Source organism: Heptranchias perlo, chromosome 41 (assembly GCF_035084215.1).
Source record: "Heptranchias perlo isolate sHepPer1 chromosome 41, sHepPer1.hap1, whole genome shotgun sequence".
In the NCBI taxonomy this organism is placed as follows: domain Eukaryota; kingdom Metazoa; phylum Chordata; class Chondrichthyes; order Hexanchiformes; family Hexanchidae; genus Heptranchias; species Heptranchias perlo.
Genome location: NC_090365.1, coordinates 14650206 through 14773014, shown reverse-complemented (window position 1 = coordinate 14773014; position 122809 = coordinate 14650206). Strand labels below are relative to the sequence as shown.

Genomic DNA, 122809 nt, shown 5'->3' with positions numbered 1-122809 from the left:
TGCCTTCAGTGGAGAAGAGAAAATTGGAAATCAATGATTTCTTGTGAAAGCTGTTTGATTGGAGCTTCTCCTCTGCTTCGATGCCACATTAGATCAGATGCTGCAGGAGGGGGGATCTGGGGGTGGGGGGAGTGGAACCTGAAGGGGGAGGGGGAGTGGAGGGAGTGGAACCTTCAGGAGGGGGAGTGGAGGGAGTGGAACCTGAAGGGGGAGGGGGAGTGGAGGGAGTGGAACCTTCAGGAGGAGGGGGGGAGTGGAACCTGCAGGAGGAGGCGGAGTGGGGGGAGTGGAACCTGAAGGGGGAGGGGGAGTGGAGGGAGTGGAACCTGCAGGAGGAGGGGGGGAGTGGAACCTGCAGGAGGAGGGGGGGAGTGGAGGGAATGGAACCTGCAGGAGAGGGGAGTGGGGAGTGAGGGGAGTGGAACCTGCAGGAGGGGAGGGGGAGTGGAGGGAGTGGAACCTGCAGGAGGGGAGGGGGAGTGGGGGGAGTGGAACCTGCAGGAGGGGGAGGGGGAGTGAGGGGAGTGGAACCTGCAGGAGGGAGAGTGGGGGGAGTGGAACCTGCAGGAGGGGGCGGGGAGGGGGAGTGAGGGGAGTGGAACCTGCAGGAGGGGAGGGGGAGTGAGGGGAGTGGAACCTGCAGGAGGGGAGGGGGAGTGAGGGGAGTGGAACCTGCAGGAGGGGAGGGGGAGTGAGGGGAGTGGAACCTGCAGGAGGGGGAGTGGGGGGAGTGGAACCTGCAGGAGGGGGAGGGGGAGTGAGGGGAGTGGAACCTGCAGGAGGGAAGGGGGAGTGAGGGGAGTGGAACCTGCAGGAGAGGAGGGGGAGTGAGGGGAGTGGAACCTGAAGGGGGAGGGGGAGTGGAGGGAGTGGAACCTGCAGGAGGAGGGGGGGAGTGGAACCTGCAGGAGGAGGGGGGGAGTGGAGGGAATGGAACCTGCAGGAGAGGGGAGTGGGGAGTGAGGGGAGTGGAACCTGCAGGAGGGGAGGGGGAGTGGAGGGAGTGGAACCTGCAGGAGGGGAGGGGGAGTGGGGGGAGTGGAACCTGCAGGAGGGGGAGGGGGAGTGAGGGGAGTGGAACCTGCAGGAGGGAGAGTGGGGGGAGTGGAACCTGCAGGAGGGGGCGGGGAGGGGGAGTGAGGGGAGTGGAACCTGCAGGAGGGGAGGGGGAGTGAGGGGAGTGGAACCTGCAGGAGGGGAGGGGGAGTGAGGGGAGTGGAACCTGCAGGAGGGGAGGGGGAGTGAGGGGAGTGGAACCTGCAGGAGGGGGAGTGGGGGGAGTGGAACCTGCAGGAGGGGGAGGGGGAGTGAGGGGAGTGGAACCTGCAGGAGGGAAGGGGGAGTGAGGGGAGTGGAACCTGCAGGAGAGGAGGGGGAGTGAGGGGAGTGGAACCTGCAGGAGGGGAGGAGGAGTGAGGGGAGTGGAACCTGCAGGAGGGGGAGTGGAGGGAATGGAACCTGCAGGAGGGGGGAGTGGGGAGTGAGGGGAGTGGAACCTGCAGGAGGGGAGGGGGAGTGGAGGGAGTGGAACCTGCAGACACCGTTGTGTTAAGGGTCCCTCGCACTCAATGCACTGAACAAAACTGAATCATTGCAGGAACGACACAGAAAAAGTCCATTACCTGATGGGCCAATGCTAACCTCTCCCTCCGTCACAGCATTTCTTTATCTAATTCTATTTAATCAATATTACTGATAGCCAGTGCTCTTCATGATTAACAGCCAGAATGATACCGGGGCTAAAAGGGTTAAATTATGAGGACAGGTCGGAGAGACTAGACTTGTATTCCCTCGAGTATAGAAGATTAAGGGGTGATCGAATTGAGGTGTTTGAGATGATTCAAGGATTCGATCGGGTGGATAGAGAGTAACTCTTTCCTCTGGTGGGGGGAATCCAGAACGCCTTAAAATTCGAGCTGGGCCGTTCAGGAAGCATTTCTTCACACAAAGGGCACCATTGCATTATTTCTCAGGACCATCAAAACAACCCACCCTCCCACAATCTCTTCTGTAAAAGCCAAGCTTGGCGTCAACTATTCATTAGTTCCTGATTCCTCAACTTCTCCCTCACTCTTTACAAACTCTGAGGGTCTCCAGCACTCTGGGCCTTGGCCCTGCTCCTGGGCTACTCAGTTCTCAAGAGTTGGCGTTGCTGTTTTGTCCCATTGAATAAATATTAATCTCTTGAATTATCTTCAGATTCCGGTGGGGTGGGGTTTTGGGAAAAGTCCCTCGGTCCCGGCGGGAGTTGGAGCAAATGAAGAGTCGAGTCGGAGAAGGTGGGAAAGGTCTTCCGGAGTCTGACTTAAAATAGATTTTATTTAGGAGGATTAAAAGGAGTTGTACAGCAGGAGGCAGCGTATTGTGCGTTGGAACGGCAGTAATTCAGGATCCGCCAGCTCTGGCCCTCCCCTCACACAGCAGCTGCTCCTAATGGGGAGGGGGATTTGGAACGGGTAAAAGTAAATCGGCCCAACTATTTCCTTCGGTGTGAATTTTGCATCAGGGATGTTAGTGATGGGACTGGAATCCAGTGTCCCATCAAACACTCCCAGGGCAGGTACAGGGTTAGATACAGAGTAAAGCTCCCTCTACACTGTCCCATCAAACACTCCCAGGGCAGGTACAGGGTTAGATACAGAGTAAAGCTCCCTCTACACTGTCCCATCAAACACTCCCAGGGCAGGTACAGCACGGGTTAGATACAGAGTAAAGCTCCCTCTACACTGTCCCATCAAACACTCCCAGGGAAGGTACATCACGGGTTAGATACAGAGTAAAGCTCCCTCTACACTGTCCCATCAAACACTCCCAGGGCAGGTACAGCACGGGTTAGATACAGAGTAAAGCTTCCTCTACATTGTCCCATCAAACACTCCCAGGGCAGGTACAGCACGGGTTAGATACAGAGTAAAGGTCCCTCTACATTGTCCCATCAAACACTCCCAGGGCAGGTACAGCACGGGTTAGATACAGAGTAAAGCTCCCTCTACACTGTCCCATCAAACACTCCCAGGGCAGGTACAGCACTGGTTAGATACAGAGTAAAGCTCCCTCTACACTGTCCCATCAAACACTCCCAGGGCAGGTACAGCACGGGTTAGATACAGAGTAAAGCTCCCTCTACACTGTCCCATCAAACACTCCCAGGGCAGGTACAGCACGGGTTAGATACAGAGTAAAGCTCCCTCTACACTGTCCCATCAAACACTCCCAGGGCAGGTACAGCACGGGTTAGATACAGAGTAAAGCTCCCTCATTTTTACCTCTACAATGTGCCTCAGACTGATGACAAATGTGGTCTCTATTGCACCAGTGAGACATTTTTGCACTTGTTGACCTGTGGCCTCTCTGAGTGAGACTGTAGACTGCTGAATAAGGGCCAGTTTGGTCCTGTGGTCGAAACCCACTCGGACCTGGATTGAGACTGCCCGAGACTCATTACATGTAGAACCCCTACAGCAGCAGACAGAAGATACCTTGGTCTGGGCTGGATTTGACTCATGTCCCAGAGGTGACAGGCCAGTGTTTCATTTACTGCCCCACCCAGCCCCATGGTGACCTTTGACTGACAGAGGATTATGACCAAGGGCACAGTGATGGGCCAGGATTAAAACAGTAACTTCAGTATTTCCCTCGTCATCAGATACAACATCTGCCGGAGCACAGATTTCTGTCGGGGTTGAATTTCTGGGAGCGTTCTTCCAATCATCTCCAGCGGAAATCCCGGAGGAATGACGTTACGGCCGAGGTTTCCGTGGCTCTTCGGCCAAAGTTCCGTCAGCTGATCAGGAGAATTACCAACGGGAATTCAACCCCATGTGAGGGCAACGATCCTGGGAATCACTTCCTGAAGAACATGGCACCTCGAAGGACAACAGCGAGCGAGTTTCAAGGCCATTCAGGATTCCCAATCCGTTTCCGGATTGTGCCGGGTTTTGGGAACAGAACTCCTTGAGTTGGTTAAGGTTTGGGACCCTGAGTGAACGGTTTCTTCCCCGAGTGTTTATATATATTTACAGGTACTCGTCAATTCCTCCACGTTGTTCATGGTCTTGCTGTACGGAGAGTCCCAGTCTCGCATGAAGATGTCTCGCAGCTGTTCCGCGACCGTGGAACTCGGGATCCGTGTGTTCGAATCGGTCTGGTTTACCACCAGGCCCACGCCCGCTGTATTCTGGAAGTAATCTCCAGACCAGTTGGAAGTCCCTGAAATGCAGAAAAAAAACATCCAGTTTAGCGGAGTCCTGGGGTGGAAGGACCATCAGACCAAGAGGAGTATACACAAGAGCCCGACTGAAAAGAGTCTAGGGGGGGACCCAATATCATTCTCAAATCCACTGACCAAGGGGGAGCTGTTATTATATGGCTGATGGACCTCGAGCTTTACTCTGTCTCTAACCCGTGCTGTACCTGCCCTGGGAGTGTTTGATGGGACAGTGTAGAGGGAGCTTTACTCTGTATCTAACCCGTGCTGTACCTGTCCTGGGAGTGTTTGATGGGACAGTGTAGAGGGAGCTTTACTCTGTATCTAACCCGTGCTGTACCTGCCCTGGGAGTGTTTGATGGGACAGTGTAGAGGGAGCTTTACTCTGTATCTAACCCGTGCTGTACCTGCCCTGGGAGTGTTTGATGGGACAGTGTAGAGGGAGCTTTACTCTGTATCTAACCTGTGCTGTACCTGCCCTGGGAGTGTTTGATGGGACAGTGGGTGCCTGAAATGCTCTGTTTCATTCCTCAGCACCAATGTCTGTTCCCTTGAGCATAAAATTCACAATTTTTCAAAATTCTGCAAAAAAATCACACAATCGGACTGTTGCACGACTGCTCACCAATATAGGCCACTCTGTCCGTCACCATGTACTTGTTGTGATTGACTCGAGAGTATGGGATCCTCATTTGTTCCTGCGTTGCTGGGACAACAAAGATTCTCTGCAAGAATGAAACAGGAATGGTCACTGTGCGTTTCCATGGCAACACACCGTCAGGGATGGGAACGCTGCTGTTAAAAAAGTGATGGCTCCTGAATACCACAATGCTTTAGTAGTCAATCACCCTGCCCAGTGTGGCATTCGGGCCCAGAGAGCAGGATGGTCCAGGTATGTGCTGAGGAGCTGATCTGACCCCGAGCAGCGGTTAGGGAGCGATCGACTGGCCTCACTGCCCCCTGGGTTATAGAGGGTGGGAGGTTCACAACCGCCGATCACTATCGATGACTCCCTGCTGGGCACTGTATGTGTGTGGATCCTAAATCAGGAGGGGACTGGGCCTTTGGCTCCATCCCTTCACTGCAAGCCACCGATTTCCAGTGCTTCTGTTCTTATTTATCCGATACGCCCAATACTTTATAGTCAGATAGAACGGCAACAGGTTCTAGTGCGAGATAGGGTACCATTAGCATGCCTGTAGGGGCCAGCGTGTGAGGTGGCTCGGTGGGTAGCACTCTCGCTTCTGAGTCAGAAGGTTGTGGGTTCAAATCCCAGTCCAGAGACTAGAACACGAAATCAAGCCTGACACTCTAGCACAGTACTGATGGTGATCTAATTGAGATGATTAAAGGATTTGAGAGGGTAGATAGAAACTATTTCTCTCTGGTGGGGGTGTTCAGAACAAGAAGACAATAACCTTAAAATTAGAGCTAGGCCATTCAGGGGTGATGTCAGGAAGCACTTCTTCACACAAAGGGGAGTGGGAATCTGGAACTCTCTCCCCAAAAAGCTGTTGGGACTGGGGGTCAATTGAACATGTCCAAAACTGAGATTGATCAATTTTTGTTGGGTATTAAGGGTTACAGAACCAAGACGGGTAAATGGAGTTAAGTTATAGATCAGCCATGATCTAATTGAATGGCGGAACTGGCTCGAGGGGCTGAATGGCCTCCTCCCATTCCTGTGAAGAGAATTAAAAGCAAAATCCCAAAGCGCACAAATAAAGGCCGATCTTTTCTGTAAAGGGCCCCGTCAGCCGGGCCCATGCTGAGGCTGCGTTCCTCCTCCCACCGTCTCACTGATGGCAGCTCACTCACCACTTCCACATCCAGGGGCTTCCACTTGCTTTTCAGAGCCGCCAGGGACTCAAGGAAAGGGAACATGGAGGGGTCGGAGTGCTGCCAACAGCTGATGAGGAGACGCACGCTCACTCTCCGCTCGAACGCTGCCTTCCGCAGGTGGGTGTCGATGGCCGGCCAGAACCTGGAGGGGGAGGTCAAGTTATTAGAACTTGGCAGTGTAAACCTCGCCAATGGGCCACCATCGCATAATCCCCAGAGATATATGTGTTCGCTAACCCGTACTCCCCTCCCATCAGCCTCGAGGGGTACATTGGATCACACCGACATGACTGTAAGAAAGAATAACTTGCATTTATATAGCACCTTTCACGACCTCGGGATGTCCCAAAGTGCTTTACAGCCAATAAAGTACTTTTGAAGTGTAGTCACTGTTGTAATGTAGGAAACTTGGCAACCAATTTGCGCACAGCAAGATCCCACAAACAGCAATGAGATAATGACTGGATCATCTGTTTTTTTAGTGATGTTTGGTTGATGGATAAATATTGGCCAGGACACCGGGGAGAACTCCCCCTGCTCATCTTCGAAACAGTGCCAAGGAGTCTTCAAAGTCCACCTGAGAGGGCAGATGGGGCCTCGGTTTAATGTCTCACCTGAAAGACGGATAGACAGATATGTGGACGCAGGTTATCCTGAGCTTGTAGACCGTGTGTGGAGCTGGCCACACACACTCCCAGGTTATCCTGAGCTTGTAGACCGTGTGTGGAGCTGGCCACGCACACTCCCAGGTTATCCTGAGCTTGTAGACCGTGTGTGGAGCTGGCCACGCACACTCCCAGGTGCAGAATTCCTGCCAAGGAGGCAGATCAGAAATGACAGAATGAGTTCGAGAAATATGGAAGTGGGCAGAATAATGGCCAATGGAATTCAACGCAGACAAAAGTGCTGCACAAAGGACGGGAAAATAGACAACACACGTTCTCCATGAATCATAGAATGATAGTATGTTACAGCACAGAAGGAGACTATTCGGCCCATCGTGCTTGTGCTGGCTCTTTGAAAGACCTATCCAATTAGTCCCACTCTCCTGCTCTTTCCACTTCAAGTATTTATCCAATTCCCCTTTGAAAGTTATTATTGAATCTGCTTCCACCGCCCTTTCAGGCAGCGCATTCCAGATCATAACAACTCGCTGCATAAAAAAATTTCTCCTCATCTTCTCCCTGGTTCTTTTGCCAATTACCTTAAATCTGTGTCCTCTGGTTACCGACCCTCCTGCCACTGGAAACAGTTTCTCCTTATTCACTCTATCAAAACCCTTCATGGTTTTGAACACCTCTATCAAATCTCCCCTCAACCATTTCTGTTCTAAGGAGAACAATCCCAGCTTCTCCAGTCTCTCCATGTAACTGAAGGCCCTCATCCCTGGTCCCACTTGAAGGAAAAAAATTTGCAGGGCTATGGGGAAAGGGCGGGGGAGTGGGAGTAGCTGGATTGCTCTTGCAGAGAGCCGGCACGGACTTGATGGGCCAAATGGCCTCTTTCCATGCTGTAACCATTCTATGATTCGAAATCTTCTCTGCACCCTCTCTAAAGCCTTGACATCCTTCCTAAAGTGTGGTGCCCAGAATTGGGACACAATACTCCAGCTGAGGCCTAACCAGTGATTTATAAAGGTTTAGCATAACTTCCTTGTTTTTATACTCTGTGCCTCTATTAATAAAGCCAAAGTTCCCTATGTCTTGTCCTGCCACCTTCAAAGATTTGGGTACATACACCCCCAGGTCTCTCTGATCCTTTAAAATTGTACCATTTAGTTTATATTGTCTCTCCTCATTCTTCCTACCAAAATGAATCATTTCACATTTCTCTGCGTTAAATTTCATCTGCCATGTGTCTGCCCATTTCACCAGACCTATGTCCTCCTGAAGGCTGTCACTATCCTCCACATTGTTAACTACATTTCCGAGTTTTGTGTCATCTGCAAACTTAGAAATTATACCCTCTATGCCCAAGTCCAGGTCATTATTATATCAAAAAGAGCAGCGGTCCTAATACAGAGGGACACCACTGTATACTTCCCCGAAAAACAACCGTTTGCCACTACGCTCTGCTTTCTGTCCCTTAGCCAACTTTGTCCCCACGCAGCTACTGCCCCTTTAATCCCACGGTGCTGAAATAGCTGAGGATGCATCTGGAAAAGGCTGAAGGATGATGAGCTCACACACAGCCCAAACAGTGAAGTCAGGGGAAACCATTAATTAGCGTCTGCAGACTCAGTAAATAATTCCAACCAGCTTACAGCATTGTCATCTCCAGCAGGGTAAGTACGTAGACCTCCAGATAGTTCAGTCAGTGGACATGATTCAATTATAAGAGTAGGCCTTGACTTAGTGCAGTGTTGTCCAATAGAAATTGCTGACTACAGCGTTTTAGCCACATGTATTAATTTTAGTAGCAAATGCCTCACAATCCAGGTAAATGAACTCCACGTGTGTATATTCACTTAACAAACAGATACCATCATTCAGTAACCAAGGAAGTAAAGAACTCACAATGATCAAAAACACTCACACACTCTGCTTTTTCTCTCACCGTTTGGAAGGGTAGTGAACAGTGAGGAGGATAGTGATAGACTTCAAGTAGAGGCTGGTAGAATGGGCGGACACGTGGCAGATGAAAATTAAAGCAGAAAAATGCAAAGTGATACATTTCAGTAGGAAGAATGAGGAGAGGCAATATAAACTAGAGGGCACAATTCTAAAAGATGTACAGGAACAGAGAGATCTAGGAGTATATGTGCACAAATCGTTGAAGGTGACAGGGCAGGTTGAGAAAGCGGTTAAAAAAGCATACGGGATCCTGGGTTTTATAAATAGAGGCATAGAGTACAAAAGCATGGAAGTCCCGATGAATCTTTATAAAACACTGGTTCGGCCACAACTGGAGTATTGTGTCCAGTTCTGGGCACCGCACTTAGGAAAGATGTGAAGGCCTTAGAGAGGGTGCAGAAGAGATTTACTGGAATGATTCCAGGGATAAGGGACTTTAGTTACGTGGATAGACTGGAGAAGCTGGGGTTGTTCTCCTTGGAACAGAGAAGGTTGCGAGGAGATTTGATCGAGGTGTTCAAAATCATGAAGGGTCTAGTCAGAGTAGATAGAGAGAAACTGTTCCCATTGGTGGAATGGTCAAGGACCAGAGGACATAGATTTAAGGTGATTGGCAAAAGAACCATAAAACTCTCCCCCCGAATCGGACTAACCCCTCTACTGGCTGGTATAAAGATGGTTACGGCCATGAAAGTAGCATTCATGTCACGGCCTGTCAGACTGTTAATCCACCTGGGAATCTAACTATGACAACGAGGGATACGGTTTGTATTCGTCCACGGTTATGAAGGCCCCAAAGATGAAGCTTTGAGACGCACTGTCCATGTTCCAGTTCGAGTCTTGGTTGGCAGTCCGTTGGGTTACAATTGATGATCAAACTACAAGGAGCTCTGGTCAGACTGTACCTTGACCAGTCCTGGTCTTCAAGAAACGAGAGACTCTGAAGGGCTGGAGAAGAGCCACAGGACTGATCCTCAATGTCAAAGATCTGAGTTATGAGGAAAGGCTGGAGAGACTCGGGCTTTCCCACTTTGAAAGGAGGTTCCTGAGAGGTGATCTTATAGAGGTTAGTTAAAGGAATGGAGAAAGTAAATCCATAATATTGCTTTAAATTAAATTACGAGAGCAGAGGGACACACATAGGTACAAACTAGAGAAGGACAGATATCAGGAACTTCTCTGTTGCACAAAGTGATCAACACAGGGCGAGAGAGAGAGGGGAGACAGGCACAGAGACAGAGAGAGAGAGAAAAGGAGACAGGTACACAGAGAGAGAAACAGAGAGTAAAAGAGTCAGAGACAGAGAGACAGAGAGAAACAGAGAGATAGAGAAACAGAGAGAAAAAGAGACAGAGAGAAAGTAAGAAACAGGGAGAGAGAGAAACAGAGAGGAAAAGAGTGAGACACAGAGACAGAGAAACAGAAAGAAAAAGAGAGAGACACAGAGACAGAGAAAGTAAGAAACAGAGAGAGAGAGAGAGAAAAACAGAGAGGAAAAGAGACAGAGAGAAAGTAAGAAACAGAGAGAGAGAGAAACAGAGAGGAAAAGAGTGAGACACAGAGACAGAGAAACAGAAAGAAAAAGAGAGAGACACAGAGACAGAGAAAGTAAGAAAAAGAGAGAGAGAAACAGAGAGAAAAAGAGACAGACGCACAGAGACAGAGACAGAGACAGAGAAACAGAAAGAAAAAGAGAGACACAGAGAGACAGAGAGTGAGAGAGACACAGTGTGCACAGACATACACAAACAGGATGATCCATGTGTGAATTGCCTCTTACCTTTTCGGGTAAGAGAATGTTGTAACCGGAATGTAATTCATGACTGCCACATGCACAAACTCTTCCGCATCATCGATGATGCTGAGGATGGAGGTGAGGTCGTCAGTTCGACCCTCTGGGCACAGTGCGGGCGGCGAGCTCTGAAGGAGGAAGGGATCAAGAGATCAGCAGCAGCTCCACAAAACAGCCAATTTGACTGACGCCGTTAGGAGGGACAGCAAATAGTGCAGTTGGGAGCAGGAAGTTACAAAAGGGAGACAAAGGTAGATGGAATTCAACGTGGGCATGCGTGAGGTCATCGACTTTAGATCCGAGAAAGACAAATCAGAATATTTTCTGAATGGCGAGAGATCAGAAACTAGGAAGGAGCAGAGATTTGGCTACCAAGCACACGAATCCTGAAAAGGTAGTGCTAATGGAATGTTGGCCTTCAACTCAAGGGGGCTGGAATACACAGAGAGGGGAAATGATGCTTCACCTGTACAGAGCCTTGGTCAGACCCAATCTGCGGGACTGTCTTTTCAGTCCTGGGCATCGCCCCTCAGGAAGGATACATTGGCCTTGCAGGGGGTGCACTGCAGATTCACCAGAATGATACCAGGGCTAAAAGGGTTAAATTATGAGGCTAGTTTGCATAGACGAGGCTTGTATTCCCTCGAGTTCAGAAGGTTGATCCAATTGAGGTGTTTAAGATGATAAAGGGATCCGATAGAGATGGAGAAACTATTTCCTCTGGTGGGGGGGCGTCCAGAACAAGGGGGGGGGCACAATAAGTAAAATTAGAGCTAGGCCGTTCAGGGGTGAAATCACTTCTTCACACAAAGGGGAGTGGAAATCTGGAATTTTCTCCCCTAAAAATGCTGGGGGTCAATTGGAATGGTGAAGACCGAGATTGATCGATTTTTGTTGTGTATCAAGGGATATCGAGCGAAGGCCAGTAAATGGAATTGAGGTACAGATCAGCCATGATCTAACTGAATGGTGGAGCAGGCATGAGGGGCCAAATGGCCCACTCAGGAAACCAGCCCCAGAGCCAAACAGGATCTCATCAGGGGTGTCCCACGATGCACCAGTCTGTTGTCATTCGATGTCAGCAATCAGCAATATCATTTAAAGCTGGTTCAGGAGGACAGTGAATTACTCAGCTGAAACAGGAATAGAAACATCGAAAATTCACATCACACTCACTGTTAGAATCAATATAGAGCAAGACAGTGAGACAGCGTGTAAGCAGGAAAGAGATCGAGCGGTTATAGTGTGTGTGAAATGGGACAGGGTGTGATCAGGAGAGTGATCGAGGGGATATAGAGGTGTTAAATGGGACAGGGTGTGATCAGGAGAGAGATCGAGGGGTTATAGTGTGTGTTAAATGGGACAGGGTGTGATCAAGAGAGAGATCGGGGGGTTATAGTGTGTGTTAAATGGGACAGTCTGTGATCGGGAGAGTGATCGAGGAGTTATAGTGTGTGTTAAATGGGACACGGTGTGTGATCGAGAGAGAGATCGAGGGGTTATAGTGTGTGTTAAATGGGACAGGGTGTGATCAGGAGAGAGATCGAGGGGTTATAGTGTGTGTTAAATGGGACAGGGTGTGATCGGGAGAGTGATCGAGGGGATATAGTGTGTGTTAAATGGGACAGGGTGTGATCGGGAGAGAGATCGAGGGGTTATAGTGTGTGTTAAATGGGACAGGGTGTGATCGGGAGAGTGATCGAGGGGTTATAGTGTGTGTTAAATGGGACAGGGTGTGATCGAGAGAGAGATCGAAGGGATATAGTGTGTGTTAAATGGGACAGTGTGTGATCAGGAGAGAGATCGAGGGGTTATAGTGTGTGTTAAATGGGACAGTGTGTGATCAGGAGAGAGATCGAGGGGTTATAGTGTGTGTTAAGTGGAACAGAGTGTGATCGAGAGAGAGATCGAAGGGATATAGTGTGTGTTAAATGGGACAGAGTGTGATCAGGAGAGAGATCGAGGGGTTATAGTGTGTGTTAAATGGAACAGTGTGTGATCGGGAGAGAGATCGAGGAGTTATAGTGTGTGTTAAATGGGACAGAGTGTGATCAGGAGAGAGATCGAGGGGTTATAGTGTGTGTTAAATGGGACAGTGTGTGATCGGGAGAGTGATCGAGGGGTTATAGTGTGTGTTAAATGGGACAGTGTGTGATCGGGAGAGTGATCGAGGGGTTATAGTGTGTGTTAAATGGGACAGAGTGTGATCAGGAGAGAGATCGAGGGGTTATAGTGTGTGTTAAATGGGACAGGGTGTGATCGGGAGAGTGATCGAGGGGATATAGTGTGTGTTAAATGGGACAGGGTGTGATCGGGAGAGTGATCGAGGGGTTATAGTGTGTGTTAAATGGGACAGGGTGTGATCGGGAGAGAGATCAAGGGGTTATAGTGTGTGTTAAATGGGACAGGGTGTGATCAGGAGAGTGATCGAGGGGTTATAGTGTGTGTTAAATGGGACAGGGTGTGATCGAGAGAGAGATCGAAGGGATATAGTGTGTGTTAAATGGGACAGTGTGTGATCAGGAGAGAGATCGAGGGGTTATAGTGTGTGTTAAGTGGAACAGAGTGTGATCGAGAGAGAGATCGAGGGGTTGTAGTGTGTGTTAAATGGGACAGGGTGTGATCAGGAGAGAGATCGAGGGGTTATAGTGTGTGTTAAATGGGACAGTGAGTGATCAGGAGAGTGATCGAGGGGATATAGTGTGTGTTAAATGGGACAGAGTGTGATCGGGAGAGAGATCGAGGGGTTATCGTGTGTGTTAAATGGGACAGGGTGTGATTGGGAGAGAGATCGAGGGGTTATAGTGTGTGTTAAATGGGACATTGTGTGATCGGGAGAGTGATCGAGGGGTTATAGTGTGTGTTAAATGGGACAGGGTGTGATCGGGAGAGTGATCGAGGGGTTATAGTGTGTGTTAAATGGGACAGGGTGTGATCGGGAGAGTGATCGAGGGGTTATAGTGTGTGTTAAATGGGACAGTGTGTGATCGGGAGAGAGATCGAGGGGTTATAGTGTGTGTTAAATGGGACAGGGTGTGATCAGGAGAGTGATCGAGGGGTTATAGTGTGTGTTAAATGGGACAGAGTGTGATCAGGAGAGAGATCGAGGGGTTATAGTGTGTGTTAAATGGGACAGTATGATCAGGAGAGAGATCGAGGGGTTATAGTGTGTGTTAAATGGGACAGAGTGTGATCGGGAGAGTGATCGAGGGGTTATAGTGTGTGTTAAATGGGACAGGGTGTGATCAGGAGAGAGATCGAGGGGTTATAGTGTGTGTTAAATGGGACAGGGTGTGATCGGGAGAGTGATCGAGGGGTTATAGTGTGTGTTAAATGGGACAGAGTGTGATCGGGAGAGAGATCGAGGGGTTATAGTGTGTGTTAAATGGGACAGAGTGTGATCGGGAGAGAGATCGAGGGGTTATAGTGTGTGTTAAATGGGACAGAGTGTGATCGGGAGAGTGATCGAGGGGTTATAGTGTGTGTTAAATGGGACAGAGTGTGATCGGAAGAGAGATCGAGGGGTTATAGTGTGTGTTAAATGGGACAGGGTGTGATCGGGAGAGAGATCGAGGGGTTATAGTGTGTGTTAAATGGAACAGAGTGTGATCGGGAGAGTGATTGAGGGGTTATAGTGTGTGTTAAATGGGACAGGGTGTGATCGGGAGAGTGATCGAGGGATTATAGTGTGTGTTAAATGGGACGGTGTGTGATCGGGAGAGTGATCGAGGGGTTATAGTGTGTGTTAAATGGGACAGGGTGTGATCGGGAGAGTGATCGAGGGGTTATAGTGTGTGTTAAATGGGACAGTATGATCAGGAGAGAGATCGAGGGGTTATAGTGTGTGTTAAATGGGACAGAGTGTGATCGGGAGAGAGATCGAGGGGTTATCGTGTGTGTTAAATAGGACAGTGTGTGATCGGGAGAGAGATCGAGGGGTTATAGTGTGTGTTAAATGGGACAGTGAGTGATCGGGAGAGAGATCGAGGGGTTATCGTGTGTGTTAAATAGGACAGAGTGTGATCAGGAGAGAGATCGAGGGGTTATAGTGTGTGTTAAATGGGACAGAGTGTGATCGGGAGAGTGATCGAGGAGTTATAGTGTGTGTTAAATGGGACAGGGTGTGATCGGGAGAGAGATCGAGGGGTTATAGTGTGTGTTAAATGGGACAGTGTGTGATCGGGAGAGAGATCGAGGGGTTATAGTGTGTGTTAAATGGGACAGGGTGTGATCGGGAGAGAGATCGAGGGGTTATAGTGTGTGTTAAATGGGACAGAGTGTGATCAGGAGAGAGATCGAGGGGTTATAGTGTGTGTTAAATGGGACAGGGTGTGATCGGGAGAGAGATCGAGGGGTTATAGTGTGTGTTAAATGGGACAGAGTGTGATCAGGAGAGAGATCGAGGGGTTATAGTGTGTGTTAAATGGGACAGGGTGTGATCGGGAGAGAGATCGAGGGGTTATAGTGTGTGTTAAATGGGACAGGGTGTGATCGGGAGAGAGATCGAGGGGTTATAGTGTGTGTTAAATGGGACAGGGTGTGATCGAGAGAGAGGTCGATGCGTTTTTGTGTGTGTTAAATGGGACAGTGTGTGATCAGGAGAGAGATCGAGGGGTTATAGTGTGTGTTAAATGGGACAGGGTGTGATCAGGAGAGAGATCGAGGGGTTATAGTGTGTGTTAAATGGAACAGTGTGTGATCAGGAGAGTGATCGAGGGGTTATAGTGTGTGTTAAATGGAACAGTGTGTGATCGGGAGAGAGATCGAGGGGTTATAGTGTGTGTTAAATGGGACAGGGTGTGATCGGGAGAGTGATCGAGGGGTTATAGTGTGTGTTAAATGGGACAGTGTGTGATCGGGAGAGAGATCGAGGGGTTATAGTGTGTGTTAAATGGGACAGGGTGTGATCGGGAGAGAGATCGAGGGGTTATAGTGTGTGTTAAATGGGACAGGGTGTGATCGGGAGAGAGATCGAGGGGTTATAGTGTGTGTTAAATGGGACAGTGTGTGATCGGGAGAGAGATCGAGGGGTTATAGTGTGTGTTAAATGGGACAGGGTGTGATCGGGAGAGAGATCGAGGGGTTATAGTGTGTGTTAAATGGGACAGAGTGTGATCGGGAGAGTGATCGAGGGGTTATAGTGTGTGTTAAATGGGACAGGGTGTGATCAGGAGAGAGATCGAGGGGTTATCGTGTGTGTTAAATGGGACAGTGAGTGATCGGGAGAGAGATCGAGGGGTTATAGTGTGTGTTAAATGGAACAGAGTGTGATCGAGAGAGTGATCGAGGGGTTATAGTGTGTGTTAAATGGGACAGGGTGTGATCGGGAGAGAGATCGAGGGGTTATAGTGTGTGTTAAATGGGACAGGGTGTGATCAGGAGAGAGATCGAGGGGTTATAGTGTGTGTTAAATGGGACAGTATGATCAGGAGAGAGATCGAGGGGTTATAGTGTGTGTTAAATGGGACAGAGTGTGATCGGGAGAGAGATCGAGGGGTTATAGTGTGTGTTAAATGGGACAGGATGTGATCGGGAGAGTGATCGAGGGGTTATAGTGTGTGTTAAATGGGACAGGGTGTGATCGGGAGAGAGATCGAGGGGTTATAGTGTGTGTTAAATGGGACAGGGTGTGATCGGGAGAGAGATCGAGGGGTTATAGTGTGTGTTAAATGGGACAGGGTGTGATCAGGAGAGTGATCGAGGGGTTATAGTGTGTGTTAAATGGGACAGGGTGTGATCGTGAGAGTGATCGAGGGGTTATAGTGTGTGTTAAATGGGACAGTGTGTGATCGGGAGAGTGATCGAGGGGTTATAGTGTGTGTTAAATGGGACAGTGTGTGATCGGGAGAGTGATCGAGGGGTTATAGTGTGTGTTAAATGGGACAGTGTGTGATCGGGAGAGTGATCGAGGGGTTATAGTGTGTGTTAAATGGGACAGTGTGTGATCGGGAGAGTGATCGAGGGGTTATAGTGTGTGTTAAATGGGACAGGGTGTGATCAGGAGAGTGATCGAGGGGTTATAGTGTGTGTTAAATGGGACAGGGTGTGATCAGGAGAGTGATCGAGGGGTTATAGTGTGTGTTAAATGGGACAGGGTGTGATCGGGAGAGTGATCGAGGGGTTATAGTGTGTGTTAAATGGGACAGGGTGTGATCAGGAGAGTGATCGAGGGGTTATAGTGTGTGTTAAATGGGACAGTGTGTGATCGGGAGAGAGATCGAGGGGTTATAGTGTGTGTTAAATGGGACAGTGTGTGATCGGGAGAGTGATCGAGGGGTTATAGTGTGTGTTAAATGGGACAGTGTGTGATCGGGAGAGTGATCGAGGGGTTATAGTGTGTGTTAAATGGGACAGTGTGTGATCAGGAGAGAGATCGAGGGGTTATAGTGTGTGTTAAATGGGACAGGGTGTGATCGGGAGAGAGATCGAAGGGTTATAGTGTGTGTTAAATGGGACAGGGAGTGATTGGGGGAGTGATCGAGGGGTTAGAGTGTGTGTTAAATGGGACAGGGAGTGATTGGGAGAGTGATCGAGGGGTTATAGTGTGTGTTAAATGGGACAGTGTGTGATCGGGAGAGTGATCGAGGGGTTATAGTGTGTGTTAAATGGGACAGGGTGTGATCAGGAGAGAGATCGAGGGGTTATAGTGTGTGTTAAATGGGACAGGGTGTGATCGGGAGAGTGATCGAGGGGTTATAGTGTGTGTTAAATGGGACAGTGTGTGATCGGGAGAGTGATCGAGGGGTTATAGTGTGTGTTAAATGGGACAGGGTGTGATCGGGAGAGTGATCGAGGGGTTATAGTGTGTGTTAAATGGGACAGTGTGATCGGGAGAGTGATCGAGGGGTTATAGTGTGTGTTAAATGGGACAGGGTGTGATCGGGAGAGTGATCGAGGGGTTATAGTGTGTGTTAAATGGGACAGGGTGTGATCGGGAGAGAGATCGAGGGGTTATAGTGTGTGTTAAATGGGACAGTGTGTGATCGGGAGAGTGATCGAGGGGTTATAGTGTGTGTTAAATGGGACAGGGTGTGATCGGGAGAGAGATCGAGGGGTTATAGTGTGTGTTAAATGGGACAGGGTGTGATCGGGAGAGAGATCGAGGGGTTATAGTGTGTGTTAAATGGGACAGGGTGTGATCGGGAGAGAGATCGAGGGGTTATAGTGTGTGTTAAATGGGACAGGGTGTGATCGGGAGAGAGATCGAGGGGTTATAGTGTGTGTTAAATGGGACAGGGTGTGATCGGGAGAGAGATCGAGGGGTTATAGTGTGTGTTAAATGGGACAGGGTGTGATCGGGAGAGAGATCGAGGGGTTATAGTGTGTGTTAAATGGGACAGGGTGTGATCGGGAGAGTGATCGAGGGGTTATAGTGTGTGTTAAATGGGACAGGGTGTGATCGGGAGAGAGATCGAGGGGTTATAGTGTGTGTTAAATGGGACAGTGTGATCGGGAGAGTGATCGAGGGGTTATAGTGTGTGTTAAATGGGACAGGGTATGATCAGGAAGAGTGATCGAGGGGTTATAGTGTGTGTTAAATGGGACAGGGTGTGATCGGGAGAGAGATCGAGGGGTTATAGTGTGTGTTAAATGGGACAGGGTGTGATCGGGAGAGTGATCGAGGGGTTATAGTGTGTGTTAAATGGGACAGTGTGTGATCGGGAGAGAGATCGAGGGGTTATAGTGTGTGTTAAATGGGACAGGGTGTGATCGGGAGAGAGATCGAGGGGTTATAGTGTGTGTTAAATGGGACAGGGTGTGATCGGGAGAGAGATCGAGGGGTTATAGTGTGTGTTAAATGGGACAGGGTGTGATCGGGAGAGTGATCGAGGGGTTATAGTGTGTGTTAAATGGGACAGGGTGTGATCGGGAGAGTGATCGAGGGGTTATAGTGTGTGTTAAATGGGACAGGGTGTGATCAGGAGAGAGATCGAGGGGTTATCGTGTGTGTTAAATGGGACAGTGAGTGATCGGGAGAGAGATCGAGGGGTTATAGTGTGTGTTAAATGGAACAGAGTGTGATCGAGAGAGTGATCGAGGGGTTATAGTGTGTGTTAAATGGGACAGGGTGTGATCGGGAGAGTGATCGAGGGGTTATAGTGTGTGTTAAATGGGACAGGGTGTGATCGGGAGAGTGATCGAGGGGTTATAGTGTGTGTTAAATGGGACAGTGTGTGATCAGGAGAGTGATCGAGGGGTTATAGTGTGTGTTAAATGGGACAGGGTGTGATCAAGAGAGAGATCGAGGGGTTATAGTGTGTGTTAAATGGGACAGTATGATCAGGAGAGAGATCGAGGGGTTTTTGTGTGTGTTAAATGGGACAGAGTGTGATCGGGAGAGAGATCGAGGGGTTATCGTGTGTGTTAAATGGGACAGTGAGTGATCGGGTGAGAGATCGAGGGGTTATCGTGTATGTTAAATAGGACAGAGTGTGATCAGGAGAGAGATCGAGGGGTTATAGTGTGTGTTAAATGGGACAGGGTGTGATCAGGAGAGAGATCGGGGGGTTATAGTGTGTGTTAAATGGGACAGTGTGTGATCAGGAGAGAGATCGAGGGGTTATAGTGTGTGTTAAATGGGACAGGGTGTGATCGGGAGAGTGATCGAGGGGTTATAGTGTGTGTTAAATGGGACAGTGTGAGATCAGGAGAGAGATCGAGGGGTTATAGTGTGTGTTAATTGGGACAGGGTGTGATCGGGAGAGAGATCGAGGGGTTATAGTGTGTGTTAAATGGGACACTGTGTGATCGGGAGAGAGATCGAGGGCTTATAGTGTGTGTTAAATGGGACAGTATGATCAGGAGAGAGATCGAGGGGTTATAGTGTGTGTTAAATGGGACAGAGTGTGATCGGGAGAGTGATCGAGGGGTTATAGTGTGTGTTAAATGGGACAGGGTGTGATCAGGAGAGAGATCGAGGGGTTATAGTGTGTGTTAAATGGGACAGGGTGTGATCGGGAGAGTGATCGAGGGGTTATAGTGTGTGTTAAATGGGACAGAGTGTGATCGGGAGAGAGATCGAGGGGTTATAGTGTGTGTTAAATGGGACAGAGTGTGATCGGGAGAGAGATCGAGGGGTTATAGTGTGTGTTAAATGGGACAGAGTGTGATCGGGAGAGTGATCGAGGGGTTATAGTGTGTGTTAAATGGGACAGAGTGTGATCGGAAGAGAGATCGAGGGGTTATAGTGTGTGTTAAATGGGACAGGGTGTGATCGGGAGAGAGATCGAGGGGTTATAGTGTGTGTTAAATGGAACAGAGTGTGATCGGGAGAGTGATTGAGGGGTTATAGTGTGTGTTAAATGGGACAGGGTGTGATCGGGAGAGTGATCGAGGGATTATAGTGTGTGTTAAATGGGACGGTGTGTGATCGGGAGAGTGATCGAGGGGTTATAGTGTGTGTTAAATGGGACAGGGTGTGATCGGGAGAGTGATCGAGGGGTTATAGTGTGTGTTAAATGGGACAGTATGATCAGGAGAGAGATCGAGGGGTTATAGTGTGTGTTAAATGGGACAGAGTGTGATCGGGAGAGAGATCGAGGGGTTATAGTGTGTGTTAAATGGGACAGTGAGTGATCGGGAGAGAGATCGAGGGGTTATCGTGTGTGTTAAATAGGACAGAGTGTGATCAGGAGAGAGATCGAGGGGTTATAGTGTGTGTTAAATGGGACAGAGTGTGATCGGGAGAGTGATCGAGGAGTTATAGTGTGTGTTAAATGGGACAGGGTGTGATCGGGAGAGAGATCGAGGGGTTATAGTGTGTGTTAAATGGGACAGTGTGTGATCGGGAGAGAGATCGAGGGGTTATAGTGTGTGTTAAATGGGACAGGGTGTGATCGGGAGAGAGATCGAGGGGTTATAGTGTGTGTTAAATGGGACAGAGTGTGATCAGGAGAGAGATCGAGGGGTTATAGTGTGTGTTAAATGGGACAGGGTGTGATCGGGAGAGAGATCGAGGGGTTATAGTGTGTGTTAAATGGGACAGAGTGTGATCAGGAGAGAGATCGAGGGGTTATAGTGTGTGTTAAATGGGACAGGGTGTGATCGGGAGAGAGATCGAGGGGTTATAGTGTGTGTTAAATGGGACAGGGTGTGATCGGGAGAGAGATCGAGGGGTTATAGTGTGTGTTAAATGGGACAGGGTGTGATCGAGAGAGAGGTCGATGCGTTTTTGTGTGTGTTAAATGGGACAGTGTGTGATCAGGAGAGAGATCGAGGGGTTATAGTGTGTGTTAAATGGGACAGGGTGTGATCAGGAGAGAGATCGAGGGGTTATAGTGTGTGTTAAATGGAACAGTGTGTGATCAGGAGAGTGATCGAGGGGTTATAGTGTGTGTTAAATGGAACAGTGTGTGATCGGGAGAGAGATCGAGGGGTTATAGTGTGTGTTAAATGGGACAGGGTGTGATCGGGAGAGTGATCGAGGGGTTATAGTGTGTGTTAAATGGGACAGTGTGTGATCGGGAGAGAGATCGAGGGGTTATAGTGTGTGTTAAATGGGACAGGGTGTGATCGGGAGAGAGATCGAGGGGTTATAGTGTGTGTTAAATGGGACAGGGTGTGATCGGGAGAGAGATCGAGGGGTTATAGTGTGTGTTAAATGGGACAGTGTGTGATCGGGAGAGAGATCGAGGGGTTATAGTGTGTGTTAAATGGGACAGGGTGTGATCGGGAGAGAGATCGAGGGGTTATAGTGTGTGTTAAATGGGACAGAGTGTGATCGGGAGAGTGATCGAGGGGTTATAGTGTGTGTTAAATGGGACAGGGTGTGATCAGGAGAGAGATCGAGGGGTTATCGTGTGTGTTAAATGGGACAGTGAGTGATCGGGAGAGAGATCGAGGGGTTATAGTGTGTGTTAAATGGAACAGAGTGTGATCGAGAGAGTGATCGAGGGGTTATAGTGTGTGTTAAATGGGACAGGGTGTGATCGGGAGAGAGATCGAGGGGTTATAGTGTGTGTTAAATGGGACAGGGTGTGATCAGGAGAGAGATCGAGGGGTTATAGTGTGTGTTAAATGGGACAGTATGATCAGGAGAGAGATCGAGGGGTTATAGTGTGTGTTAAATGGGACAGAGTGTGATCGGGAGAGAGATCGAGGGGTTATAGTGTGTGTTAAATGGGACAGGATGTGATCGGGAGAGTGATCGAGGGGTTATAGTGTGTGTTAAATGGGACAGGGTGTGATCGGGAGAGAGATCGAGGGGTTATAGTGTGTGTTAATTGGGACAGGGTGTGATCGGGAGAGAGATCGAGGGGTTATAGTGTGTGTTAAATGGGACAGGGTGTGATCAGGAGAGTGATCGAGGGGTTATAGTGTGTGTTAAATGGGACAGGGTGTGATCGTGAGAGTGATCGAGGGGTTATAGTGTGTGTTAAATGGGACAGTGTGTGATCGGGAGAGTGATCGAGGGGTTATAGTGTGTGTTAAATGGGACAGTGTGTGATCGGGAGAGTGATCGAGGGGTTATAGTGTGTGTTAAATGGGACAGTGTGTGATCGGGAGAGTGATCGAGGGGTTATAGTGTGTGTTAAATGGGACAGTGTGTGATCGGGAGAGTGATCGAGGGGTTATAGTGTGTGTTAAATGGGACAGGGTGTGATCAGGAGAGTGATCGAGGGGTTATAGTGTGTGTTAAATGGGACAGGGTGTGATCAGGAGAGTGATCGAGGGGTTATAGTGTGTGTTAAATGGGACAGGGTGTGATCGGGAGAGTGATCGAGGGGTTATAGTGTGTGTTAAATGGGACAGGGTGTGATCAGGAGAGTGATCGAGGGGTTATAGTGTGTGTTAAATGGGACAGTGTGTGATCGGGAGAGAGATCGAGGGGTTATAGTGTGTGTTAAATGGGACAGTGTGTGATCGGGAGAGTGATCGAGGGGTTATAGTGTGTGTTAAATGGGACAGTGTGTGATCGGGAGAGTGATCGAGGGGTTATAGTGTGTGTTAAATGGGACAGTGTGTGATCAGGAGAGAGATCGAGGGGTTATAGTGTGTGTTAAATGGGACAGGGTGTGATCGGGAGAGAGATCGAAGGGTTATAGTGTGTGTTAAATGGGACAGGGAGTGATTGGGGGAGTGATCGAGGGGTTAGAGTGTGTGTTAAATGGGACAGGGAGTGATTGGGAGAGTGATCGAGGGGTTATAGTGTGTGTTAAATGGGACAGTGTGTGATCGGGAGAGTGATCGAGGGGTTATAGTGTGTGTTAAATGGGACAGGGTGTGATCAGGAGAGAGATCGAGGGGTTATAGTGTGTGTTAAATGGGACAGGGTGTGATCGGGAGAGTGATCGAGGGGTTATAGTGTGTGTTAAATGGGACAGTGTGTGATCGGGAGAGTGATCGAGGGGTTATAGTGTGTGTTAAATGGGACAGGGTGTGATCGGGAGAGTGATCGAGGGGTTATGGTGTGTGTTAAATGGGACAGTGTGATCGGGAGAGTGATCGAGGGGTTATAGTGTGTGTTAAATGGGACAGGGTGTGATCGGGAGAGTGATCGAGGGGTTATAGTGTGTGTTAAATGGGACAGGGTGTGATCGGGAGAGAGATCGAGGGGTTATAGTGTGTGTTAAATGGGACAGTGTGTGATCGGGAGAGTGATCGAGGGGTTATAGTGTGTGTTAAATGGGACAGGGTGTGATCGGGAGAGAGATCGAGGGGTTATAGTGTGTGTTAAATGGGACAGGGTGTGATCGGGAGAGAGATCGAGGGGTTATAGTGTGTGTTAAATGGGACAGGGTGTGATCGGGAGAGAGATCGAGGGGTTATAGTGTGTGTTAAATGGGACAGGGTGTGATCGGGAGAGAGATCGAGGGGTTATAGTGTGTGTTAAATGGGACAGGGTGTGATCGGGAGAGAGATCGAGGGGTTATAGTGTGTGTTAAATGGGACAGGGTGTGATCGGGAGAGAGATCGAGGGGTTATAGTGTGTGTTAAATGGGACAGGGTGTGATCGGGAGAGTGATCGAGGGGTTATAGTGTGTGTTAAATGGGACAGGGTGTGATCGGGAGAGAGATCGAGGGGTTATAGTGTGTGTTAAATGGGACAGTGTGATCGGGAGAGTGATCGAGGGGTTATAGTGTGTGTTAAATGGGACAGGGTATGATCAGGAAGAGTGATCGAGGGGTTATAGTGTGTGTTAAATGGGACAGGGTGTGATCGGGAGAGAGATCGAGGGGTTATAGTGTGTGTTAAATGGGACAGGGTGTGATCGGGAGAGTGATCGAGGGGTTATAGTGTGTGTTAAATGGGACAGTGTGTGATCGGGAGAGAGATCGAGGGGTTATAGTGTGTGTTAAATGGGACAGGGTGTGATCGGGAGAGAGATCGAGGGGTTATAGTGTGTGTTAAATGGGACAGGGTGTGATCGGGAGAGAGATCGAGGGGTTATAGTGTGTGTTAAATGGGACAGGGTGTGATCGGGAGAGTGATCGAGGGGTTATAGTGTGTGTTAAATGGGACAGGGTGTGATCGGGAGAGTGATCGAGGGGTTATAGTGTGTGTTAAATGGGACAGGGTGTGATCAGGAGAGAGATCGAGGGGTTATCGTGTGTGTTAAATGGGACAGTGAGTGATCGGGAGAGAGATCGAGGGGTTATAGTGTGTGTTAAATGGAACAGAGTGTGATCGAGAGAGTGATCGAGGGGTTATAGTGTGTGTTAAATGGGACAGGGTGTGATCGGGAGAGTGATCGAGGGGTTATAGTGTGTGTTAAATGGGACAGGGTGTGATCGGGAGAGTGATCGAGGGGTTATAGTGTGTGTTAAATGGGACAGTGTGTGATCGGGAGAGAGATCGAGGGGTTATAGTGTGTGTTAAATGGGACAGGGTGTGATCAGGAGAGTGATCGAGGGGTTATAGTGTGTGTTAAATGGGACAGGGTGTGATCAAGAGAGAGATCGAGGGGTTATAGTGTGTGTTAAATGGGACAGTATGATCAGGAGAGAGATCGAGGGGTTTTTGTGTGTGTTAAATGGGACAGAGTGTGATCGGGAGAGAGATCGAGGGGTTATCGTGTGTGTTAAATGGGACAGTGAGTGATCGGGTGAGAGATCGAGGGGTTATCGTGTATGTTAAATAGGACAGAGTGTGATCAGGAGAGAGATCGAGGGGTTATAGTGTGTGTTAAATGGGACAGGGTGTGATCAGGAGAGAGATCGGGGGGTTATAGTGTGTGTTAAATGGGACAGTGTGTGATCAGGAGAGAGATCGAGGGGTTATAGTGTGTGTTAAATGGGACAGGGTGTGATCGGGAGAGTGATCGAGGGGTTATAGTGTGTGTTAAATGGGACAGTGTGAGATCAGGAGAGAGATCGAGGGGTTATAGTGTGTGTTAATTGGGACAGGGTGTGATCGGGAGAGAGATCGAGGGGTTATAGTGTGTGTTAAATGGGACACTGTGTGATCGGGAGAGAGATCGAGGGCTTATAGTGTGTGTTAAATGGGACAGAGTGTGATCGGGAAGAGTGATCGAGGGGTTATAGTGTGTGTTAAATGGAACAGTGTGTGATCGGGAGAGAGATCGAGGGGTTATAGTGTGTGTTAAATGGGACAGGGTGTGATCGGGAGAGAGATCGAGGGGTTATAGTGTGTGTTAAATGGGACAGGGTGTGATCGGGAGAGAGATCGAGGGGTTATAGTGTGTGTTAAATGGGACAGGGTGTGATCGGGAGAGAGATCGAGGGGTTATAGTCTGTGTTAAATGGGACAGGGTGTGATCAGGAGAGAGATCGAGGGGTTATCGTGTGTGTTAAATGGGACAGTGAGTGATCGGGAGAGAGATCGAGGGGTTATAGTGTGTGTTAAATGGAACAGAGTGTGATCGAGAGAGTGATCGAGGGGTTATAGTGTGTGTTAAATGGGACAGGGTGTGATCGGGAGAGTGATCGAGGGGTTATAGTGTGTGTTAAATGGGACAGGGTGTGATCGGGAGAGTGATCGAGGGGTTATAGTGTGTGTTAAATGGGACAGTGTGTGATCGGGAGAGAGATCGAGGGGTTATAGTGTGTGTTAAATGGGACAGTGTGTGATCAGGAGAGTGATCGAGGGGTTATAGTGTGTGTTAAATGGGACAGGGTGTGATCAGGAGAGAGATCGAGGGGTTATAGTGTGTGTTAAATGGGACAGTATGATCAGGAGAGAGATCGAGGGGTTATAGTGTGTGTTGAATGGGACAGAGTGTGATCGGGAGAGAGATCGAGGGGTTATCGTGTGTGTTAAATGGGACAGTGAGTGATCGGGAGAGAGATCGAGGGGTTATCGTGTATGTTAAATAAGACAGAGTGTGATCAGGAGAGAGATCGAGGGGTTATAGTGTGTGTTAAATGGGACAGGGTGTGATCAGGAGAGAGATCGAGGGGTTATAGTGTGTGTTAAATGGGACAGTATGTTCAGGAGAGAGATCGAGGGGTTATAGTGTGTGTTAAATGGGACAGAGGGTGATCGGGAGAGAGATCGAGGGGTTATAGTGTGTGTTAAATGGGACAGAGTGTGATCGGGAGAGAGATCGAGGGGTTATCGTGTGTGTTAAATAGGACAGTGTGTGATTGGGGAGAGATCGAGGGGTTATCGTGTGTGTTAAATGGGACAGAGTGTGATCGGGAGAGAGATCGAGGGGTTATAGTGTGTGTTAAATGGGACAGAGTGTGATCGGGAGAGAGATCTAGAGGTTATAGTGTGTGTTAAATGGGACAGGGTGTGATCGGGAGAGACATCGAGGGGTTATAGTGTGTGTTAAATGGAACAGAGTGTGATCGAGAGAGTTATCGAGGGGTTATCGTGTGTGTCAAATAGGACAGTGTGTGATCGAGAGAGAGATCGAAGGGTTATAGTGTGTGTTAAATGGGACAGGGTGTGATCGGGAGAGTGATCGAGGGGTTATAGTGTGTGTTAAATGGGACAGGGTGTGATCGGGAGAGTGATCGAGGGGTTATAGTGTGTGTTAAATGGGACAGGGTGTGATCGGGAGAGACATCGAGGGGTTATAGTGTGTGTTAAATGGAACAGAGTGTGATCGGGAGAGTGATCGAGGGGTTATAGTGTGTGTTAAATGGGACAGGGTGTGATCGGGAGAGACATCGAGGGGTTATAGTGTGTGTTAAATGGAACAGAGTGTGATCGGGAGAGTGATCGAGGGGTTATAGTGTGTGTTAAATGGGACAGGGTGTGATCGGGAGAGACATCGAGGGGTTATAGTGTGTGTTAAATGGAACAGAGTGTGATCGGGAGAGTGATCGAGGGGTTATAGTGTGTGTTAAATGGGACAGGGTGTGATCGGGAGAGACATCGAGGGGTTATAGTGTGTGTTAAATGGAACAGAGTGTGATCGGGAGAGTGATCGAGGGGTTATCGTGTGTGTCAAATAGGACAGAGTGTGATCGGGAGAGACATCGAGGGGTTATAGTGTGTGTTAAATGGGACAGTGTGTGATCAGGAGAGAGATCGAGGGGTTATAGTGTGTGTTAAATGGGACAGGGTGTGATCGGGAGAGACATCGAGGGGTTATAGTGTGTGTTAAATGGGACAGTGTGTGATCAGGAGAGAGATCGAGGGGTTATCGTGTGTGTTAAATTGGACAGAGTGTGATCGGGAGAGAGATCGAGGGATTGTAGTGTGTGTTAAATGGGACAGGGTGTGATCGGGAGAGAGATCGAGGGAATGTAGTGTGTGTTAAATGGGACAGTATGATCAGGAGATAGATCGAGGGGTTATCGTGTGTGTTAAATGGGACAGAGTGTGATCAGGAGAGAGATCGAGGGGTTATAGTGTGTGTTAAATGGGACAGGGTGTGATCAGGAGAGTGATCGAGGGCTTATAGTGTGTGTTAAATGGGACAGGGTGTGATCGGGAGAGTGATCGAGGGGTTATAGTGTGTGTTAAATGGGACAGGGTGTGATCAGGAGAGTGATCGAGGGGTTATAGTGTGTGTTAAATGGGACAGTATGATCAGGAGAGAGATCGAGGGGTTATCGTGTGTGTTAAATGGGACAGAGTGTGATCGGGAGAGAGATCGAGGGGTTATAGTGTGTGTTAAATGGGACAGGGTGTGATCAGGAGAGAGATCGAGGGGTTATAGTGTGTGTTAAATGGGACAGGGTGTGATCGGGAGAGAGATCGAGGGGTTATCGTGTGTGTTAAATGGAACAGTGTGTGATCGGGAGAGAGATCGAGGGGTTATCGTGTGTGTTAAATGGGACAGGGTGTGATCGGGAGAGTGATCGAGGGGTTATAGTGTGTGTTAAATGGGACAGGGTGTGATCAGGAGAGTGATCGAGGGGTTATAGTGTGTGTTAAATGGGACAGTATGATCAGGAGAGAGATCGAGGGGTTATCGTGTGTGTTAAATGGGACAGAGTGTGATCGGGAGAGAGATCGAGGGGTTATAGTGTGTGTTAAATGGGACAGGGTGTGATCAGGAGAGAGATCGAGGGGTTATAGTGTGTGTTAAATGGGACAGGGTGTGATCGGGAGAGAGATCGAGGGGTTATCGTATGTGTTAAATGGAACAGTGTGTGATCGGGAGAGAGATCGAGGGGTTATCGTGTGTGTTAAATGGGACAGGGTGTGATCGGGAGAGAGATCGAGGGGTTATCGTGTGTGTTAAATGGAACAGTGTGTGATCGGGAGAGAGATCGAGGGGTTATAGTGTGTGTTAAATGGGACAGAGTGTGATCGGGAGAGAGATCGAGGGGTTATCGTGTGTGTTAAATGGGACAGGGTGTGATCGGGAGAGTGATCGAGGGGTTATAGTGTGTGTTAAATGGGACAGAGTGTGATCGGGAGAGAGATCGAGGGGTTATCGTGTGTGTTAAATAGGACAGTGTGTGATCGGGAGAGTGATCGAGGGGTTATAGTGTGTGTTAAATGGGACAGGGTGTGATCGGGAGAGAGATCGAGGGGTTATAGTTTGTGTTAAATGGGACAGTGTGTGATCGGGAGAGTGATCGAGGGGTTATAGTGTGTGTTAAATGGGACAGGGTGTGATCGGGAGAGTGATCGAGGGGTTATAGTGTGTGTTAAATGGGACAGGGTGTGATCAGGAGAGAGATCGAGGGGTTATAGTGTGTGTTAAATGGGACAGTGTGTGATCGGGAGAGTGATCGAGGGGTTATCGTGTGTGTTAAATGGGACAGTGAGTGATCGGGAGAGAGATCGAGGGGTTATAGTGTGTGTTAAATGGAACAGAGTGTGATCGAGAGAGTGATCGAGGGGTTATAGTGTGTGTTAAATGGGACAGAGTGTGATCGGGAGAGAGATCGAGGAGTTATCGTGTGTGTGAAATGGAACAGTGTGTGATCGGGAGAGAGATCGAGGGGTTATAGTGTGTGTTAAATGGGACAGTGTGTGATCGGGAGAGTGATCGAGGGGTTATAGTGTGTGTTAAATGGGACAGGGTGTGATCGGGAGAGTGATCGAGGGGTTATAGTGTGTGTTAAATGGGACAGGGTGTGATCGGGAGAGTGATCGAGGGGTTATAGTGTGTGTTAAATGGGACAGGGTGTGATCGGGAGAGAGATCGAGGGGTTATAGTGTGTGTTAAATGGGACAGGGTGTGATCAGGAGAGTGATCGAGGGGTTATAGTGTGTGTTAAATGGGACAGGGTGTGATCAGGAGAGAGATCGAGGGGTTATAGTGTGTGTTAAATGGGACAGAGTGTGATCGGGAGAGAGATCGAGGGGTTATAGTGTGTGTTAAATGGGACAGGGTGTGATCAGGAGAGTGATCGAGGGCTTATAGTGTGTGTTAAATGGAACAGGGTGTGATCGGGAGAGTGATCGATGGGTTATAGTGTGTGTTAAATGGGACAGGGTGTGATCGGGAGAGTGATCGAGGGGTTATAGTGTGTGTTAAATGGGACAGGGTGTGATCAGGAGAGTGATCGAGGGCTTATAGTGTGTGTTAAATGGGACAGGGTGTGATCAGGAGAGAGATCGAGGGGTTATAGTGTGTGTTAAATGGGACAGTGTGGGATCAGGAGAGAGATCGAGGGGTTATAGTCTGTGTTAAATGGGACAGGGTGTGATCAGGAGAGAGATCGAGGGGTTATAGTGTGTGTTAAATGGGACAGTGTGTGATCAGGAGAGAGATCGAGGGGTTATAGTGTGTGTTAAATGGAACAGTGTGTGATCAGGAGAGAGATCGAGGGGTTATAGTGTGTGTTAAATGGGACAGGATGTGATCGGGAGAGTGATCGAGGGGTTATAGTGTGTGTTAAATGGGACAGGGTGTGATCGGGAGAGTGATCGAGGGGTTATAGTGTGTGTTAAATGGGACAGGGTGTGATCAGGAGAGAGATCGAGGGGTTATAGTGTGTGTTAAATGGGACAGGGTGTGATCGGGAGAGTGATCGAGGGGTTATAGTGTGTGTTAAATGGGACAGTGAGTGATCGGGAGAGAGATCGAGGGGTTATAGTGTGTGTTAAATGGGACAGAGTGTGATCGGGAGAGAGATCTAGAGGTTATAGTGTGTGTTAAATGGGACAGGGTGTGATCGGGAGAGACATCGAGGGGTTATAGTGTGTGTTAAATGGAACAGAGTGTGATCGAGAGAGTTATCGAGGGGTTATCGTGTGTGTCAAATAGGACAGTGTGTGATCGAGAGAGAGATCGAAGGGTTATAGTGTGTGTTAAATGGGACAGGGTGTGATCGGGAGAGACATCGAGGGGTTATAGTGTGTGTTAAATGGAACAGAGTGTGATCGGGAGAGTGATCGAGGGGTTATCGTGTGTGTCAAATAGGACAGAGTGTGATCGGGAGAGACATCGAGGGGTTATAGTGTGTGTTAAATGGGACAGTGTGTGATCAGGAGAGAGATCGAGGGGTTATAGTGTGTGTTAAATGGGACAGGGTGTGATCGGGAGAGACATCGAGGGGTTATAGTGTGTGTTAAATGGGACAGTGTGTGATCAGGAGAGAGATCGAGGGGTTATCGTGTGTGTTAAATGGGACAGAGTGTGATCGGGAGAGAGATCGAGGGATTGTAGTGTGTGTTAAATGGGACAGGGTGTGATCGGGAGAGAGATCGAGGGAATGTAGTGTGTGTTAAATGGGACAGTATGATCAGGAGATAGATCGAGGGGTTATCGTGTGTGTTAAATGGGACAGAGTGTGATCGGGAGAGAGATCGAGGGGTTATAGTGTGTGTTAAATGGGACAGGGTGTGATCAGGAGAGTGATCGAGGGCTTATAGTGTGTGTTAAATGGGACAGGGTGTGATCGGGAGAGTGATCGAGGGGTTATAGTGTGTGTTAAATGGGACAGGGTGTGATCAGGAGAGTGATCGAGGGGTTATAGTGTGTGTTAAATGGGACAGTATGATCAGGAGAGAGATCGAGGGGTTATCGTGTGTGTTAAATGGGACAGAGTGTGATCGGGAGAGAGATCGAGGGGTTATAGTGTGTGTTAAATGGGACAGGGTGTGATCAGGAGAGAGATCGAGGGGTTATAGTGTGTGTTAAATGGGACAGGGTGTGATCGGGAGAGAGATCGAGGGGTTATCGTGTGTGTTAAATGGAACAGTGTGTGATCGGGAGAGAGATCGAGGGGTTATCGTGTGTGTTAAATGGGACAGGGTGTGATCGGGAGAGTGATCGAGGGGTTATAGTGTGTGTTAAATGGGACAGGGTGTGATCAGGAGAGTGATCGAGGGGTTATAGTGTGTGTTAAATGGGACAGTATGATCAGGAGAGAGATCGAGGGGTTATCGTGTGTGTTAAATGGGACAGAGTGTGATCGGGAGAGAGATCGAGGGGTTATAGTGTGTGTTAAATGGGACAGGGTGTGATCAGGAGAGAGATCGAGGGGTTATAGTGTGTGTTAAATGGGACAGGGTTTGATCGGGAGAGAGATCGAGGGGTTATCGTGTGTGTTAAATGGAACAGTGTGTGATCGGGAGAGAGAACGAGGGGTTATAGTGTGTGTTAAATGGGACAGAGTGTGATCGGGAGAGAGATCGAGGGGTTATCGTGTGTGTTAAATGGGACAGGGTGTGATCGGGAGAGTGATCGAGGGGTTATAGTGTGTGTTAAATGGGACAGAGTGTGATCGGGAGAGAGATCGAGGGGTTATCGTGTGTGTTAAATAGGACAGTGTGTGATCGGGAGAGTGATCGAGGGGTTATAGTGTGTGTTAAATGGGACAGGGTGTGATCGGGAGAGAGATCGAGGGGTTATAGTTTGTGTTAAATGGGACAGTGTGTGATCGGGAGAGTGATCGAGGGGTTATAGTGTGTGTTAAATGGGACAGGGTGTGATCGGGAGAGTGATCGAGGGGTTATAGTGTGTGTTAAATGGGACAGGGTGTGATCAGGAGAGAGATCGAGGGGTTATAGTGTGTGTTAAATGGGACAGTGAGTGATCGGGAGAGTGATCGAGGGGTTATCGTGTGTGTTAAATGGGACAGTGAGTGATCGGGAGAGAGATCGAGGGGTTATAGTGTGTGTTAAATGGAACAGAGTGTGATCGAGAGAGTGATCGAGGGGTTATAGTGTGTGTTAAATGGGACAGAGTGTGATCGGGAGAGAGATCGAGGAGTTATCGTGTGTGTGAAATGGAACAGTGTGTGATCGGGAGAGAGATCGAGGGGTTATAGTGTGTGTTAAATGGGACAGTGTGTGATCGGGAGAGTGATCGAGGGGTTATAGTGTGTGTTAAATGGGACAGGGTGTGATCGGGAGAGTGATCGAGGGGTTATAGTGTGTGTTAAATGGGACAGGGTGTGATCGGGAGAGTGATCGAGGGGTTATAGTGTGTGTTAAATGGGACAGGGTGTGATCGGGAGAGAGATCGAGGGGTTATAGTGTGTGTTAAATGGGACAGGGTGTGATCAGGAGAGTGATCGAGGGGTTATAGTGTGTGTTAAATGGGACAGGGTGTGATCAGGAGAGAGATCGAGGGGTTATAGTGTGTGTTAAATGGGACAGAGTGTGATCGGGAGAGAAATCGAGGGGTTATAGTGTGTGTTAAATGGGACAGGGTGTGATCAGGAGAGTGATCGAGGGCTTATAGTGTGTGTTAAATGGGACAGGGTGTGATCGGGAGAGTGATCGATGGGTTATAGTGTGTGTTAAATGGGACAGGGTGTGATCGGGAGAGTGATCGAGGGGTTATAGTGTGTGTTAAATGGGACAGGGTGTGATCAGGAGAGTGATCGAGGGCTTATAGTGTGTGTTAAATGGGACAGGGTGTGATCAGGAGAGAGATCGAGGGGTTATAGTGTGTGTTAAATGGGACAGTGTGTGATCAGGAGAGAGATCGAGGGGTTATAGTCTGTGTTAAATGGGACAGGGTGTGATCAGGAGAGAGATCGAGGGGTTATAGTGTGTGTTAAATGGGACAGTGTGTGATCAGGAGAGAGATCGAGGGGTTATAGTGTGTGTTAAATGGAACAGTGTGTGATCAGGAGAGAGATCGAGGGGTTATAGTGTGTGTTAAATGGGACAGAGTGTGATCGGGAGAGTGATCGAGGGGTTATAGTGTGTGTTAAATGGGACAGGGTGTGATCAGGAGAGAGATCGAGGGGTTATAGTGTGTGTTGAATGGGACAGGGTGTGATCGGGAGAGTGATCGAGGGGTTATAGTGTGTGTTAAATGGGACAGTGAGTGATCGGGAGAGAGATCGAGGGGTTATAGTGTGTGTTAAATGGGACAGTGTGTGATCGGGAGAGAGATCGAGGGGTTATAGTGTGTGTTAAATGGGACAGGGTGTGATCGGGAGAGAGATCGAGGGGTTATAGTGTGTGTTAAATGGGTCAGGGTGTGATCGGGAGAGTGATCGAGGGGTTATAGTGTGTGTTAAATAGGACTGGGTGTGATCGGGAGAGAGATCGAGGGATTGTAGTGTGTGTTAAATGGGACAGGGTGTGATCGGGAGAGAGATCGAGGGATTGTAGTGTGTGTTAAATGGGACAGGGTGTGATCGGGAGAGTGATCGAGGGGTTATAGTGTGTGTTAAATGGGACAGGGTGTGATCGGGAGAGTGATCGAGGGGTTATAGTGTGTGTTAAATGGGACAGGGTGTGATCGGGAGAGAGATCGAGGGATTGTAGTGTGTGTTAAATGGGACAGTATGATCAGGAGAGAGATCGAGGGGTTATCGTGTGTGTTAAATGGGACAGAGTGTGATCGGGAGAGAGATCGAGGGATTGTAGTGTGTGTTAAATGGGACAGGGTGTGATCGGGAGAGAGATCGAGGGATTGTAGTGTGTGTTAAATGGGACAGTATGATCAGGAGATAGATCGAGGGGTTATCGTGTGTGTTAAATGGGACAGAGTGTGATCGGGAGAGAGATCGAGGGGTTATAGTGTGTGTTAAATGGGACAGGGTGTGATCAGGAGTGAGATCGAGGGGTTATAGTGTGTGTTAAATCGGACAGGGTGTGATCGGGAGAGAGATCGAGGGGTTATAGTGTGTGTTAAATGGGACAGGGTGTGATCGGGAGAGAGATCGAGGGGTTATCGTGTGTGTTAAATGGGACAGGGTGTGATCGGGAGAGAGATCGAGGGGTTATAGTGTGTGTTAAATGGGACAGAGTGTGATCGGGAGAGAGATCGAGGGATTGTAGTGTGTGTTAAATGGGACAGTGTGTGATCGGGAGAGAGATCGAGGGGTTATCGTGTGTGTTAAATGGAACAGTGTGTGATCGGGAGAGAGATCGAGGGGTTATCGTGTGTGTTAAATGGAACAGTGTGTGATCAGGAGAGAGATCGAGGGGTTATAGTGTGTGTTAAATGGGACAGAGTGTGATCGGGAGAGAGATCGAGGGGTTATAGTGTGTGTTAAATGGAACAGAGTGTGATCGGGAGAGTGATCGAGGGGTTATCGTGTGTGTCAAATAGGACAGAGTGTGATCGGGAGAGACATCGAGGGGTTATAGTGTGTGTTAAATGGGACAGTGTGTGATCAGGAGAGAGATCGAGGGGTTATAGTGTGTGTTAAATGGGACAGGGTGTGATCGGGAGAGACATCGAGGGGTTATAGTGTGTGTTAAATGGGACAGTGTGTGATCAGGAGAGAGATCGAGGGGTTATCGTGTGTGTTAAATGGGACAGAGTGTGATCGGGAGAGAGATCGAGGGATTGTAGTGTGTGTTAAATGGGACAGGGTGTGATCGGGAGAGAGATCGAGGGAATGTAGTGTGTGTTAAATGGGACAGTATGATCAGGAGATAGATCGAGGGGTTATCGTGTGTGTTAAATGGGACAGAGTGTGATCGGGAGAGAGATCGAGGGGTTATAGTGTGTGTTAAATGGGACAGGGTGTGATCAGGAGAGTGATCGAGGGCTTATAGTGTGTGTTAAATGGGACAGGGTGTGATCGGGAGAGTGATCGAGGGGTTATAGTGTGTGTTAAATGGGACAGGGTGTGATCAGGAGAGTGATCGAGGGGTTATAGTGTGTGTTAAATGGGACAGTATGATCAGGAGAGAGATCGAGGGGTTATCGTGTGTGTTAAATGGGACAGAGTGTGATCGGGAGAGAGATCGAGGGGTTATAGTGTGTGTTAAATGGGACAGGGTGTGATCAGGAGAGAGATCGAGGGGTTATAGTGTGTGTTAAATGGGACAGGGTGTGATCGGGAGAGAGATCGAGGGGTTATCGTGTGTGTTAAATGGAACAGTGTGTGATCGGGAGAGAGATCGAGGGGTTATCGTGTGTGTTAAATGGGACAGGGTGTGATCGGGAGAGTGATCGAGGGGTTATAGTGTGTGTTAAATGGGACAGGGTGTGATCAGGAGAGTGATCGAGGGGTTATAGTGTGTGTTAAATGGGACAGTATGATCAGGAGAGAGATCGAGGGGTTATCGTGTGTGTTAAATGGGACAGAGTGTGATCGGGAGAGAGATCGAGGGGTTATAGTGTGTGTTAAATGGGACAGGGTGTGATCAGGAGAGAGATCGAGGGGTTATAGTGTGTGTTAAATGGGACAGGGTTTGATCGGGAGAGAGATCGAGGGGTTATCGTGTGTGTTAAATGGAACAGTGTGTGATCGGGAGAGAGAACGAGGGGTTATAGTGTGTGTTAAATGGGACAGAGTGTGATCGGGAGAGAGATCGAGGGGTTATCGTGTGTGTTAAATGGGACAGGGTGTGATCGGGAGAGTGATCGAGGGGTTATAGTGTGTGTTAAATGGGACAGAGTGTGATCGGGAGAGAGATCGAGGGGTTATCGTGTGTGTTAAATAGGACAGTGTGTGATCGGGAGAGTGATCGAGGGGTTATAGTGTGTGTTAAATGGGACAGGGTGTGATCGGGAGAGAGATCGAGGGGTTATAGTTTGTGTTAAATGGGACAGTGTGTGATCGGGAGAGTGATCGAGGGGTTATAGTGTGTGTTAAATGGGACAGGGTGTGATCGGGAGAGTGATCGAGGGGTTATAGTGTGTGTTAAATGGGACAGGGTGTGATCAGGAGAGAGATCGAGGGGTTATAGTGTGTGTTAAATGGGACAGTGAGTGATCGGGAGAGTGATCGAGGGGTTATCGTGTGTGTTAAATGGGACAGTGAGTGATCGGGAGAGAGATCGAGGGGTTATAGTGTGTGTTAAATGGAACAGAGTGTGATCGAGAGAGTGATCGAGGGGTTATAGTGTGTGTTAAATGGGACAGAGTGTGATCGGGAGAGAGATCGAGGAGTTATCGTGTGTGTGAAATGGAACAGTGTGTGATCGGGAGAGAGATCGAGGGGTTATAGTGTGTGTTAAATGGGACAGTGTGTGATCGGGAGAGTGATCGAGGGGTTATAGTGTGTGTTAAATGGGACAGGGTGTGATCGGGAGAGTGATCGAGGGGTTATAGTGTGTGTTAAATGGGACAGGGTGTGATCGGGAGAGTGATCGAGGGGTTATAGTGTGTGTTAAATGGGACAGGGTGTGATCGGGAGAGAGATCGAGGGGTTATAGTGTGTGTTAAATGGGACAGGGTGTGATCAGGAGAGTGATCGAGGGGTTATAGTGTGTGTTAAATGGGACAGGGTGTGATCAGGAGAGAGATCGAGGGGTTATAGTGTGTGTTAAATGGGACAGAGTGTGATCGGGAGAGAGATCGAGGGGTTATAGTGTGTGTTAAATGGGACAGGGTGTGATCAGGAGAGTGATCGAGGGCTTATAGTGTGTGTTAAATGGGACAGGGTGTGATCGGGAGAGTGATCGATGGGTTATAGTGTGTGTTAAATGGGACAGGGTGTGATCGGGAGAGTGATCGAGGGGTTATAGTGTGTGTTAAATGGGACAGGGTGTGATCAGGAGAGTGATCGAGGGCTTATAGTGTGTGTTAAATGGGACAGGGTGTGATCAGGAGAGAGATCGAGGGGTTATAGTGTGTGTTAAATGGGACAGTGTGTGATCAGGAGAGAGATCGAGGGGTTATAGTCTGTGTTAAATGGGACAGGGTGTGATCAGGAGAGAGATCGAGGGGTTATAGTGTGTGTTAAATGGGACAGTGTGTGATCAGGAGAGAGATCGAGGGGTTATAGTGTGTGTTAAATGGAACAGTGTGTGATCAGGAGAGAGATCGAGGGGTTATAGTGTGTGTTAAATGGGACAGAGTGTGATCGGGAGAGTGATCGAGGGGTTATAGTGTGTGTTAAATGGGACAGGGTGTGATCAGGAGAGAGATCGAGGGGTTATAGTGTGTGTTGAATGGGACAGGGTGTGATCGGGAGAGTGATCGAGGGGTTATAGTGTGTGTTAAATGGGACAGTGAGTGATCGGGAGAGAGATCGAGGGGTTATAGTGTGTGTTAAATGGGACAGTGTGTGATCGGGAGAGAGATCGAGGGGTTATAGTGTGTGTTAAATGGGACAGGGTGTGATCGGGAGAGAGATCGAGGGGTTATAGTGTGTGTTAAATGGGTCAGGGTGTGATCGGGAGAGTGATCGAGGGGTTATAGTGTGTGTTAAATAGGACTGGGTGTGATCGGGAGAGAGATCGAGGGATTGTAGTGTGTGTTAAATGGGACAGGGTGTGATCGGGAGAGAGATCGAGGGATTGTAGTGTGTGTTAAATGGGACAGGGTGTGATCGGGAGAGTGATCGAGGGGTTATAGTGTGTGTTAAATGGGACAGGGTGTGATCGGGAGAGTGATCGAGGGGTTATAGTGTGTGTTAAATGGGACAGGGTGTGATCGGGAGAGAGATCGAGGGATTGTAGTGTGTGTTAAATGGGACAGTATGATCAGGAGAGAGATCGAGGGGTTATCGTGTGTGTTAAATGGGACAGAGTGTGATCGGGAGAGAGATCGAGGGATTGTAGTGTGTGTTAAATGGGACAGGGTGTGATCGGGAGAGAGATCGAGGGATTGTAGTGTGTGTTAAATGGGACAGTATGATCAGGAGATAGATCGAGGGGTTATCGTGTGTGTTAAATGGGACAGAGTGTGATCGGGAGAGAGATCGAGGGGTTATAGTGTGTGTTAAATGGGACAGGGTGTGATCAGGAGAGAGATCGAGGGGTTATAGTGTGTGTTAAATGGGACAGGGTGTGATCGGGAGAGAGATCGAGGGGTTATAGTGTGTGTTAAATGGGACAGGGTGTGATCGGGAGAGAGATCGAGGGGTTATCGTGTGTGTTAAATGGGACAGGGTGTGATCGGGAGAGAGATCGAGGGGTTATAGTGTGTGTTAAATGGGACAGAGTGTGATCGGGAGAGAGATCGAGGGATTGTAGTGTGTGTTAAATGGGACAGTGTGTGATCGGGAGAGAGATCGAGGGGTTATCGTGTGTGTTAAATGGAACAGTGTGTGATCGGGAGAGAGATCGAGGGGTTATCGTGTGTGTTAAATGGAACAGTGTGTGATCAGGAGAGAGATCGAGGGGTTATAGTGTGTGTTAAATGGGACAGAGTGTGATCGGGAGAGAGATCGAGGGGTTATCGTGTGTGTTAAATGGGACAGTGTGTGATCGGGAGAGAGATCGAGGGGTTATAGTTTGTGTTAAATGGGACAGTGTGTGATCGGGAGAGAGATCGAGGGGTTATAGTGTGTGTTAAATGGGACAGTGTGTGATCGGGAGAGAGATCGAGGGGTTATAGTGTGTGTTAAATGGGACAGTGTGTGATCGGGAGAGAGATCGAGGGGTTATAGTGTGTGTTAAATGGGACAGTGTGTGATCGGGAGAGAGATCGAGGGGTTATAGTGTGTGTTAAATGGGACAGGGTGTGATCGGGAGAGAGATCGAGGGGTTATATTTTGTGTTAAATGGGACAGTGTGTGATCGGGAGAGAGATCGAGGGGTTATAGTGTGTGTTAAATGGGACAGGGTGTGGTCGGGAGAGTGATCGAGGGGTTATAGTGTGTGTTAAATGGGACAGGGTGTGATCGGGAGAGTGATCGAGGGGTTATAGTGTGTGTTAAATGGGACAGGGTGTGATCGGGAGAGTGATCGAGGGGTTATAGTGTGTGTTAAATGGGACAGGGTGTGATCAGGAGAGAGATCGAGGGGTTATAGTGTGTGTTAAATGGGACAGGGTGTGATCGAGAGAGTGATCGAGGGGTTATAGTGTGTGTTAAATGGGACAGAGTGTGATCGGGAGAGAGATCGAGGGGTTATCGTGTGTGTGAAATGGAACAGTGTGTGATCGGGAGAGAGATCGAGGGGTTATAGTGTGTGTTAAATGGGACAGTGTGTGATCGGGAGAGTGATCGAGGGGTTATAGTGTGTGTTAAATGGGACAGGGTGTGATCGGGAGAGTGATCGAGGGGTTATAGTGTGTGTTAAATGGGACAGGGTGTGATCGGGAGAGAGATCGAGGGGTTATAGTGTGTGTTAAATGGGACAGGGTGTGATCAGGAGAGTGATCGAGGGGTTATAGTGTGTGTTAAATGGGACAGGGTGTGATCAGGAGAGTGATCGAGGGGTTATAGTGTGTGTTAAATGCGACAGGGTGTGATCAGGAGAGAGATCGAGGGGTTATAGTGTGTGTTAAATGGGACAGTATGATCAGGAGAGAGATCGAGGGGTTATAGTGTGTGTTAAATGGGACAGAGTGTGATCGGGAGAGAGATCGAGGGGTTATAGTGTGTGTTAAATGGGACAGGGTGTGATCAGGAGAGTGATCGAGGGCTTATAGTGTGTGTTAAATGGGACAGGGTGTGATCGGGAGAGTGATCGAGGGGTTATAGTGTGTGTTAAATGGGACAGGGTGTGATCAGGAGAGTGATCGAGGGGTTATAGTGTGTGTTAAATGGGACAGTATGATCAGGAGAGAGATCGAGGGGTTATCGTGTGTGTTAAATGGGACAGAGTGTGATCGGGAGAGAGATCGAGGGGTTATAGTGTGTGTTAAATGGGACAGGGTGTGATCAGGAGAGAGATCGAGGGGTTATAGTGTGTGTTAAATGGGACAGGGTGTGATCGGGAGAGAGATCGAGGGGTTATAGTGTGTGTTAAATGTGACAGGGTGTGATCGGGAGAGAGATCGAGGGGTTATCGTGTGTGTTAAATGGAACAGTGTGTGATCGGGAGAGAGATCGAGGGGTTATCGTGTGTGTTAAATGGAACAGTGTGTGATCAGGAGAGAGATCGAGGGGTTATAGTGTGTGTTAAATGGGACAGTATGATCAGGAGAGAGATCGAGGGGTTATAGTGTGTGTTAAATGGGACAGAGTGTGATCGGGAGAGAGATCGAGGGGTTATAGTGTGTGTTAAATGGGACAGGGTGTGATCAGGAGAGAGATCGAGGGGTTATAGTGTGTGTTAAATGGGACAGGGTGTGATCGGGAGAGAGATCGAGGGGTTATAGTGTGTGTTAAATGTGACAGGGTGTGATCGGGAGAGAGATCGAGGGGTTATCGTGTGTGTTAAATGGAACAGTGTGTGATCGGGAGAGAGATCGAGGGGTTATCGTGTGTGTTAAATGGAACAGTGTGTGATCAGGAGAGAGATCGAGGGGTTATAGTGTGTGTTAAATGGGACAGAGTGTGATCGGGAGAGAGATCGAGGGGTTATCGTGTGTGTTAAATGGGACAGGGTGTGATCGGGAGAGTGATCGAGGGGTTATGGTGTGTGTTAAATGGGACAGAGTGTGATCGGGAGAGAGATCGAGGGGTTATCGTGTGTGTTAAATAGGACAGTGTGTGATCGGGAGAGTGATCGAGGGGTTATAGTGTGTGTTAAATGGGACAGGGTGTGATCGGGAGAGAGATCGAGGGGTTATAGTTTGTGTTAAATGGGACAGTGTGTGATCGGGAGAGAGATCGAGGGGTTATAGTGTGTGTTAAATGGGACAGGGTGTGATCGGGAGAGTGATCGAGGGGTTATAGTGTGTGTTAAATGGGACAGGGTGTGATCGGGAGAGTGATCGAGGGGTTATAGTGTGTGTTAAATGGGACAGTGTGTGATCGGGAGAGAGATCGAGGGGTTATAGTGTGTGTTAAATGGGACAGTGAGTGATCGGGAGAGTGATCGAGGGGTTATCGTGTGTGTTAAATGGGACAGTGAGTGATCGGGAGAGAGATCGAGGGGTTATAGTGTGTGTTAAATGGAACAGAGTGTGATCGAGAGAGTGATCGAGGGGTTATAGTGTGTGTTAAATGGGACAGAGTGTGATCGGTAGAGAGATCGAGGGGTTATAGTGTGTGTTAAATGGGACAGAGTGTGATCGGGAGAGAGATCGAGGGGTTATAGTGTGTGTGAAATGGAACAGTGTGTGATCGGGAGAGAGATCGAGGGGTTATAGTGTGTGTTAAATGGGACAGTGTGTGATCGGGAGAGTGATCGAGGGGTTATAGTGTGTGTTAAATGGGACAGGGTGTGATCGGGAGAGTGATCGAGGGGTTATAGTGTGTGTTAAATGGGACAGGGTGTGATCGGGAGAGTGATCGAGGGCTTATAGTGTGTGTTAAATGGGACAGGGTGTGATCGGGAGAGAGATCGAGGGGTTATAGTGTGTGTTAAATGGGACAGGGTGTGATCAGGAGAGTGATCGAGGGGTTATAGTGTGTGTTAAATGGGACAGGGTGTGATCAGGAGAGTGATCGAGGGGTTATAGTGTGTGTTAAATGGGACAGGGTGTGATCAGGAGAGAGATCGAGGGGTTATAGTGTGTGTTAAATGGGACAGTATGATCAGGAGAGAGATCGAGGGGTTATAGTGTGTGTTAAATGGGACAGAGTTTGATCGGGAGAGAGATCGAGGGGTTATCGTGTGTGTTAAATAGGACAGTGTGTGATCAGGAGAGAGATCGAGGGGTTATAGTGTGTGTTAAATGGGACAGTGAGTGATCGGGAGAGAGATCGAGGGGTTATCGTGTGTGTTAAATAGGACAGAGTGTGATCAGGAGAGAGATTGAGGGGACATAGTGTGTGTTAAATGGGACAGGGTGTGATCGGGAGAGTGATCGAGGGGTTATAGTGTGTGTTAAATGGGACAGTATGATCAGGAGCGAGATCGAGGGGTTATAGTGTGTGTTAAATGGGACAGGGTGTGATCAGGAGAGTGATCGAGGGCTTATAGTATGTGTTAAATGGGACAGGGTGTGATCGGGAGAGAGATCGAGGGGTTTTCGTGTGTGTAAAATGGGACAGGGTGTGATCGGGAGAGAGATCGAGGGGTTATAGTGTGTGTAAAATGGGACAGGGTGTGATCGGGAGAGAGATCGAGGGCTTATAGTGTGTGTTAAATGGGACAGGGTGTGATCGAGAGAGTGATCGAGGGGTTATAGTGTGTGTTAAATGGGACAGTATGATCAGGAGCGAGATCGAGGGGTTATAGTGTGTGTTAAATGGGACAGGGTGTGATCAGGAGAGTGATCGAGGGCTTATAGTATGTGTTAAATGGGACAGGGTGTGATCGGGAGAGAGATCGAGGGGTTTTCGTGTGTGTAAAATGGGACAGGGTGTGATCGGGAGAGAGATCGAGGGCTTATAGTGTGTGTTAAATGGGACAGTGTGTGATTGGGAGAGAGATCGAGGGGTTATAGTGTGTGTTAAATGGGACAGGGTGTGATCAGGAGAGAGATCGAGGGGTTATAGTGTGTGTTAAATGGGACAGGGTGTGATCGGGAGAGAGATCGAGGGGTTATCGTGTGTGTTAAATAGGACAGTGTGTGATCAGGAGAGTGATCGAGGGGTTATCGTGTGTGTTAAATGGGACAGTGAGTGATCGGGAGAGAGATCGAGGGGTTATAGTGTGTGTTAAATGGAACAGAGTGTGATCGGGAGAGAGATCGAGGGGTTATAGTGTGTGTTAAATGGAACAGAGTGTGATCGAGAGAGTGATCGAGGGGTTATAGTGTGTGTTAAATGGGACAGAGTGTGATCGGTAGAGAGATCGAGGGGTTATAGTGTGTGTTAAATGGAACAGAGTGTGATCGAGAGAGTGATCGAGGGGTTATAGTGTGTGTTAAATGGGACAGAGTGTGATCGGTCGAGAGATCGAGGGGTTATAGTGTGTGTTAAATGGAACAGAGTGTGATCGAGAGAGTGATCGAGGGGTTATAGTGTGTGTTAAATGGGACAGTATGATCAGGAGAGAGATCGAGGGGTTATAGTGTGTGTTAAATGGGACAGTATGATCAGGAGAGAGATCGAGGGGTTATCGTGTGTGTTAAATGGGACAGTGAGTGATCGGGAGAGAGATTGAGGGGTTATAGTGTGTGTTAAATGGAACAGAGTGTGATCGAGAGAGTGATCGAGGGGTTATAGTGTGTGTTTAATGGGACAGAGTGTGATCGGTAGAGAGATCGAGGGGTTATAGTGTGTGTTAAATGGGACAGAGTGTGATCGGGAGAGAGATCGAGGGGTTATAGTGTGTGTTAAATGGGACAGGGTGTGATCAGGAGAGTGATCGAGGGGTTATAGTGTGTGTTAAATGGGACAGGGTGTGATCGGGAGAGTGATCGAGGGGTTATAGTGTGTGTTAAATGGGACAGGGTGTGATCGGGAGAGAGATCGAGGGGTTATAGTGTGTGTTAAATGGGACAGGGTGTGATCGGGAGAGTGATCGAGGGGTTATAGTGTGTGTTAAATGGGACAGGGTGTGATCGGGAGAGAGATCGAGGGGTTATAGTGTGTGTTAAATGGGACAGTGAGTGATCGGGAGAGAGATTGAGGGGTTATAGTGTGTGTTAAATGGAACAGAGTGTGATCGAGAGAGTGATCGAGGGGTTATAGTGTGTGTTTAATGGGACAGAGTGTGATCGGTAGAGAGATCGAGGGGTTATAGTGTGTGTTAAATGGGACAGAGTGTGATCGGGAGAGAGATCGAGGGGTTATAGTTTGTGTTAAATGGGACAGGGTGTGATCAGGAGAGTGATCGAGGGGTTATAGTGTGTGTTAAATGGGACAGGGTGTGATCGGGAGAGTGATCGAGGGGTTATAGTGTGTGTTAAATGGGACAGGGTGTGATCGGGAGAGAGATCGAGGGGTTATAGTGTGTGTTAAATGGGACAGGGTGTGATCGGGAGAGTGATCGAGGGGTTATAGTGTGTGTTAAATGGGACAGGGTGTGATCGGGAGAGTGATCGAGGGGTTATAGTGTGTGTTAAATGGGACAGAGTGTGATCGGTAGAGAGATCGAGGGGTTATAGTGTGTGTTAAATGGGACAGGGTGTGATCGGGAGAGTGATCGAGGGGTTATAGTGTGTGTTAAATGGGACAGGGTGTGATCAGGAGAGTGATCGAGGGGTTATAGTGTGTGTTAAATGGGACAGGGTGTGATCAGGAGAGTGATCGAGGGGTTATAGTGTGTGTTGAATGGGACAGGGTGTGATCAGGAGAGAGATCGAGGGGTTATAGTGTGTGTTAAATGGGACAGTGAGTGATCGGGAGAGAGATCGAGGGGTTATAGTGTGTGTTAAATGGGACAGTGAGTGATCGGGAGAGAGATCGAGGGGTTATAGTGTGTGTTAAATGGGACAGGGTGTGATCGGGAGAGAGATCGAGGGGTTATAGTGTGTGTTAAATGGGACAGGGTGTGATCAGGAGAGAGATCGAGGGGTTATAGTGTGTGTTAAATGGGACAGAGTGTGATCGGGAGAGAGATCGAGGGGTCATAGTGTGTGTTAAATGGGACAGGGTGTGATCGGGAGAGTGATCGAGGGGTTATAGTGTGTGTTAAATGGGACAGGGTGTGATCAGGAGAGTGATCGAGGGCTTATAGTGTGTGTTAAATGGGACAGTATGATCAGGAGAGTGATCGAGGGCTTATAGTGTGTGTTAAATGGGACAGGGTGTGATCGGGAGAGTGATCGAGGGGTTATAGTGTGTGTTAAATGGGACAGGGTGTGATCAGGAGAGTGATCGAGGGCTTATAGTGTGTGTTAAATGGGACAGGGTGTGATCGGGAGAGTGATCGAGGGGTTATAGTGTGTGTTAAATGGGACCGGGTGTGATCGGGAGAGTGATCGAGGGGTTATAGTGTGTGTTAAATGGGACAGGGTGTGATCAGGAGAGTGATCGAGGGCTTATAGTGTGTGTTAAATGGGACAGTATGATCAGGAGAGTGATCGAGGGCTTATAGTGTGTGTTAAATGGGACAGGGTGTGATCGGGAGAGTGATCGAGGGGTTATAGTGTGTGTTAAATGGGACAGGGTGTGATCAGGAGAGTGATCGAGGGCTTATAGTGTGTGTTAAATGGGACAGGGTGTGATCGGGAGAGTGATCGAGGGGTTATAGTGTGTGTTAAATGGGACAGGGTGTGATCGAGAGAGAGATCGAGGGGTTATAGTGTGTGTTAAATGGGACAGAGTGTGATCGGGAGAGAGATCGAGGGGTTATAGTGTGTGTTAAATGGGACAGAGTGTGATCGGGAGAGAGATCGAGGGGTTATAGTGTGTGTTAAATGGGACAGAGTGTGATCGAGAGAGTGATCGAGGGGTTATAGTGTGTGTTAAATGGGACAGGGTGTGATCGGGAGAGTGATCGAGGGGTTATAGTGTGTGTTAAATGGGACAGGGTGTGATCGGGAGAGTGATCGAGGGGTTATAGTGTGTGTTAAATGGAACAGAGTGTGATCGAGAGAGAGATCGAAGGGTTATAGTGTGTGTTAAATGGGACAGAGTGTGATCGGGAGAGAGATCGAGGGGTTATAGTGTGTGTTAAATGGGACAGAGTGTGATCGGGAGAGAGATCGAGGGGTTATAGTGTGTGTTAAATGGGACAGAGTGTGATCGGGAGAGAGATCGAGGGGTTATAGTATGTGTTAAATGGGACAGGGTATGATCAGGAGAGTGATCGAGGGGTTATAGTGTGTTTTAAATGGGACAGGGTGTGATCAGGAGAGTGATCGAGGGGTTATCGTGTGTGTCAAATGGGACAAGGTGTGATCGGGAGAGAGATCGAGGGATTGTAGTGTGTGTTAAATGGGACAGGGTGTGATCGGGAGAGAGATCGAGGGATTGTAGTGTGTGTTAAATGGGACAGTATGATCAGGAGAGAGATCAAGGGGTTATCGTGTGTGTTAAATGGGACAGAGTGTGATCGGTAGAGAGATCGAGGGGTTATAGTGTGTGTTAAATGGGACAGTATGATCAGTAGAGAGATCGAGGGGTTATCGTGTGTGTTAAATGGGACAGAGTGTGATCGGGAGAGAGATCGAGGGGTTATAGTGTGTGTTAAATGGGACAGTGAGTGATCGGGAGAGTGATCGAGGGGTTATAGTGTGTGTTAAATGGAACAGTGATCGAGAGAGTGATCGAGGGGTTATAGTGTGTGTTAAATGGGACAGTGTGTGATCGGGAGAGTGATCGAGGGGTTATAGTTTGTGTTAAATGGGACAGGGTGTGATCGGGAGAGTGATCGAGGGGTTATAGTGTGTGTTAAATGGGACAGGGTGTGATCAGGAGAGTGATCGAGGGCTTATAGTGTGTGTTAAATGGGACAGGGTGTGATCGGGAGAGTGATCGAGGGGTTATAGTGTGTGTTAAATGGGACAGGGTGTGATCAGGAGAGTGATCGAGGGCTTATAGTGTGTGTTAAATGGGACAGGGTGTGATCGGGAGAGTGATCGAGGGGTTATAGTGTGTGTTAAATGGGACAGGGTGTGATCGGGAGAGAGATCGAGGGGTTATAGTGTGTGTTAAATGGGACAGAGTGTGATCGAGAGAGTGATCGACGGGTTATAGTGTGTGTTAAATGGGACAGGGTGTGATCAGGAGAGTGATCGAGGGCTTATAGTGTGTGTTAAATGGGACAGGGTGTGATCGGGAGAGTGATCGAGGGGTTATAGTGTGTGTTAAATGGGACAGGGTGTGATCAGGAGAGTGATCGAGGGGTTATAGTGTGTGTTAAATGGGACAGAGTGTGATCGAGAGAGTGATCGAGGGGTTATAGTGTGTGTTAAATGGAACAGTGTGTGATCAGGAGAGTGATCGAGGGCTTATAGTGTGTGTTAAATGGGACAGGGTGTGATCGGGAGAGAGATCGAGGGGTTATAGTGTGTGTTAAATGGGACAGGGTGTGATAGGAAGAGAGATCGAGGGGTTATAGTATGTGTTAAATGGGACAGTGTGTGATCGGGAGAGTGATCGAGGGGTTATAGTGTGTGTTAAATGGGACAGGGTGTGATCAGGAGAGTGATCGAGGGGTTATAGTGTGTGTTAAATGGGACAGTGTGTGATCGGGAGAGTGATCGAGGGGTTATCGTGTGTGTTAAATGGGACAGTGAGTGATCGGGAGAGTGATCGAGGGGTTATAGTGTGTGTTAAATGGGACAGGGTGTGATCGGGAGAGTGATCGAGGGGTTATAGTGTGTGTTAAATGGGACAGAGTGTGATCGAGAGAGTGATCGAGGGGTTATAGTGTGTGTTAAATGGGACAGGGTGTGATCGGGAGAGTGATCGAGGGGTTATAGTGTGTGTTAAATGGGACAGGGTGTGATCGGGAGAGTGATCGAGGGGTTATAGTGTGTGTTAAATGGGACAGTGTGTGATCGGGAGAGTGATCGAGGGGTTATAGTGTGTGTTAAATGGGACAGGGTGTGATCGGGAGAGTGATCGAGGGGTTATAGTGTGTGTTAAATGGGACAGAGTGTGATCGAGAGAGTGATCGAGGGGTTATAGTGTGTGTTAAATGGGACAGGGTGTGATCAGGAGAGTGATCGAGGGCTTATAGTGTGTGTTAAATGGGACAGGGTGTGATCGGGAGAGTGATCGATGGGTTATAGTGTGTGTTAAATGGGACAGGGTGTGATCAGGAGAGTGATCGAGGGGTTATAGTGTGTGTTAAATGGGACAGAGTGTGATCGAGAGAGTGATCGAGGGGTTATAGTGTGTGTTAAATGGGACAGGGTGTGATCGGGAGAGAGATCGAGGGCTTATAGTGTGTGTTAAATGGGACAGGGTGTGATCAGGAGACTGATCGAGGGGTTATAGTGTGTGTTAAATGGGACAGGATGTGATCAGGAGAGAGATCGAGGGGTTATAGTATGTGTTAAATGGGACAGTGTGTGATCGGGAGAGTGATCGAGGGGTTATAGTGTGTGTTAAATGGGACAGGTTGTGATCGGGAGAGAGATCGAGGGGTTATAGTGTGTGTTAAATGGGACAGGGTGTGATCAGGAGAGTGATCGAGGGGTTATCGTGTGTGTTAAATGGGACAGTGAGTGATCGGGAGAGTGATCGAGGGGTTATAGTGTGTGTTAAATGGGACAGGGTGTGATCGGGAGAGAGATCGAGGGGTTATAGTGTGTGTTAAATGGGACAGTGTGTGATCGGGAGAGAGATCGAGGGGTTATAGTGTGTGTTAAATGGGACAGGGTGTGATCGGGAGAGTGATCGAGGGGTTATAGTGTGTGTTAAATGGGACAGTGTGTGATCGGGAGAGTGATCGAGGGGTTATAGTGTGTGTTAAATGGGACAGAGTGTGATCAGGAGAGAGATCGAGGGGTTATAGTGTGTGTTAAATGGGACAGGGTGTGATCAGGAGAGTGATCGAGGGGATATAGTGTGTGTTAAATGGGACAGGGTGTGATCAGGAGAGAGATCGAGGGGTTATTGTGTGTGTTAAATGGGACAGAGTGTGATCAGGAGAGAGATCGAGGGGTTATAGTGTGTGTTAAATGGGACAGTGTGTGATCGGGAGAGTGATCGAGGGGTTATAGTGTGTGTTAAATGGGACAGGGTGTGATCGTGAGAGAGATCGAGGGGTTATAGTGTGTGTTAAATGGGACAGGGTGTGATCAGGAGAGTGATCGAGGGGTTATAGTGTGTGTTAAATGGGACAGGGTGTGATCGGGAGAGTGATCGAGGGGTTATAGTGTGTGTTAAATGGGACAGGGTGTGATCGGGAGAGTGATCGAGGGGTTATAGTGTGTGTTAAATGGGACAGGGTGTGATCGGGAGAGTGATCGAGGGGTTATAGTGTGTGTTAAATGGGACAGAGTGTGATCAGGAGAGAGATCGAGGGGTTATAGTGTGTGTTAAATGGGACAGGGTGTGATCAGGAGAGTGATCGAGGGGTTATTGTGTGTGTTAAATGGGACAGAGTGTGATCAGGAGAGAGATCGAGGGGTTATTGTGTGTGTTAAATGGGACAGAGTGTGATCAGGAGAGAGATCGAGGGGTTATAGTGTGTGTTAAATGGGACAGTGTGTGATCGGGAGAGTGATCGAGGGGTTATAGTGTGTGTTAAATGGGACAGGGTGTGATCAGGAGAGAGATCGAGGGGTTATTGTGTGTGTTAAATGGGACAGAGTGTGATCAGGAGAGAGATCGAGGGGTTATAGTGTGTGTTAAATGGGACAGTGTGTGATCGGGAGAGTGATCGAGGGGTTATAGTGTGTGTTAAATGGGACAGGGTGTGATCGTGAGAGAGATCGAGGGGTTATAGTGTGTGTTAAATGGGACAGGGTGTGATCAGGAGAGTGATCGAGGGGTTATAGTGTGTGTTAAATGGAACAGGGTGTGATCAGGAGAGTGATCGAGGGGTTATCGTGTGTGTTAAATGGGACAGTGAGTGATCGGGAGAGTGATCGAGGGGTTATAGTGTGTGTTAAATGGGACAGGGTGTGATCGGGAGAGAGATCGAGGGGTTATAGTGTGTGTTAAATGGGACAGTGAGTGATCGGGAGAGAGATCGAGGGGTTATAGTGTGTGTTAAATGGGACAGTGAGTGATCGGGAGAGAGATCGAGGGGTTATAGTGTGTGTTAAATGGGACAGTGAGTGATCGGGAGAGAGATCGAGGGGTTATAGTGTGTGTTAAATGGGACAGGGTGTGATCGGGAGAGTGATCGAGGGGTTATAGTGTGTGTTAAATGGGACAGGGTGTGATCGGGAGAGAGATCGAGGGGTTATAGTGTGTGTTAATTGGTGGTCGGTCTGTGGAATTTGCTGCCCCAGGAAGCTGTGGAAGCTACATCATTTGATAAATTTAAAACAGAAATAGACAGTTTCCTAGAAGTAAAGGGAATTAGGGGTTATGGGGAGCGCGCAGGAAATTGGACATGAAGCTGAGTTCGGATCGGTCAATGCCCTGTGGGTGGCGGAGAGGGCCCAGGGGCTATGTGGCCGGGTCCTGCTCCGACTTCTTGTGTTCTTTAGATTTGTGGTTGGGATCAGATCAGCCATGATCTTATTGAATGGCGGAGCAGGCTCGAGGGGCCGATTGGCCTACTCCTGCTCCAATTTCTTATGTTCTTATGTTCTTATGATCAGGAGAGAGATCGAGGGGTTATAGTGTGTGTTAAATGGGACAATATGATCAGGAGAGAGATCGAGGGGTTATCGTGTGTGTTAAATGGGACAGGGTGTGATCGGGAGAGTGATCGAGGGGTTATAGTGTGTGTTAAATGGGACAGTGAGTGATCGGGAGAGTGATCGAGGGGTTATAGTGTGTGTTAAATGGGACAGTGTGTGATCGGCAGAGAGATCGAGGGGTTATAGTGTGTGTTAAATGGGACAGGGTGTGATCGGGAGAGAGATCGAGGGGTTATAGTGTGTGTTAAATGGGACAGTGAGTGATCGGCAGAGAGATCGAGGGGTTATAGTGTGTGTTAAATGGGACAGTGTGTGATCGGCAGAGAGATCGAGGGGTTATAGTGTGTGTTAAATGGGACAGTGAGTGATCGGGAGAGTGATCGAGGGGTTATAGTGTGTGTTAAATGGGACAGGGTGTGATCGGGAGAGAGATCGAGGCGTTATCGTGTGTGTTAAATGGGACAGGGTGTGATCGGGAGAGTGATCGAGGGATTATAGTGTGTGTTAAATGGGACAGTATGATCAGGAGAGAGATCGAGGGGTTATAGTGTGTGTTAAATGGGACAGTGTGTGATCGAGAGAGAGATCGAAGGGTTATAGTGTGTGTTAAATGGGACAGTGAGTGATCGGGAGAGTGATCGAGGGGTTATAGTGTGTGTTAAATGGGACAGTGAGTGATCGGGAGAGAGATCGAGGGGTTATAGTGTGTGTTCAATGGGACAGTGAGTGATCGGGAGAGAGATCGAGGGGTTATAGTGTGTGTTAAATGGGACAGTGTGTGATCGAGAGAGAGATCGAAGGGTTATAGTGTGTGTTAAATGGGACAGTGAGTGATCGGGAGAGTGATCGAGGGGTTATAGTGTGTGTTAAATGGGACAGGGTGTGATCGAGAGAGTGATCGAGGGGTTATAGTGTGTGTTAAATGGGACAGTGAGTGATCGGGAGAGAGATCGAGGGGTTATAGTGTGTGTTAAATGGGACAGGGTGTGATCGGGAGAGTGATCGAGGGGTTATAGTGTGTGTTAAATGGAACAGAGTGTGATCGAGAGAGTGATCGAGGGGTTATACTGTGTGTTAAATGGGACAGGGTGTGATCAGGAGAGAGATCGAGGGGTTGTAGTGTGTGTTAAATGGAACAGAGTGTGATCGGGAGAGTGATCGAGGGGTTATAGTGTGTGTTAAATGGGACAGAGTGTGATCGGGAGAGTGATCGAGGGGTTATAGTGTGTGTTAAATGGGACAGGGTGTGATTGGGAGAGAGATCGAGGGGTTATAGTGTGTGTTAAATGGGACAGAGTGTGATCGGGAGAGTGATCGAGGGGTTACAGTGTGTGTTAAATGGGACAGTGTGTGATCAGGAGAGAGATCGAGGGGTTATAGTGTGTGTTAAATGGGACAGGGTGTGATCGGGAGAGTGATCGAGGGGTTACAGTGTGTGTTAAATGGGACAGGGTGTGATCGGGAGAGTGATCGAGGGGTTATAGTGTGTGTTAAATGGGACAGGGTGTGATTGGGAGAGAGATCGAGGGGTTATAGTGTGTGTTAAATGGGACAGGGAGTGATCGGGAGAGTGATCGAGGGGTTATAGTGTGTGTTAAATGGGACAGGGTGTGATTGGGAGAGAGATCGAGGGGTTATAGTGTGTGTTAAATGGGACAGGGTGTGATTGGGAGAGAGATCGAGGGGTTATAGTGTGTGTTAAATGGGACAGGGTGTGATTGGGAGAGTGATCGAGGGGTTATAGTGTGTGTTAAATGGGACAGGGTGTGATTGGGAGAGAGATCGAGGGGTTATAGTGTGTGTTAAATGGGACAGGGTGTGATTGGGAGAGAGATCGAGGGGTTATAGTGTGTGTTAAATGGGACAGGGTGTGATTGGGAGAGAGATCGAGGGGTTATAGTGTGTGTTAAATGGGACAGGGTGTGATCGGGAGAGAGATCGAGGGGTTATAGTGTGTGTTAAATGGGACAGTGTGTGATCGGGAGAGAGATCGAGGGGTTATAGTGTGTGTTAAATGGGACAGGGTGTGATCGGGAGAGTGATCGAGGGTTTATAGTGTGTGTTAAATGGGACAGTGTGTGATCGGGAGAGTGATCGAGGGGTTATAGTGTGTGTTAAATGGGACAGTGTGTGATCGGGAATGGGGATGTGCATCAAGCTACGGTAAACGGGCAAATCAGATACTGGGTCCCATTGGCAGAGGGATGGAGATTGTTCAGTTGCTGGATGAGGCCTTGTCAGATTCGATCTGGAAAGTGGATAACTTTAACTTTGTTTACTCAGAGTCTGAGCTCCGCCCTGCTCCATATTGAACATTTTGGTCTTATCTTTTTTCATTTGAGTTTTGAATGCTGCGTCACTATCCCTGGATATATCCTGTCCCATCAGCAGGACAAACCCAACAGAGGTGGGTGTACAGTGATATAGGGTCTCGAGAGTCCTTCTCACAACCGACAGGTCAGTACTCCTGCATATTGAACACGATTTCCAGGAAGCACAATGGGTAGCAAAATACTCAATGTCCATCACCAGGATTGGCTCGGTCTCCACCACTGACCGAGCTGGCCGAGTCCTGAAGGACTTAACTGGGCCTGTATCAGGTAGTGAAGGAACCAACAACCTCGGGCTTCACCCAATGACCATCCATTGAACCTCTGGAAGATACAGGAGATATTACTGAAGTACACAAGCTTACCGAGAAGTAGAGTCTGGCTGGAGTGTTGTCGAGGTTCAGTTCCATTGGGGTTTTCTCATTGTAGGGTGTTGAGTAATTACTGGGCCATGGGGATGGGATGCTGCTGTTGGACCCTCCGATGCTCCAGTACGCCTCGAAAATCTTCCCCAGGTCCTTAGCCAAACAGCTGCAGTTGTAGATGATGACTCCCAGTTCCTTAACCTGTCAAAAGTTGGGGAGATGTTTAAAATGGCGTATCCCAGGGAACTGTGAGCACCCAAATACTCACGCAGCCAAATTGGAAAGACTTGCATTTATATAGAGCCTTTCATGTCCTCAAGACGTCCCAAAGTGCTTCACAGGCCAATGAATTGCTTTTGAAGTGTAGTCGCTCTTGCAATGTAGGAAACACAGCAGCCAATTTGCGCACAGCAAGATCCCACAAACAGCAATGTGATAAGTTACCTGTTTTTAGTGATGTTGGTTGAGGGATAAATATTGGCCAGGAGACTAAGGGAATCCCCTGCTCTTCTTCAAACTGTGACATGAGATATTTAACGCCCACCTGAACTTAATTTAATGCCTCATCTGAAAGACGGCACCTCCGACAGTGCAGCACTCCCTCAGTACTGCACTGGAGTGTCAGCCTAGATTATGTCCTCAAATCCCTGGAGTGGGACTTGAACCTGAAAACATTTGGCCTAGAAGTTTGATGGCACCACATGTGTTTCTCAGGCGCAAAACAAGAAGGGCCCAAGCTTCCAATATGGTGGCGGGGCACACAGTCACCGTGTGCTGGAAGTGCATCACCCACCGCCATATTGGTGATGGCAGAGAAAGAGGTGTCCAGGGCCCGTGCCTGAAATAGACGTTAAGCCTTTTGTATATCCAAATAGGGGCTCTCATGCCTGGTGGAGGCCCCGACACAAAATTGGGCTGCCCTGAATGCAGCCTGCACCAAGCCAGTTGCATTGAGGATAACCAGGTCGACATGTGGCCTAATGAGGGGTCCTTAAAGGGACCGCTGGAGGCTACCACCAAAAACGTCCACTGCTCACCAACCCCATCCTTCCTCCCGATCGCCCCCTCACTCTCTTCCAATCTCCCCCTCCTCCCGATCGCCCCCTCCCTCTCTTCCAATCTCCCCCTCCTCCCGATCGCCCCCTCCCTCTCTTCCAATCTCCCAATCACGCCCCTCTCTCTCCCGCAATCACGCCCCCCTCTCTCCCGATCGCCCCCCTCTGCCTCCCGATCGCCCCCTCTCTCCCTCCCGATCGTCCCTCTCTCCCACCCGATCGTCCCTCTCTCCCACCCGATCACTCCCTCTCTCTCTCCCAATCAAGCCGCCTCTCTCTCCCGATCGCTCCCTCTCTCTCTCCCGATCGCTCCCCCTCTCTCTCCCGATCGCTCCCTCTCTCTCTCCCGATCGCTCCCTCTCTCCCAATTGCTCCCTCTCTCCCAATTGCCCCCCCCCGATCGCTCCCTCTCTCTCTCCCGATCGCTCCCTCTCTCCCAATTGCTCCCTCTCTCCCAATTGCCCCCCCCCGATCGCTCCCTCTCTCTCTCTCTCCCGATCGCTCCCTCTCTCTCTCCCGATCGCTCCCTCTCTCCCAATTGCTCCCTCTCTCCCAATTGCCCCCCCCCGATCGCTCCCTCTCTCTCTCTCTCCCGATCGCTCCCTCTCTCTCTCCCGATCGCTCCCTCTCTCCCAATTGCTCCCTCTCTCCCAATTGCCCCCCCCCGATCGCTCCCTCTCTCTCTCTCTCTCTCCCGATCGCTCCCTCTCTCTCTCCCGATCGCTCCCTCTCTCTCTCCCGATCGCTCCCTCTCTCTCTCCCGATCGCTCCCTCTCTCCCAATTGCCCCCCCCCGATCACTCCCTGTCTCTCTCTCCCAATCGCGCCACCTCTACCGTTCGCTCCCCTCTCTCTCCCGACTGTGCCCTCTCTCTCTCCCAGCCAGTGACCCAGTAGCCTGAAATTGAAACCCTCTTCACCGGCGAGCTGCCTGGGCACCAGGCAGGCACCTGCAGCTCACCGGTTTGATGCAAATGAGGCCCTGGGCCCAATATCGGGTGTGCCTCGGGCCTACCTGTCCCGATCCCTGGGCCCGGTTCACACTGGCCTTATTTTTCTTGCCCACTAGGCCCAGCTGCCACTTGGCCTGGCCCTGCTCTGTCCACATCTTCCCCTGAGTACCTGGGTCAGTGATCTCCAGTCCATGTTGGCACTTCCAATGTACAAGTGTCTCATGTCCACAATCCAGAATTTAGTGTGTAGAACCCCAGTAGTCAGTCTGAGCATGTCCACCACCGTCACCTCGGCTCCTGTTGATACATTCAATAAGGTTGATTTGGACCCAATAACCAAATGTGTTGTGTCCCCCTTGCCCTGTTGAGACACTGCCTGCTCGGTCCCTAGGCCCCTGAGCCTTCTGCTCTTGAATTGGTTACCATGAAGGCCACAAGTGACCCCCCCAGGGTGACTCCGCAGTGTATGACCCAGCTCTGCTCTCCGGCTCTGTTTCCTTATCTTGGAACGAACCACTCACCAGGATCTTGGGAGTCAGCACAGGGCAGAGGAGACGATAAGAAAGAAAGACTTGCATTTATATAGCGCCTTTCACTACCTCAGGACGTCCCAAAGCGCTTTACAGCCAATGAAGTACTTTTGACATGTAGTCACTGTTGTAATGTTGGAAACGCAGCAGCCAATTTGTGCACAGCAAGATCCCACAAACAGCAATGTGATTATGACCAGATAATCTGTTTTAGGGATAAATATTGGGTCAGGACACCAGGGAGAACTCCCCTGCTCTTCTTCAAATAGTGGCCATGGGATCTTTTACATCCACCTGAGAGGGCAGACAGGGCCTCGGTTTAACGTCTCATCCGAGAGACGGCACCTCCGACAGTGCAGCACTCCCTCAGTACTGCACTGGACCGTCAGCCTGGATTATGAGCTCAAGTCTCTGGAGTGAGACCTGAACCCATGACCTTCTATTTCAGAGGTGAGCCACAGATTTTCACTGACACGAATCCTCCCTTGGGTGTCAGTGGACACAATTAAATTGTGGCCAAACTATGCAGATCCCAAAATGTTTATACAACAGTCCAGCAAATGACTGACTGGCAGGGCCCTGAGTTTCAGTTCACTTACCGCTCTGTTCCAGGACAGATAGGTCGGCCAAGGATTGTGACTTTGAGGGTTTATTGACAGCGACTCGTACAGAGAGCTTTCCGGAAACTCTCTGCAGTTCCTGAAAAACCTCTTCGCCCTGAGGAGATAAGTTAAGAACAGCAGAAGAACAACATAAGGAATAGGAGCAGGAGTAGGCCACTCGGCCCCTCGAGCCTGCTCCGCCATTCAATAAGATCAAGGCTGACCTTCGACCTCAACTCCACTTTCCCGCCCGATCCCCATATCCCTTGATTCCCCGAGAGTCCAAAAATCTATCGATCTCAGTCTTGAATATACTCTGACTCAGCATCCACAGCCCTCTGGGGTAGCGAATTCCAAAGAGTCACAACCCTCTGAGTGAAGAAATTCCTCCTCATCTCAGTCTTAAAATTATCAATCAAAGCGAGTGATGGAGAGAACACGACAGGGGTTTCATCCTGTCTTAGTGTGAGGGACTGTGCTGGGTATAAGGTGACTCCCCTTCCTTGTCCCCCACCCCTGCCTTGTGACTCCCCCTCCCCCTCCCCCACCCCTGCCTTGTGACTCCTTCCCCCAGCCTGCAGAAGTCTTTGGTTCCCCACGACACTCCCCCGAACTGGAAATGTCCTTCTCTCAGGAACTTGTGACGCTCCTCATTAACAGGTTCCGTACTCACCACAGCTCAGCAATTCCTGCCAGAGGGTCAGGCCTCTGGGAGATGGGCTGGACGCTGGACGTTGGCCCCCAGTCCAGCTCGAGTCCAGAAGAACCCGCTGGTAAACAGCGTTTCCAGAAAGTTCTGGTCTAAGGGGCAGAACCTCCCCCCCCCTTAACAGGCCGATAATGTCAGGGGGATTCCCTCGGGGCGGGGACTCCCTGGGGGCAGAGCCGGGCGGGAGGCGGGGACTCCATGTGGGCAGAGCCAGAGAGGGCGGGGACTCCATGGGGGCGGAGCCGGGGGGATTCCATGGGGGCGGAGTCAGGGGCAGAATTCGGGTTGGTGGCCAGTTAAAATCGCCCGTTCGTTAGCCGCCCTGGAGCAGCGGGGAGCTGACAGGTTTGTATCTTAACCAGCACCCCTGGACACACACGCAGTGCTAGCGTGTTCCTTTATAACACACGCGTGATGTCCCGTTGACGTCATGGAGACCCGACTGCGATTTTAACTGGGAGGCCTGGGATGGAAGCAGCAGTGGATTGGAGCTTGAAGGTCCACCATTAAAATCCTTTTATTATTAATTCCTTGTGGGGCCTTTTTAACAGCCTTCTCCACTTGTTCTGTCACCTTCAAAGATTTGTGTACAGACACCCCCGGGTCTCTCTGTTCCTGCACCCCCTTTAAAATTGTACACGTTTGATTACATTGAGTATAATTATAATATGAAGGACCCACTGACATCTCCCCGGGCCGTACCTGGCTCGCTGAAGGCTCTGAGGTGTGTGTGTCTGTGTTTCTCATTGCCCAGTAGAAGGAGGCGATGTCAATGCTCCTCTCTGCCTCACTCAATAACTTCATCCAGCCATCGAAAATAGAGGGATTCACTGTCGAATTAAGTCCAAAATGCATCCCTTCTGGAATACTCTCAACGAGGACGAGGCTAGGAACAGATAGAGCGAGTGTAAGACTCGAGCAGCTCATGGCTCCAACACCTCGAACACGACCTTGAGGAGACGAGCAGCTCCGTCCCATCAGTAGGTTTGATTGCTCCACCGTGTTGTCCCACTCACCAAGGACCACTCCCCGTGTGACAGGCAGGCAGCTGGGAGGATACCTGTGTGCTGGGGATTTGCTTGCGATAAGCAAACTGCTGCCATCTCACTCGGCCAATCCTTCCGCCCTCAGGAGTGAGCTGGGTATGGGGGAGGCAGACGGCCGTTATTAAAACCCCCTCATTGAGGACCAGACCTCTGTTACCAGACACGCTGTAGCACTTAGCCCAGACGGCCTGAGGAAGTCGCTGACAAATGAAACTATTGGCTCAAAAGATTCCTCAAGATCCCCAGATCCCCCGACACCCTCCTCCCTTCGTTCCCTACGACATCTGGGGTCATTCAACATCCTGCAGGGGGCGCTGGAGCCTCTCTCTCTCTCTCTGTCCCCCAGGTATTGGGAGTGTGGGAGCCCCTCTCTCTCTCTCTCTCTATCCCCCAGGTATTGGGGGCGCTGGAGCCCCTCTCTCTCTCTCTCTCTCTATCCCCCAGGTATTGGGGGTGTGGGAGCCCCTCTCTCTCTCTCTCTCTGTCCTCCAGGTATTGGGGGTGTGGGAGCCCCTCTCTCTCTCTCTCTCTGTCCCCCAGGTATTGGGAGTGTGGGAGCCCCTCTCTCTCTCTCTCTCTATCCCCCAGGTATTGGGGGTGTGGGAGCCCCTCTCTCTCTCTCTCTCTATCCCCCAGGTATTGGGGGTGTGGGAGCCCCTCTCTCTCTCTCTCTCTGTCCCCCAGGTATTGGGGGTGTGGGAGACCCTCTCTCTCTCTCTCTCTGTCCCCCAGGTATTGGGAGTGTGGGAGCCCCTCTCTCTCTCTCTCTGTCCCCCGGGTATTGGGGGTGTGGGAGCCCCTCTCTCTCTCTCTCTCTGTCCCCCAGGTATTGGGAGTGTGGGAGCCCCTCTCTCTCTCTCTATCCCCCAGGTATTGGGAGTGTGGGAGCCCCTCTCTCTCTCTCTCTCTCTGTCCCCCGGGTATTGGGGGTGTGGGAGCCCCTCTCTCTCTCTCTATCCCCCAGGTATTGGGGGTGTGGGAGCCCCTCTCTCTCTCTCTATCCCCCAGGTATTGGGGGTGTGGGAGCCCCTCTCTCTCTGTCCCCCAGGTATTGGGGGTGTGGGAGCCCCTCTCTCTCTCTCTCTCTGTCCCCCAGGTATTGGGGGTATGGGAGCCCCTCTCTCTCTCTATCCCCCAGGTATTGGGGGTGTGGGAGCCCCTCTCTCTCTCTCTCTCTGTCCCCCAGGTATTGGGAGTGTGGGAGCCCCTCTCTCTCTCTCTCTCTCTCTCTGTCCCCCGGGTATTGGGGGTGTGGGAGCCCCTCTCTCTCTCTCTATCCCCCAGGTATTGGGGGTGTGGGAGCCCCTCTCTCTCTGTCCCCCAGGTATTGGGGGTGTGGGAGCCTCTCTCTCTCTCTGTCCCCCAGGTATTGGGGGTGTGGGAGCCCCTCTCTCTCTGTCCCCCAGGTATTGGGGGTGTGGGAGCCCCTCTCTCTCTCTCTCTCTGTTCCCCAGGTATTGGGGGTGTGGGAGCCCCTCTCTCTCTGTCCCCCAGGTATTGGGGGTGTGGGAGCCCCTCTCTCTCTCTCTCTGTTCCCCAGGTATTGGGGGTGTGGGAGCCCCTCTCTCTCTCTCTCTCTGTCCCCCAGGTATTGGGAGTGTGGGAGCCCCTCTCTCTCTCTCTCTGTTCCCCAGGTATTGGGGGTGTGGGAGCCCCTCTCTCTCTCTCTCTCTGTCCCCCAGGTATTGGGGGTGTGGGAGCCCCTCTCTCTCTCTGTCCCCCCGGTATTGGGGGTGTGGGAGCCCCTCTCTCTCTCTCTCTATCCCCCAAGTATGGGGGTGTGGGAGCCCCTCTCTCTCTCTGTCCCCCCGGTATTGGGGGTTTGGGAGCCTCCCTCTCTCTGTCCGCCAGGTATTGGGGGTGTGTGAGCCCCTCTCTCTCTCTCTCTATCCCCCAAGTATGGGGGTGTGGGAGCCCCTCTCTCTCTCTGTCCCCCCGGTATTGGGGGTGTGGGAGCCCCTCTCTCTCTCTGTCCCCCCGGTATTGGGGGTTTGGGAGCCTCTCTCTCTCTGTCCCCCAGGTATTGGGGGTGTGTGAGCCCCTCTCTCTCTCTCTCTATCCCCCAAGTATGGGGGTGTGGGAGCCCCTCTCTCTCTCTGTCCCCCCGGTATTGGGGGTGTGGGAGCCCCTCTCTCTCTCTGTCCCCCCGGTATTGGGGGTTTGGGAGCCCCTCTCTCTCTCTCTCTCTGTCCCCCAGGTATTGGGGGTGTGGGAGCCCCTCTCTCTCTCTCTATCCCCCAGGTATTGGGAGTGTGGGAGCCCCTCTCTCTCTCTCTGTCCCCCAGGTATTGGGGGTGTGGGAGCCCCTCTCTCTCTCTCTCTCTCTGTCCCCCAGGTAATGGGGGTGTGGGAGCCCCTCTCTCTCTCTCTATCCCCCAGGTATTGGGAGTGTGGGAGCCCCTCTCTCTCTCTCTATCCCCCAGGTATTGGGAGTGTGGGAGCCCCTCTCTCTCTCTCTCTCTCTGTCCCCCGGGTATTGGGGGTGTGGGAGCCCCTCTCTCTCTCTCTCTCTCTGTCCCCCAGGTATTGGGGGTGTGGGAGCCCCTCTCTCTCTATCCCCCAGGTATTGGGGGTGTGGGAGCCCCTCTCTCTCTCTCTATCCCCCAGGTATTGGGAGTGTGGGAGCCCCTCTCTCTCTCTCTCTCTGTCCCCCGGGTATTGGGGGTGTGGGAGCCCCTCTCTCTCTCTCTCTCTGTCCCCCAGGTATTGGGAGTGTGGGAGCCCCTCTCTCTCTCTCTATCCCCCAGGTATTGGGAGTGTGGGAGCCCCTCTCTCTCTCTCTCTCTCTGTCCCCCGGGTATTGGGGGTGTGGGAGCCCCTCTCTCTCTCTCTATCCCCCAGGTATTGGGGGTGTGGGAGCCCCTCTCTCTCTCTCTATCCCCCAGGTATTGGGGGTGTGGGAGCCCCTCTCTCTCTCTCTGTCCCCCAGGTATTGTGGGTGTGGGAGCCCCTCTCTCTCTCTCTCTCTGTCCCCCAGGTATTGGGGGTATGGGAGCCCCTCTCTCTCTCTATCCCCCAGGTATTGGGGGTGTGGGAGCCCCTCTCTCTCTCTCTCTCTGTCCCCCAGGTATTGGGAGTGTGGGAGCCCCTCTCTCTCTCTCTCTCTCTCTCTGTCCCCCGGGTATTGGGGGTGTGGGAGCCCCTCTCTCTCTCTCTATCCCCCAGGTATTGGGGGTGTGGGAGCCCCTCTCTCTCTGTCCCCCAGGTATTGGGGGTGTGGGAGCCTCTCTCTCTCTCTGTCCCCCAGGTATTGGGGGTGTGGGAGCCCCTCTCTCTCTGTCCCCCAGCTATTGGGGGTGTGGGAGCCCCTCTCTCTCTCTCTCTGTTCCCCAGGTATTGGGGGTGTGGGAGCCCCTCTCTCTCTGTCCCCCAGGTATTGGGGGTGTGGGAGCCCCTCTCTCTCTCTCTCTGTTCCCCAGGTATTGGGGGTGTGGGAGCCCCTCTCTCTCTGTCCCCCAGGTATTGGGGGTGTGGGAGCCCCTCTCTCTATCTGTCCCCCCGGTATTGGGGGTGTGGGAGCCCCTCTCTCTCTCTCTCTATCCCCCAAGTATGGGGGTGTGGGAGCCCCTCTCTCTCTCTGTCCCCCCGGTATTGGGGGTTTGGGAGCCTCTCTCTCTCTGTCCCCCAGGTATTGGGGGTGTGTGAGCCCCTCTCTCTCTCTCTCTATCCCCCAAGTATGGGGGTGTGGGAGCCCCTCTCTCTCTCTGTCCCCCCGGTATTGGGGGTGTGGGAGCCCCTCTCTCTCTCTGTCCCCCCGGTATTGGGGGTTTGGGAGCCTCTCTCTCTCTGTCCCCCAGGTATTGGGGGTGTGTGAGCCCCTCTCTCTCTCTCTCTATCCCCCAAGTATGGGGGTGTGGGAGCCCCTCTCTCTCTCTGTCCCCCCGGTATTGGGGGTGTGGGAGCCCCTCTCTCTCTCTGTCCCCCCGGTATTGGGGGTTTGGGAGCCCCTCTCTCTCTCTGTCTCTGTCCCCCAGGTATTGGGGGTGTGGGAGCCCCTCTCTCTCTCTCTATCCCCCAGGTATTGGGAGTGTGGGAGCCCCTCTCTCTCTCTCTGTCCCCCAGGTATTGGGGGTGTGGGAGCCCCTCTCTCTCTCTCTCTCTGTCCCCCAGGTATTGGGGGTGTGGGAGCCCCTCTCTCTCTCTCTATCCCCCAGGTATTGGGAGTGTGGGAGCCCCTCTCTCTCTCTCTATCCCCCAGGTATTGGGAGTGTGGGAGCCCCTCTCTCTCTCTCTCTCTCTGTCCCCCGGGTATTGGGGGTGTGGGAGCCTCTCTCTCTCTCTCTCTCTGTCCCCCAGGTATAGGGGGTGTGGGAGCCCCTCTCTCTCTATCCCCCAGGTATTGGGGGTGTGGGAGCCCCTCTCTCTCTCTATCCCCCAGGTATTGGGGGTGTGGGAGCCCCTCTCTCTCTCTCTCTCTGTCCCCCGGGTATTGGGGGTGTGGGAGCCCCTCTCTCTCTCTCTATCCCCCAGGTATTGGGAGTGTGGGAGCCCCTCTCTCTCTGTCCCCCAGGTATTGGGGGTGTGGGAGCCTCTCTCTCTCTCTGTCCCCCAGGTATTGGGGGTGTGGGAGCCCCTCTCTCTCTGTCCCCCAGGTATTGGGGGTGTGGGAGCCCCTCTCTCTCTCTCTATCCCCCAGGTATTGGGGGTGTGGGAGCCCCTCTCTCTCTCTCTGTCCCCCAGGTATTGGGGGTGTGGGAGCCCCTCTCTCTCTCTCTCTATCCCCCAAGTATGGGGGTATGGGAGCCCCTCTCTCTCTGTCCCCCAGGTATTGGGGGTGTGTGAGCCCCTCTCTCTCTCTCTCTGTCCCCCGGGTATTGGGGGTGTGGGAGCCCCTCTCTCTCTCTCTATCCCCCAGGTATTGGGGGTGTGAGAGCCCCTCTCTCTCTGTCCCCCAGGTATTGGGGGTGTGGGAGCCTCTCTCTCTCTCTGTCCCCCAGGTATTGGGGGTGTGGGAGCCCCTCTCTCTCTGTCCCCCAGGTATTGGGGGTGTGGGAGCCCCTCTCTCTCTCTCTCTGTTCCCCAGGTATTGGGGGTGTGGGAGCCCCTCTCTCTCTGTCCCCCAGGTATTGGGGGTGTGGGAGCCCCTCTCTCTCTCTCTCTGTTCCCCAGGTATTGGGGGTGTGGGAGCCCCTCTCTCTCTGTCCCCCAGGTATTGGGGGTGTGGGAGCCCCTCTCTCTCTCTGTCCCCCGGGTATTGGGGGTGTGGGAGCCCCTCTCTCTCTCTCTCTATCCCCCAAGTATGGGGGTGTGGGAGCCCCTCTCTCTCTCTGTCCCCCCGGTATTGGGGGTTTGGGAGCCTCTCTCTCTCTGTCCCCCAGGTATTGGGGGTGTGTGAGCCCCTCTCTCTCTCTCTCTATCCCCCTAGTATGGGGGTGTGGGAGCCCCTCTCTCTCTCTGTCCCCCCGGAATTTGGGGGTGTGGGAGCCCCTCTCTCTCTCTGTCCCCCCGGTATTGGGGGTTTGGGAGCCTCTCTCTCTCTATCCCCCAAGTATGGGGGTGTGGGAGCCCCTCTCTCTCTCTGTCCCCCCGGTATTGGGGGTGTGGGAGCCCCTCTCTCTCTCTGTCCCCCCGGTATTGGGGGTTTGGGAGCCTCTCTCTCTCTGTCCCCCAGGTATTCGGGGTGTGTGAGCCCCTCTCTCTCTCTCTCTATCCCCCAAGTATGGGGGTGTGGGAGCCCCTCTCTCTCTCTGTCCCCCCGGTATTGGGGGTGTGGAAGCCCCTCTCTCTCTCTGTCCCCCCGGTATTGGGGGTTTGGGAGCCTCTCTCTCTCTGTCCCCCAGGTATTGGGGGTGTGTGAGCCCCTCTCTCTCTCTCTCTATCCCCCAAGTATGGGGGTGTGGGAGCCCCTCTCTCTCTCTGTCCCCCCGGTATTGGGGGTGTGGGAGCCCCTCTCTCTCTCTGTCCCCCCGGTATTGGGGGTTTGGGAGCCCCTCTCTCTCTCTCTCTCTGTCCCCCAGGTATTGGGGGTGTGGGAGCCCCTCTCTCTCTCTCTATCCCCCAGGTATTGGGAGTGTGGGAGCCCCTCTCTCTCTCTCTGTCCCCCAGGTATTGGGGGTGTGGGAGCCCCTCTCTCTCTCTCTCTCTGTCCCCCAGGTATTGGGGGTGTGGGAGCCCCTCTCTCTCTCTCTATCCCCCAGGTATTGGGAGTGTGGGAGCCCCTCTCTCTCTCTCTATCCCCCAGGTATTGGGAGTGTGGGAGCCCCTCTCTCTCTCTCTCTCTCTGTCCCCCGGGTATTGGGGGTGTGGGAGCCCCTCTCTCTCTCTGTCCCCCCGGTATTGGGGGTGTGGGAGCCCCTCTCTCTCTCTGTCCCCCCGGTATTGGGGGTTTGGGAGCCTCTCTCTCTCTGTCCCCCAGGTATTGGGGGTGTGTGAGCCCCTCTCTCTCTCTCTCTATCCCCCAAGTATGGGGGTGTGGGAGCCCCTCTCTCTCTCTGTCCCCCCGGTATTGTGGGTGTGGGAGCCCCTCTCTCTCTCTGTCCCCCCGGTATTGGGGGTTTGGGAGCCTCTCTCTCTCTGTCCCCCAGGTATTGGGGGTGTGTGAGCCCCTCTCTCTCTCTCTCTATCCCCCAAGTATGGGGGTGTGGGAGCCCCTCTCTCTCTCTGTCCCCCCGGTATTGGGGGTGTGGGAGCCCCTCTCTCTCTCTGTCCCCCCGGTATTGGGGGTTTGGGAGCCCCTCTCTCTCTCTCTCTCTGTCCCCCAGGTATTGGGGGTGTGGGAGCCCCTCTCTCTCTCTCTATCCCCCAGGTATTGGGAGTGTGGGAGCCCCTCTCTCTCTCTCTGTCCCCCAGGTATTGGGGGTGTGGGAGCCCCTCTCTCTCTCTCTCTCTGTCCCCCAGGTATTGGGGGTGTGGGAGCCCCTCTCTCTCTCTCTATCCCCCAGGTATTGGGAGTGTGGGAGCCCCTCTCTCTCTCTCTATCCCCCAGGTATTGGGAGTGTGGGAGCCCCTCTCTCTCTCTCTCTCTCTGTCCCCCGGGTATTGGGGGTGTGGGAGCCTCTCTCTCTCTCTCTCTGTCCCCCAGGTATTGGGGGTGTGGGAGCCCCTCTCTCTCTATCCCCCAGGTATTGGGGGTGTGGGAGCCCCTCTCTCTCTCTCTATCCCCCAGGTATTGGGGGTGTGGGAGCCCCTCTCTCTCTCTCTCTCTGTCCCCCAGGTATTGGGAGTGTGGGAGCCTCTCTCTCTCTCTATCCCCCAGGTATTGGGAGTGTGGGAGCCCCTCTCTCTCTGTCCCCCAGGTATTGGGGGTGTGGGAGCCTCTCTCTCTCTCTGTCCCCCAGGTATTGGGGGTGTGGGAGCCCCTCTCTCTCTGTCCCCCAGGTATTGGGGGTGTGGGAGCCCCTCTCTCTCTCTCTCTCTGTCCCCCAGGTATTGGGGGTGTGGGAGCCCCTCTCTCTCTCTCTCTATCCCCCAAGTATGGGGGTGTGGGAGCCCCTCTCTCTCTCTGTCCCCCCGGTATTGGGGGTGTGGGAGCCCCTCTCTCTCTCTGTCCCCCCGGTATTGGGGGTTTGGGAGCCTCTCTCTCTCTGTCCCCCAGGTATTGGGGGTGTGTGAGCCCCTCTCTCTCTCTCTCTATCCCCCAGGTATTGGGGGTGTGGGAGCCCCTCTCTCTCTGTCCCCCAGGTATTGGGGGTGTGGGAGCCTCTCTCTCTCTCTGTCCCCCAGGTATTGGGGGTGTGGGAGCCCCTCTCTCTCTGTCCCCCAGGTATTGGGGGTGTGGGAGCCCCTCTCTCTCTCTCTCTGTTCCCCAGGTATTGGGGGTGTGGGAGCCCCTCTCTCTCTGTCCCCCAGGTATTGGGGGTGTGGGAGCCCCTCTCTCTCTCTCTCTGTTCCCCAGGTATTGGGGGTGTGGGAGCCCCTCTCTCTCTGTCCCCCAGGTATTGGGGGTGTGGGAGCACCTCTCTCTATCTGTCCCCCCGGTATTGGGGGTGTGGGAGCCCCTCTCTCTCTCTCTCTATCCCCCAAGTATGGGGGTGTGGGAGCCCCTCTCTCTCTCTGTCCCCCCGGTATTGGGGGTTTGGGAGCCTCTCTCTCTCTGTCCCCCAGGTATTGGGGGTGTGTGAGCCCCTCTCTCTCTCTCTCTATCCCCCAAGTATGGGGGTGTGGGAGCCCCTCTCTCTCTCTGTCCCCCCGGTATTGGGGGTGTGGGAGCCCCTCTCTCTCTCTGTCCCCCCGGTATTGGGGGTTTGGGAGCCTCTCTCTCTCTGTCCCCCAGGTATTGGGGGTGTGTGAGCCCCTCTCTCTCTCTCTCTATCCCCCAAGTATGGGGGTGTGGGAGCCCCTCTCTCTCTCTGTCCCCCCGGTATTGGGGGTGTGGGAGCCCGTCTCTCTCTCTGTCCCCCCGGTATTGGGGGTTTGGGAGCCCCTCTCTCTCTCTCTCTCTGTCCCCCAGGTATTGGGGGTGTGGGAGCCCCTCTCTCTCTCTCTATCCCCCAGGTATTGGGAGTGTGGGAGCCCCTCTCTCTCTCTCTGTCCCCCAGGTATTGGGGGTGTGGGAGCCCCTCTCTCTCTCTCTCTCTGTCCCCCAGGTATTGGGGGTGTGGGAGCCCCTCTCTCTCTCTCTATCCCCCAGGTATTGGGAGTGTGGGAGCCCCTCTCTCTCTCTCTATCCCCCAGGTATTGGGAGTGTGGGAGCCCCTCTCTCTCTCTCTCTCTCTGTCCCCCGGGTATTGGGGGTGTGGGAGCCTCTCTCTCTCTCTCTCTGTCCCCCAGGTATTGGGGGTGTGGGAGCCCCTCTCTCTCTATCCCCCAGGTATTGGGGGTGTGGGAGCCCCTCTCTCTCTCTCTATCCCCCAGGTATTGGGGGTGTGGGAGCCCCTCTCTCTCTCTCTCTCTGTCCCCCGGGTATTGGGGGTGTGGGAGCCCCTCTCTCTCTCTCTATCCCCCAGGTATTGGGAGTGTGGGAGCCCCTCTCTCTCTGTCCCCCAGGTATTGGGGGTGTGGGAGCCTCTCTCTCTCTCTGTCCCCCAGGTATTGGGGGTGTGGGAGCCCCTCTCTCTCTGTCCCCCAGGTATTGGGGGTGTGGGAGCCCCTCTCTCTCTCTCTATCTCCCAGGTATTGGGGGTGTGGGAGCCCCTCTCTCTCTCTCTGTCCCCCAGGTATTGGGGGTGTGGGAGCCCCTCTCTCTCTCTCTCTATCCCCCAAGTATGGGGGTATGGGAGCCCCTCTCTCTCTGTCCCCCAGGTATTGGGGGTGTGTGAGCCCCTCTCTCTCTCTCTCTGTCCCCCGGGTATTGGGGGTGTGGGAGCCCCTCTCTCTCTCTCTATCCCCCAGGTATTGGGGGTGTGAGAGCCCCTCTCTCTCTGTCCCCCAGGTATTGGGGGTGTGGGAGCCTCTCTCTCTCTCTGTCCCCCAGGTATTGGGGGTGTGGGAGCCCCTCTCTCTCTGTCCCCCAGGTATTGGGGGTGTGGGAGCCCCTCTCTCTCTCTGTTCCCCAGGTATTGGGGGTGTGGGAGCCCCTCTCTCTCTGTCCCCCAGGTATTGGGGGTGTGGGAGCCCCTCTCTCTCTCTCTCGGTTCCCCAGGTATTGGGGGTGTGGGAGCCCCTCTCTCTCTGTCCCCCAGGTATTGGGGGTGTGAGAGCCCCTCTCTCTCTCTGTCCCCCCGGTATTGGGGGTGTGGGAGCCCCTCTCTCTCTCTCTCTATCCCCCAAGTATGGGGGTGTGGGAGCCCCTCACTCTCTCTGTCCCCCCGGTATTGGGGGTTTGGGAGCCTCTCTCTCTCTGTCCCCCAGGTATTGGGGGTGTGTGAGCCCCTCTCTCTCTCTCTCTATCCCCCAAGTATGGGGGTGTGGGAGCCCCTCTCTCTCTCTGTCCCCCCGGAATTTGGGGGTGTGGGAGCCCCTCTCTCTCTCTGTCCCCCCGGTATTGGGGGTTTGGGAGCCTCTCTCTCTCTATCCCCCAAGTATGAGGGTGTGGGAGCCCCTCTCTCTCTCTGTCCCCCCGGTATTGGGGGTGTGGGAGCCCCTCTCTCTCTCTGTCCCCCCGGTATTGGGGGTTTGGGAGCCTCTCTCTCTCTGTCCCCCAGGTATTCGGGGTGTGTGAGCCCCTCTCTCTCTCTCTCTATCCCCCAAGTGTGGGGGTGTGGGAGCCCCTCTCTCTCTCTGTCCCCCCGGTATTGGGGGTGTGGGAGCCCCTCTCTCTCTCTGTCCCCCCGGTATTGGGGGTTTGGGAGCCTCTCTCTCTCTGTCCCCCAGGTATTGGGGGTGTGTGAGCCCCTCTCTCTCTCTCTCTATCCCCCAAGTATGGGGGTGTGGGAGCCCCTCTCTCTCTCTGTCCCCCCGGTATTGGGGGTGTGGGAGCCCCTCTCTCTCTCTGTCCCCCCGGTATTGGGGGTTTGGGAGCCCCTCTCTCTCTCTCTCTCTGTCCCCCAGGTATTGGGGGTGTGGGAGCCCCTCTCTCTCTCTCTATCCCCCAGGTATTGGGAGTGTGGGAGCCCCTCTCTCTCTCTCTGTCCCCCAGGTATTGGGGGTGTGGGAGCCCCTCTCTCTCTCTCTCTCTGTCCCCCAGGTATTGGGGGTGTGGGAGCCCCTCTCTCTCTCTCTATCCCCCAGGTATTGGGAGTGTGGGAGCCCCTCTCTCTCTCTCTATCCCCCAGGTATTGGGAGTGTGGGAGCCCCTCTCTCTCTCTCTCTCTCTGTCCCCCGGGTATTGGGGGTGTGGGAGCCCCTCTCTCTCTCTGTCCCCCCGGTATTGGGGGTGTGGGAGCCCCTCTCTCTCTCTGTCCCCCCGGTATTGGGGGTTTGGGAGCCTCTCTCTCTCTGTCCCCCAGGTATTGGGGGTGTGTGAGCCCCTCTCTCTCTCTCTCTATCCCCCAAGTATGGGGGTGTGGGAGCCCCTCTCTCTCTCTGTCCCCCCGGTATTGGGGGTGTGGGAGCCCCTCTCTCTCTCTGTCCCCCCGGTATTGGGGGTTTGGGAGCCTCTCTCTCTCTGTCCCCCAGGTATTGGGGGTGTGTGAGCCCCTCTCTCTCTCTCTATCCCCCAAGTATGGGGGTGTGGGAGCCCCTCTCTCTCTCTGTCCCCCCGGTATTGGGGGTGTGGGAGCCCCTCTCTCTCTCTGTCCCCCCGGTATTGGGGGTTTGGGAGCCCCTCTCTCTCTCTCTCTCTGTCCCCCAGGTATTGGGGGTGTGGGAGCCCCTCTCTCTCTCTCTATCCCCCAGGTATTGGGAGTGTGGGAGCCCCTCTCTCTCTCTCTGTCCCCCAGGTATTGGGGGTGTGGGAGCCCCTCTCTCTCTCTCTCTCTGTCCCCCAGGTATTGGGGGTGTGGGAGCCCCTCTCTCTCTCTCTATCCCCCAGGTATTGGGAGTGTGGGAGCCCCTCTCTCTCTCTCTATCCCCCAGGTATTGGGAGTGTGGGAGCCCCTCTCTCTCTCTCTCTCTCTGTCCCCCGGGTATTGGGGGTGTGGGAGCCTCTCTCTCTCTCTCTCTCTGTCCCCCAGGTATTGGGGGTGTGGGAGCCCCTCTCTCTCTATCCCCCAGGTATTGGGGGTGTGGGAGCCCCTCTCTCTCTCTCTATCCCCCAGGTATTGGGGGTGTGGGAGCCCCTCTCTCTCTCTCTCTCTGTCCCCCAGGTATTGGGAGTGTGGGAGCCTCTCTCTCTCTCTATCCCCCAGGTATTGGGAGTGTGGGAGCCCCTCTCTCTCTGTCCCCCAGGTATTGGGGGTGTGGGAGCCTCTCTCTCTCTCTGTCCCCCAGGTATTGGGGGTGTGGGAGCCCCTCTCTCTCTGTCCCCCAGGTATTGGGGGTGTGGGAGCCCCTCTCTCTCTCTCTCTCTGTCCCCCAGGTATTGGGGGTGTGGGAGCCCCTCTCTCTCTCTCTCTATCCCCCAAGTATGGGGGTGTGGGAGCCCCTCTCTCTCTCTGTCCCCCCGGTATTGGGGGTGTGGGAGCCCCTCTCTCTCTCTGTCCCCCCGGTATTGGGGGTTTGGGAGCCTCTCTCTCTCTGTCCCCCAGGTATTGGGGGTGTGTGAGCCCCTCTCTCTCTCTCTCTATCCCCCAAGTATGGGGGTGTGGGAGCCCCTCTCTCTCTCTGTCCCCCCGGTATTGGGGGTGTGGGAGCCCCTCTCTCTCTCTGTCCCCCCGGTATTGGGGGTTTGGGAGCCTCTCTCTCTCTGTCCCCCAAGTATTGGGGGTGTGGGAGCCCCTCTCTCTCTGTCCCCCCGGTATTGGGGGTGTGGGAGCCCCTCTCTCTCTCTGTCCCCCAGGTACCTGCAGGGGTTGGGACAGCCCACGTCCAGGTAGTCGGCAGCTCCTACTGTCCCGCTGGAGGTCCGGATGGTCTTATCCATTTGGTGGTTGAAGGGGAAGAGCAGGAGCTGCACCATCATCAGGAGGATGAGAATGAAGATGACCACCAGCACCAGAGCCGCGTCTCGGTAGATCTGGAGGAGGGACGACAGAGAAGGAGCTGGTGTTAGATGCTCTGCCCAACCTGCAGCATCTGCACTGCCCCAATCATTCCCCCCTTCCACACTCCCAGGCTCGGATGAGACTGTTCCCCCAGAGTGAAGCATCATCACTCCCCCCACCCCACCTGAATAAAACATTCACCAATGATTGAATTATACAGTCATCAAAGTCAGGAAGGCTAGGAACACAGGAGCATAGGAGCAGGAGAAGGCCATTCAGCCCCTCGAGCCTGTTCAGCCATTCAATTAGAACCGGGCTAATCTGAACCTCAACTCCCTATCCCTTAATACCTTTTCCTAACAGAAATCGATCAATCTCAGGCTTGAAAGCTTCAATTAACCCCCCAGTATCCACAGCCTTTTGGAGAAGAGAGTTCCAGATTTCCACTCCCCTTTGTGTGAGGAAGTGCTTCCTGACATCACCCCTGAACGGCCTGGCTCTAATTTTAAGGTTGTTCCCCCTTGTTCCCCCACTAAAGGAAATAGTTTCTCTCTATCCACCTGATCGCATCCTTTAATCATCGTAAACACCTCAATTAGATCACCCCTTAATCTTCTACACTCGAGGGAATACAAGCCTTGTCTCTGCGGCCTGTCCTCATCCTGTTGGCATGGAAATAGCCAGAGTACTGGGAAGCCAGCCAGTGTGATGACCTACAGACCAATCGGGAAGCCCCCGTCCCCCCTTAGAGCTGGGAAATGTCCCCCCCACATCCAGAGAGACACAGCGATGGGGAGACTCATACCTTCTGTAATCCTGGGCTCCGCGGGGTGTACATCACCTCCCCAGCGGGGGGCGGCGGCGAGGCCTTCAGCTTCAGGGAGAAAGCAGATGGATTTGTTAAATGACAGAGACACAGTGACAGCCCCTGGAACCTTTGCCGAATTGGCCATTCTTTATGAGTCAACCCAGATACTGGGTATTGGCATACTGTTTGACTGTGGAAGGCATCACAGCTGAACCTGATGCTGTCCTTACCTCATGTACAGGCACACAGACACACACACACATAGACACACACACACACAAGCACACAAACACACACACACATAGGCGCAAACACACACATACATAGGCGCAAACACACACACATAGGCGCAAACACACACAGACACACAAACACACACACACAAGCACGCACACAGACACAAACACACACAGACATACAGACACAAGCACACACATGGACACAAACACACACAGACACACAGACACAAGCACACACATAGACACAAATACACACAGACACACACACAGACACAAACACACACACACAAGCACATGCATAGACAAACACACACAGATACACACGCACACGCAGACACACACACAGGCACACACACAGACACAAACACACACACACATAGACGCAAACACACAAGCACACACATAGACGCAAACACACACAGACACACAAACACATAGACGCAAACACACAAGCACACACATAGACACAAACACACAGACACACATGTACACAAGCACACACACAAACACGCACTAACGTACACACAAGCAGACACACGCAATTCAACGTAATTCATTGTATGTGAAGTGTTTTACTGTGAAGTGCAGCACTGTCCCTGTCCTGTGACAAGAGCTGTATTAATGGTGGTCAGTCTTGCTCTGGGTAGTTTGGTCTACGGAGAAGCTAAACAGACTTACATTTCTAAAGCGCCTTTCATGACCTCAGGATGTCCCAAAGCACTTTACAGCCAATGACGTACTTTTGAAGTGTGGTCACTGTCGTAATTTAGGAAATGCGGCAGCCAATTTGCGCACAGCAAGATCCCACAGACAGCAATCCAATAAATGACCAGATAATCTGTTTTTAGGTGTTGGTTGAGGGATAAAGATTGGCCAGGACACTGGGGAGAACTCCCCTGCTCGTCTTCGAAATAGTGCCAGGGGATCTTTTACATCCCCGAGAGGGCAGACGGGGCCTCAGTTTAACGCCTCATCTGAAAGACGGCACCTCTGACAGTGCAGCACTCCCTCAGAACTGGGCTGGGAGTGTCAGCCTGGGAACTGTGACTCAGAGGCTACCAACTGAGTCAGAGCTGGGAAGTTGGAGAATGAAGGGTGAACGAGTTTAAGTGATGACCTTGGGGAACATCAAAAAAAAAGAAATCGGGCCAGAGAGAGGAAAAACAAGAAGAACAGGTAACAATCCGAGTCTGTTCAAAACCACACGTCACAGCTCAGCACTGAGATGGTTTTAAGGGACACACAGCAATTGAATCAAAGTCCACAAACAGGAAATGAAATTATCCTCAACCATGTGCAACCAGAGCAGGTCAGTGACCCACGAGCTCTCCGCCCGTACAGGAAACCAGTCAGGAGCAACACGGAGAGGCGTCGCACTCCCCATCCCGACTCATCCCCACTCCCCATCCCGACTCATCCCCACTCCCCATCCCGACTCATCCCCACTCCCCATCCCGACTCATCCTCACTCCCCGTCCCGACTCATCCTCACTCCCCGTCCCGACTCATCCCCACTCCCCATCCCGACTCATCCTCACTCCCCATCCCGACTCATCCTCACTCCCCATCCCGACTCATCCTCACTCCGCATCCCGACTCATCCACACTCCCCATCCCAACTCATCCTCACTCCCCATCCCGACTCATCCCCACTCCCCATCCCGACTCATCCCCACTCCCCATCCCGACTCATCCTCACTCCTCATCCCGACTCATCCTCACTCCCCATCCCGACTCATCCTCTCTCCCCATCCCGACTCATCCTCACTCCCCATCCCGACTCATCCCCACTCCCCATCCCGACTCATCCTCACTCCCCATCCCGACTCATCCTCACTCCCCATCCCGACTCATCCTCACTCCCCATCCCGACTCATCCCCACTCCCCATCCCGACTCATCCTCACTCCCCATCCCGACTCATCCCCACTCCCCATCACGACTCATCCGCACTCCCCATCCCGACTCATCCTCACTCCCCATCCCGACTCATCCTCACTCCCCATCCCGACTCATCCTCACTCCCCATCCCGACTCATCCTCACTCCCCATCCCGACTCATCCCCACTCCGCATCCCGACTCATCCCCACTCCCCATCCCGACTCATCCTCACTCCCCATCCCGACTCATCCCCACTCCCCATTCCGACTCATCCTCACTCCCCATCCCGACTCATCCCCACTCCGCATCCCGACTCATCCCCACTCCCCATCCCGACTCATCCTCACTCCCCATCCCGACTCATCCTCACTCCCCATCCCGACTCATCCTCACTCCCCATCCCGACTCATCCTCACTCCCCATCCCGACTCATCCTCACTCCCCATCCCGACTCATCCTCACTCCTCATCCCGACTCATCCTCACTCCCCATCCCGACTCATCCTCTCTCCCCATCCCGACTCATCCTCACTCCCCATCCCGACTCATCCCCACTCCCCATCCCGACTCATCCTCACTCCCCATCCCGACTCATCCTCACTCCCCATCCCGACTCATCCTCACTCCCCATCCCGACTCATCCCCACTCCCCATCCCGACTCATCCTCACTCCCCATCCCGACTCATCCTCACTCCCCATCCCGACTCATCCCCACTCCCCATCCCGACTCATCCGCACTCCCCATCCCGACTCATCCTCACTCCCCATCCCGACTCATCCTCACTCCCCATCCCGACTCATCCCCACTCCGCATCCCGACTCATCCCCACTCCCCATCCCGACTCATCCTCACTCCCCATCCCGACTCATCCCCACTCCCCATCCCGACTCATCCCCACTCCCCATCCCGACTCATCCTCACTCCCCATCCCGACTCATCCTCACTCCCCATCCCGACTCATCCTCACTCCCCATCCCGACTCATCCTCACTCCTCATCCCGACTCATCCTCACTCCCCATCCCGACTCATCCTCACTCCCCATCCCGACTCATCCCCACTCCCCATCCCGACTCATCCCCACTCCCCATCCCGACTCATCCTCACTCCCCATCCCGACTCATCCCCACTCCCCATCCCGACTCATCCCCACTCCCCATCCCGACTCATCCTCACTCCCCATCCCGACTCATCCCCACTCCCCATCCCGACTCATCCCCACTCCCCATCCCGACTCATCCTCACTCCCCATCCCGACTCATCCTCACTCCCCATCCCGACTCATCCTCACTCCCCATCCCGACTCATCCTCACTCCCCATCCCGACTCATCCTCACTCCTCATCCCGACTCATCCTCACTCCACATCCCGACTCATCCTCACTCCCCATCCCGACTCATCCCCACTCCCCATCCCGACTCATCCCCACTCCCCATCCCGACTCATCCCCACTCCGCATCCCGACTCATCCCCACTCCCCATCCCGACTCATCCCCACTCCCCATCCCGACTCATCCCCACTCCCCATCCCGACTCATCCCCACTCCCCATCCCGACTCATCCTCACTCCCCATCCCGACTCATCCTCACTCCCCATCCCGACTCATCCTCACTCCCCATCCCGACTCATCCTCACTCCTCATCCCGGTTCCAAAGTAATGGAACTGCTGTCGGCTGCTAGGGGGGTTTTTCGGGATCTCACTCACAATTGTACACTCACACACACACACACCTGTACTCACACTCACACTTCTGCACACACACACACCTGTGCAGGGTCCCTCTCCCCTCTCTCTGTCCAGTTACCTTCTGGTATATCAGCTGTAGCCTCATGGTGTCCCACAGTCCTGGGTTACAGTTCAGTCGTACACCTGCAGACAGGAACAACAGGGAATGTTACAGCAGCAGTGCGAGGGGAGCTCTCGTCTGATTCATTTGTGTTAAAGTGAAGTGCTGTCCCCAGTGTACATTTCCACTTCAGCACTCCCGCTCCCTCTCCCCCCCAACTCTCCCTCGCCCCCCTCCCTCTCCCTCCCGAAATCTCCCTCCCGAAATCTCCCCCCCTCTCCCTCTCCCCCCACTGGTCTCCCCCACAGCTTTCCTGCCCCCTACCCCCAGCTCTCCCTCTCCCTCTCCCCTCTCCCTCTCCCCCCTCCCTCTCCCCCCCAACTCTCCCGCCCTCTCCATCTCCCTCTCCCCCCCCATGTGTCCTCTCCCCTCTCCTCCCCCCTTCACACCCCAGGGCATAGGGGGAGTCAGAGCATAGTCGGGGGGACAGGGTGTATGCTGGGAGAGGGCGTGCGGGGGAACAGGGTGTGGGGGAGACAGGGCGTGGGGAGGGACAGGGCGAGGGGGGGACAGGGCGAGGGGGGGGACAGGGCGAGGGAGGGGGGACAGAGCGAGGGAGGGGGGACAGGGCGAGGGAGGGGGGACAGAGCGAGGGAGGGGGGACAGGGTGTGGGAGAGACAGGGCGTGGGGGGGACAGGGCGAGGGAGGGGGGACAGGGCGAGGGAGGGGGGACAGGGCGAGGGAGGGGGGACAGGGCGAGGGAGGGGGGACAGGGTGTGGGAGGGGGGACAGGGTGTGGGAGGGGGGACAGGGTGTGGGAGGGGGGACAGGGTGTGGGAGGGACAGGGCGTGGAGAGGGACAGGGCGAGGGGAGGGACAGGGCGTGGGGGAGGGACAGGGCGTGGAGAGGGACAGGGCGTGGGGGAGGGACAGGGCGTGGGGGAGGGACAGGGCGTGGAGAGGGACAGGGCGTGGGGGAGGGACAGGGCGTGGAGAGGGACAGGGCGAGGGGAGGGACAGGGCGTGGGGGAGGGACAGGGCGTGGGGGAGGGACAGGGCGTGGAGAGGGACAGGGAGTGGGGGGGAGAGGGCGTGGGGGGGACAGGGCGTGGAGAGGGACAGGGAGTGGGGGGGAGAGGGCGTGGGGGAGAGGGAGTGGGGGGGACAGGGCGAGGGGAGGGACAGGGTGTGGGGAGGGACAGGGAGTGGAGGGAGAGGGCGTGGGGGAGGGACAGGGCGTGGGGGGGACAGGGCGTGGGGGGGAGAGGGCGTGGGGGAGAGGGAGTGGGGGGGACAGGGCGAGGGGAGGGACAGGGAGTGGAGGGAGAGGGCGTGGGGGAGAGGGAGTGGGGGGGACAGGGCGAGTGGTTGGAGCAGAATGCCTGTCCCCTTCCCTCTCACAAGGCCTAGCCCCCCAGTGTTACTGACCAATTGCTGGCCCCTCAGTGAGAGCAGTCACACTGGATTGTGCTCTCGATGATGCCCCACCCCCGTGCATTGACTGTCACATTGACACGGGGAGGGCACGTGGACCCTGGAGACACTGAGCTTCCCGCAACGTAACCACAAGCTGCAGGAAAAGCAGAATGCAAATTACAGGCAGCAGTGTGAGCAGCAGGAGACGTGCTCAGGACACAGGGACTCTGTTCCTGCTCCTCGTTCACAGGCTCCTGTTACAGGCCAAGGCTGCCCGCGGCCACTGTGAGGGAGCGAGGACCTGAGGTTAGCGAGTTGGAGAGGGTGGGCTTGGAGTTTAGGTGTTGCTGCCCTGCAAGTATCCTCCGCTTGCTGTGATCCATCATATTGTCCAAACCTCAAAGCTAGGCCCATTTACATCGATTTTATAGCACAGGAACAGGCCATTCGGCCCATCTGGTCTATGCCAGTGTTTATGCTCCACACGAGCCTCCTCCCACCTCTCTTCATCTCACCCTATCAGCATTTCCTTTCTCCCTCATGTGTTTATCCAGCTTCCCCTTAAATGCATCCACGCTATTTGCCTCAATCGCTCCTTGTGGGAGCGAGTTCCACATTCTCACCACTCTCTGGGTGAAGAAGTTTCTCCTGAATTCCTTATTGGATTTATTAGTGACTCTCTTCTATTTCTGACCCCTAGTTTTGGACTCCCGCACAAGTAAAAAGAAAGACTTGCATTTATATCGAGCTTTTCACCACCTCAGGACGTCCCAAAGCACTTTACAGCCCATGAAGTATTTTTGAAGTGTAGTCACTGTTGTAATATAGGCAATGTGGCAGCCAATTTGCGCACAGCAAGATCCCACAAACAGCAATTTGCTAATGATCAGATAACCTGTTTTAGTGATGTTGGTTGAGGGATAAATAATGGCCAGGACACCGGGAAGAACTCCCCTGCTCTTCTTCGAAATAGTGGCCATGGGATCTTTTACGTCCACCTGAGAGACCTTGGTTTAACATCTCCTCAAAAAGACAGCACCTCCAACAATGCAGCACTGCACTGGAGTGTCAGCCTAGATGGAAAAACCTTCTCTACGTCATAATTTTAAAGACCTCTATGAGGTCACCCCTCAGCCTTCTCTTTTCTGGAGAAAAGAGCCCCAGCCTGTTCACTCTTCCCTAATAGTTAGAACCTCTCAGTTCTGGTATCATCCTTGTGAATCTTTTTTACACCTGCTCCAGTGCCTCTTTGTCCTTTTTCTAATATGGAGACCAGAACTCCAAGTGGGGTCTAACCAAGGTTCTAAACCAGCTTAACTGCTTTTCAATTCTATTCCTCTAGAAATGAACCCCCAATGCTTGGTTTGCCTTTTTTTATGGCCTTATTAACCTGCGACGCTACTTTTAATGACTCTTAATATCCAAGCACATGTGTCCTCCTTATTCCTCCTACCAAAATCACACTTATCTATATTGAAATTCATTTGCCAATTACACACCCATTCTCAAAGTTTATTAATGTCTTGTTACTCGCCTGCAAGAGGCACTAAAATTGTATCACCTGCCCTGTCTCGGAAGCCAATGTCTGGGGGGATACATTGTAAATCTTACAGCTTTTCTGGCCTCCTCATCCATCCCGAGACGAGGAGACCAGAAGAATGGTGAACCAGTAGGGACGCCTCACACAATGTTGTACCAAGCACCCACCTACCCCTAGCAGCAGCATGGATATAGGCACCCTGAGGTGCCAATAGTCAGTTCAGGGAGGGGAAAGCATAACCCACAAGTAGAAACAATGCTCTCTGGTTGACTGGTGCTGAGGATTCCATCTGTCCACACAATAATCAGTCAACGTCTGAACTGCTACCAGGTGGAGAATTCTCATTAAACTCCGGGAGATTCTGACAGAATCCCAACTCCTCCCTTAGAGTCATAGAGTCATAGAGTTATACAGCACGGATAGAGGCCCTTCTGCCCATCGTGTCCGCGCCGGCCATCAAGCCCTGTCTACTCTAATCCCATATTCCAGCATTTGGTCCGTAGCCTTGTATGCTATGGCATTTCAAGTGCTCATCCAGATGCTTCTTGAATGTTGTGAGGGTTCCTGCCTCCACAACCCTTTCAGGCAGTGAGTTCCAGACTCCAACCACCCTCTGGGTGAAAAAGTTCTTTCTCAAATCCCCTCTAAACCTCCCGCCTTTTACCTTGAATCTATGGCCCCTTGTTATAGAACCCTCAACGAAGGGAAAAAGCTCCTTAGTATCCATCCTATCTGTGCCCCTCATAATTTTGTACACCTCAATCATGTCCCCCCTCAGCCTCCTCTGCTCCAAGGAAAACAAACCCAATCTTCCCAGTCTCTCTTCATAGCTGAAGCGCTCCAGCCCTGGTAACATCCTGGTGAATCTCCTCTGCACCCTCTCCAAAGCGATCACATCCTTCCTGTAGTGCGGTGACCAGAACTGCACACAGTACTCCAGCTGTGGCCTAACCAGTGTTTTATACAGCTCCATCATAACCTCCTTGCTCTTATATTCTATGCCTCGGCTAATAAAGGCAAGTATCCCTGCCCTGTTCCCTTTCATTCTCTTCCTGGCAGCCTCCAATCTGTTCCTTTTGCAATCAGTTCCAGAGGTTCGTTTGGTAAGGTTCTGCAAAGGAGATTATTAATAAAAAGTAGAAGTAGACATGGGTTGGTAATTGGTTGGACGGTGGGAGACAGAGAGTAGGGATAAAGGGAACGTTCTCTGATCGGATGTGACGAGTGGTGCTACCTCGGGATCTGTACTGGGACCTCAGCTTTTCACCATATATATCGATGACTTGGATGAAGGAATAGAGTCGTATATCCAAGTTTGCAGATGACACTAAGATAGGAGGCACAGTAAGTTGTGTAGATGGGAGCAGGAAGTTACAAAGAGACATTGAGAGATTAAGTGAGTGGGCAAAACTGTGGCAGATGGAGTTCAATGTGGGGAAGTGTGAGGTCATCCACTTTGGATCCAAGAAAGACAAATATTTTCTTAATGGCGAGAGACAAGAACTGTGGAGGAGTAAAGGGATTTAGGAGTCCATGTACATAGATCACTAAAAGCTGGTGCACAGGTGCAAAAAGCAATCAAAAAGGCTAATGGAACGTTGGTCTTTATCTCAAGGGGTTGGAATACAAAGTGATGCTTCAGTTGTACAGAGCCTTGGTCAGACCCCATCTGAAGACTGCGTTCAATTCTGGGCACCGCACCTCAGGAAGGAGATATTGGCCTTGGAGGGGGCAGCGCAGAGTCACCAGAATGATACCGGGGCTAAAAGGGTTAAATTATGAGGGCAGGTTGCATAGACTAGGCTTGTATTGCCTTGAGTTTAGAAGGTTGAGGGGTGATCTAATCAACGATTAGGGATTTGATAGGGTAAATGCAGAGAAACTATTTCCTCTGGTGGGGGAGTCCAGAACAAGGGGGCACAACCTTAAAATTAGAGCCAGGCCATTCAGGGGTGAAATCAGGAAGCACTTCTTCACAAAAAGGATAGTGGAAATCTGGAACTTGCTTCCTCGGGGGTCAATTGAAACTTTCAAGACTGAGCTCAATATTTTGTTCGGTAAGGGATATGGAGCAAAGGCGGGTAAGTGGAGTTGAGGTACAGATCGCTCGTGATCTAATTGAATGGCGGAACAGAATCAGGGGGCTGAATGGCCTCCTCCTGTTCCAATGTAGAAACAATGATTTGACATTGTTAGATTTCATTCAGCCGGTTGAGGATCGAACGGGTCTTTCACTGGGGTACAGATGTTCTATTTTGCCGCCACCAGTGGGGTGGAGAGTGTTGCACGGAGCAGGCCCGTCTGATAGGTTTTTAAGTCATTTTACTGTCTCCCAGGCCGCCTGAGATTTTTGCGGCCTGGACGAGACCGTGTTCCACATTTTTGTTTATTGTGAGAGGCTCCTCAGCTTACAGTCCCACTTTAGTCCCACGTTCCTGATCTTTGGCCACCCGTTGCGGAGGTGAGTCACCGGGGGGTGGGGGCCGGGCAAGTTGGAGGACCTCCTCATGGGTCTGCTGCTGAGCCTGGGCCAAGGTGGCCATCCACGGGTCCGGGTTTGGACCCGGCCTGGCAGGGGCGGGAGGGGGGCTCGCTCTGGCTGTCGGCCTTGCTTCCACGGCTTTGTCCGCGCCCGGGTGACCCTGGAGAAGGAGCACGGTACGGTTCAGGCTTTCCGTGACCGGTGGGCACCGCAAGGACCGGAGTGCGTGGTAGACATCGCACCTGGGTCACTCAATAAATGATGTCAACCTTGCCTCATTGGTCCTCTGAATCAGAACGTTGAAGGTAACAATATTATTATTTTAAGTTTTCATTGTTTTGTGGTTGCGCCCCTTTGCTTTTTGGTTGACGATATTGGGGCAACCCGGTGCCTCCTTATTGGCGAAATTAGCACTGATCAGCGTCTCTCAGTCACCTCCTGTTATCACGGTTACCTTTCGGTTTCATGCTGGTCGGAGGCAGCCATTTTGTTTGTGACTCCTCCCCCTGTGACATCATGAACAGGAAGTGTTGCCCGTGACCCACAGTCGGGTGGGGGATAATGGGAAATTCCAGTTTGCGGCCTAAAGACAATAAATTCACCCTAAGATTTCCTTATAAAAACTTAACTCGTGTACATGATTTGCTTTGAGGCATTGCTCAACAGTTAGACTGTGCTGGAATACTGGATGACTCATAAGCAAGTTGGAAGTCCTCCCTGTGTCCCGGCCAACATTTTATCTCAACCAACACCATTAAACAAAGATGAACCAGTTATTTGGCATCATTTCTGCTTGGGGGAGCTTGCTATGCGCAAAATGGCTGCCACATTGGCCTACATAACTGTCACCGTACTTCAAAGAGTAGTTCAGTGCCTGTGAAATGTTTTATTGAGAGATATGATAAGGCACTCTGTGAATACGAGGCTTATCTTTATTTTTGTGAATACTCGTGAGGGAGGAGGTAACTGCAGAGGAAAAGATAAAAAACTGATGTTTCTCCCCCGACACTGAAGGAAACAAAGCCCAGGACCTCAGTCGAACTTACAACCCGTGGACTCCATCCTGATTGACTCTATTCCATGGATAATATTCCCAGATCCCGACGGATCAGAAAGCCCTATAGATTATCGAAGAGTCCTTAAAATGTGCGACCAATTCATGGAGTTGGGTGCAACAGGGCAGGAACATTGCCTGCGTAAATCATACACCACAATAGATATAATAGAAAAGGGGAACGTCAATCATTTCTACATATGGTTGCAAAATGTACTGGAGATATTACAGATATTTCTTTCCCCTCCTCCAAAAACCACCAACAAGTGCCTTGAGCTTCCGTCAGAAACAGACTTATGATTTATGCAGAGGAAATATCTCCATTGTAATAAAACATCAGAACAATGGAGGCTTTATTTTTTTTTATTCGTTCATGGGATGTGGGCGTCGCTGGCGAGGCCGGCATTTATTGCCCATCCCTAATTGCCCTTGAGAAGGTGGTGGTGAGCCGCCTTCTTGAACCGCTGCAGTCTGTGTGGTGAAGGTTCTCCCACAGTGCTGTTAGGAAGGGAGTTCCAGGATTTTGACCCAGCGACGATGATGGAACGGTGATATATTTCCAAGTCGGGATGGTGTGTGACTTGGAGGGGAACGTGCAGGTGGTGTTGTTCCCATGTGCCTTCTGCCCTTGTCCTTCCAGGTGGTAGAGGTCGCGGGTTTGGGAAGTGCCGTCGAAGAAGCCTTGGCGAGTTGCTGCAGTGCATCCTGTGGATGGCACACACTGCAGCCACAGTGCGCCAGTGGTGAAGGGAGTGAATGTTTAGGGTGGTGGATGGGGTGCCAATCAAGCAGCCTGCTTTGTCCTGGATGTGTCGAGCTTCTTGAGTGTTGTTGGAGCTGCACTCATCCAGGCAAGTGGAGAGTATTCCATCACACTCCTGACTTGTGCCTTGTAGATGGTGGAGAGGCTTTGGGGAGTCAGGAGGTGAGTCACTCGCCGCAGAATACCCAGCCTCTGACCTGCTCTTGTAGCCACAGTATTTATATGGCTGGTCCAGTTAAGTTTCTGGTCAATGGTGACCCCCAGGATGTTGATGTTGGGGTATTCGACGATGGTAATGCTATTGAATGTCAAGGGGAGGTGGTTAGACTCTCTTGTTGGAGATGGTCATTGCCTGGCACTTGTCTGGTGCGAATGTTACTTGCCACTTATCAGACCAAGCCTGGATGTTGTCCAGGTCTTGCTGCATGTGGGCACGGACTGCTTCATTATCTGAGGGGTTGCGAATGGAACTGAACACTGTGCAATCATCAGCGAACATCCCCATTTCTGACCTTATGATGGAGGGAAGGTCATTGATGAAGCAGCTGAAGATGATTGGGCCTCGGACACTGCCCTGAGGAACTCCTGCAGCAATGCCCTGGGGCTGAGATGATTGGCCTCCAACAACCACTACCATCTTCCTTTGTGCTAGGTATGACTCCAGCCACCGGAGAGTTTTCCCCCTGATTCCCATTGACTTCAATTTTACTCGGGCTCCTTGGTGCCACACTCGGTCAAATGCTGCCTTGATGTCAAGGGCAGTCACTCTCACCTCACCTCTGGAATTCAGCTCTTTTGTCCATATTTTGACCAAGGCTATAATGAGGTCTGGAGCCGAGTGGTCCTGGCGGAACCCAAACTGAGCATCGGTCAGCAGGTTATTGGTGAGTAAGTGCCGCTTGATAGCACTGTCGACGACACCTTCCATCACTTTGCTGATGATTGAGAGTAGACTGATGGGGCGGTAATTGGCCGGATTGGATTTGTCCTGCTTTTTGTGGACAGGACATACCTGAGCAATTGTCCACAGTGTCGGGTAGATGCCAGTGTTGTGGCTGTACTGGAACAGCTTGGCTAGAGGCGCGGCTATTTCTGGAGCACAAGTCTTCAGCACTACAGCCGGGATGTTGTCGGGGCCCATAGCCTTTGCTGTATCCAGTGCACTCAGCCATTTCTTGATATCACGTGGAGTGAATCGAATTGGCCGAAGACTGGCTTCTGTGATGGTGGGGATATCGGGAGGAGGTCGAGATGGATCATCCACTCGGCACTTCTGGCTGAAGATGGTTGCAAACGCTTCAGCCTTGTCTTTTGCACTCACATACTGGAATCCGCCATCGTTGAGGATGGGGATGTTTACAGAGCCTCCTCCTCCCGTTAGTTGTTTAATTGTCCATCGCCATTCACGACTGGATGTGGCAGGACTGCAGAGCTTTGATCTGATCCGTTGGTTGTGGAATCGCTTAGCTCTGTCTATAGCATGTTGCTTCCACTGTTTAGCACGCATGTAGTCCTGAGTTCCACTGTTTAGCATGCATGTAACCAGGTTGGCACCTCATTTTTAGGTACGCCTGGTGCTGCTCCTGGCATGCTCTTCTACACTCCTCATTGAACCAGGGTTGATCCCCTGGCTTGTTGGTAATGATAGAGTGGGGAATATGCCGGGCCATGAGGTTACAGATTGTGCTGGAATACAATTCTGCTGCTGATGATGGCCCACAGCGCCTCATGGATGCCCAGTTTTGAGCTGCTAGATCTGTTCTGAATCTATCCCATTTTGCACGGTGATAGTGCCACACAACATGTGGGATGGTGTCCTCGGTGCGAAGACGGGACTTTGTCTCCACAAGGACTATGCGGTGGTCACTCCTACCAATACTGTCATGGACAGATGCATCTGCGATTGGTGAGGACGAGGTCAAGTAAGTTTTTCCCTCGTGTTGGTTCGCTCACCACCTGCCCAGTCTGGCAGTTATGTCCTTCAGGACTCGGCCAGCTCGGTCAGTAGTGGTGCTACCGAGCCACTCTTGGTGATGGACATTGAAGTCCCCCACCCAGAGTAGAATGGTAGCACTCCTGCCTCTGAATCAGAAAGTTGTGGGTTGCATTCCAGAGACTTAAGCGTACAACGTAAGCTGAGACTACAGTCCTGCACTGTTAGAGGTGCCGTCTTTTGGAGCAGCTGTTAAACCGATCTACTGGTTTAGGCAGGTGTAAAAGATGCACCCCTCCCCCATCACCCCACATCTCTAACCAGTAGGACAGCGTTTCTAACCACCCCTCTTTGTGTTGGTGCAATAACCGTTATATTGCAGAAACTGGAATGAACCATCTCTATAGATAAGAAAAAAGGAACCTGCTTTTATATAGTGCCTTTCATGTCCTCAGGATGACCCAAAGCACTTTACAGTCAATACAGTGCATTCTGAAGTGTAGTCGCTGTTGTTTTATCCGCAGCCACTTTGCGCACAGCAAGATCCCAGGAACAGCAACGTGATAATGCCCAGATAATCTGGTTTAATCATAGTAGGTCATTCGGCCCATCATGCCTATGCATGCCCTTTGAAAGACTATCCAATTAGTCCCACTCCCCTTTGCTCTTTCCCCAGAGCCCTGTAAATTTTTCCCTCCAAGTATTTATCCAATTCCCTTTTGAAAGTTACTATTGAATCTGCTTCCACCGCCCTTTCAGGCAGCGCGTTCCAGATCAGGACAATGTTTCCTCATGTCACCCCTGGCCCTTTTGCCGATCACCCTAATGACGTTGGTCGAGGGATGAATATTGGGTCAGGACACCGGGGAGAACTCCCTGCTCTTCTTCGAATTGTGGCCATGGGATCTTTTGCATCCACCTGAGAGGGCAGACAGGGCCTCGGTTTAATGTCTCATCTGAAAGACAGGACAAATACTATTAGCGGCCACTGGGAACAGGCTGCCTGTTGATAGCTCTGTGTCCTGAGCTCAAGGCTGGTTAGAACCTGTTTATTCTCAACCAGGCTATGGTCATGTGATGTGGGCCATTACTTGCTCTGAAGCAGCTGCTGGAATACAGGATGGCTCATAAGCAAATCGGGAGTTCTCCTCCCCACCCGTGACTCTGAACTCCACCCAGAGATCTCCTGTGACCTGCTCTGGGACACGGCCCTGCCGTTGAGTACCCACTCTGAGGGCAGGAGCCGCTGCGGACCTAGGGTTGCCAACTCTGGTTGGCCGTATTCCTGGAGGTTTCATCACATGATCTCCCGCCTTGAACCGCCCCCACACTCCCGCCATTGGTCCATCCTCCAGGCGCCACGGCCAATTGGAAAGCAAACAGACTCTTTGTTACCCAATTGGATTAAACTTGACTGTCAGTCAAACAACTCTTCTCCCCCCTTCCAATATTTTTATAACAATCCTGGAGGGTTGGCGACCCTATGGGGTCACCTTATGATCCAGTTCTCATCAACTAAAGGTGGAGGAGTGGAGTGCGGCTCTGTTTTGGAATTACATAGAAGTTTACAGCCTAGAAACAGGCCACTCGGCCCATCCGGTCTGTGCTGGTGTTTATGCTCCACTCGAGCCTCCTCCCACCTTACTTCATCTCATCCTATTAAATGTGACCTCTGGTGTGGTCCAAGAGCTACTGGAGGCAACAGTAAAGAGGGTAACTCACCGAGGACTTGGGAACTCGCCCCCCCACCCCCCCAATTAGTGCCCGTAGGTCGTAACCTCCACTGGATGGCCCTCCCTGAGCACGTCACTGTTAACATAAAACCATCTGATAATGTATTTGTGCACCGTCTCCACCTGGTTTAATGCAGGAACAGAGAACTGACTGAGGCCCAGAGCACAGCACACCAGCGAGGACCAAAAGAGTACAGGAGATGAGCTAAACAGACAGCAAGTGATTCAGTTGACGCCAAGCTTGGGTTTATAAAAGCAGGAAGATCATAGGAGGAAGGGAAGGCTGGGGGAGGTGAGGAGTTTCCACAACTGTAGGGTCCTGAGAAAGAATCAATTAGAGTCGGGGACAGTAGGATTCACCCATCACCCCTGTGCCCGCTGACCTACATTGGCTCCCGGTCCAGAAACATCTTGAACTTAAAATTCTCATCCTTGTTTTCAAATCGCTCCACGGCCTCACCCTCCCCGCCCTCTCTCTGTAACCTCCTCCAGCTCTACAACCCTCCGAGATCTCTGCGCTCCTCCAACTCTGGCCTCTTGTCCAACTAACCATTAGTTCACCCCCACCATTGGCAGCCGTGCCTTCAGCCGTCTGGGCCCTAAGCTTTAAAATTCCGCTCCTAAACCCCTCCGCCTCTCTCTCCTCCTTTAAGGCGCTCCTTAAAACCTACCTCTTTTCTCACCTGTCCTAATATCTCCTTATGTGGCTCGTTTGTTTGATAATCGCTCCTGTGAAGCACCTTTGGACATTTTACTACATTAAAGGCGCTATATAAATGCAAGTCGTTGCAGAGTCTTAATTTCAACACAGGAAGGAGGAAGAGTTTTGTACGATGGGATATTTGAAGCTTGGGAGGGATAAGACCATGAAATTCAGACAAGCTCTGCCCACTGAACTCGATAAAATATCGAGACAAATGAAGTTGTGACAAAAGTTAGAAGGCGGAGTCCACTGGTAGCAAGATTCTTCATACCCAACTTATGAAGAGACTTCCTAGATACGTGGACCGTTTTGGACGAACTCCATTCCTACCTACCCTGTCACAGCCGGAGAATCTCCTGAAATGGCTTCTCTTCCCACTCCCACACCATTACCTCTGGAGTCCCCCAAGGATCTATCCTTGGTTCCTCCTATTTCTCACCGGCATGCTGTCCCTCAGCGCCATCATCTGAAAACACAAGGTCAGATTCCACACGTACACTGATAACACCCAGGCCCACCTCACCACCCCCCTCTCTCGACCCCTCCACTACAACAACAACTTGCATTTATATAGCGCCTTTAACATAGTAAAATGTCCCAAGGCCCAATTATCAAACAAAATTTGACACTGAGCAACATAAGGAGATATTAAGACAGGTGCCCAAACGGTTGGTCTAAGGAAGGCTTAAAGGAGGAGAGAGAGGCGGAGGGGTTTAGGGAGGGAATTCCAGAGCTCGGGGCCTAGGCAGCTGAAGGCACGGCCGCCAATGGTGGAGCGATTAAAATCGGGGATGCGCAAGAGGCCAGAATTGGAGGAGCGCAGAGATCTCGGGCGGTTGTCGGGCTGGAGGAGGTTACAGAGATAGGGAGGGGCGAGGCCATGGAGGGATTTGAAAACAGGACGAGAATTTTAAAATCGAGGTGTTCCCGGACCAGGAACCAATGTAGGTCAGCGAGCACGGAGGTGATGGGTATTCGGGACTTGGTGTGAGTTAGGATACGGGCAGCAGAGTTTTGGATGAGCTCAAGTGTAAGGTGGGAGACCAGCCAGTGAGCATTGGAATAGTTGAGTCTAGAGCTAACAAAAGCTTGTCTGGCATCCAGTATTGGATGAGCAGAAACTTCCTCCAATGTTTTATTATTCGTTCATGGGATGTGGGCGTCGCTGGCAAGGCCGGCATTTATTGCCCATCCCTAATTGCCATTGAGAAGGTGGTGGTGAGTTGCCTTCTTGAACCGCTGCAGTCCGTGTAGTGAAGGTTCTCCCACAGTGCTGTTGGGAAGGGAGTTCCAGGATTTTGACCCAGCGACGATGAAGGAACGGTGATATATTTCCAAGTCGGGATGGTGTGTGACTTGGAGGGGAACGTGCAGGTGGTGTTGTTCCCATGTTATTATTATTAAAAATTGGGAAGATCAATGCCAAAATCTTTGGCCCCCACCTCTCTCTCCTCCTATAAGACGCTCCTTAAAACCTACCTCTTTGACCAAACTTTTGGTCACCTGTCTTAATATCTCCTTGTGTGGCTCGGTGTCAAATTTGGTTTGATAATCGCGCCTTGGGACGTTTTACTACGTTAAAGGCGCTATATAAATGCAAGTAGTTGTTGTTGTTGGCTCAGCACCCCCCTGACCTTTACTCCAGCATGGAACCTACACAGGGTCCTTACAGCTGCCACCTGGTGCCTTGACGATCACGAGCCCCCCCCCCTCACCCCCTCTCGGAGACCCCGACCTCCTGTTGGTACCAAGGTTGGTTGCTATTCTGCGAATTGAGGCAAAATGACATCCTGGGGCTGAGGACAGGAACAAGCTTCCTTGTGGCCCATAACCACAAAGAGTTAAATTATTACTCTGCCCACTGAGTGCTGAAGCTTATCACTCATCGTCCACTGTGTAAATGTACAGCTCAGACCTGTATGTGCACTGCAGTGCAAGAAAGGGTGTATATAAACTGGAAAAGGCTCACAATCCAGGGACAAATTAAGGCACTGACGGGTTAGCAGGAACACTTAAACAGCCTGCTAACAGCAGTATCCACCCCCCGAGAGACTCGGTGAAGGAACCAATTACTCACGGCCGCTCGGTCAAGCTGCCCCTTCGTGGTTTTTTTTTTCGTTTTCTTCTGTGTGTGTACTCAGGAAGACCTGAGTCGTTAGCAGCCTCTCTCTCTCTCTCTCCGTCACTCGCTCTGTGCCCACAGACCTGCTGCTCTCAGTCCCCTTTGAGTTGTGTGCGCGTGCAGTTATCTCAAATTACAAAGACTGACACAAGGTCACGTGGCTTCCGGCTTCAGTGAACACCATCAATGGGAGCCCGCCTCCCGTCCCTGGAAATCCTAGTGCCGAGGGGGCTTGGCATCAGGGCTCGGGAACACCAGTGTCTCCTGGCAGGCAGAGTCTGCAGTTCGGTGGACGGAAAGTACTCGGATTTAGGCCCTGTACAAGTTATGTTAAACTTGTATAGGCCACACTCGGAGCACTGTGCGCAGTTCTGGTCTCCATATTACAAAAAGGATACAAGGGCACTGCAGAAAGTACAAAAAAAGATTTACAAGGATGAAACCAGAACTGAGAGGTTATAATTATCAGGAAAGACTGAACAGGCTCTGGAAAAGAGAAATGTAAGTAGTCTTTCAACACCAGAGGAAAGCTCCGAAAGCTTGTGATTTCAAATAAAACTGTTGGACTATAACCTGGTGTTGTAAGACTCCTTACATTTGTCCACCCCAGTCCATCACCGGCATCTCCACATCATGGAAAAGAGAAGGCTGAGGGGTGACCTGATAGAGGGTTTTAAGATTACGAAAGGGTTCGATAGGGTAGATATTGTGGGGGAGGCCAAAACTAGAGGTCATAAATATAAGACAGTCACTAATAAATCCAATAGGGAACTCAGGAGAAACTTCTACACCCAGAGAGTGGTGAGAATGTGGAACTCGCTCCCACAAGGAGTATTTGAGGTGAATAACATCGATGCATTTAAGGGGAAGCTGGATAAACACATGAGGGAGAAAGGAAATGCTGATAGGGTGAGATGAAGAGAGGTGGGAGGAGGCTCCTGTGGAGCACAAACGCCGGCATAGACCAGTCGGGCCGAATGGCCTGTTTCTGTGCTGTAAATTCGATGTCATTCGATGTGATTCCAACACCCTGCTGTCTGTCTGAGTCACTCTGACTGCCTGGGCCGAACACTGACAGGCTGGAACCTGTTTTGGTTGTGATGTAAAGCAGCAGCTCCCTTTGTCGAGGGGGGGAGGGGGAGGGAGAGGGGGGGGGAGAGGGGGAGGGGGAGGGAGAGGGAGAGGGGGAGGGAGAGGGGGGGGAGAGGGGGAGGGGGAGGGAGAGGGGGAGGGAGAGGGGGAGGGGGAGGGAGAGGGGGAGGGGGAGAGAGGGGGAGGGGGAGGGAGGGGGGGGGGAGAGGGGGAGAGGACCAGTGTGATGAGTCTACACTACATACGGGCATTGTTTCAAACCAGCCAGCGGCAGAAAACAGACCGTTTGCACATTCATCGAAAACGTGAGCGAGCCCAAATAAAACAACACACGTAAAAGGAATAGGCTGATTCATGTTTGGAGCTTTCTGCTCGGGACTGGAACATTAACGCTGACTGACTCAGAATCAGGAGGCCATTCAGCCCATCGAGCCTGTGCCGGCTCTTTCCCCAGAGCCCTGCAACTTTTTTCCTTTCAAGTATTTATCCAATTCCCTTTTGAAAGTTATTATTGAATCTGCCTCCACCGCCCTCTCAGGCAGCGCGTTCCAGATCAGAACAACTCACTGCGTAAAAACATTCTCCTCATCTGCTCCTCTGGCTCTTTTGCCAAATATCTTAAATTTGTGTCCTCTGGTTACCGACCCTCCTGTCAGTGGAAACAATTACTCCCTGATTTACTCCTCGTACACAGTCTTGCTCTGTATTTCCAGCCTTTTTCTGCATTTATTTCAGATTTCCAATTTTTTCCGTTTTTAACTAAACAATCCCGACCTCACAAACTCTGATCTCACTCTCCACCGTCCCGGCCTCACTCCGACCTCACTCTCCACCGTCCCGGCCTCACTCCGACCTCACTCTCCACCGTCCCGGCCTCACTCCGAACTCACTCTCCACTGTCCCGGCCTCACTCCGAACTCACTCTCCACAATCCCGGCCTCACTCCGAGTCACTCTCCACAATCCCGGCCTCACTCCGAGTCACTCTCCACCGTCCCGGCCTCACTCCGAGTCACTCTCCACCATGCCGGCCTCACTCCGAACTCCCTCTCCACCGTCCCGGCCTCACTCCGAGTCACTCTCCACCGTCCCGGCCTCACTCCGAGTCACTCTCCACTGTCCCGGCCTCACTCCGAACTCCCTCTCCACCGTCCCGGCCTCACTCCGAGTCACTCTCCACCGTCCCGGCCTCACTCCGAACTCACTCTCCACCGTCCCGGCCTCACTCCGAACTCACTCTCCACCGTCCCGGCCTCACTCCAAGCTCATGCTCCACTGTCCCAGCCTCACTCCGAACTCCCTCTCCACCGTCCCCGCCTCACTCTGAACTCACTCTCCACCGTCCCCGCCTCACTCTGAACTCACTCTCCACCGTCCCGGCCTCACTCCGAACTCACTCTCCACCGTCCCGGCCTCACTCCGAACTCACTCTCCACAATCCCGGCCTCACTCCGAACTCATTCTCCACCGTCCCGGCCTCACTCCGAACTCCCTCTCCACCATCCCGGCCTCACTCCGAGTCACTCTCCACCGTCCCGGCCTTACTCTGAACTCCCTCTCCACCGTCCCGGCCTCACTCCGAGTCACTCTCCACCGTCCCGGCCTCACTCAGAGCTCACTCTCCACCGTCCCCGCCTCACTCCGAACTCACTCTCCACCGTCTCGGCCTCACTCCGAACTCCCTCTCCACCGTCCCAGCCTCACTCCGAGTCACTCTCCACCGTCCCGGCCTCACTCCGAACTCACTCTCCACAATCCCGGCCTCACTCCGAACTCATTCTCCACCGTCCCGGCCTCACTCCGAACTCCCTCTCCACCGTCCCGGCCTCACTCCGAGTCACTCTCCACCGTCCCGGCCTCACTCTGAACTCCCTCTCCACCGTCCCGGCCTCACTCCGAGTCACTCTCCACCGTCCCGGCCTCACTCAGAGCTCACTCTCCACTGTCCCGGCCTCACTCCGAGCTCCCTCTCCACCGTCCCGGCCTCACTCCGAACTCACTCTCCACCGTCCCGGCCTCACTCCGAGCTCCCTCTCCACCATCCCGGCCTCACTCCGAACTCCCTCTCCACCAACCCGGCCTCACTCCGAACTCACTCTCCACCGTCCCGGACTCACTCCGAACTCCCTCTCCACCAACCCGGCCTCACTCCGAACTCACTCTCCACCGTCCCGGCCTCACTCCGAACTCACTCTCCACCGTCCCTTAGTGTTTTGGGGCCTGGTCCAAATGAATCTGAGTGTTATCACTTTACTACTTGTTATCAGTGCAATTTCACTGAGTTACCATTAGTTACTGGTGGAATCGAAGTTCCTCTCAACTCAGTTTCCCCTCTTCCCCTCCCTCGGTTTCCCTCTTATCCACCCTCCGTTTCCCCCTCTACCCCTCCCTCAGTTTCCCCTCTTCCCCTCCCTCGGTTTCCCCTCTTACTCACCCTCCATTTTCCCCTCTTCCCCTCCCTCGGTTTCCCCTCTCCTCCCTCCTCAGTCCCCTCTTCCCCTCCCTCCTCGGTCCCCTCTTCTCCCTCCTCGGTCCCCTCTTCTCCCTCCTCGGTCCCCTCTTCCCCTCCCTCGGTTTCCCCTCTTCCCCCCCCTCGGTTTCCCCTCCCTCCTCAGTCCCCTCTTCTCCTCCCTTGGTTTCCCCTCTTCCCCTCCCTCAGTTTCCCCTCTTCCCCTCCCTCGGTTTCTCCTCTTCCCCTCCCTCTGTTTCCCCTCTTCCCCACCCTCTGTTTCCCCTCTTCCCCACCCTCTGTTTCCCCTCTTCCCCACCCTTTGTTTCCCCTCTTCCCCTCCCTCGGTTTCTCCTCTTCCCCTCCCTCGGTTTCCCCTCTTCCCCTCCCTCGGTTTCTCCTCTTCCCCTCCCTCGGTTTCCCCTCTTCCCCTCCCTCGGTTTCCCCTATTCCCCTCCCTCGTTTTCTCCTCTTCCCCTCCCTCGGTTTCCCCTCTTCCCCTCCCTCGGTTTCCCCTATTCCCCTCCCTCGTTTTCTCCTCTTCCCCTCCCTCGGTTTCCCCTCTTCCCCACCCTCTGTTTCCCCTCTTCCCCTCCCTTGGTTTCCCCTCTTCCCCTCCCTCGTTTTCTCCTCTTCCCCTCCCTCGTTTTTTTTTTCGTTCACGGGATGTGGGCATCGCTGGCGAGGCCGGCATTTATTGCCCATCCCTAATTGCCCTTGAGAAGGTGGTGGTGAGCCGCCTTCTTGAACCGCTGCAGTCCGTGTGGTGAAGGTTCTCCCACAGTGCTGTTAGGAAGGGAGTTCCAGGATTTTGACCCAGCGACGATGAAGGAACGGCGATATATTTCCAAGTCGGGATGGTGTGTGACTTGGAGGGGAACGTGCAGGTGGTGTTGTTCCCATGTACCTGCTGCCCTTGTCCTTCTAGGTGGTAGAGGTCGCGGGTTTGGGAGGTGCTGTCGAAGAAGCCTTGGCGAGTTGCTGAAGTGCATCCTGTGGATGGTACACACTGCAACCACAGTGCGCCGGTGGTGAAGGGAGTGAATGTTTAGGGTGGTGGATGGGGTGCCAATCAAGCGGGCTGCTTTGTCCTGGATGGTGTCGAGCTTCTTGAGTGTTGTTGGAGCTGCACTCATCCAGGCAAGTGGAGAGTATTCCATCACACTCCTGACTTGTGCCTTGTAGATGGTGGAAAGGCTTTGGGGAGTCAGGAGGTGAGTCACTCGCCGCAGAATACCCAGCCTCTGACCTGCTCTTGTAGCCACAGTATTTATATGGCTGGTCCAGTTAAGTTTCTGGTCAATGGTGACCCCCAGGATGTTGATGGTGGGGGATTCGGTGATGGTAATGCCATTGAATGTCAAGGGGAGGTGGTTAGACTCTCTCTTGTTGGAGATGGTCATTGCCTGGCACTTATCTGGCGCGAATGTTATTTGCCACTTATGAGCCCAAGCCTGGATGTTGTCCAGGTCTTGCTGCATGCGGGCACGGACTGCTTCATTATCCTCTTCCCCTCCCTCGGTTTCCTCTCTTCCCCTCCCTCGTTTTCTCCTCTTCCCCTCCCTCGGTTTCTCCTCTTCCCCTCCCTCGGTTTCCCCTCTTCCCCTCCCTCGGTTTCCCCTCTTCCCCTCCCTCGGTTTCTCCTCTTCCCCTCCCTCGGTTTCTCCTCTTCCCCTCCCTCGGTTTCCCCTCTTCCCCTCCCTCGTTTTCTCCTCTTCCCCTCCCTCGTTTTCCCCTCTTCCCCTCCCTCGTTTTCCCCTCTTCCCCTCCCTCGTTTTCTCCTCTTCCCCTCCCTCGGTTTCCCCTCTTCCCCTCCCTCGTTTTCCCCTCTTCCCCTCCCTCGGTTTCCCCTCTTCCCCTCCCTCGGTTTCTCCTCTTCCCCTCCCTCGGTTTCCCCTCTGCCCCTCCCTCGGTTTCTCCTCTTCCCCTCCCCTCGGTTTCCCCTCTTCCCCTCCCTCAGTTTCCCCTCTTCCCCTCCCCTCAGTTTCCCCTCTTCCCCTCCCCTCGGTTTCCCCTCTTCCCCTCCCCTCGGTTTCTCCTCTTCCCCTCCCTCGGTTTCTCCTCTTCCCCTCCCTCGGTTTCCCCTCTTCCCCTCCCTCGGTTTCCCCTCTTCCCCTCCCTCGGTTTCCCCTCTTCCCCTACTCACGGGAGGCCTCTTGGTTCTTGGACCTTCTCACTCCACAGTGTGAAACCACGAGCAAAAATACTCAACGACAGGGGGCCCGACCTTTATAAGGTAAAGGCAATAACAGTTGTAGAGGTCATGTGATCAGAGGTCATGTGGTCAGAGGTCATGCGGCCATGCCTCACTTGGTCAGAACATCACGTGATCAAACCTCCAGGAATGTCTCCAAGCAGAGTTGGCGATCCTACACTCGCTGCATTTTCTTGGCAGGAGGTCTCAGGGACCCCGGAGATTCCCGGCCCCAGCACAAATAGCAGAATAACACAAGATGCAAAACGATAAAAGCAGTTGATAGGGTAGATAGAGAGAAACTATTTCCTCTGGTGGGGGAGTCCAGAACAAGGGGGCATAACCTTAAAAATAGAGCTAGGCCGTTCAGGGGTGATGTCAGGAAGCACTTCTTCACACAAAGGGGAGTGGAAATCTGGAACTCTCTCCCCCAAAAAGCAGTTGCGGCTGGGGGTCAATTGGAAATGTCAAAACTGAGATTGATCGATTTTTGTTGGGTAAGGGGATTAAGGGATGGGGAACCAGGGCGGGTAAATGGAGTTAAGACACAGATCAGCCAGAATGGTGGAATAGGCCCGAGAGTACCTCCTGTTCCTCCTGTTCCTGGAAGATCAGTGGTGATGTGTGTGGCTTGATGCTGTGGGATGTGAATTGAGGAATGAAGAGGTGAGATGGAGAGGAGGGAATTGCTGAGAATGGTGGGGGAAGTGTTATTGAGAGAGGCGGAGAGGTGAAGAGTTCTACTCACCCTTGCTGCTCCTGGGAAGACACTGAACTTCTTCCTAGTCAGGTCCTGGGGGTGATGTTGCCAGCCAGCACTGACCCCCTGACAGTGCCCTTGGTGATGCTCCTTGGGGAAGAGCAACTCTCTCCTTCTCCTCAGTTTGTCCACTTGGACCTTCAAGGAGGCAGTGGGGGGAGGTGGTGGTGGGGATCGACAGGAGGAACACCTTTGCTCAGGATGAAAAGCTTCACAACTTCTGGATGAAAGGGCCAAGCAGGTGACGCGACCTTGCTTTAAATAGGCCTTGGGAATCGCGTTGTGAACTGTGCGCAGGGCAGGTGGAAGTGCTGCCCATCACTCAAATGGGAACGAGGCCCTGGAGTTAAAGTTTCCCAGGCCTCCCGCCCGCCGTGTCCCTCCTCTCCCCTGCGTTAAAATCAGGATTGATTACTCAGGACTGTTCTACAGCTTCTGGGAGAACATGGGAAGAGGAGGAGGCCATTCAGCCCCTCGGGCCTGCTCCGCCATTCAATGAGATCATGGCCGATCTGTACCTCAACTCCATTTACCCGCCTTTGCTCCCTATCCCATAATACCCTTACCCGACAAAAAAATCGATCAATCTCAATCTTGGAAGCTCCAATTCTTCCCCAGTATCCACACTTTTTTTGGGGGAGAGAGTTCCAGATTTCCACTCCCCTTTGTGTGAAGAAATGCTTCCTGACATCACCCCTGAACGGCCTAGCTCTATTTTTAAGGTTATGCCCCCTTGTTCTGGACTCCCCCACCAGAGGAAATAGTTTCTCCATATTTATCCTTTTACCATTTTAAACACCTCGATTGGATCACCTCTCCATCTTTTTACCGAAGGAAATACAGTTTATGTAACCTCTCCTCATAATTCAATCCTCATTCTGGTCTTTTCAACACCACTCACTAACTCCCAGGCTCTCTTTCTGCAGGACTAGACAGAGCTTAATGCCAGGGAGAGGAGCAAGGCACAGGGAGGAGTCCCCTACATCATCACCCTCAACCCAAGCAGAGCAAGAAGCCCTGGAGATGAGTGTCCCAGACAGAGCCATGAGCCTTGGGGAAGGCAAGGCAGGCGGACTACCTGCAAAATTACTTGGAGCCCTTCATTCACCTCCCCAAATACTCTCGAGACCGTTAATGGCCAACCTCTCAGTGCCACCTGTTAATGGCCAACCTCTCAGTGCCACCTGTTAATGGCCAACCTCTCAGTGCCACCTGTTAATGGCCAACCTCTCAGTGCCACCTGTTAATGGCCAACCTCTCAGTGCCACCTGTTAATGGCCAACCTCTCAGTGCCACCTGTTAATGGCCAACCTCTCAGTGCCAGCTGTTAATGGCCAACCTCTCAGTGCCACCCTAAGCCTCTTTCCTCCAGGTCATTCTCGGCAGTGAGAGGCCGCGACAGAGGACACCTCAGAGGAGGACAGCCCTCCTGAGGGTGCACCGTCACGGGCTCCAACCCTCCCAGGCACTAGCCCAGATGCTGGCACTCCACGTGGGTTAGATAGTGAGGCAGAGGGTGAAACACTCAGCACCAATGGGCAGCAGCAGCTCCTCGGAGCTGGGACCACAGGGCAAATGTTTGCTGCCAGCTCTGTTGAGTAGGGCAGAGATGAAGACTTGAAAAGAAACCGGCTTGTCCCCCACAAGAAGTTATACCAGGTATTGGAAGGCCTGCCAAGGAGTGTGGAGGAGGCTGCTTCCAGCCGGTGTGGTGCTGCCTCACTCGGCATCAGCACTCTGTAGTCTACCCTGGAGAGTGTGGTCACCTCCACCAACACTGAAGGCGGGCTCTTCGGGAGGGAGTCAGTGTCACCAGGCTTTGCAGCTTTGGTGGGAGCTCACTCGGCTTCCAGGCAGACTCTGGACTCCACCTTGGAGAGAGAAACGTCCACCATGGACAGATCGTGGATCGAGTGACAGATCGTGGATCGAGTGACAGATCGGTGGATCGAGTGACAGATCGGTGGATCGAGTGACAGATCGTGGATCGAGTGACAGATCGGTGGATCGAGTGACAGATCGTGGATCGAGTGACAGATCGTGGATCAAGTGGACAGATCGTGGATCGAGTGACAGATCGTGGATCGAGTGACAGATCGATGGATCGAGTGACAGATCGTGGATCGAGTGACAGATCGTGGATCAAGTGGACAGATCGTGGATCGAGTGACAGATCGTGGATCGAGTGACAGATCGATGGATCGAGTGACAGATCGGTGGATCGAGTGACAGATCGGTGGATCGAGTGACAGATCATGGATCGAGTGACAGATCGTGGATCGAGTGACAGATCGTGGATCGAGTGACAGATCGGTGGATCGAGTGACAGATCGGTGGATCGAGTGACAGATCGGTGGATCGAGTGACAGATCGGTGGATCGAGTGGACAGATCGGTGGATCGAGTGACAGATCATGGATCGAGTGACAGATCGGTGGATCGAGTGGACAGATCGTGGATCGAGTGACAGATCGGTGGATCAAGTGACAGATCGATGGATCGAGTGACAGATCGTGGATCGAGTGACAGATCGTGGATCAAGTGGACAGATCGTGGATCGAGTGACAGATCATGGATCGAGTGACAGATCGATGGATCGAGTGACAGATCGGTGGATCGAGTGACAGATCGGTGGATCGAGTGACAGATCATGGATCGAGTGACAGATCGTGGATCGAGTGACAGATCGGTGGATCGAGTGACAGATCATGGATCGAGTGACAGATCGTGGATCGAGTTACAGATCGTGGATCGAGTGACAGATCATGGATCGAGTGACAGATCGTGGATCGAGTGACAGATCGTGGATCGAGTGGACAGATCGTGGATCGAGTGACAGATCGGTGGATCGAGTGACAGATCGTGGATCGAGTGACAGATCGTGGATCGAGTGACAGATCATGGATCGAGTGGACGGTTTGGTGGACGGGGCTTTGATGGAGTCGCTCATCTTCTGCGGTCTGCTCTCCCGCAGATCAGTGGGCGTGATGAGCCCCGGTCCCCAAGGGCGTGCCAATGGGGCGATGGGAGAGTTGCATGTTGCCCTCTCTCTCTTCGCCAGCCCCTCACCCAGTACCCACCACGATGCCAGCACATCAGCTAGGCCGGGCGGCCCCGGCACCAACCGAGGTACAGCAATCGGCAGCCAGGTCCTCACAGGCTCAAGCACCCAGAAATCACCGGCTACAAACATCTCAAGGGTCCCAACTTGAGGAAGAGCCCCTTCCACCAATTTTACCGAGACCATGAGAGGAGCACCTTGCAGGAGTAGAAAAGTTAGGAAACTTTCTTGGATGAGAAATGAATGGAAGGCAAGTGGGATCGGGAGCTGCGGCGATAGCGGGGGAGGGCGGGGTCGGATGCGGTGATTGGGAGGCTCCTTTAATGTGGGGTCGAGAGCAGCCTCCTGGCTCCACATTCAGAGCTAAGTTCCTGCAGGGCTGCTTTCCCTGAGTCCAGCCCACGATGGCTCAGGCTGTCTCCGGGCAATCCAGTCTTGCAGCAGGGACCTGGATATAAGAGGATCACTCCTACTCCAGGTGTGGGTGAAGACCGTCCCTTGTCTGTCCTTAACCAATATGGCGGCGGCGCACGTCCTGCCCGCCATTTTGGAGCTTCAGGTGTTGACGTAGCGCCTGAATAACGGGCTCCGTGCAATGCAACTCCCAGGCCTTTTTTTTGCCAATAAATTAATCACCTTTATCACTTTGACCTGCAGTGTGGTTTAAAAACCACTTCTGAGTCTATGGTGTCGGTATGTCATTGATTTGGAAGTTGGCCAAATGGTTTCAGTGATCTTTATCGCAGGATAAGGGGAGTGTGAAAGGACGCGGGAGACTCTTTCTGGGACACAATGTACGTGATGTGTGATCGACCACTGGCTGCACATTGATGGAGTGGTGGCCTTTTGTATTGGTGAATGTCCCTGGCTGGTGATGTGGTTCCCTGATGATAACCATGCGCGCAGTCAATGACACCCTGAACGCGGGGGAAGCCAGATCACTGCTGCAAAGCCCGAGCTCCCTTCTGTTGACTGTTGGGGTCACCGGGGAAGGTGATGTACTGGTCAGCCCTGGCAAACAGGGCCTCGGTGACTTGCCTAATGCAGCTGTGGACTGCAGACTGGGAGACAAGAGCCATGTTCCCCAGACTGGAAGGAGCCAGGGAGAAAGATGTTAAGGGTTGTGGTAACTTTAAGAGGAAAAGCATGCCCACCCTGGACCAGCAGCCAGCAGGTCCAAAATCAGGTGTAGATATGACCAACACCCAGTGTAGATATGACCAACATCTGGTGTAGATATGACCAACACCCCGTGTAGATATGACCAACATCTGGTGTAGATATGACCAACACCCGGTGCAGATATGACCAACACCCAGTGTAGATATGACCAACATCTGGTGTAGATATGACCAACACCCAGTGTAGATATGACCAACATCTGCTGTAGATATGACCAACACCCACTGTAGATATGACCAACATCTGGTGTAGATATGACCAACACCCACTGTAGATATGACCAACATCTGCTGTAGATATGACCAACACCCACTGTAGATATGACCAACATCTGGTGTAGATATGACCAACACCCAGTGTAGATATGAACAACATCTGGTGTAGATATGACCAACACCCACTGTAGATATGACCAACATCTGGTGTAGATATGACCAACACCCACTGTAGATATGACCAACATCTGGTGTAGATATGACCAACACCCACTGTAGATATGACCAACATCTGGTGTAGATATGACCAACCACCTTCGAATTCAGAGGCAAAAGTGCTCCCACTGAGCCAAGCAAGCGAATAGTTTCACACTGGTTTCTAACAGTGACTCCAATAGGCTGCCAGTCATAAACGGAAGAATCCCAATGATTGGGAAATACTGGAACGAATCAAAAAAGCAGACGTCAACATTTACAGCTGAAAACAAAAAGATAGTTCAGAATGAGCAAACACAGAAGTGTTGACTTTGTACAAAGGCCAGCGACTGCTGGTATTCAGATAGCGGATTGTTGATTGTGAATGTACTCACTTCTCCACTGAATCCGCTGACTCATTATGGGATGGAGTTCCCCCAGCAACTGGAAACCATGTCACCAACCGTCAAATCAGGCTGGACACTGACTGTGGGGACAATGGAGGTGGGCAAGACCAGGAGACACCCCCAATCCTGACATCACCGTGGCCCAGCCCACCCTCACACACTGTCCCCATCAACCCCCCACCCTCACACACACACTGTCCCCCATCAACCCCCCACCCTCACACACTGTCCCCATCAACCCCCCACCCTCACACACACTGTCCCCCATCAACCCCCACCCTCACACACACACTGTCCCCATCAACCCCCCACCCTCACACACTGTCCCCATCAACCCCCCACCCTCACACACACTGTCCCCCATCAACCCCCCACCCTCTCACACACACTGTCCCCCATCAACCCCCCACCCTCTCACACACACACTGTCCCCCATCAACCCCCCACCCTCTCACACACACTGTCCCTCATCAACCCCCCACCCTCTCACACACACACTGTCCCCCATCAACCCCCCACCCTCTCACACACACACTGTCCCCCATCAACCCCCCACCCTCACACACACTGTCCCCCATAACAATCGTTAATGCTGACGTTCTCTTTATTCCCTGTTTCCCCTCCCACTGGTCCCAGCTTCTCCTCTCTCCCCCCCTATCGAGCTCTCATTCTCTGCCCCTTTCCCTTCATTGCCATCCATTTGTCCCTTTTCTCTTCTATTCATTTTGCCCATTCCCTGCCCCGTTATTATTATCCACTGCCCCCTCTTCCACTTTATACACATACTTTCACATTGTTATTTTAGTGTCTCAGCTGGAATATTGTGTCCAATTCTGGGCACCGCACTTTAGGAAGGATGTCATGGCCTTGGAGAGGGTGCAGAGGAGATTTACTGGAATGGTTTCAGGGATGAGGGACTTGAGTTACATGGAGTGACTGGAGAAGCTGGGGTTGTTCCCTTTAGAGCAGAGAAGGTTGAGAGGAGATTTGATAGAGGTGTTCAAAATCATGAAGGGTTTCGATAGAGTAAATAAGGAGAAATTGTTTCCAGTGGCAGAAGGGTCGGTAACCAGAGGACACAGATTTAAGGTCATTGGCAAAAGAACCAGAGGGGAGATGAGGAGAATTTTTTTTACGCAGCGAGTTGTTATGATCTGGAATGCACTGCCTGAAAGGGCGGTGGAAGCTGATTCAATAATAACTTTCAAAAGGGAATTGGATAAATACTTGAATGGACTGTGGGGAAAGAGCAGGGGAGTGGGTCTAATTGGATAGCTCTTTCAAAGAGCCGGCACAGGCACGATGGGCCGAATGGCCTCCTTCTGTGCTGTAAGATTCTATGAGACTGGTGACTGGGATACTGAACTCTCAACTAGAGCTCAAATCCCACCTTCGTACGAGAAACTGATTTCAACAGATCTGGTCACTTTTTGGGCTGGCACCAGGAGATAAAGAATGGGTGTGGTAGCTGGCAGAACCAGCTCACCAATGTCCTTCAGGGGAGGATAATGCCAGCTCTCCCCGCGGGGCCCTAGGCCGACACCATGTGGTTGCCCTCAGTGTACAGAGGTGGTAACCCCAGCCTTTGTCTGAAGTAATGGCGAGAGGGTTGGAGAGCGGCCTGGTCACATTGAATAACAAAGAGTCACGCAGAAATTACAACATGGAAACAGGCCATTCGGCCCATCCAGCCGCTGCTGGTATTTAACCTCCACATGAGCAGTGTCCCAATCTCTCTACCCCACCTTTGCTTCTAACAAAGGTTGGCCTGGTCTCTGCTTCGAACATTAGCTCCAACAGTGAATTCCACAGCCTCACAACCCTCTGCATAAAAAAAAAAGGTTTCTCCTGCTCTCCGTCCTGGATCTCTGACAGTCCATCCCGTATCTACTCCCCCTCGTTCTGGACCCCTTAACACTGGAAACTCTTCTGCCGATTTGAGACAGGAAATGATGACCAGGCCCCACAGTGCCCCCTCTGGGAGGACATGTTCTCTCTCCATGGGCCTGGGTTTACGTTCCTCCTTGGGACAGGAGTCAGCCTGATCCGATCTCTAACACTTTGTGTTATCGCACTCAGTTGCTCTCGTCCTTCCCCTAGGGGCGGGGGTGCGGGGCACCAGAGGGCGGGGGATTGGGGGGGCGGGGGAGCATGGAAGAGGCCATTCAGCCTCTCAAGCCTGTTCCTCCATTCAATTAGATCAGGACTGATCTGTACTTCAACCCAATTGTCCCCCCTTCACTCCATATCCCTCACCTAACAAAAATCTATCAATCGCAGTCTTCAAAACTCCAATTGACACCCAGCAATCACAGCTTTTTGAGGGCCAGAGTTCCAGATTTCCACTCCCCTTTGTGTGAAGAAGTGCTTCACACAGAACAGGCACGAGGGGCTGAATGGCCTACTCCTGTTCCTATGTTCCTGACATCACCCCTGAACTGCCTGGCTCTAATTTTAAGGTTATGCCCCCTTTGTTCTGGATTCCCCACCAGAGGAAATAGTTTCTCTCCACCTACCCTATCGAGCCCCTTTGTCGTTCTAAATGCTTCGATTAGATCACCCCTCAACCTCCAAAACTCAAGGGAATACAAGCCTAGTCTATGCAACCTGTCCTCATAATTTAACCCTTTTAACCCCGGTATCATTCTGGTGAATCTGCGCTGCATCCCCTCCAAGGCCAATATCTCCTTCCTGAGGTGTGGTGACCAGAACTGAACGCAGTATCTCCAGATGGGGTCTGTACAGCTGTGTTATAAGTTCCACAATATTGAATTCCAGCACCCTTGAGATAAAGGCCAATATTATAGAATCATAGAATCATAGAAGTTTACAACATGGAAACAGGCCCTTCGGCCCAACATGTCCATGTCGCCCAGTTTATACCACTAAGCTAGTCCCATCTTACCCATGTAACTGTCCAAATGCTTTTTAAAAGACAAAATTGTACCCGCCTCCACTACTGCCTCTGGCAGCTCGTTCCAGACACTCACCACCCTTTGAGTGAAAAAATTGCCCCTCTGGACCCTTTTGTATCTCTCCCCTCTCACCTTAAATCTATGTCCCCTCGTTATAGACTCCCCTACCTTTGGGAAAAGATTTTGACTATCTACCTTATCTATGCCCCTCATTATTTTATAGACTTCTATAAGATCACCCCTTAACCTCCTACTCTCCAGGGAAAAAAGTCCCAGTCTATCCAACCTCTCCCTATAAGTCAAACCATCAAGTCCCGGTAGCATCCTAGTAAATCTTTTCTGCACTCTTTCTAGTTTAATAATATCCTTTCTATAATAGGGTGACCAGAACTGTACACAGTATTCCAAGTGTGGCCTTACTAATGTCTTGTACAACTTCAACAAGACATCCCAACTCCTGTATTCAATGTTCTGACCAATGAAACCAAGCATGCTGAATGCCTTCTTCACCACCCTATCCACCTGTGACTCCACTTTGAAGGAGCTATGAACCTGTACTCCTAGATCTCTTTGTTCTATAACTCTCCCCAACGCCCTACCATTAATGGAGTAGGTCCTGGCCCGATTCGATCTACCAAAATGCATCACCTCACATTTATCTAAATTAAACTCCATCTGCCATTCATCGGCCCACTGGCCCAATTTATCAAGATCCCGTTGCAATCCTAGATAACCTTCTTCACTGTCCACAATGCCACCAATCTTGGTGTCATCTGCAAACTTACTAACCATGCCTCCTAAATTCTCATCCAAATCATTAATATAAATAACAAATAACAGCGGACCCAGCACCGATCCCTGAGGCACACCGCTGGTCACAGGCCTCCAGTTTGAAAAACAACCCTCGACAACCACCCTCTGTCTTCTGCCGTCAATCCAATTTTGTATCCAATTGGCTACCTCACCTTGGATCCCGTGAGATTTAACCTTATGTAACAACCTACCATGCGGTACCTTGTCAAAGGCTTTGCTAAAGTCCATGTAGACCACGTCTACTGCACAGCCCTCATCTTTCTTCTTAGTTACCCCTTCAAAACACTCAATCAAATTCGTGAGATATGATTTTCCTCTCACAAAACCATGCTGACTGTTCCTAATCAGTCCCTGCCTCTCCAAATGCCTGTAGATCCTGTCCCTCAGAATACCCTCTAACAACTTACCCACTACAGATGTCAGGCTCACCGGTCTGTAGTTCCCAGGCCTTTCCCTGCCGCCCTTCTTAAACAAAGGCACAACATTTGCTACCCTCCAATCTTCAGGCACCTCACCTGTAGCTGTCGATGATTCAAATATCTCTGCTAGGGGACCCGCAATTTCCTCCCTAACCTCCCATAACGTCCTGGGATACATTTCATCAGGTCCCAGAGATTTATCTACCTTGATGCGCGTTAAGACTTCCAGCACCTCCCTCTCTGTAATATGTACACTCCTCAAGACATCACTATTTATTTCCCCAAGTTCCCTAACATCCATGCCTTTCTCAACCGTAAATACCGATGTGAAATATTCATTTAGGATCTCACCCATCTCTTGTGGTTCCGCACATAGATGACCTTGTTGATCCTTAAGAGGCCCTACTCTCTCCCCAGTTACTCTTTTGCCCATTAGCCTTTTTGATTACATGTTGTATCTGTGTACTAGCTTTTAGTCATTTGTGTAATGGACACCCAAATCCCTTTGTTCCTCCATAGTTCCCAGTCTCTCGCCATTAAGGAAATATTCCAATTTGTCTTCCTTGGCTCCGAAGCCTTGTGGGGAGGAAGGAGGTGGGGGGGAAGAAACAGAGCTTATCATGAATCAGTCGGGCAATTTAAACTCTGCAACGATGGAAAATAAAATCGGGCGGAGTTTATAACGAGCGGCCTACTCGTTACCACCTAGCAGAATTTCTAGCCCTTTCTCTCTCGTGTATTGTTATACGGAGTCAGACCCCGCTCCCCGTTCTGCGAGCTCTGAACTCCTGCCAACCTTCGCAGCCGCTGGGGCGATTCGAATCCAGTCCGGGGTTTCCATCTTGCTGTGAAATCCCACAACAAATTCCCAAATATCGGACGAAGCCCCAGGCAACCGGCTCCTCGGATATCTGAAACCGGAACCCGAACGAGTGGAAAGCCGGAGGCCGAGCAAGGCTCCCGTCTTAATGAATCTTGATCCGACTTGCTGGTCGTTTGAGGAAATGAGGAGAATATTTTTTTACGCAGCGAGTTGTTCTGATCTGGAATGCGCTGCCTGAAAGGGCGGTGGAGGCAGATTCAATAATAACTTTCAAAAGGATAAATACTTGAAAAGGAAAAATTTACAGGGCTGTGGGGAGAAAGCAGGGGAGTGGGAATAGTTGGATAGCTCTTTCAAAGAGCCGGCACAGGCACGATGGGCTGAATGGCCTCCTCCTGTAAAATTCTATGACTTTGCGTCACTTCACGTTAGACCTTCATGCCTCCAGTCTGGGCTGAATTCAAAGCCCTGTCCCGGAGATACAGCCAGTGAAGTCCTTTCTTGTTGTAATGTGGCAGCCAATTTGCGCACAGCAAGAGCCCACAAACAGCAATGTGATAATGACCAGATGATCTGTTTTAGTTGAGAGATAAATATTGGCCAGGACACTGGGAGATCTCTCCTGCTCTTCTTCAAAATAGTGCCTTGGGAGATTTTACATTCACCTGAGAGGGCAGACAGTACAGCATGTCCTCAGTACTATACACCTGGATTTTGTCATCAAATCACTGGAGTGGGATTTATGAACCCATGACCATTCTAACTTATGAGACAAGCGAGCTGCCCACTGAGCCTCAATTGATAACTAAACCATGGGCCTGCCTTTGCATCCATTGCAAATGGGCTCAGAACAGGACAGTGTGAACCCAACACAAATCACAAGGAATTGTGGTTGGCATTCGAACATTACTGCATCATTTCTGAGTCTCCTGCAAGAGTTTGGCACTAGCACATCTGCTCCCTAAAACTAGAAGAGTGGAGATTTTGCAGCCCTGAAAGGAATTGGCTCTGGGATTCCTCTCCCGATCCCCCCTCCCTCAGCTCCAGTCGCACTCCTGTTCTTCCAGTGCACCAGACCGCCAAATTGTCCCCCTAAATGTCTCCTTAATGTCCTGATTGACCTAACGTCAATCGCCATTTGTGGTATAACTGACATGGGATGAACATCAAAGTTTAAATTAAAGCAACATGAGCAAGAGACACCATGACAGAAGCCAATACGAAGCAGGATAAGTGAACGGCTGACAGAGTGCCTTAACTCGAGCCCTGCAGAGCTGGCGATGGATTTGGGGAAGTGTCAATGTCGGTTGGAATTACCCAAACGTGAGGCCAACGAGAAGGAAGGGCAGCCCGGACTGAGGTGGGAAGGGATCTGTGCCAACAGGATACTGGATTACACAAACTGGCAATGGAGACCGTGAAAAGAGGAAACAGCAGCAGCAAAACCAACAGTGGCGGAGGGGGGGAGGGTGAGAGGGAGAGGGGGACGGAGGGACCAACCACAGAGAATACAGCCTGGGGGGGAGGGGACAGTGCAGCCAACTGTTTACTCATCGACAATAGGGACAAGGACACGCATGAAACTCTTTACCCAAATCCATATCCTTTCAGATGTTGATTTATCCTCTGTGTTACTCGGTACATTCCCAGTGTTTTCTGTGAATTCCCAGTGTATACTGTGTTACTCCGTGATTTCCCAGTATTCTTTGTTACTCTATGTGTTCTCAGTGTACTCTGTGATACTCTGTGAATTCCCGTTATTTTGTGTGTTACTCTATATATTCCCAGTGTGCTCTGTGTTACTCTGTCTATTCCCAGTGCACTCTGCGTTACTCTGTATATTCCCAGTGTGCTCTGTGTTACTCTGTAAAATCCCAGTGTGCTCTGTGTTACTCTGTATATTCCCAGTGTTACTCTATATATTCCCAGTGTGCTCTGCATTACTCTGTCTATTCCCAGTGTGCTCTGTGTTACTCTGTATATTCCCAGTGTGCTCTGTGTTACTCTGTATATTCCCAGTGTGCTCTGCGTTACTCTGTATATTCCCAGTGTGCTCTGCGTTACTCTGTATATTCCCAGTGTTCTCTGTATATTCCCAGTGTGCTCTGTGTTACTCTGTATATTCCCAGTGTTCTCTGTATATTCCCAGTGTGCTCTGTGTTACTCTGTATATTCCCAGTGTGCTCTGTATATTCCCAGTGTGCTCTGTGTTACTCTGTATATTCCCAGTGTGCTCTGTATATTCCCAGTGTGCTCTGTGTTACTCTGTATATTCCCAGTATTCTCTGTATATTCCCAGTGTTCTCTGTATATTCCCAGTGTGCTCTGTGTTACTCTGTATATTCCCAGTGTGCTCTGTATATTCCCAGTGTGCTCTGTGTTACTCTGTATATTCCCAGTGTTCTCTGTATATTCCCAGTGTGCTCTGTGTTACTCTGTATATTCCCAGTATTCTCTGTATATTCCCAGTGTTCTCTGTATATTCCCAGTGTGCTCTGTGTTACTCTGTATATTCCCAGTGTTCTCTGTATATTCCCAGTATTCTCTGTATATTCCCAGTGTTCTCTGTATATTCCCAGTGTGCTCTGTGTTACTCTGTATATTCCCAGTGTTCTCTGTATATTCCCAGTGTTCTCTGTATATTCCCAGTGTTCTCTGTATATTCCCAGTGTTCTCTGTATATTCCCAGTGTTCTCTGTATATTCCCAGTGTGCTCTGTGTTACTCTGTATATTCCCAGTGTTCTCTGTATATTCCCAGTATTCTCTGTATATTCCCAGTGTTCTCTGTATATTCCCAGTATTCTCTGTATATTCCCAGTGTTCTCTGTATATTCCTAGTATTCTCTGTATATTCCCAGTGTTACTCTGTATATTCCCAGTGTTCTCTGTATATTCCCAGTGTTCTCTGTATATTCCCAGTATTCTCTGTATATTCCCAGTATTCGCTGTATATTCCCAGTGTTCTCTGTATATTCCCAGTGTTCTCTGTATATTCCCAGTATTCTCTGTATATTCCCAGTGTTCTCGGTGTTACTCAATGGCTCCTCTGCTGCTGTGACCATTCAGATTGTTCTGTGTATAACACGGGTTCTACGATGAGCAGGTTCCACTAATGGCGGGTCCCACGACGGGCGAGCCCCATCGGGCGGGTCCCACGACGGGCGAGCCCCATCGGGCGGGTCCCACGACGGGCGAGCCCCATCGGGCGGGTCCCACGACGGGCGGGTTCTATCCTGTTTCATCAGGTTGCCTGCCAGGTGACAATGTTGAACATTCCCCCTAGAATCTCCCTTTAATGACCAGTATCTTATTTTGCAACAGGACTGCGGTAAGTTATCAGCGTGTCCTGAAATAGGTCCTGTTCCTGTCCTGTTGCTTCACATTGTCGGCTGACCATCCTGGGGTCTAACTGCACACCGGGCCCTAAAAACCACTACCTAAAGTCACGATTGTAAATCCTTCTCCTGTAAAACACTATTGTGCGTAAACTGAGATATTCCAGCCCGTTAACAAACTATTCCATGGGCTCCCCCAGTGACTCATTGTAGAACTGAGCTGTACAGAACTGGGATCAAACCCCTTGTTTGTGCTGAGTTGGTGGATCTCACCCAGGAAGGCTGCAATTGTCCCATATTGACCCCGGCTAGAGAGGGACAATAGCAGGGTTCCCACTCTTAATCGCTATGTAGTGACCAATAGTAGAAAATATGACATTGAGTGAAAAGGACCTGGCTGTGATGGTCCCCATAGGCGAATAGCCTGCCGACGCAAACTGTTGACGAAGCCTCAACATTTTTCCTTTCTTTACAGATGGCTGCCCGACTTGCTGAGCGTTTCCAGCCTCCGCCTCAAGCCTTGACCGTGAGATTTGTGATATCGAGATTTCACAATTAAAAAATAATGACTTGTATTTATGCAGCATTGTATCGCGTCCGACTGAACCGTCCAGAGCGTCTCCCAGACAACAAATTACTTTGAAGTGCAGTGTTGTTAGGTAGGCAAACACAGCAGCTGTTTCTCGCACAGCAAGATCCCACAAACAGCACGAGACAGATAGCCACTTCTTTTCTTTTTTGGTGGTGGTGTGAAAGGGGAAACATTTTACAGTGTAGAAACAGGCCATTCGGCCCAACGGGTCTGTGCCTGTGTTTATGCTCCACACGAGCCCCCTCCCTCCCTTCTTCATCTCACCCTATCAGCATACCCTTCTATTCCTTTCTCCCTCATGTGTTTATCGAGCTTCCCCTTAAATGCATCTATGTTATTCACCTCAAATACTCCTTGTCGTAGTGAGTTCCACATTCTAACCACTCTCTGGTTAAAGAAGTTTTTTCTGAATTCCTTATTGGATTTATTGGTGACTATCTTATATTTATATTATAGTTTTTGTCTCTACCACAAGTGGAAACATCTTCTCTACGTCTATCCTATCGAACCCCTTAACGACCTCTATCAGGTCACTCCTCAGCCTTCTCTTTTCTAGAGGAAAGAGCCCCAGCCTGCTCAGCCTTTCCTGATAATTATAACCTCTCCGTTCTGGTATCATCCTTGTAAATCTTTTTTGCACTTTCTCCAGTGCCTCTATGTTCTTTTTATAATACGGAGACCGGAACTGTGCTCAGTGCTCCAAGTGTGGACCAACACTGCCAGGATCAGTCCTAAAAGAACGCATTTAGTCAGGAATAGCCGACACACTTGTGAGGTCACTGCACATAAGGACCAGTGGAATTCCAGCCACCATGCGGTCCCACCACAGAAGTGCAGTCAGATCCACAAAGGAGACAGTTACACATTCATCGGCCACAAGATGTCAGCAAACTCAACCTCTCCAAACAGGTGAGCTGCTGCTTTGGTCGAATCTCAGAATCGTACAGCACAGGACGAGGCCATTTGGCCCATCGTGCCTGTGCCGGCTCCATGAAAGAGCTAGCAAATTGGTCCCTCTCCCCTGCTCTTTCCCCCATAACCCTGCAAATTTTTTCTTTTCAAGTATTTATCCAATTCCCTTTTGAAAGTTATTATTGAATCTGCTTCCACCACCTTTTCAGGCAGCGTATTCCAGATCATCACAACTCGCTGCGTAAAAAAGTGTTTCCTCATCTCGCCTCTGGCTCTTTTGCCAATTATCTTAAATCTGTGTCCACTGGAAACAGTTTCTCCTTATTTACTTTTATCAAAACCCTTCATGATTTTGAACACCTCTATCAAATCTCCCCTTAACCTTCTCCGATCCAAGGAGAACAATCCCAGCTTCTCTAGTCTCACCAAATAACTGGAAGTCCCTCATCCCTGGTACCATTCTTGGTAGGTAAGGGTATTAAGGGATATGAAACCAAGGCGGGTTAATGGAGTTAAGATACAGATCACCCATGATGTAATTGAACGGCGGAACAGGCTCGAGGGGCTGAATGGCCTACTCCTGTTCCTATGTTCCTAAATCTCTTCTGCACCCGAACTAACGCCTGAGACTCTGGGGTAGATTTACAACTTGCTGCTCCGGGTCAGGCAATAATAAAATTGGTGTTGCAGATCGGCGGCCATATGACGTCAACGCAGGAGCGAAATTGAGTGGCCGTTTCAACACCTCCAAGATTTACGGCCCACCTAAATTAAAGGTTCTGCTGAGTGAAACAGAACTCCTGCTTCCCCAGGGCAGCAGAACCTCCTCCCATCCAGGGGCCGGCAGTAGCGTTACGCCTCCTGGTTGTGAACTCTGGGAAACGCCAGCCTGGAGGCTGACCAAACAATCAATCCTCCAGCACCCGCCCATCCTGGAGATAAAACCCGCAAAACCCGGGAATCTCAAAATAAAACAGCAAGTGCCGGTCGATCAGTGTCTGAAAGAGAAAGTAGGTTAACATTTCTTGTGCGACCCAACAAAACAGAGGAAGGATTCCACCCGTAACTCTGAGAGATGTTTCTCCAGATGTTGACTGGCCTGTTGTCCATTTCCTGCGTTTCCTATTTTGGTCCATTACTGTGTGTGTAACTCATCTCCACATATTCATTACTCTACAGTAGGGCTGTCCACACTTGTGTTCATCGGTTGTTTGGTCAATGGATCTCAGGGGGGCCACATACAAAGTTGCAAACCCTCTTCCCATTATTTCCTGTATACCTCAAGTTGCTGGTCCTAACTGAGCTTGGTATTCTTATTTGGTGTCGGCCGTGGTTCGGTGGTATCGCTCTTTGAGTCAGAAGGTCGTGGGTTCAAGTCCCATTTCAGAGACTTGAGTACAAAACCTAGGCTGCACTGAGGGAGAGCTGCACTGTCAGCGATGCCTTCTTTCGAGACGTTAAACCAAAGCCCCGTCTGCCCTCTCAGGCGGATGTAAAAGATCCCATGGCACTATTTTGAAGAAGAGCAGGGGATTTCTCCCTGGTATCCTGGGCCAATATTCATCCCTCAACCAACATCGCTAAACACAGATTATTTGGTCATTATCACGTTGCTGTTTGTGGGATCTTGCTGTGCGCAAATTGGATGCTGCGTTTCCGGCATTACAACAGTGACTACACTTCAAAAAGTATTTCATTGGCTGTAAAGCGCTTTGGGACATCCTGAGGTCATGAAAGGTGCTATAGGAATGCGAGTTCTTTCTAGAATATATTTAATTTGCTATCTATGTTGCTCAATTCTCATTTGGGCATTATCATTCTGTCACGCCTCTTGGTAACGGTCTCAATAGTTCATTGCTGTCACTTGGTCACACCTGCAGCTCTACACTCAACCAATAGGGGGAGCATCATTGGGTCCAGAAACTGCAGCTCCCCAAACCGACACCCACAGCCTCACCCACGCCCTCTGAGGGAAATTGGACTTTCGGTGGCCGTCGCCATGGGACAATCTCTGGGACCTTCAGATATGCCACGGCAGCGGGATAAGAAGGCTCAGAGTTGTGAAGGACGTTCAGGGCAGGTGTCGGGCTGTGGGGAGCCAAGACAAGTGATGCTTAACTTCTAGCATCTGAACTTCCGCCCACACTAGGCAGAGCTTCAAGTAACAGTGTGTGGGAGAGGGCGTCACAGGAAGCAGAACTGGAGGGCGCAGCTATTCTCCTGGAACTCCAGGCAGACATTTGTCTCTCTACAGTGCACTGTAGTTCAAACTGTCATATATTGTCCATTGTCCCTCTCCCTCCCTGGTTTCCCGACTTATTGTCATATAAACCTGCCCAATCACTTCCCTGTGTTTGTTTTTAATAAACAACCACTGAAGTTAATGTCAGTTTTCAGTTCTCTAGGCGGTTTCTCTTTTTTTCAAAGCAGCAAGCCCTTTAACCCTTTAAGTACTCAAAGGCCTTTTGGCCCATCTTCTGCTTTCTTCTGAGGTTGCGAAAGGCACTAGATGAATGCAGGTCTGTCTGTCTGTCTTTCTTTCTTTCCTTCCTTCCCCAGGTAAAGATGGAAAAGCATTTCACTCCCCCATTGTGCCCCACAATGCCAGCACTCCGAGCAAGCTCATTTGCTCATAGATTGGATTAAGACAGTCAATGCCTGTTGTTCAGAGTCTTGACGCTTGTTATAAATAAAGCGCCAGAATCATGTTAGTTTTGATACAAAAATGACACGAGTCATAAAGGGTTAAATATTATTATGTAACCTTCTATTTCTGCTTCCTGTTGTCAAAGGAAAAAGGAATAGAGTCTAATTTTATTTAAAAAGGAAACATAAATTAGCCTCAGGAAATCCTTTGAAGAATGAGGAAAGTTTCTAAAACCATCAGATGTGCGAGCTAACAACAGCCCTGTCGGAGCTTACAGGAACATAGCAACAACGGAACGGGGGGGGGCCATTCAGCCCCTCCAGCCTGCTCCGCCATTCAATTACACCATGGCTGACCTGTATCTTAACTTCATTTACCTGCCTTCGTTCCGTAACCCTGAATACCCAAAAATCTATCTATCTCAGTCTTGAAAGCTCCAAATGTCCCCTGGCATCCATAGCTTTTTGGGGGAGAGAGTTCCAGATTTCCACTCCCCTTTGTGCTTCCTGACATCACCCCTGAACAACCTAGATCTAATTTTAAGGTTATGCCCCCTTTGTTCTGGACTCCCGAGAAATACAATGTACCCCAATTATGTGGTTTCCAGTTATTTCACCCTCTCTCTCCCCCTCTCCACCGTGACCTGGGCTCCAAGTTATTTTATCTTGTTATGGGAGATATGTACAAATAACAACAATACAGCTTCTCCAGTTGGATTGAGGAAGACTTGCATTTATATAGCACCTTTCGGTACATCCCAAAGTGCTTCTTAGCCAATTAATCACTTTTTGAAGTGCCATCCCTGTTATGTAGACAAATTTGGTTGTCAATTTGCTCATGGCAAGGACCCACCATCAGCAAATGAGATGAATGACCAGTTAATCTGTTTTGGTGACATTGGCTGAGGGAAGAATGTTGGCCAAGACATCGGGAGAACTCCCCGCTCTCCTCTGAAAAACCTCCACTTGAACAGGCAGAACAGGGACCTTAGTTTATTGTATTATCTGAAAGACGGCACCTCCAACAGTACAGCACTCCCCCACTACTGCATTGAAGTGTCCGCCTAAATTATGCTCTCAAGCCCAAAAGTAGGACTTGAACCCACAACCTTCTGACTCAGAGTCAATAGTAATACCAAGTGACCCAGGCGGACACTTAAAGATTATTGGGTAAATGTAGTACTCTCTGTGGCACTGAACGGGACAGATCAGAAGATCCCAGATTCAATTTCCACTCTGTGCCAAGTTAGTTAATCTCAGTCAGGGCACTAATTTGGGGTGAAAATGGGAGGGGCGAGCACATTGCCTCTTGCTGGAAAGCAGACTTTGAGGGAGTATCTGTGACAAATAGGGAGATTTCCGTTAGTTAATGTCAGGTAGGGTCAAATCTAACTTGATTGCTTCAGGCAGTTGTGTCTCTGGGAAGAAACTGTGCTCAACACACACGAATGGATGCAATCAATCAGAATTGAGGAGGTTTACCAAGATGGTACCAGGGATGAGGGACTTCAGTTATGTGGAGGGGTTGGAGAAGCTGGGATTGTTCTCCTTAGAGCAGAGAAGGTTAGGGAGGGACCTATAAGAGATATTCAAAATTATGAGGAGTTTTGGTAGAGCAAACAGGGAGAAACTCTTTCCTCTGGCAAGTGGGTCGGTAATCAAAGGTCATAGATTTAAAATAATTGGCAAAAGAACTAGAGGGGAGATGAGGAGAAATGTTTTCACACAGAGGATTGTTAAGATCTGAAATGCACTACCTGAAAGAGTGGTGGAAACAGATTCCATAGGAACTTTCAAAAGCAATTGGACATACAAAATTCTTACATGGATGTAGGGAGGATGTTTCCCCTGGCTGGGGAGTCTAGAACCAGGGGTCACAGTCTCAGAATAAGGGGTCGGCCATTTAGGACTGAGATGAGGAGAAATTTCTTCACTCAGGGTGGTGAATCTTTGGAATTCTCTACCCCAGAGGGCTGTGGAGTCTAAGTCATTGAGTACATTCAAAACAGAGATCGATAGATTTCTAGATATTAAAGGTATCAAGGGATATGGGGATGGTGCAGGAAAATGGTGTTGAGGTCGAGGATCAGCCATGATCTTATTGAATGGTGGAGCAGGCTCGAGGGGACGGATGGCCTACTCCTGCTCTTATTTCTTATGTTCCTACGTTCTTAATTCACATTGTTCATGTACAACTTTACAACTGGCAGGACTACCGAACATACAAAAATGATGGGCAAGAGAAGACCAGCTGGGTCCATCAAGCCTGCCCCACACTCATGATGGCTGGAACATCATAACTGGACACTTCCCCACCCACCCCACCCCATTCCCCCCCACTCCTCACCCCGACGGCCATGTAATCTCCTGGGAGAGGCAAAAACCCCAGGGTCAATAAGGGAAAAAATACCCTGGCAAATTCCTCTCCGACCCCCTCAGGTGATTGAATCCAGTCCAGGAGATGACATGGAACAGGTGTTATCTGTGAAGCCACTTACCTTCAGGAGAGCCAGGAACATTCATCGTTATTATTATTACTTTAAACATCCAATACTCATCGTCAAAGGCAATAATGGACTCAAAATGATTAATGCCAATGATTTTGCCAAGTGTGGCTATATTTCCCTACACCGAGCAAACTCAGTTTTTGACAGGATTCATCTAATAATAGAACGAGCAGGATGGAAAAAACAAAGCCATAGCTGGAAAGGGTTCCAGATCAAAGCAGGAATCAGACAGATGGTGGTAGATCTGTCGCACAACAGGAACAGAGGATCCCAAAGACACAATGATATCAGCTTATTATAGAAGTTTCAAATTAGGTCAAAGCTTTTTTGAGTAGACTATGGAGAGGAAATTCCAATTTAGTACAAAGGCTCATCCTATACTTGACCTGTAGGTTTGGTCATTTTGAGGCCGGCTGTTTAAGGACGAGTGATTAACTAGGAGCAACCTTTATCGAGTCTGATTCCAGTGAAATGCCTCTGAGACGGCATAGGACGCTCGCACTACAGAGCTCCGTGTCACGGAGCAGATGGATGTTGTCCGAGAGACCAGAGAAAAGATGGAAATCCATTCCAAAGCTTGTATCTTTGCAAAAGAAATGAGAGAGACACAGGAAGAATTTGAAAGGATTTAGAATCATAGAATCATATCGCACAGGAGGTGGCCATTCAGCCCATCGTGCCTGTGCCGGCTCTTTGAAAGAGCTATCCAATTAGTCCCATTCCCCTGCTCTTTCCCCATAGCCCTGTAAATTTTTCCTTTTCAAGTACGGTAGCATAGTGGTTATGTTACTGGGCTAGTAATCCAGAGGCCTGGACTAAAATCCAGAGTCATGAGTTCAAATCCCGCCACGGCAGCTGGCGAATTTAAATTCAATTAATTAATTAAATTCAATTAATTAAATAAAAATCTGGAATTAAAATACTAGTATCAGTAATGATGGCCATGAAACTACCGGATTGTCGTAAAAAACCATCTGGTTCACTAATGTCCTTTAGGGAAGGAAGCCTGCCGTCCTTACCCGGTCTGGCCTGTATGTGACTCCAGACCCACAGCAATGTGGTTGATTCTTAATTGCCCTCTGAAATGGCCTAGCAAGACACTCAGTTGTAAAATCTCGCTACGAAAAGTCATAATAAGAATAAAACCGGACGGACCACCCGGCATCGGACCACGAGGCACCGGACACGACAACGGCAAAACACCAAGCCCAGTCGACCCTGCAAGGTCCTCCTTACTAACATCTGGGGACTTGTGCCAAAATTGGGAGAGCTGTCCCACAGACTAGTCAAGCAACAGCCTGACATAGCCATACTCACAGAATCATATCTTTCAGCCAACGTCCCAGACACTTCCATCACCATCCCTGGGTATGTCCTGTCCCACCGGCAGGACAGACCCACCAGAGGTGGCGGTACAGTGATATACAGTCAGGAGGGAGTGGCCCTGGGAGTCCTCAACATTGACTCTGAACCCCATGAAATCTCATGGCATCAGGTCAAACATGGGCAAGGAAACCTCCTGCTGATTACCACCTACCGTCCTCCCTCAGCTGATGAATCAGTCCTCCTCCATGTTGAACACCACTTGGAGGAAGCACTGAGGGTAGCAAGGGCACAAAATGTACTCTGGGTGGGGAACTTCAATGTCCATCACCAAGAGTGGCTCGGTAGCACCACTACTGACCGAGCTGGCCGAGTCCTGAAGGACATAGCTGCTAGACTGGGCCTGCGGCAGGTGGTGAGCGAACCAACACGAGGGAAAAACTTACTTGACCTCGTCCTCACCAATCTACCTGTCGCAAATGCATCTGTCCATGACAGTATTGGTAGGAGTGACCACCGCACAGTCCTCGTGGAGATGAAATCCCGTCTTCGCACTGAGGACACCATCCACCGTGCTAAATGGGATAGATTCAGAACAGATCTAGCAGCTCAAAACTGGGCATCCATGAGGCGCTGTGGGCCATCAGCAGCAGCAGAATTGTATTCCAGCACAATCTGTAACCTCATGGCCCGGCATATTCCTCACTCTACCATTACCAACAAGCCAGGGGATCAACCCTGGTTCATTGAGGAGTGTAGAAGAGCATGCCAGGAGCAGCACCAGGCGTACCTAAAAATGAGGTGCCAACCTGGTGAAGCGACAACTCAGGACTACATGCATGCTAAACAGCGGAAGCAACATGCTATAGACAGAGCTAAGCGATTCCACAACCAACGGATCAGATCAAAGCTCTGCAGTCCTACCACATCCAGTCGTGAATGGTGGTGGACAATTAAACAACTAACGGGAGGAGGAGGCTCTGCAAACATCCCCATTCTCAATTATGGCGGAGTCCAGCACGTGAGTTCAAAAGACAAGGCTGAAGCGTTTGCAACCATCTTCAGCCAGAAGTGCCGAGTGGATGATCCATCTCAGCCTCCTCCAGATATCCCCACCATCACGGAAGCCAGTCTTCGGCCAATTCGATTCACTCCACGTGATATCAAGAGACGGCTGAGTGCACTGGATACAGCAAAGGCTATGGGCCCTGACAACATCCCAGCTGTAGTGCTGAAGTTTTGTGCTCCAGAACTAGCTGCGCCTCTGGCCAAGCTGTTCCAGTACAGCCACAACACTGGCATCCACATGACAATGTGGAAAATTGCCCAGGTATGTCCTGTCCACAAAAAGCAGGACAAATCCAATCCGGCCAATTACCGCCCCATCAGTCTACTCTCAATCATCAGCAAAGTGATGAAGGTGTCGTCGACAGTGCTATCAAGCGGCACTTACTCACCAATAACCTGCTCACCGATGCTCAGTTTGGGTTCCGCCAGGACCACTCGGCTCCAGACCTCATTACAGCCTTGGTCCAAACATGGACAAAAGAGCTGAATTCCAGAGGTGAGGTGAGAGTGACTGCCCTTGACATCAAGGCAGCATTTGACCGAGTGTGGCACCAAGGAGCCCTAGTAAAATTGAAGTCAATGGGAATCAGGGGGAAAACTCTCCAGTGGCTGGAGTCATACCTAGCACAAAGGAAGATGGTAGTGGTTGTTGGAGGCCAATCATCTCAGCCCCAGGACATTGCTGCAGGAGTTCCTCAGGGCAGTGTCCTAGGCCCAACCATCTTCAGCTGCTTCATCAATGACCTTCCCTCCATCATAAGGTCAGAAATGGGGGTGTTCGCTGATGATTGCACAGTGTTCATTTCCATTCGCAACCCCTCAGATAATGAAGCAGTCCGAGCCTGCATGCAGCAAGACCTGGACAACATCCAGGCTTGGGCTCATAAGTGGCAAGTAACATTCGCGCCAGATAAGTGCCAGGCAATGACCATCTCCAACAAGAGAGAGTCTAACCACCTCCTCTTGACATTCAACGGCATTACCATCGCCGAATCCCCCCACCATCAACATCCTGGGGTAAACCATTGACCAGAAACTTAACTGGACCAGCCATATAAATACTGTGGCTAGGAGAGCAGGTCAGAGGCTGGGTATTCTGCGGCGAGTGACTCACCTCCTGACTCCCCAAAGCCTTTCCACCATCTACAAGGCACAAGTCAGGAGTGTGATGGAATACTCTCCACTTGCCTGGATGAGTGCAGCTCCAACAACACTCAAGAAGCTCGACACCATCCAAGATAAAGCAGCCCGATTGATTGGCACCCCATCCACCACCCTAAACATTCACTCCCTTCACCACCGGCGCACTGTGGCTGCAGTGTGTACCATCCATAGGATGCACTGCAGCAACTCGCCAAGGCTTCTTCGACAGCACCTCCCAAACCCGCGACCTCTACCACCTAGAAGGACAAGGGCAGCAGGCACATGGGAACAACACCACCTGCACGTTCCCCTCCAAGTCACACACCATCCCGACTTGGAAATATATCGCCGTTCCTTCATTGTCGCTGGGTCAAAATCCTGGAACTCCCTTCCTAACAGCACTGTGGGAGAACCGTCACCACACGGACTGCAGCGGTTCAAGAAGGCGGCTCACCACCACCTTCTCGAGGGCAATTAGGGATGGGCAATAAATGCCGGCCTTGCCAGCGACGCCCACATCCCGTGAACGAATAAAAAAATTTTTAAAAATTTATCCAATTTCCTTTTGAAAGTTATTATTGAATCTGCTTCCACCGCCCTTTCAGGCAGCGCATTCCAGATCATAACAACTCGCTGCGTAAAAAAAATTCTCTTCATCTCTCACCTGGATTTTTTGCCAATTACCTTAAATCTGTGTCCTCTGGTCACCGACCCTCCTGCCAGTGGAAACAGTTTCTGCTTATTTACTCTATCAAAACCCTTCATAATTTTGAACACCTCTATTAAATCTCCCCTTAACCTTCTCTGCTCTAAGGAGAACAATCCCAGCCTCCCTAGCATCTCCGAAGAACTGAAGTCCCTCATCCCTGGTACCATTCTAGTAAACGTCCTCTGCACCATCTCCAAGGCCTTGACGTCCTTCCTAAAATGTGGTGCCCAGAATTGGGCACAGTACTCCAGCTGAGGCCTAACCAGTGACTTATAAAAGTTTACCATAACTTCCTTGTTTTTGTACTCTATGCCTCTATTTATAAAGCCCAGGATCCCATATGCTTTTTAACAGCCTTCTCAGCTTGTCCTGCCACCTTCAGAGATTTGTGTATGTGCGCCCCCGGGTCTCTCTGTTCCAGCACCCCCTTTAAAATTGTACCATTTCGTTCATATTGCCTCTCCTCTTTCTTCCTCACAAAATGCACCACTTCACATTGCTCTGCCATGTGTCTGCCCATTTCACCAGTCTGTCTATGTCCTCCTGAAATCTGTTATTATCTTCTTCAATGTTCACTAAATTTCCAAATTTTGTGTAATTTGCAAACTTTGAAACTTAGGCAGCATAAATCACACGACATGCAATGAGTTTGTACACCCCCATCTGCATCCCTCCCCACCAAATCCCAAATTCTGGAATCGCACTGAGGGAATTAATGTCTCCTCTACGGCTCCAAGAGTCCTGCGTGAAATGAGTCTGAAGTAGCCTCAGTCCAACTCCTAATGGCTATGAGTCCTCATCACAAAACCACCTATAATTTTGACACCAAGATAGTCATTTACAGAGGATGGTTAGTATGGGAAATTGGAACGGTACCCTGGTTCGAATCTCACTTTAGGACTTGGGCATGGAAATTTTGCTGACATGTCCGTGTCATGTTGAGGGGGTGCTGTATCTTCAGACGTATCATCCTACGGATACCAAAGCCCCCTGTCTGTCCTGCAGGTTCAGGTGGATGTTAAAGACCTTATACCACTATTCGAAGAAGAGCAGGGTGGTATTGTGATGCTTTGGCCAACATGGCTCCCTCCAGCAGCCCCATCACAACATAGATCAACTGATCATTCACCTCACTCCAGTTTGCGGGATCTTGCTATGTGCATGTGTGGCTGCCTTCTTTGCCCACAGCTCTTCACAAGTACCTCGTGTGGAGCACTTGGAGATGGTTCTCAGAGATGCGACAAGACACTTTATAAATACAACTCTTTTTCGTTGATGCAGTATCTGGTGGTCTTCCAAGTTTGGGGGGAGATGAAGTACAGTCCTAGAGACTGCCGAGGGACAGTGTGACGATACTTTCAAACCTTGCCGTGGACGATCTGAGAGCTCACTGTGGTGGCACTGGGTGTGAAAGTCTTGCACTCAACAATAGTGACAACCCTCGCCTTAATGAAGGAGCAAATAAAACATGGTTTCACAGTAATAAAAGGATGATCCCTGTGGTTATGTCAGGATTGTGCCCAATCGTACCCTCTGACACCGACCCCTCCAGCGCCGACCCCTCCAGAGTTTGTAGGGCCAACGGAAGTCACCTCATTTACCTGGGGCACCTCATTTACTTTGGATGCATCTTTGGTGTCCATCTGCCCCATATGCCTGGAAACTCCCATGGCCACCTACCCACAGGGGAGGGGGGAGAGTTGCATAGCCCTACCCATCCCCCCCCCAACACTGCTCCAATCGGCCTCCATGTAAGGGGGTCAATCTAGGGGGAAGGGGGATTCAAATACATTTTTCTCTTCAGGGATCCCAGCCACTGGCCGGGCCAGGACCCCACTGCCGGGGCTCCAGCACCTTCATCGAGGCCGACGTGCCTGATCTGACTGGACATTACTTTACCAGGTCTCTTTCCAGGGCCAGGACCAGGCACTCTCTGCTTGAGGAGTCCCCACTTCTGGCTCTGTCCCTGGCCTGACATTGACCTTGTAAGGGGTGAACAAGTCAACGTGGAATCTCCCGAGAACAACGGAGATAAAGATCGGCCGCGATTGAACTGAATGGCGGAACAGGCTCGAAGGGCTGAATGGCCTATCTCCACCCAACCCCCATCCCCATCCCACCCCCCATCTTGATGCCTCCTGAAATTCAACCTGACATTGTGTGACCCCCTATATCTGGCTACACCCAGGATTAGTTTGAAACTCTACATCGACTCTATCACCAAGACTACTGCTTCCAGCTTAGAAATATCACTCGACTTCATCCATACCCTGAACTCCTCATTCATGCCTTTGTCACATCCACAGTCTATTTTTCCAAAGCTCTCCTCCTGGGGTCCACCTTACACAAACCCAACTCTCCTGTTCCTATGTTTCTACCTAATGGAGACTTGACATAACCACCATTTCACTGAGGGTTCCACAGGTTTCCCAGGGTGGGAGTCGGGCAGGACTACCGAGGAATTCCAATCCCAAAATCTCTGCATCTTGACCGATGTCTAAGCAGGACTTTATTTAATGTTATCGGTTATTTTTAACCTAACGCACATAGCAAAATGCAGCAATGATATCAAGTGTCTATCCAATGACTCTCGAGAGTAAAAACACACTTGAAATCTTGAACATTAAATCAACAATTTAGTCGGTACGCTCTCCTGATTGCTCTGAGAGTGTATCACAGGCCAGTGATGTCCTAGGTTGACTCCCTGGCCTCGGAGTTAGCTGGTCTCAGTTGGGAGTGGCGGTTGGAGCATATCATTGGCCTCAGCATTACGAAGTTCATGACCTCTGCTGGAAAGTGTGGGTGTGGGGAGGTTCAGGTGTGACAGCCATACCCCTATGGTGGAATAGTCTGCCAAGATCCAGTGTCTAGCTGAGTGAGCAACGGCCATTTTGGATGAGGCACTAGAGCACAAACATTCCTGTAGAACCATAACCCGTCAAAGAGTCAACGACTTCAGGAGAGGAGGGGGAGAAAATTGGCAAGAGAAAGGAAGAATAATCTGCCACAACAATCAGCTATCTGCTGCCTGTGGTTTGTGAAGAGTTGGAATTGCTTGGTTCTCAGCTCTCTAAGGGTAATTACATTAAGCTAAGCATTTCCTCTCTCTCATTGGAGTGAAAAATTACTTGATTGAACACAACAAAAAACATTCCCAGAACATTATAAAACAAGTAAACAATTGTAATTTTCCAAAACAGTACAACAGCTCTCTGTCCATTGAAGAAAATAAACATAGATTTAATTTGTTATTACCCTAGCTCTAATCTTAAAAGTCTGAGTTTGATTGGCCTCAATGTTAAAATACCCATCCTTGTCTTTAAATCCCTCCATGGCTTTGCCCCTCCCTATCTCTGTAATCTCCTCCAGCCCGACAACCGCCACCACCCCCCCCCCCCCGCCTCCCCAAACTCCGTTCCTCTGACTCCAGCCTCTTGTCCAGGCCGTCCTCCTTTCACCCCACCATTGGCGGCCATGCCTTTAGTCCCATAGGTCTCTGCCTCTACACCTCCCTAAATCTCTCTGCCTCTACACCTCCCTAAATCTCTCTGCCTCTACACCTCCCTAAATCTCTCTGCCTCTACACCTCCCTAAATCTCTCTGCCTCTACACCTC

General features: G+C 51.1%; 1 protein-coding gene across 2 annotated transcripts; it reads right to left on the bottom strand.

Moving 5' to 3' along the window:
* Positions 1–2299: 2299 nt before the first annotated feature.
* pld3 (phospholipase D family member 3) lies at positions 2300–88560 on the bottom strand. Of its 2 annotated transcripts, XM_067975148.1 has the most exons (12): positions 88391–88560; positions 74707–74771; positions 70779–70847; positions 69833–70005; positions 57289–57472; positions 55875–55992; positions 54915–55042; positions 52739–52939; positions 10403–10542; positions 6026–6191; positions 4833–4932; positions 2300–4209 (listed from the first exon to the last, which is right to left on the bottom strand). In XM_067975148.1, the coding sequence occupies exons 2-12, from the start codon at positions 74731–74733 to the stop codon at positions 4007–4009; spliced, it is 1509 nt and encodes a 502-aa protein (XP_067831249.1). In that variant the 5' UTR covers positions 74734–74771; positions 88391–88560; the 3' UTR covers positions 2300–4006. The 2 variants fall into 2 exon arrangements, with proteins under 2 accessions (XP_067831249.1, XP_067831250.1); XM_067975149.1 differs by lacking the exon at positions 88391–88560 and having other exon boundaries at positions 74669–74748.
* Between the last annotated feature and the right edge of the window lie 34249 nt (positions 88561–122809).

What these genes read in the sequence shown, in the direction of transcription:
- pld3 (XM_067975148.1), bottom strand. Translation starts at nt 74,733, where the DNA reads ATGAGGCTACAGCTGATATACCAGAAG. An exon ending in GGCTGTCCCAACCCCTGCAG is followed by an intron (nt 57,473 to 69,832) that starts GTACCTGGGGGA and finishes ATCTGTTCCTAG; the next exon opens with CCTCGTCCTCGTTGAGAGTA. An exon ending in CAGCCAGACTCTACTTCTCG is followed by an intron (nt 10,543 to 52,738) that starts GTAAGCTTGTGT and finishes TTCCTCCTTCAG; the next exon opens with AGCTCGCCGCCCGCACTGTG.